Source organism: Mchenga conophoros, linkage group LG7 (assembly GCF_057382185.1).
Source record: "Mchenga conophoros isolate Kocher_MC1m ecotype Shallow Benthic linkage group LG7, M_conophoros_male_GT1.1, whole genome shotgun sequence".
Lineage (NCBI taxonomy): Eukaryota > Metazoa > Chordata > Actinopteri > Cichliformes > Cichlidae > Mchenga > Mchenga conophoros.
In genome coordinates this window covers 39,269,773-39,413,951 of record NC_140532.1, presented here as the reverse complement: position 1 = coordinate 39,413,951, position 144,179 = coordinate 39,269,773, and the positions used below count along the sequence as shown (strand labels likewise).

Sequence of the window (144,179 nt, the reverse complement as noted above, 5' to 3'; positions counted from 1 at the left end):
CTGAAGGCAAAAGGGGATCTGACCCACTAATGAAGTAGCTGGTGTTAATTTTTTTTTTTGTTAGCAATTTAGACTGGATGAATGGACCACTAGTATTCTGTTGCCCTGGTATTATATTTCTTTGGCAGTATATTTCCTTGTGCTGGTATTTCTGAACATCATGTACTGAAGCAGCCAGGGTGCCATAAAAATTATGGGTTTTTTTTGGTTTTTTTAGACTTCAGTAACAGATGTGTTCAAGTAGAGTAGAAAGAGGACACATCAAGGCTACAGCAACAACAGGCCAGCAGTGATAACGGGAGGTAATATTTCATTTTTCCATGCCCAGCCACTCGCTCTATCACAAACTCTGTCATTGTGACATTCAGACAGTCATCACACTCCAGCAGAACAACTCAGCTGGAGACCAGGAGATGGTCAATCAGGTACAATATTTCTGTGCTCAATATTTCACAGTCAGCTCTTGCTGTCTGTGAGAGAAAAGCAGTCACATCCAGACAAAGTCATCACAGCTGAGTGGCTGAGAGGAGGAGATGCTGATGAATCGTGACGAGGCCTGTAGGCAGCTCGTTTGATGATCTACCCTCTGGTGAGACGATCAGATCACCTTTCATCTGACTCACTGTTATTAAGTGTCTTTTGGTATTGGAAGAAAAGTGTTCCTTTGTTGAAATTCTCTTCAGACTCTGGGTTTTTAGGCACCAGAAAAAGAGAAATCATGTTGACTTTACCATGACTAGGTGCAGTTCAGGCTGTCGTAGTGTCTGAGCAACAAATGAATGTGGTGTCAATTGTTTGGATGCTGAGTGCAGCCCCCTTCAATTTTCTGATTTCAATCATCTGTCAAAGAGCCCCCTAGTAAAGATTGTGGTTCAACTGCTGCATTTTTTCCCCATCCATGTCTGGAGTATTATCCACGGAGTAAGTAAAGGTGTAGGCAGAACAGTCTCAAGCCTTTCACTAATAGATACTTCACAGATTCAGTTTTGGAAACACTCAATTTTCCTACTTTACAGAGGGTCACTAGTTTAAAGCTTTTTGGAGTAAATTACTGTTATGATCCCTAAATTTAAGGTTCAAAGCAACCCAACATTTGAGATACCACAACACTGCTGCCATTCAACAGAAATTGCAGTTGGAAACAAAAGGAAACGGGAGTTCCAGCTAAAACAAACAAAAGACAGAGAAAACCCTGAACCAACCACACAATGGATCATCAGATTCCGGCTTCTCTCCTAAACTAGTTTTGGAAAACTAATAGAAACCCAAACTAAAAACAGTAGATCCAGTAACTCCCACTCAACCTATACTTTAACCAGATTTATGATGAAATGAACTGCCAGGATGCTTGGATGGGAAACACAAACCCAAAACATCTCCTTCATATTTTGTTACTGGTCTGACAAAAATCGAATCACTTCCTTATTTACATGTGTACATGTAAAAGGATCCTACTGTTTACTAGATTGTCTGGAGGTTGGCACTGTACTTGCTACGTCTTCCGTTTGACTTTGATTCCCTGTCTGCTACATGAGGCCATATTAAGGCTGGGTTATATAGCCTAAAATCCATATCGCAGTATAACTTAAAGCATGCGCGGTAACGATATATATATCGCAATATATTCTTTTCTTCCTTATTTTTGCACTATAAGGCGCACTTAGAATCCTTTAATTTTCTCAAAAATTGACAGTGCGCCTTATAATCTGGTGCGCCTTAATGTATGAATTCTGGTTGTGCTTATTCACCTCGAACCGATTTTATGTGGTACACGGCGCTCAAAAATCTGTCAAAAATGTTTTAGTACGACTTTGGTAAGCTACAAAGCTGCACCGCTTAATGGATTGTCGGAGCATTACCGCTACCGTAGTCAGGAGCCTCGCAGAGTAATCTGGGTCCGCTTCAGGTCCCATGTCAAATGAACACTGAGCGTTAAAAACTGTCTAAATTTGTTCATCTTTAATAAAATGGTCAGTGTTGCTGCTTTACCAGGTGTAACAATTAAGTTTAATATCCAGGCAAACATGAAAACCGAGCAGAATTAGAAGTTAGCTGGAAGTTAGCTTGCTAGTTTCCACCTAAACATGATATGCCATGTTCTGACAGAGAGGTTTCTAGAAAAAAATAAAACGTACAGCTCTGCTATCACTTCCAACATAAACGAAGACAGGAAACTAAACAGCAATGACTTTTGTAGGGTTACTGAAGTTGGACTAGCTGGTATATGATGATGTGCTACGTGATCGCTAGCGAGACAGCTATGTTAGCATAACATAAACAGTGAAGCTGGTGGATGAACGCTAACTTTTTTCCACTTGATAAAAGTTAACGTGAGGGTCAAATGTAATCGCATGGCAGGATGCTGTAAACGGACCAAACTTCAGTCAGGATAACAACTGAGATAATCCATCCACAATACGAGGTTAGTCATTAATATACTGCAACAACATGGGAATAGAGCAGCTGCGAGAGAATTCAACATTAATGAATCAATGTTACGGAAGTGGAGGAAGCGCAGTTTTTGGCTCATATTCCAAAACGTGCTTCGTCTCTTCGCTACTGTCACCCAATTTGCAGATGATATTGCTTGCAGCCGCTGCGATGCTTTCAACCAAAACAGGCGCCGCTTGATGACACCATCAACATGTGCTATTGTGGTATAGTCAAAATCTCTACCATTGGCCAAATTCATATCGTTTCTACTGTTTATACCGCTCACCCCTAGGCCATATTACTGATTTCTTTAAAGTGTTTTACACAAATACAGACATTTTGTCCAAATGTCTTCATCGGCTGGGCTCTACTGACTATTTTTGTTGACTATCATCAGCTGTGCTTTGACTTAAATCTCTAAGGTAACAAATTTTTAATGCACCAGTCTAGAAAAACAAATGTACCCTGTTGTCCATACATACTAAATACACTGGGAGTTATTTAGTAGTACATAGAAACTCAAACAAGTATCTCTGATCAGATTTACCACAATGATAAACGCAAAACAACAAAAATAACATAGCAGGATACATGAAGTCTTTCCATTTGACTGCCTTTGTAAAATCATGGTTGAATGCAGTAAGATGTAGAAATGATAAATAATTGCTCTTGAGTTTGTTATGTTTAAAAAGAAAAAACATACCTTGGAGTCTGTTAATGTGATTAGTATGGTCACTGACTTTGGGAGGCTTTTTTATGACTATTCAATTTCTTCCCTGCTGTTGATGCCATAATCTGAAAAGTTACTGAGTCACTGGAGGCTGATGATACTGTTAATGTGTACTGAGATGGATTGCAAGGATGACTAGCGTAGGGTTCAATTAATAGATTTTTCTATGACATTCAAGGCTTTTGATGTGGGTGCTGGCAATTTTAGTGAACTGTAAGTCGATCTTTAAACTGGAACACCTCAGTTCACACACACTAGACAGCTATCCACTCTGCTCCTGTGACCTTGGGCAACAAAGCAAGTCTGTTTGACGTCTGTAGTGATGCTGTGTTACAGCAACACGTGCACTGATCTTTCTTCACGGGTAGACGAAGATAGACTGGAACATTTTCTTTTATGGGTATATAAGATGTAGCAGCATGATATCTTGAGGCACAAAACTGATGGGTGGATTGCTGCTATCTAATACTGACTTGAGTAGCCTGGATTGAGTGTTAAATGAGATGGGACGAGCACTTAGGGACTGATTAGACATGCCAACATTGCTGTCTGTCTTTGTCTAATGACTCAGTGAAACTGAAGTGTTTGGTTTCAAATCAGGGTGAGTGTTGGGATCAGTAAATCTTTGTGTGAGGCTTTAACTTAGCAGAGAGACCGTCTTATTGTGTATTTCCAGTATACAGTGCTGTATAGTAAATGCTAATATTTTGGTAATATTATTGCTAATGCAGTTGCCTTTGCTACCTCTTCTAAATCATCAGTAATAACAGGGAAACACACTCATTGGGCACTTTGTTAGGCACACCTAGACTGCCTTAATTCTTTGTGGTAAAGATTCCGTGACGTGCTGGAAACATGCTTGAGATTATTTTTTCCATATTGACTAAATATCATCACACAATTGTTGCAGATTTGTCGGCTGCACATCCATGATCTGAATCTACCCATTCCCATCTCCCATCCTGATCTGACTGAAATCTGTGGAGGCCATTTATGTACAGTGAGGCGGTGTTCAAGAACACAAGGAACTAAGGGGAACTAACAGTGTGTCAAATATGTACCAGATATACCTAATAAAGTGTCTAGTGATTGTAGATCTTAATTAACTTTTTGTGACATGCATAAGTAAAAAAGTATGAAGGGTAAAGATGCATTTGAATTTCAAATTTAATATTAGTAGGTTCACATTGAATCACTCTCAATTTAGTTGAAGTAAGTGCAGCATCACTATTAAATGTCGTGTTGTTGGAGTCTGTCCCTTGTAGTCTAACACCACACAGGGACAAATGCAGTTACAAAACAATTAGGAGTATGGTGGGTATGTTGACATCTTGAACAAAGTCTGGTAGTGTGTTCCAGTAAAGGCATTAAACTAAACATTTACTGTATCTTTTCAGCATATAGACAACTTGAGGCAATGTAATAAAATAAGAAAAAAATCTTTGAGCTAACTGCTGAACTGCTATGTCCCTTTAACAAGCTATTAGTTATTTTAATAATTTGTAGTTAATATATTTATCTAATAAATTGTTAATGGATAATAATGAATCTATACATTAACAACTATAAATCTCATAAATCAAATTAAATCTTAATTCATTGTGTACAGTTTACTTACTTTATTCATGACCTTTAAGTTAAAAGCTTGAAATTCTGGGTATTTCATCTGTTTGTTTCCCTGCGTTTAAAAATTGATGCACCTTCCTGTTTGTTCTTTTAATATAAAGCTTCTGCTGGGAGGCACTTCTTTTAGAAAGTGGGAGGAAGAAATGCAGAGACTATTGTATTTTTGTATACTTTTTGGCATCATTTGGGAAAAAATCCCCCCAAAAAACATTTTGGCGTATATTGTACTTAGGATGTTCTCCCGCACTTCCTCTGGGCTCTGTTTTTAGAAAACCTAGTCCTTGATGGGAGATTTTAGGATATTGCTTTTCAGGACCAGATCTGACGAAGTCTTTAATCTGGAAAAGGAAAGTTCATGAAGCACTTGCATATGTGTGCATCTCTGGGCTTAGACGAGGGAGGGGAGAGAGAACTGCTGCAGGAGGATGTGTATAGATTCCTGCCTACTGTAGCTTTAAACACATATAGGATGCATGGTCATGTGATCATTATCCGCAGTGACTGCTAGCCAGTTGGGAGCACTGGGACATTTCTCAGTGGCCTGATGGTTGTTTAAGCCTGCTGTGTAACATCTAGTTTCACTAGTGATACTATAGCAAACTGGAATGAGTTAACAGACCACCCAGAATCCTTGCATTAGCTGTGACTCTTGTCACCAGACTGTACGATTTCCCTGCAGTCTCTGTGAGGTTTTTTCTTTTTTTGCTTGATTCTTGACTATAGAGATTATCATCTGAAAAATTGCATCTCATTCTGAATTGCATACTAAAAATAACTATGATTTTTAATAGATGCAAGTTAATGGCTTTGTGTGTTTGGCCTTATGCATTTGTATGTTCTCTGAAGTTTTCATTAATGCACCCACTGCCATGCATTTGTAATTTGAGTAACACTTCTCTCAGAGGAACCTAGTGAAACAGTTTTAGCCTTTCACCAGTATTGATGTTGGCTATAATGTTGAAAAATGAAAATTTTAAACATTATATCAATAGCACACACATTTGTTTGGTTGTGTTAGTGTCTAGTTGTTTTTTAACTGAGCAGCTATTTTTGCAGTCATGTTTCTAGACCCTTACCTTGTTACGCTCAGTCTAATATAAGTTGCTTTTGAATTAATGATGAATTTGATGAATTCTTTTAGTTCAGGTTTGTGTAGTGAAAATCACGCATAGTGAAAGCCTGAAACAACTTGTAGGTTGCTACGTTTGTTGGAAGTAATGTCACATGGTCTCTTTTTTTTTTTCTTGTCTCACCTGCTCTCATCTGTGCTTTGGTAGAGAAATGTGATTGATTGATCCAAACTTGGTCACTACCTGATAAACAACCGTACAACAAACCGTACAACAAAATGTGAAAGTATTAATTTATACTAATTCTTTACTTGTAGCAGCTTTTTAAGAATATTATTATAAAAATTTCTGAAACAGGAGAGCACACAGCCTCAAATATTAAATTGTTGAGGCGCTCATAAGATATTTATATGTATGAATATATATGAGGTAGCAGAAGTAGTATAATTCTACCATCTAATCTTTCTGTAGCAGGTGTTCATTTATGATGAATAGTTTAGATAGAAGATAGAAAAAGAGGAAGAAACTAAGAAAGCACAAATTAAATAACTGCTATTGTTCTCTCCAACTTTGCTCTGTAACAGACCCCCTCGTTCATGCTCCTCCAGCCTTTCATGATTCAGAATTGTGCTTTAGATAGAGAGAAGCTCAAATTAGCAAGGTTACCCTTTAATGAGGATTTAGGAGCGATTACAAGCCAATAAGACACATTAAATATCTGCGTGAGGTCAGAGCTTTGTTGATTAACACGAATAAATCAACAATTACTCCAGCAGATACTGACATTTCTGGATTTCCTTAACCACTTTTTAATCCTGCCTAATCTACACCCACTGAAACTGTAAGGCACCTCTTGTGCTGCCAGTGTTCTGCAATTGGAAACTGAAAGCCATATCAGACTGGTTTGGATGCAGAAAATCAAATGACACTGCTGTTTTTGTTTTTCCAGTATTCTGTTGTTCACTACATATTTGTTTCTCACGCTCACTAGTGAGCTTGCTGTTCTCTGTGGGGAATAGCTATGTTATTGTTTTTCGACAATTAGAAGCCATAATGAAATGCAGTTAAAGAACACGACAGATTGACAGACGGAGAACGGAAGCAGCGGCAGTTCGAGTGCAGAAGATTGGCTCCATCAGCGCGGCTTCAGAAGTTAAATTGAATTTTATTAATAAGGTTAATACTGCCGTGTTGTTTCATTAAGAATTTGCTTTTGTTCTCAACTGAACAAAGCTGACAGGATTAGTAAATGCTTTCTGAAGATGTGTTTTGTATTGGGCTTTGTGCTGTTAAAAATACAGTTAAAGAGCTTTACCCAGACTGAGAAATTAGCTAAAAACCAGCTAAGAAAATTAACAAAAAGTGAAGACTGTGCAAAAGTCTTGAGCCAACCCTCATTTTGCTTCAAAGGAACCAGACGTGTTCATGAGCAATAGTTCTTCAAGCTTTTTGATGTTTTTTCAAACAGCTTTGGACATTGGCTGCTTTTTCGCCCTTTTTTAGTCTAAAAAGAGTATTTCCTTTTTCTTGGTTAAGCTAGGTCAAGTTAAGTGGCTTAGCTTGAATCATTTAAGGCAACTAACTTGAGGGATTGACCTGTTTAGTCTACACAGAACAGAGTATTTAGCGAAGAAGCTATTTTAAATGATATCTTTAGGCACTTTTGTTGCTAACAGCCTATCACAAAAATAAATAATTTGTTGGTGGCATAAGCAATATTTAAATAATAACAAAAAATAACAATTTGTTGCGGAGGGCAAAAGTGACAGACATAAAAAAAACCTCTACAGTAGGGCTGCGCGATTTTGCATAAAATGAGAATCACGATTTTTTGGCTTAGAATTGAGATCACGATTCTCTCACGATTTTCTTTTCCAGTATAAATATTTATTGTACTTATTAACTGCACATCAACTTCGTAACAGTTGAGACTGAACATAAAAACAATAAATAAACATAAAAACAAATGTCTCACGTTTTGTTGTTGTCGCAAAATGTTGTACTGCTTGAAATTCGGTCTCCACTGTTGCTCGACACTGCGTGTATAGAGCAGGTAGTGCAACAATAGAAAAATAGTTGCGGGACGGCACTGTGTAGCGTTTGTCTAGGGTGTTGATCATTTTCCTAAATCCCTCGTTTTGCACAGTGTTGATGGGAGCCATATCTTTGGTCAGGTGATAAGTGATAGGCTCCGTAATTTCTTTGAGTTCGACGGGTATAGGGAAGCGCTGTATAAGGTTCCCGTTATTGGTGTTTGGGTGGTTGACCGGGACGGATTTTCTCCTGTCACTTTCTCGTCATCCCTGACGTGCTCTCCGTTGCTTTTTCCCTGCTAATTTTAGCATCACACGGCACAGCTTCTGTATCACGTAGGGGACTTCTTATGAAAATGACCACAACTTTGCGGTGACTCGATTGGGGTGAATATAAAGTGATGGCAACTCTTCTTTTCTCACTCAGAAACATTTGGAATCTAAAGACCAGATGCTTATTGACCTCAAGTGACATACAGCTGCATAGTAGAGGGGATCAGATTTTCTCCATGGTGTTTGAGGCCTTAGGAGATTTTTAGATATGGAAAACTGCACCTGCACACAAGACAATTCTTACTGTTTCTCTTGCAGTCATTTAGGCCAAACAGCTTTCTTAGGTGCCTTCTGTTGATTGACAAAAATAGACAGGAAGCACAGCTGGCTGGTAAAAGACCCAAGGGCTGACCTTGGCAACAACACAGGGATTGAATTTCCTAAGAGATCTGGGAATTGTGGGGATCCCTCGGAAGGAGCTGGCGAACCACAATCTTTGTGTGCAGTGTTTTTTTCTGTGGTTTTTTTTTTGACAAGTAGAACTCTAATTTAGTTTCTGCAGTGTAACAAAGCAATCTCTTATCTGCTTTTAAATTATTTATTATCTTTTGTAAATGCAAAAAAAATAGTAATAGTTAACATGGTTCTCATCAATAGCCGATCTTGCTGAGGACTCCTGATAAAATAGATGAAGTAGATGCATTTCTGTCATTATCAGATGATGGCAGCTGACACTTGATGTTTCTGTCTTTGCAGAGTGACCCTGCAGTGAATCCTGAGAACGTTAGTCTCCCGACAGGAGACAAGATGGCGTCTAACAACACCCTGCGCAGCTACTCCATCATCCCATGTTTCATCTTTGTAGAGGTGAGGGAGTGTGCGTGCATGCATTGTCTTTGCGTGATAATCTGGGCTTCTGCATAAAGTGGTAAATTCATGCATATGACCCTTGTTTGGCAAATGAACATGATGGAAATATGGTTTTGATTGTTAATTTACCATAAGTGAACAACCAGAGTGTAAAGTGTTGAAATGAGTGTGGAGCTGAATGCATGCGTGTTTGTAATTGGGCAAGTGTGTGTGTGTGTGTAAGAGTTGTGCAGCTCCTGAATTTTTAATTACTGTGTTAGCTGAAGGTCCTTAATCAGAGAGATGTCTCAGGACACTTTGTGTTATTCTCCTCCATCTCTCTTTGTGTTTTACTCGTTCTCCCTCTCACACAGAGACACACATCTCAGACGAAATATCCTACATCACAGTCTCAGATCAGTTTATACACTCATGTTCTTTCTGCCTTTATCTCATGCTTTCTTCTTGCCCAACCTTTTTGTCTCGCTCATTTTTCCTGACACTCATCCATAATGGGACTGTTACCTTCTGTTAATTAGTGTTACTGCCTGCTAGTGTGATCCTGGGCGTGTCCTCCAAGATAAGTGAAATGTGACTCTCGCATGCATGTGTAGTGAGTTTAAGACTACACTGATAGGATGTGCAATAGGAAATGTCACTGAACACTTTATTTCCACCCACATCCAGAGTGAAAACCATTCTGAGAATCAGAACTGCTGCACATGCTCTCAGCATCTGCAATGGTGATGAAACAGACATCACGTCGTTTCTCTTTGAACATGTGCCTCCTCAAGAAAAGTGCAGTAAGTGACAAAAAAAACAAACAAAACAAAAACCAATTAATCCAACATACTTTATTTTACATCTGAAAGAGAGAAATGGAGCCATTCCTCAGGTCCAGGGTGTACCCTGCCTCTCAGCTCTCATCCAAAATACGTCTATGCTTCAGTCCAAACAGTACATTGTTTGCAATATAGCACTTCACTAGCACTTCTTCTGATAATTTCCTTTATAATATTATGTGGTTTCATAACCGTCACTTATGAGATTGTGTTGTCTAATTTCGCTCCAGTATTATTTGAAAAGCCTAGAGCTAAAAATACTAGATGGAAAACAAATAAAAGAAAACAACAACAGGAGACAGTGGCCATGGATGTGCCGTGATTGTATGTTTTTACCTCATAGATCACATGTAGTCAGTTACTATGTCACTTTCACTCCCACTGAGCCAAACTGTTTATTTTATGCGAGAAAATTGCTATAAACAGTAACTATAAACAACAAAACAACATCAAAAATACTGCAGCTGTAAAACATCATCTTGGTACACATTATTTTTAGATGTGAGATGTGGCTCATCATTAAAAAAAGCTCTTTTAGACAGTTCCTTCTGTTTGACGATGTGTCACCATTGTACAGTTATTTGCTCATTTAGAGTTTTGAAGTGTCAGTGCTTGAACGCTGTGTGGAATGATGAGATGGCCTCTTTAAAAAAAAAAAAAACAACCAAAAAAAACATTAGGAGATATAACGAGGGGCGGGTTTAATGTAACCACTGATTAAGCTGGTGACACATTAAACATCTAGGTGGTAAGTCCTGATAAGTCAGTGTTTTAAATGTAAGTACAGCAATATGTTGGAAATATTATCCATCAGACTGGATTTTATATTCAATAAGTCTAACAGTGGGTTTGATACATTACCTGAGCATTTTGGGTAATATACAATAGGCCTAGCGACCATCTGGCAACCACCAGGGAATACATGTTTTTCCCTATCTGGTTTCGGGTGGATGCTAGAAGCTGCTGGCAGCTGCTGTGAAATAGATTGCTAAAGCCCCAGACATGTAGGACTAAAGTCAGCTGGTGTCTCCTTGGTAACTACCGGTGACTAGGCAAAAATATGCTGAGTGATTACTGGAGGTTGGTGACAGTCCCCAGTTTGTTCGCTAGCATGTTGCTATGACCAAGTAGCAGATTGTTGCATATAGTTTGCACTGAAGATTCAGACTTTTTTGTTTGTTTTCCAAAGTTTCACCTATCGAAATATGTCGGCTGCAGCACCGAAGAACCCCCCCCCCCCCCCTTTTTTTTTAAAGGCAAACGTTTCTGGTTTGCGTCACACTTTTTTCCAAGTATCACTACAGCTACAGCAAGTGTTTGCTGACAAGCTGATAACTTCCATGCAAACTATAGTACTCTGTGACCAACCAACGGACTCACAAGGAGGTTTTTGGTGCAGCGCCCTCTTTGCAACTGATTTCACCTGCCAACAGCAACTTCCAGCAACCATTAGCTGATCAGAGGGGAGTGTAGATTTTCCTTAGTGACCGTAGGATGCTTCAGGGTTACCCACCGGCCTCTAGGCCAGTTCTTATTGATGGACATGTGTCATCCACCAATGCCAGTGGCAAATGGACGTTAACTTTTTACTGGCTAAATTTTCAATGCTAGTGTGATGATGAACAAAGTGACTTTTAAAAAACTTCATCTGTAAGTAATGACGACGTCTTCGTGTACGTGTTCTTTGCACAATATTGGCCAATTTTTGTTGTAATTTATTTTTCCGGAATATCAAAATGAATTTTCCCTGAATCGAAGTATTAATAAATGCTATCATGTGACCTATTTTGAACTTTTTTCATTTGCTCAGTGGTCAGATTTTGCTTCCAAATGCATTTGCTCCCCATTTCTCATACAATACTACACCGCCAACTTTAGCTTGGTCCCAACAGTTCTTATTACATATTGGGGGGCTCTATCAGCGTTCGGCTATCTGACATATTTATTCCGAAGAGAATCTCAACTTGGCCTCTCACGCTTCGATATTGACCTTTTTTTATTATATGTCTCTCTCAAAGCAGTCGGCTTTATAGAACTGCAAGGCTAAAGCGATGAGGTGCAGCTATATATTGAGTCTTTAAATGGTATTTCAAATGTAGTTGTAGTCATCAGTTAGAGCTTCTATAAGGGCATATTTTGCATTTTTCAAACTGGGCTTTACTACATTCTTATTCATCATCTTGTCTCTATGTGTCAGTGCCCAATAAATGGGAAGATTTTGCTTTCAGATTCATCATTTGGTTTATTGGCTTTTGCATCACAATCTAAGCTTAAAAAGTCATTGGCAGAGTGCTCCTAAGAGAGACACTGTAATACCCTGATGAGTAGCAAGCTTCTTCTCTAATTTTCATTACCCTGTTTTCACTTACTCCCCCTTTTTTCTTCAGCGACACTTGTCAAAGGCATGCTATCTATCTCCCTGTTTCATTCTGCTCATCCTCGATTTCTCTTTCTCCCCCTCTTTGATGTCTTCGTCACATCCTCGCAGCCTCATTTCTCTCCTGCCCCTCCTTCCTTGGCTGTACTTGCTTCCTCCCTCAATCTCTTCTCTCTTCTCTTCCTATTTCGCGTGGTGCCATAGGAGCTCTTTCTCCCCTTCACCCAGTTTCCCATCATTTAAATCACTACATCTTGGTTTGTCTCGCTCCTTTTTCCTGCTCCTTTTGTTTCTTCTCTCCCTCCTTTCCTTCTCTTACTCACCCTGCCTGTCACGAACACAGCAAGGCAGAGGAACACTGCCGTCACGTGATCAAGACGGAGGGGCCTGATTGGAGCAGCTGGGCCATGTAGTTCACTGCCAGAGGCAGTCTGACAGGGAGGATGTTTATTTGTGGTGATTTGTTTATTTATTCGTGTAACTTGTTGCCTTTATTTCATCTGTTACTTGACGTCAGGATGTTCATTTGTTGCTGCCATTTGTCTCTCTGAGTGTGCGGAGGAAAAATGGGAGATGAAAGGGGTTGCAAAAAAAAAAAAGATGGGGCATGAGGGAGGAGGAAATGGATAAGATGAAACAAGCAAAAAAGGGGGAAGGAAGTAGAAGGAAAAAGTGAAAAGTTATGAGAAATTAATTAAAGGCTGAGCTGTGGAGACAAGCTGGGAAGAGCGAAGAGAGGACCGATATATCCTGTACCTGCATGGGATTATGTAATGTATAGAGCTGTGGGCTCTCATTAATCTAGCTACAGCTATCTAGCTTTTTCAGGTTTTGCATGGTTGAAGAAAAAGCTGGATGCACTTACTGTTAGCAGCCTGCTAAAGCAGCACAGGTTGCCAGACTATTTGGAAGTAAACCAATCTCTTGAGAAAATGTCTTTCTTTTATCTTCTTTGTTTTCCTTATCTCCTAGAAGCTTTAATTAAAGCTTCTAGTTAGGTATACACAATTTAGACAGCAAACTTCCCAACGTGCAGTCATTACTGCAGGGAGCGGCTTTGTTATTTAGCTCAGAAGAAGTCAGATATTGTGTGAACTGAATTCCAGTGTTTGACGTAATTTGTACTGGAAAATGAAGCTAATGTGAATATGTGTGTGCTGTTATGTCTCACGAGCAGTGAAGGCAAACAGCTGTCTGTCTGAAATGTTCATTAAAATAAGTGGCTCTAATGGTTTTAGGTTTAGAGTATGAATATTATTAGTTGTTTCTAAAAACTGTTAAACTAACAAAACAACTGAAAATGGCCCAGGTGTACTCAATGTGCCCGAGGTGATATTTTTTTTTGTACAAAAACAGCTGAAATGCACTTCATACTCTAAACCCAGCTGTAAAGTTGCTGTAAAATGAAGAGTGAATTCTAATGAGTTTAAAAAGCATTATGTGGTTTGACCGTCTTTATTCTCTAACACAGCCTGGACTCTCTTAGGCTAGCTTTCTTCTTGAAGGACCTTCAAAGCTGTTCTTTGGATGTCCGCTGCCTCTTTGTTCCGTTCTCTGTCAAGCTCATTGCACAATGCTTCAATTTTTAGTTTTAACATTCTTAATAACATCTTGAAAAGTTCCTGAGCACCACTGGCTGAAATTAGACCTAATCATCGCACTATATGACCTGATGCCTTTGATTTTAAGTCTAATTCTTATATATTTCGTCATACCTCAGTCTTTTTCTCCTCTTTTGCTTTCTTAAGAATAGCTTCTTGACAGCAACCCTTCAACTGAGACCATTTATGGTGAGGCTTTAGTAAACAGTAGATGAATCAACTGAAGAACCACAAGCATTTCTGTCTGTGAAGGTTCTCAGTCATCCAGGTCATCATAGTTTAAGGAGCTTGCAAAGAAAAGCGTCTGGACTTCTTTAAGTTGCTTGAAGACGTTTCACCTCTCATCCGAGAAGCTTCTTCAGTTCTAAGGGTCAAATGGTGGGGAGTCCCAGATTTAAACCCAGTGGGAGTTTCCCCCCAAAGAGGGACAAAGGACCCCCTGATGATCCTCTACCTAATTACATGAGCCAAGGTGTGAAAGCGGGTGTGGGTCCTAATCAGCTAGGGTTTCGGGTGAGCTCATGGTGAAACCTGGCCCCACCTTATCATTAGATTTCCTGAGGTCAGATGGCCCAGGGTGTAAATGGGTGTTAAGGCGTCTGGGAAGGGATCTCAAAACTGGATTATAGATGGCAGACAGTTGGTGTCGTAAACCACCGCCTCTGTTCAAAGATGGTCGCTCACAGTGGACATAGATGGCTTCTTTCACTCCTCTTTTAAACCATCTGTCCTCTCTTTCCAAAATGTGAACATTGGCATCCTCGAAAGAGTGACCTTTGTCCTTTAGATGCAGATGGACTGCTGAGTCTTGTCCTGTGGAGGTGGCTCTTCTATGTTGTGCCATGCGCTTGTGAAGTGGCTGTTTGGTCTCTCTGATATAGAGGTCTGGGCATTCCTCGCTACACTGTACAGCATACACCACATTGTTCAGTTTGTGTTTAGGTCCACTGTGCGTAACCATCTTTGAACAGAGGCGGGGGTTTACGACACCAACTGTCTGCCATCTATAATCCAGTTTTGAGATCCCTTCCCAGACGCCTTAATGCTCATTTACATCCTGGGCCATCTGATCTCAGGAAGTCACATGATAGGGTGGGGCCAGGTTTCACAATGAGCTCACCTGAAACCCTGGCTGATTGTGACCCACACCTGCTTTCACACCTTGGCTCATGTAATTAGGTAGAGGATCATCAGGGGGTCCTTTGTCCCTCTTTGGGGGGAAACTCCCACTGGGTTTAAATCTGGGACTCTCCACCAAATGGACCCTTAGAACTGAAGAAGCTTCTCGGATGAGAGGTGAAACGTCTTCAAACAACTCAAAGAAGTCCAGACACTTTTCTTTCCAAGCTCCTTAGACCAGAAGCCTGAAGGAATTGACTTTTTAAACATTTTTAATCCATTGTATATAATTTTTGGCCTGTCAATTCTTTTTTCCTCTGCTTGTCCAATTTCCTCAGATTCTTTGAAGACACACGGCATATTTAAGTATGATATGCAAAGTTTTCAGCTAATAGCACTTTGGGAATCCCCTTGTTGGTGCAAAAATACAATTTCATGCCTGTCAAATTGTGTTATCTTTAGCATTTTTCACAGAGTCAACTAAAGAAAGAAATGGTGTGTTTTTGCGACAGACTGCTAGTGCCTAAAGATACAATTTAAAATTCCTTCTTTGCTAAGTTCTCACTGTAGTGCAGATAAAACACTGGTTCATCCATTGAGTCAGGTGGCTTGGAATGATTCATAAAATTCAGGAAAATTCATAGGTTAGTATTAAGTGGGTTAATACACAAAAACACTTCTCTGAAAATGGTTGTGTATAAGGTCTGAAGTGAAAAAATCTGACTCCTTTGAAGAAAAATAGAAAGAAGTGAGAGTTGGATCAAGACTTTAGCGCAGTACTGTTTGCTGAAATTGAGCAGGAGCAATTGTTACACCCCCTGCACAAAGATTTAATCATATGTCTTGAAACTCCACGTGGCAAAGACACTCTGCCTAACACATGAATGGACCTGAATCAAAATTTGACTCTGTTATGACTGATCTTTTTTTTTAGTTTTTAAAGTTATATAACGCAGACGTTTGGCAGAGCGTTTCTCAGCCAATGAGGTTAATTAGTAACATGATGAGGTATAAAACAGGTGCCCCAGAGAGGCTAAGGCTTTCAGTTAAGATGGGGATGAAATGTGAGAAATAGATCAAACACTTATGGACTGTTGGGAAATAAGTTAATGAAACACAGTCGTAAACATGCTGCTGACTCAACTTTTTTGAAAGGTGTTGCTGACCAAAGTACAGTAGATGAACCTGCATTTTTCCAAAAATCACCGATATGTCTTTGCACTATTAAGAATTAAATAAAGGCATAAAACCATTTGAAAATAACTGCATGCCCATTTTCATTTATACTTTAAGTAGCCAACTTGGAAGCCTGTTTGTAGAAAAAACAAAACAACCAGAAAACAGTAGCTGTCTTCTATGTAACTTACAGACAAGTCTGACAACAGAAGTGTAATATCACGGTCTAAAGCCTGGCAAGTCGGGCTTAGATGCCCATTTCTGTCAGTCTTTTTTTCCAGTCTACTAACACAACATGACAGTGAAATGAAAATCTAGGACTTTGTGTTGGATTTATATAACATTTTCCTGGTTGTTTTCATGATGTGAGGGAGAAGATGAGCAGTGGTACTGACAGTAAAAAGATTTTGGAGTGAAGGGAGAGCAGATAAAAAAAATCCTTTGGGAGGAAAGATTTAATTAATTTTGGATGGCTATTATGATCAAACTGACTTTGTAGGATGTAATTAAAAATACATAACAAAGAGAGACTGAATCAAAACGGTAAAGTGAAGGTGATGGCTCTGTTTGTGTTTATCACAATGCCCTGTCCCTTTCACATTAGATGTAGATACTAGACTCATATGAAAATATCGATTAAAGAGGTTATGATGTTTATAAAGCAGATTTACATATTTTATGGGCAAGTTATTTCGACCAAGAGCCAAACGCTTTGAGAAACACCACATTAAGAATAGAGCTTCACCAAAAAACATAAATAAAAAGCCTTCCCTGACACCTCAGTGCTAAAATAGGTGAATTTTACACTCCAGTGGAGAAGGATAATAGAAAGCTGCCGTTAACTTTGTATAACCATTTTATTACAGCCAGACTTCTGTCAGTGTCTCCTCCACATAGCTAATGCAGTATGACGCTGGCTCTGGAGTGAATATAATGCAGCCACAAGTTAATGCTTTATGCAGAGAGATGGACTTTTGACCAGGTGGGAAAGTGTCACAGAAAAACCAGCTTATGAAAGTCACAAAAGTGGAGAGCGGCCTCCAGGAACTAGACTGCACCACAATTTTCTTTTCAGGTGAGTGAGATTTGGTACACTTAAACATCAAAAGGTAATTATAGGTGTGACTCACAACCGTGCAGGCTCTACTATACAGGGAGTGCAGAATTATTAGGCAAATGAGTATTTTGTCCACATCATCCTCTTCATGCATGTTGTCTTACTCCAAGCTGTATAGGCTCGAAAGCCTACTACCAATTAAGCATATTAGGTGATGTGCATCTCTGCAATGAGAAGGGGTGTGGTCTAATGACATCAACACCCTATATCAGGTGTGCATAATTATTAGGCAACGTCCTTTCCTTTGGCAAAATGGGTCAAAAGAAGGACTTGACAGGCTCAGAAAAGTCAAAAATAGTGAGATATCTTGCAGAGGGATGCAGCAGTCTCAAAATTGCAAAGCTTCTGAAGCGTGATCATCGAACAATCAAGCGTTTCATTCAAAATAGTCAACAAGAAGCGTGTGGAAAAACTAAGGCGCAAAATAACTGCCCATGAACTGAGAAAAGTCAAGCGTGCAGCTGCCAAGATGCCACTTGCCACCAGTTTGGCCATATTTCAGAGCTGCAACATCACTGGAGTGCCCAAAAGCACAAGGTGTGCAATGCTCAGAGACATGGCCAAGGTAAGAAAGGCTGAAAGACGACCACCACTGAACAAGACACACAAGCTGAAACGTCAAGACTGGGCCAAGAAATATCTCAAGACTGGTTTTTCTAAGGTTTTATGGACTGATGAAATGAGAGTGAGTCTTGATGGGCCAGATGGATGGGCCCATGGCTGGATTGGTAAAGGGCAGAGAGCTCCAGTCCGACTCAGACGCCAGCAAGGTGGAGGTGGAGTACTGGTTTGGGCTGGTATCATCAAAGATGAGCTTGTGGGGCCTTTTCGGGTTGAGGATGGAGTCAAGCTCAACTCCCAGTCCTACTGCCTGTCACAGGCTGGGTCTCCGACCCAGCACTCGGAGTTCTCTTTGTATTTTTCTCATTTTTTGATATGTTATTAGTTTTTGTGTTATTTCCTATTTTGCCTTTAGTTTGGGCAGTTATTGGTTATTGTTCTTGGGTTTTTTATGTTTGGGGTTTTGTATTCATTCATCACGTATTAGGTCTGTCTTATTGTGTTGTCATGTTTAGTTTTCAGTGTTTCCTGTTTTATTTTGACAGTGTCGTGTGTTCTTTGGTCATTGTATTTAGTTTCATTCTCTCTTGGTCCTGTCATTAGGGTTATGTTTGTCAGCTGTTTCCCCCCATGTGTCGCCATTTCCCCTGATCACCTCATGTCTGTATTTAAGCCTTTTGTTTTCTGCTTGCCTTTATCGGTTCGTCTGTTTATTTGACCTCAGTCTTAGTTACGGTTTTCGTCTGTTATGTATTATTAGTCTTAGTCATGGTCTTTGCTTGTTATTTTCCACCACAGTCATAGCTTAGGTTTTGGTCTCAGTACCGTTTAGTATTTTGTTTTTTAGTGTCTTGTCAGTTTACTTTGGTTTCCTGGTTTACTCCTGCCGTCATCTAATAAAGGATCACTTTTCTGTTCAAACTTACACTACTCGTCATCATCTGCTTTTGGGTCCTGTTTCCATTCACATCGGCGCACCCCGCCGTGACACTGCCAGTTTCTGGAAGACACCTTCTTCGAGCAGTGGTACAGGAAGAAGTCTGCATCATTCAAGAAAAACATGATTTTCATGCAGGACAATGCTCCATCACACGCGTCCAAGTACTCCACAGCGTGGCTGGCAAGAAAGGGTATAAAAGAAGAAAAACTAATGACATGGCCTCCTTGTTCACCTGATCTGAACCCCATTGAGAACCTGTGGTCCATCATCAAATGTGAGATTTACAAACAGTACACCTCTCTGAACAGTGTCTGGGAGGCTGTGGTTGCTGCTGCACGCAATGTTGATGGTGAACAGATCAAAACACTGACAGAATCCATGGATGGCAGGCTTTTGAGTGTCCTTGCAAAGAAAGGTGGCTATATTGGTCGCTGATTTGTTTTTGTTTTGTTTTTGAATGTCAGAAATGTATATTTGTGAATGTGGAGATGTTATATTGGTTTCACTGGTAAAAATAAATAATTGAAATGGGTATATATTTGTTTTTTGTTAAGTTGCCTAATAATTATGCACAGTAATAGTCACCTGCACACACAGATATCCCCCTAAAATAGCTAAAACTAAAAACAAACTAAAAACTACTTCCAAAAACGTTCAGCTTTGATATTAATGAGTTTTTTGGGTTCATTGAGAACATGGTTGTTGTTCAATAATAAAATTATTCCTCAAAAATACAACTTGCCTAACAATTCTGCACTCCCTGTAGATTGCTGAGAGAGTGGAGTCAGACTGAAGAAGCTGAAATTACATGTTTCTTTTGGACAGTTTTAAAGATTTGAAACAACGTGATGACTCTTGACGTTTGTAATGGCTTATTGATTGTTTATGACCCTCTATGATTTATAGTTTGGAGCGATAGAAGAATAATGTGGGGTAAAGAGGAAATAGGTGTGCTTTGTAAAGATGTAAAATGCTGCTTAATTATTTGTTCCAACAACTGTAATTCTTTTTTTTTTTTATGGCGAGCAAATACAAATGTGGTTGTGACTAAGCTTCAGGCAAACTTAAGCCTGTTTTAAATAAATGCAAATAAGTAGAAGGTCACACTGAATGAAATCATGGTAACAGTAATTAATAAATAGCATCCCTCCAATTAATCTGTCCAAGCCCGTTTATATGCAGTGTCCCATATACCTGACATTCTTCGGTACGTGATCCCACAGGGTATTACATGGCATTTCTGCGAGCTGAGGAATTTACATATTTTCAGAGGAGACCTGAATAATGTTTTAGCCGATTACCCTGCTGGAGCTTGTTTGCTGAACATCATAAAAATCATGAAATGGATCCAGTATCCGTGTCTGTAATTTGGATGCTCTCGAGCAGCTTTAAGATGGAGGATTTCTGCTTCTGATGTGAGCGGCTCTGTTTTGCTTGTTATTGTTAGTTATGAGGTATGACCTGTGACAAGGCTACATATGGTGCGCATCAGAGTGTTATGGTTCACCGTAGCAGTAGATGAGATTGTGTGTGAGCTGCACAAAAATGTTCTCCACAGCAGGGTATCCTGGTAACAACAGCAGAGGGCAAAAAAATAATATAAACTAGCTTGGTGTTATTCAGAGAGTAGGCTTAAAACAGACAAAGTGCACATAAACGCACAGGTGCGCTCACCTGGACGTCTTCACAGAGCCATCTGTCACATGACTGCCCGTGCCAACATTGTCGACACAGCGGCTTTCTTGCCTTCGCTGTCTGGATCCTGCAGGCAAGATTGTCCAGTCTGGTTCACACACTAATGTATTATAGTTCATATAATACATATATATGTCATGTGCTTTCTATTGGAAAAATGATCACTTTTGATGAAATTATTTAATTGAAAAGGACATACTGTTGAATTTCTGTAAAGCAGCAGTTGTATATAGTAATTTATTTTTAAACTCAGGACACAGAAAAGGTGTGCAAACATTGCAATCTCTCACTTTACTCCAGTACTGGGTACCTACCATTCTTCATGGAATAGATTCCATAAGGTGCTGGAAACATTCCTCACAGGTTTCGGTCCTCATTGACGTGATAACATCACACAGTTGCTGCAGATTTGAGGGCTGCACGTTTGTCAGTCTCCCGTTCCACAACATCTGAAAGGTGCTTTATCAGATTGGGATCTGAAGACTATGGAGGTCATTTGAGTACACTGCTATGTAGGGCTGCACGATTTTGCATAAAATGAGAATCACGATTTTTTGGCTTAGAATTGAGATCACGATTCTCTCACGATTTTCTTTTCCAGTATAAATATTTATTGCACTTATTAACTGCACATCAACTTCGTAACAGTTGAGACTGAACATAAAAACAATAAATAAACATAAAAACAACAAATGTCTCACGTTTTGTTGTTGCCGCAAAATGTTGTACTGCTTGAAATTCCGTCTCCACCGTTGCTCGACACTGCGTGTATAGAGCAGGTAGTGCAACAATAGAAAAATAGTTGCGGGACGGCACTGTGTAGCCTCCGTAATTTCTTTGTGCCTGCGGGAGTTCGATGGGTATAGGGAAGCGCTGTATAAGGTTCACGTTATTGATGTTTGGGTGGTTGACCGGGACAGATTTTCTCCTGTCACTTTCTCGTCATCCCTGACGTGCTCTCCGTTGTTTTTTCCCCCGCTAATTTTAGCATCACACGGCGCAGCTTCTGTATCACGTGGTATAAGGCTCCGCCCTTGTCATTTGTTGAGCAGGAAGAGTGAGCGCTTGTTTTCATGCAGATTACGTCCCGGATCAAAATGCGGTACAGTCGTCGTCGTCTTTTTTTTTTTTTTTTTTTTTTTTTTTTTAAATCGTTGTCATTTGGAAATGAGATCGCACATAAGTATGAATCGAGATCGCGATTTTCTAACGATTAATCGTGCAGCCCTACTGCTATGTTCACTAAACTAACCTGAGATGATTTGAGCTTTGGCTCATCAGTCCAGACAACAGTGGTCCAGTCTCCTGTTGTTCATTTTTCCAGAGCCCGTGTGACTTGTAGCCTTGGTCTCCTGTTTTTAGGAAAAATTGAGTGGCAACTGTGTAAGTCTGCTGCTGCTGTAGCATTCAGCCATGCTCTTCTACATATGTTCTAACAATATACACTAACAAGTGTATATTTAACTTACTGTTGCCTTCTTATCAGCTTAAAGCACTCTGACCTCTGACCTCTGGCGCCAACAATTTCCAAAATACTCAAACCAGCCCACTTAGCACCAACACCCATGCCATGTTCAAAGTCACTTAAGTCACCTTTCTTCGCCATTGTGGTGCTCAGTTTGAGCTTCAGCAGATCATCTTGAGAGTTAGATTAATTTTATGCCATGTGGTTGGCTGAGTAAAGACTTGTTAACCAGCGGTTAAACAGGTGATTGGCTGTTGAACTGCTTAACAGATATTTATGGGAAATGTAGCCTTTAGCACAAACAAAAGGATGACTCTATAATGAGGCAGCCAGCTTTCATAGAAACTTTTCTCTTTCTTAAGCTGTCAGTGTCAGTGATGCTGTATTGTCTCATCAACGAGATAATAAACCCTAACACCAAGCTGAACATTGTTGCAACGTTTTGGAGAGATGATTGATAATTAAAGGAACTGTTCAACCCCAAATCAAATATAAATGTTTTTGTCTTGCCTATTTTCAAGATATCTGCTATAGAAATGTCTGTCTTCCCTTGAATGTAGTGAAACAACATGCCATTCGCCTGGTACTCAAATTGCATATGAAAAACTGTTTCACAGAAGTCGGGACCACCTAGTTCCATTATCTGTAAGAGAAGGCAGACATTTCTACCAGAGGTGACTAAATATATGTTTAACTTTGGGTCAGACTGACCTTTTTAATGATAACTATGCCTTCTAAAATGTCCTGCAAACATAAAGACTGTGATTACTGTGACGCTATAGTGTAGAATTGCAGAACTGTGTGAAGGATTACTGACTCTGTGGTCACTTAGCGACACCAAGTGTTGGATGGCAGAATTACAAGCATTTGCCTGTTTTATATGAACCAATCATAATACCAATACTTAAAATAAAAAAAAAACACAAAACTTTCTCTGCGTAACTTTAAACATTTGGAAGGTTTTGAACCAACACAAAGTTTTTGCCAGTCTGTGTAATGTTCTGTTACTTTATCAGTTCTTCTTCTGATCAATAAAACATCTTCTTACTTGCTTATTTGTAGTCATAGGTGAGGCGCAGACCAGTGCCACTGATTTACCGATTTACTAAACAACTCTTTTCATTTAGTATAGTATTTTGTCATTGTTCGACTGATTTTGATGCACTATTCCTTCCGCTTCCCGTGACGTTGTTGTTCATTTTTGATCGCGTCAAAGAATGAAAATGTGTCATCGCTTTCCTTTGATATTTAACCCCAGACGATTTTCTAAATTGACAGTGTTATTGGGACATTAGTGGGTGAGTGACACAAATGCGGCTGCTTTTTCGTAAACAGCTTTAAAAAGCCTTGCGGTGCAGCTTGGTGCAATTTCTATTTCTGTGTTGGTTCATTATCACTGACGAAAGATTCTATATTTATATATATTTATATGTATGAAAAAAAATTGCCTGCAGAGAAAGACGGTGAAAGGAGGCCAGAGACAAAAGATGATAGTGGGATAAAAGGATGTGGGGGTGAGGGAGGAAGGGAGGTGGTAAGTGATGGTGGTGCCAGTAGTGGTGGTGGTGGAGGGGGCTGTATGTACACGACCAGAGTTAGCATGAGACAGAGGAAAAACAGAGAGAGAGAGAGAGAAGGAAAGAGATGGGATTTTAGAGGATTTAGGTGGTGGTTTTGTATTAAAACCTGTTAGACACATCGTAACCAAGTACAGCGACGTTCAGGAATCAACTCAGATACAATTCGTTGGATGAAATCTACTTTTTTTAACACCTGGGATCTGAATCAGGACAGCCTTCGGTGAACTGGATACACAACTAACATCTCCCTTCTTTCCCTCTTCCTTCTCTTTTTTTTCTCTTCTTCCTCTCCAACTCCCTCCGAACATGTTCTTCTTCCAGCTCGTCATCATGTCCGGCACGGTCCTGTTGGCCTACTACATGGAGTGCACGGACCTGTTCAGCGTCCACGTGCAGGGTTTCTTCTGTAATGATGCTGACCTGATGAAGCCGTACCCTGGCACGGAGGAGTCCAGCTTCGTCCCTCCTCTCATCCTGTACTGTGTGGTGGCCGCTGCTCCGACGGCTATAGTAAGTAAACAGCAGTGTTTAAAACCAGGTCTTCTCTGTGGATTGCTCGAATTGTTTTACGATTTTCTCGTAAACAGCCATCGTTAAATCCAGCTTGGGTTCATTTATTCAGGGTCTCCTCATTTTTGACTTTGCTTCGAATCCTTCGCATCCATTTATTTTGAGGAGTGAATAATTTAAAAATGCAATTATCATTACTCTGCTAGGTGTCCTAGTATATGCAGGCTAATTTAAAGTTGTAATTTTGCGTGACATGACCCAGTTTTGTGGCAGCATTTTTAAGTAAAACTGACTTGCAAATAATATACCTATCATTAGATATCATCCATTCAGCCTTCTGTCTGTACGCTACAGCAGCTGCATACCTATCTTTGGTAAAATATGGAAAAATATGCAAGAAAGATTTCACGGCAAGCAGTTTATGCCTGCAGGCCGTACTCTTTCAATATCTTTTTATGGGTCAGCTAATAATATGTATGTCCCTGATTTCCTGTCTGTAGAATCTCTTTGACTTGTTTATCATACTCTACAAAACATCCTGCTAAAGTGAAATGTGAGGCTGTGCTATACAGGGAGAAGTACATGTTGAAATACAACTTCATATCATATCTCATGGAAGGCAAGAATTACATTCACTGACATGACTTTTATTTGTTTGCAGACATTTTAACAAGGACATGTTATGCAAAATCCATTGCCTAGTAATGGCATTATTAGCATATTAGGCTAATTTGTCACAGGATGTAAAGCACACACGTGTAATCAATACCATGAGTCATATTTGGCCATATCTGTTGAGGGTGGCACAGTCCTGATGCACCAAAGCCATGTGTTACTACTCTGGTGTTTAAAAAATTCCAGCTGCAAAGATAAGAAATCATTCTCTGAAAACAGTCATTTCCAAGCTGACTTGTACGCTCATACCGTGCATGCACTGCTGATTTAAATGCCTCAAACAGGAGTTGCGAGTTTCAGCCACCAGGTGTCAGTTTTGCTCCATGCTTATTAATTTCAGCCCGTTCACAACAGGCACCATCGGTCTCTGAGCCCTTGGGTCAGCTCATTATTAAACCCATGTCAAATATTTTATGAACACTTCCTGAAGCGTGTTTGCATTTGCTTGTTTGATATTAAAATGTATTTTTTCTCTCCAATGGGCCATATGTGAAGGAAAAAAAAAGTTAGTCTGAGAATACAGAGAACGTTTGGTTTTTGAGTAGCTGCTGTCTGAAGGTCAAATGGCCACGTATATATGTATTTGAAGATGTACTATGGATACACTGATAGCAGCTATTTTACCAGCATTTGTTTGTTGTCAAAATCAAAATATCTCACCAGTGCTGGAGATTGTACAGAACTGAGATTAGGATCAGTGGGTTTGACTGGTTGATGTGCTGCTGTGATTCTGAAGTGTAGTGTAATCACTTATTCTTTCTGTAGGACAATTAATTTTCATTTATCTTTTTTTTTTTTTTTTTTGTGCCCTGGTTTTCTTGTTCAAAAAGACAGACTTGTTGTAAAGACCATAAACAAGATCGTGGATCATCAGCTTTAATGTCCAATCAGCATCAACTTCCCAGCTTTTTTGCACTTACTTGGTATTATTTTATCTACTGTTCTAATCGAGTTATTGAGTGGTTGAAAAGCTGGCTCACATGCTACATGTTCCATTGATTGTAATCTAAATTTTGCTCCCTAAATGAATATAGAAAACCCTTTTCAGTAGTGTCACATGTCCATTTCCCTCATAACCTTGTTTTTATTTTAACAGGCATCTAATCATGGATGTGATCGTTACACCAGTCGGTTAACACATGCACTACCACCCATTTATTTATGATCAGCTGCCTCCTTTGGTCCCTCGTTTTTATGCGCTTCTACTTTAGGTGTTTGCATAGAGGCTTTGAACACCGACTGTTGTCACAAGCGTGTTTCCTGAAGTAAAATCTGAATTATTGTCACTTTTATTGAGGAAATAAAAGACATCCCATAGCTTGCATTTACCTCCATGTAGGTGTTTGGTCTCTTGATGTGTCAGCAGAACGGAGAGAAACACACCTCTCTGCATTCACACACATATGTGCACATGCAGATTTGACATGCTTTATACAATAACACAAGCTGGTTTAAAATATGGAAGGGTGCTCTGATTGGCCAGGAAATGTGACAGATGTTATTATTTACACTTCATGGGGTAAGAGTGCATCTGTGTGCAATTTTGACTCACCTTTCTGCAGTGATTACTTCAGTAAGTGGGTGTGCTCACTGACCACTTCATTAGGTACACCTTACTAGTACTGGGTTGGACCTTCTTTTTCCTTTAGGGCTCCCTTAGTTCTTCATGGGATCAATTCAATAGAGTGCTGGAAACACTCACCTGGGATTTTGGTCCATATTGACATGATAGCAGCAGCTGGTTGACGATTCTCAAGAATCTCAAGTTCCATCACATCCAAAAGGTGCTCTATTGGATTGAGATCGTGTGATAATGGAGCCTTTTTGAGTATAATGAACTCATTGTTGTCTTTAAGAAACCAGTTTGGAATGATCTGGGCTTTGTGAAATGACACAATAACTTGCTGGAAGCAGCCATCAGAAGATGGGTACAGTGTGGTCGTAAAGGGTTAGACATGGTCAGAAATAATATTGAGGTAGCCTATATCATTTAAAGAATGCTCAAAGTGTGCCTAGAAAATATCCCCAAACAATTATTAAGGCCACCAGCAGCCTGAACATTTGGTACAAGGCAGGATACATCCATGTGTTCATGTTGTTTATGCCACATTCAGACCCAACCATCTGAATGTTGCAGCAGAAAGCGAGACTCGTCAAACCATGCAAGGTTTTTTTAACCTTTTATTTTACTGTATTGTACTGTAGCTTCAGCTCTCTGTTCTTAGCTGACAGAAATGACACTCATGCTGGTCTTATGCTGCTGTGGCACAACTGCTTCAAGGTTCTGCGTTTTGTCTGTTTAGAGATGTTCTTTTGCATACATGAATTGTAAAAAGTGCATACTTAAGTTACAATTGCCTCAAGTATGATAGCAGTCTGGTCATTCCCCTTTGGCTTCTGACATCACTGAGGCATTTCCTCCCAGAGAGCTGCCACTCACTGGATATTTTTGTTGTTTGGACCATTCTCTGTAGACACTAGAGATGGCTTGGTGAGGAAATCCCAGTAGATTGGCTGGTCCAAGTACTTCAGAAACCGCTTACAACCAACAACCATGTTCAAAGTCACTTAAATGACCTTTCTTCCCCATTCTGTTGCAAGTCATCTCGACTATGTCTGCATGCCCAAATGCTTTGGCTGCTGTCATGTGATTGGTTAATTAGAATCTTCGATAAGGAGCCATTGAAGAGGTGTACCTTATGAATAGGTCAGTGAGTGCATGTGTGTATACTTGGTCATGGTATGCAGTCAGTAGATAAGTATAATTATTTATTTTGTTGTTATCCTTTGTTTATAAACACCACTCTGTCACTGGAACATTTGTTAGTGGATGATTTTCGCATCATACCTGCAGATTAAATCTTACTTCCTTTCTCCAAGTGTCACTTATTCATTCAACCTTTATCTTGACTTGTAAATTGCACTGAACCCACTTGCAAGCGTTATTTACTATATACAGTAGCTGACTAAAAGGCCAGCAGTTGTTTAACGCATTGTTTGCGTAATTTAATACTCAGTCTTAGTCCCATCCCCTCCTCAGAGAGTGCCGTGTCAGCTGTTAAAGCTTTTTTGTAATCCTGCCACTTCTTTCCACTGTTTTTTTTTTTTTATTCTGCCCCCTTTTTTGTGACTTTCTCTTTGGAATATGCTCTATATGGCCTTTCTTTTACAAATTGCCTTTAGCCATTGGTACGCCATCCCATACCTTATAATTGTGCCCTTTGAGTGTGCTTTGTCAGGTGCTTGACACTGTGTGTCATTCCATCTCCACGTGTCATAAAACAGAGGGGCATTCAGTCAGAATTAATGATGGCAGGGCTGGGACGTGGGCCAATTAGTACAGAGTCAGTAAATTATGCAGTTTTCCACATGGCCGGACCAATGGGATGCTGTGAAGGTTAGATGGGCTGTGTTCATGCAACAGCCTATAAACCCGTTCAACCATGGCATAAGGCAAAATAGAGCCCGTTTTATCATTTTCAGTGCCAAGATGATAAAATATTGCTTTTGCCAGGTGTACATCCCACAGAAACAAAAGATAATGTTTCCCAAAATGGGCAACATCTGTGCATTTTATCACACACCATTTTAGCTCCTTGTGGCTTATTCCACTTCCTGAATTGTGTGTCTTGGTAGCAATACTGAAAATGATGGGCTCATTAAGAAGAGATTTAAAGCTTAAAGCAGCATTGATTGTTGTTGTTTTTTTTGTTCTGTTTTTCCCTTTTTCCCCTCTTGGCAGAGTAGCAAGACTTAAGCTCGACATCTTTACATATTATCACCCTCTGAAATGAATATGCAAACTGTATCCTATTCACACATCCTCAAAGACACAAAGCAGTATCAGCGTTCATTTGGTGTTTCAGGAGTCATATTCTGTTTTAGTTTTGTTTATTTTCTGCATTGAATCATGAGAGAAGTATTTGTTTCATTAGCTGCTAATTGGTCTAACAGCTCCTCAAAGCTCCTGTAAACAAAGCTGATGAGCTTAAAGATGTGAGTATCTTCTAAAGAGTTGAAGGGAAGTGCACAGTTGGGAAAAGTTATGTCACTGTATCGTTACACAGTTAAGTCAAAACAAGCTCTATTTTGACTTAACAAAGTGTTTATTTTACACTTTGTTCCATTATTACACAAAACTGTGTGTCTGGTTTTTTTTTTTGGTTTTTTTTTCTTTCTTTTTCTGCAACCAAACCCGGCAAACTCAGGCCCCTGGAGGTTCTGATCAGTATTCGATATTATGGCATTGCCATATTGCCAAGCATCCACCAGCATTGGTTTAAAATGATGCATTTTGATTCAATTGCATTAATATCTAAGATCTTTAGATTCACAAAAATTAAATCGTATTTTATGATGCTGCCATGTTCCTCCTACTGACAGGCTAAAATGACCCATTTTTAGCATTTAAATACCAATCATCACCCTGATATTTGTATTTTTTTTTTATTTTCTCAATGTTATTTGGTCATCAGTTTGCCAACAATATGAACAGGCCAAATAATACTTTATACAGTTAACAGTCTTTATTGTTCCAGTAGTTGCTAATGAACAATCTCATTAGTTATAGCCGTTGCCCCGTTTTCATTTTCTGTCCTTATTAACTAAAGGAACATGTTTTTCATGTTTCTACCATCGACTCATTGGTTTCAGTTGTAATAAAATTGCTCTTTAATGCATAACCCAAAGACATTTCTGTTTCTCAGTAAATACTACACTCGTATTACTAAGTTTTTTTTCTCCTTATGAAAAATGTTGTAATTTAGGTTCAGAGAAAGGCTAGTACTCACATTATAATGTGGAAGCTGGAAAAGGAAAAACTAAGATGCAGATGCATAAAGAAGGATGGTCCTAACACTAAACTTTTAGGAGTGTCATTTATTATGTGTCCCTTTTTTTTTTCAAACATTTGAGCAGCTTGATATAATTTTTAATGTCACAGATATTTCAGAGACTTCAGATTTTACAAGTTTTGATGTCTCAAAGCTATTGGGATACACAAACTGGAAGTCTGTTCTTTTCTCTCATGTCAGGTCACTTACTGAAAAAAAAAGCCCCCTCAGAAAGGTTTGCATGTTCTTTTTAATGTCTCTTGTTTAACCTTTTCATTTTCTGCTCCAACATCATTGTGTCAGTTGAATGCCAAGTTGTTTCTCAGTTTTCTGGCATGTTACATAGAGATGGCTATTTTCAGTCAGTTTTTACTGACATTTGTATAAAGGAAAGTGGGGGGTTGCATGAGTTGAAATAACACAATCAGTCAGTAGTACCTAACCTTTTCAGCGATGAAACAGACTCTAGTGAGACAAATGCTTCAAGGCAAGTGCTAGCTGCTAGAAAATGTAAATGCCATCATTTAGAAAAAAACAAAACAGAAACAAAATAAAATTAACTAATCATTTAAAAAACCTGCATGGAAACACACTGATCCTATACTAGTTAAAAAAAGTTATTTGAACCAGTGTTCACCTGTGTGGCAATGGTTAAAGTCACTGTAATAAGTGTAAGTTAATAGGTTATGAGGTCCTTAGAAATCCTTATAAAATACACATAAATGATCTGTTAATAAAACTTTTGTCAGTAATATTTAATTTATCAATTTATCAAATGTCTAATACAGTTCACTGATAGTAGGACCAATAGTCTGTAATAAATACAGGGGTTCAAACCTGCCTGGCCCTACATGAAAAAATAATTGCACACCTAAACACAATAAGTGGATGCCAACCTTGGCAGAAAGAACTGTAATCAAGCGTTTGTGATAACTGGCAATAAGTCTTGATTTGTTTTGCAGAATTCTTTTCATTAAGCCTCATTGGATGGTTTTTGATCATAAAACACTTTGGGAACACCACACTGCACGTAAACTGTATTATTGGAAAATTGTACATAAACTCATAAATCTCACCAGTGTTATATGGTTCAGCTCATTATAAATACTTTGTTTTATTTAATCTCCAGCAATTCGTCATGTACCTCATTTTAGATATGTGGACTTCACAGTGTCATATATCTCTAAAAAGTTACTTACAGTAATAACATTTTCAGCTGAATTAAACAAAACTATGCGACGCGTTAACATTTAGTATCTACAGAGGGTTATAAAAACATTAATGAGAAATTAAAGTGGTCTAGTCTAAAAACAGCTGTTGGCCAAGGTGGTTTATAAGAGGAAATGTATCTGTTATGATAATAAGAGAAGTGTGCTTTTTTGCTAATGCAAGCTCTGTTTCCACACAAAGCACATGCTAACAAATCTCACAGCGGTGAAAGCAGGGCCATCAGTCGCACGACTGATGTATTCTGTCAAATCAGAGCGTTGCCTACAACCTGAAAAAAGCTACTGGCCTATAATCTCAAGTCTTTGTTAATGGGACACTAATGCTTTCAAAATACTTGCTCCTTACAGATTACGTGCTCCGTAGACAAGAACAGTTAAGGCTGTTTACGAAGACCCAACTACAGCCACCCTCATTTAAAGGATGGGTGCAAGCAGACAGGAACTTGATGGGACACCAGCAGTGTTGGTCAAGTTACTTGAAAAGAGTAATCAGTAACTAATTACTGAATACTTCCCAAAAAAAGTAATCCCGTTACTTTACTGATTACTTATTTTCCAAAGTAATTAATTACTTAGTTACTTAGTTACTTTTTAAAAACACGATTTACAACCTGAAGAGGTGATAAAGCGATAGATCTTTCAGCCCAATTCTACTTTTTCTACATAATCCATCATACAAAATGTAATCAAATGGAAAAGTCTCTTTTTTTAACTTGTTTTATCAGTTTTAATTTTTTAACTTTATGCATCAAGTAAAAATTTAATTATATGCAACATTCTCTGACTTGAATAAATTAGTTTAACATTTAAACCTATTTTCTACACATTCCAGCACATGAAATAAAATATTTTTTGTGTTTACACTCAGTCTTTCAAATAGATGCAAGTAAAACACAGCAGAAAATAAATAAAGTCAAAGACTCAGCGGTCCTGTTGCTCTATTTTCACCTGTAAAGCAGGACTACGGTAGGCGGAGGTTTACCCTGGTGCAGGTGTGCCGCGGTCAGTTGAAGAATCCGCGAGTTTCTCTGTGAATTTCCCATTACGTCGTAGCGCACTCCGTGCTTGCTCGGAAGTTTAGGGGGTTTTTTTTCGCTGTAAAAAGAAGTTTTCTTCCCACGCACAATGGACACTAATGTTTTTGTCACTTTTTATGGAATCAAACTCAAAGTAAGGTCAGTACTTCCACGCTTTAAACGCTGCACGCTCATACTCTCTCCCGCACTCGATATGTGATCCATTGTTGATCTGCACACAGCTGTTGTCACTAACGGCACACTCGCTTACGTCACTGTCCTCGCAAAAAATCACGGTTTTAGTAACGCAGTAATGCAGCGTTCCTACGGGAAACTAACGGTAATCTAATTACTGTTTTTGCGATAGTAATCCCTTACTTTACTCGTTACTTGAAAAAAGTAATCAGATTACAGTAACGCGTAACGCGTTACTGCCCATCTCTGGACACCAGTGCCTCTAACATTAACATCAACATATACAAAGAGACACTCAGGTGTACAGGAAACTTGGTGCTCAGGATGAACATGTAACTAGAACCTACCTAGAAACAGTGAACGAACAGCAATGCTGCATCACCCTAAAATGCTGTATTTGCCTTTGAAAACAAGGAGAATTCAAAAGTTCCCGATATGACCTATGTTGCACTATGAGGGCAGCCAAGCGGAATTAGAGAGACAAGGTACAGACACGGCTCAGCAGTAACAACTCTGAGAGCATGTGGAAGGAGCACTTTACACTTTGTAGGTAAGCCCAGGTGCACAGCCAATGTCACCGTCTTGCTCCACGATGAGGTACATAAGTTTTCTGCCCATTTTGAGAGTCAGAACGCCACTCTCCCTAAGAGGCCTTCCAAAAACGTTAAGGCTGGCACTCTGATCATTAAAGAGGATGACGCACAAAGTTTTTTCCAGCATGTCAACACCTGTAAAGCAGCCAGACCCAGCAGTATCCCCATCAGAGGATGCAGCTCACAGGAGTCTTTTCTTTCTCTCCCTGCCTGTTGTCCCCTCCTGTTTTAAATCATCAGTCATTGTGTGTGTTCCAAGAAAGAGTAAGGTAATATGCTTAAATGACTGCCACCCTGTTCTCCATCTATCATAGGAAAATCAATTTGAGATGCAGATGAAGTATTTTATTCCTGACATTTTGTCACCCAATCTGGACCTGATACATTTGCCAAGAGGTATAGCTTCACTGATGATGCTTCACCCACAACACGTCATAACACTCTCAGTGATGTGCCAATAAATCGTATATATTTGAGCACAGCATGCATTACCATAATTCCCTAAAGAATCAACACTTAAAGGCCTTGGACTTAACCTCTGCAGGAGGATTGTGAACTTGCTCTCAAGCCAACACAAAGTGGTGAGGATTGCCCCTGTGACTATGTCCTGATCTTCCTCCTATCCTCCCAATATTCACATTATCACACAGATCCAGATTAGAAGTTACGATTGCAGATGACACATCAGTGATTGGCTTAATTATCAGCAGCTTCTCAAGCTAAATGTCAAAACAAAGGACTTTAAGAAGAAAGAACATTATCAGCTGCATGTATGTCCTTTGAAGCTTATATACCCATTGACATCACATGGGACCTACTTGCTAAAGGAAAAATACCCATAAAACATAAAATCCTGTAATGTGATTGTAATTTAATTGCTATACCGGTAATTATCTGTGTTTGTTCTGACTGTAATTTCTTTTTGACTGGGGACAAACACATTGACTTTACCTTTAAAACTGCTTTTTTTTTTCTTTTTGAGTCTCAGACAGGTCAAAGAAATTGGTCTGCACCTTTTTTTTGTTATAAATCTTCTGTCTGGGTCTGGAGAAGGTGGTGGTAATAACCCAGCAGATTAGTCACTTTAAGCTTTCATCAGGTCATTCTGTCTTTTGCTGCTACATAATGACATGAGGCATTTCACCTTGTTGGCTGATGGATCATTTCTTTCACTTGGCCATTACAGTTTGACTCTCTCATATGCACACACACACTCACATGCATACTGCTCAAAAAATTAAAGGAACACTTGGGTCAATGTCACTACTGGTAGCATGTGGTAGAGGTTGTCTAGAGACAGTACAGAGGTTGCACAGGTTGTCCAACTCCTCTAGGATGGCACATCAATACAAGCCATTACAAGGTTTACTGTGTCTCTCAACACTCTCAAGAGCATAGAGGAGATTCCAGGAGACGGGCAGTTACTCTAGGAAACCTAGAGCCTTAGAAGGTGCTTAACTCCTGGGCAGGACTGGTATCTACTCCCTTGTGCAATGAGGAACAGGATAAAGATGCCAGCTACAAAATGAAATCCAGCAGTCCACTGGTGTGAAAATCTCTGGCCAAACAATCAGAAACAGACTTCACAAGGGTGACTTGAGGGCATAATATCCTTAAGTTGGCCCTGTGCTCACTGCCCAGCACTGTGGAGTCCAATTGGCATTTGCCATAGAATACCAGGTCAACCACCGATGCCCTGTGCTTTCCACAGATGAGAACAGGGGCGACATTATGAAGGCAGTTCCATACCACTGACTGGCCGTCATGCTCGCCTGACCTAAATCCAGCAGAACACCTCGGGGACGTTATGTTTCAGAACATCCCAGTGCTGCCACGTTGCACCTTAGACTCTCCAGGAGCTCAGTCCAGGAGCCCGGTCCAGATCTTGGAGGAGATCCACAAGGACATCATCCATTGTCTCATTGGGAGCATGCCCCAATTAATCAGTTAGCATTGCATTAAAAAGTGCATTAAAAATATATTTAGAAATTTTTTGTAAAACATTGCAATAACAGAATATAAAATAGTATAAAAACATGTAGGCCTAATTGAATTTAACAATGTATTAATAATACATTGCATCCTTATAATAAGAACCTTATTAAAAAGCATTGCTGCTTTTATTGCTACTTTCCAATTGTAGCATAGGTTTTGGCTCTATTTTTGTTGACTATATATACAAACTTCAGTCATAAATTTTAAACATTGGTTGACTTTTAATTTGTATTATTGGTACTTTAAAAAAGGAGGCTCTTTAAAAATAAATTCAAATTAAGCCAGTTAGGCTTAATAATTAATTATGCCAGCTACCTTTTATTTAATGCAAAATGTATTTTGGTTCACTGCAACTGCTGCTAGTCTGACTGTTACAAGTTGTCTTCCTTTTACAGTTTTTAAAGCTTGCAAAAGCTTGTTTTGGTCACTCTGTCTGCAAAGATAGACATTTTTGGATCATTAGACATCAGGAGATTGATTTTTCTGCCATGATGTATTTGATCCTTGTTTCGCTATGCACTATGCCTCCCATCCTGTGACACAAATGGTTATTTGAAAATATGAATCCATCTTTAGTCATGCTGGCAGTTGCAGACAGGACTGAATCAAGTGCATAGATTTAGAAGGTTCATACTGATTTTTATGTGAGTGCTTTCAGTGCTCATTTATTCCTTTTAAAAAAATTTTTACTTTGCATTTCCTGACATCAAAACACGAGCTGCTCTCGCTGCTAACTGCCACACAGAAAGAGATGGACTGGAGTTGCGTTTACAAGAACATGATGATGAGAAAGCATTCATGAGGGATGGAGGAAAATTCACCTGTCCTAAGGCCCCAAACAAACACACATCAAAGGCCAAAACCACATGGGTGCACACATATGCACTAAGTGTATGCACACACTGTCTCTGATAAACACACACATTTATTTGAAGCAGTCTTTATCACCCAAGGCGACTGGCAACGAGATCCATTTTGTGTGTCCAGCAGCAGTTTTTCCATTAGACCTGATGAAATGTCCAAACTATAATGGACCTGAAGAAAGGCTGCATTAAGGCACAGTGGTTTATGTACACGGGCCAGACTGGATAAAAATGTTTCTCTGCTCCATAACAGGATGCCAAAAGTTAATGTTTCCCCATTTCCTTCTGTGTGTTCGCTGGGTGTGAGTTTTGTTAAAACGTTAAGTGCGGGTTCTGGAGGGTTCTACTTTTTTGATAGTCAGACATTTAATTTCCTGCATTTTAATGCGTCAGTTTTCTGCATTTATTTATAGAGTAAAGGTATTTATTTATGGGTTAAAACACAAATTTTAAGCCCCAGTATAACAGAATATTATGCAGTACAACTTTCAGGCAATCTGTATTGCTTTCAAATATTTATTCTTGTGTAAACAAACCTTTCTCATTTAATATTATCCCTGCTGAGCCAATACAACACATACAGGCATGGTGCACTGCTCTGCTGTATTTTGTGTCTTTTGTTTTGGAAAATGATTCATGTTTGCACATGGCACCCTGTGATGCGTGTTCTATTAAAAAAAAGTTGCACTGGGTTTTTAATAGCTCATATTCATATACTTTATTAAAAAAAAGTTTTTTAAAAAGTAAACGTAATCTAGACTTCCTTGGTTCTCAAATCTTTTTGGGAGGGAAAAATTCCTCCTCTTGCCTTCTGGCTTCTCCATGATTATTAACCTGGCAGCATGTGCACAGCACCAGAGGTGAGGAGTAGATGCTGCATGTTGCTGACTGAGATCACAACACTGTGTTTCTGTGTGTCTGTCTGTGGTTTAATTGTGTTTGCCACAGCATTTGTATTTTTTATTTATTTTTCTAAAATATTAATATTTTTGGAGTGAAAATAGACTGTGCAGAGAAGAAAACATCCAACCCTGTCGGGCAGATATTTGATGTAACATTTTAGCAGGTTTTTCAGAATAAAAGTTTATTTATTTAGGTTGACAAATACAAGTTTAAATATTTAAGGAGGCGACGTCACGTCTGCCCTCTTTGAAATCTCTGCCTTTGTTCTGTGCGCTCCTTTTTGCTTCTTCTGTGTGCATATTCACCTATTCATATTCTCTTTTATTTTTTGTGCCTGTGTGTGTTTGTGTATGTAGATTTTTATCGGAGAGGTGTCCATGTACATGATGAAATCAACGAGGGAAGCTCTGTTGGCCCAGGAGAAAACAATAGTGACAGGAGACTGTTGTTACCTCAACCCCCTCACCCGCCGCATCATACGCTTCATAGGTAAGAACCTTGTATTGCAATGTACTCTAAACTGCCCTAAGGTCACTTGTGCTAATGGTACCAGACAGTGACTGAAAACTCTGAATACACATGAAAAGTACTTTGGGCTTCAGCATGTGTAAGGTCCCACCAGTATTTGCCTGGCGCATCACCTCAGTGCAGCTGCGATGAACTGAAAGACCGGAAAATTATGGATCACTGATCTGATTGAAATAATTTCATTCAGTTCTCCACAAAGACTGTGTGTAGAATAAGGGATCAGATTAGTATTCAAAAGCGCATTAGCATGCAATTCTGTGATCCATCACAATAAGACGCTGCTTGTGACTTCAGCCTTGTTTTGTTTAATTTAATACAAAACTATATGAGCAATGTTTATTAATGTCATAGCTCAATAAAAGTTGCATCTGCAACATCAGCCAAGCCTTAACCACGACACAGCATGCTGTACATTCACAACTAAACTCAATGTCGGTGCTGTCAGTCACCTGTGAGGGGAGCTCCAATGCAGACAGCCATGGATTTAGCAACCCTGATGATTTACACCTTACACCTTGAAAAAACAAACTTTTTTAACAGTTCTGATTTATCCGGTACTTCAGTAAAGAAAGGGGCTCTCAACAAAGATGGCCATCAAGGAGCAAAACAACTGTGACATGTGTGTCTGGTACTGACTTTGTTGCTGTAATGTTGTCGAGTCACAGTGATGTAGTGTGTTGAACAGCTGTAGATAAAATGGAAAAACTTTTTTTAAAAATGACATGGTAGCTGAATGATGACTTTTCTTTTTTTACAGTGAAGTTGGATAATGTTTTTGGCTCAAGTATCAAGTAAATATAATTTGAACCAATGCGTTTAAATGATGTTGACTGCTTAAGCATCAGATGTCACATTTTAATTAAATTGAAATATGCTGCTAAATAGGGCTGGGCTATATCATACCATTCACGGTAATACCGGTGTAATTTTGGGCAACGATAGGAAAATGAAATATCGTGATAGAATATGGGTAAAACGCACATGCGCAGTGCCTATGTTTACATACGCACATGGCGGCGACGCAGAATGAGAAGGGTGAAAGTGGATCGTTAAATGAAACGGATGAACCACAATTGGTTTGTAAAAATGCTGCAACTTCAGTGGTGTGGAACTGGTTTGGCTTTCGTCCGTCAGATACACAACAAAGCACTATTTTTAGTAGAGCATGCTAGCGGGCCGTCGTTATTACCGTGTTGTTTGGAAAATACGGCACACTTAAAATCAATCCTTTGATTTTTCTGAAAATCGACAGTGCCCCTTATAATCCCTGTGCCTTATGTATGAGTTCTGGTTGTGTTTACTGACCTTGAAACGATTTTATGTCGTACACGGCGCTGAAAAATCTGTCACATGTTTCAGTAGACTTTGCTAAGCTACGAAGCCGCACCGCTTGATGGATTGTCGGAGCATTACGGCTATGGTAGGCAGGAGGCTCGCGGAGTGATACGTACTGCGCTTCAACATAATATTACCGTATTGTGTGTATAACCTCTTTTTAAGTTTTGTGGATATTATACATGGTTATGCTGAGGATATGTCGGCCAATTTCCACTGGAAATGCCTTTTGCTTAAACTGTCAGCAAGGAATTTGCACTGTTACATTTTTATATAACTTTAAATGCACATAAAAAACAGCTGCTTGTTTAAGTGAAAATACATTGATGGGGTGTTTTGCATTAATAAAGTTGTGGAGTTGTGGAATTTTTAAATGTATATTGTGATAAATATTTTTGGTCATATTGCCCTGCTCTACTGCTAAACTCAGTGAGGCTCAACTGTTATGGGCAAAGATATGTGATATTAGATTTTTTCACCAGAACGCTGCCCAATGCAGACCAGTGACCAAAGGCCAGGCAAACACTGGGATAGAGAAACCTCTCATGTAAAATAATGTTTGTGGAGAAGCCTTTGCTTTTACTGATGTATTTCAAATATTGCTTACATGTTTTTGTATGGTAAGCTAACAGCTGTTATCATGGAAAAGAAAGGAAATTAAATATATTTTAAAAACAAGGACAAGTCCGTGTGTCAATTTTCTATAAAAGCTCTATAAAACCTTTGAATTTTGATTATTTTATAACAACGCTTTACCAGAATTGGGCAGACAGACTCTGTTCCAGTAGAGAGAGTCTGCTGGACTTTCCTGTCATAGTTGAAGAAAAAAAACTTTACAAAACACATTAGAAATGCAATCAGCAATTCACCTGATTTATGTTTTGAGACCTGTTAAATTTGTGAAATTGTCAAGGCATTTCCTGCTCACTTGTTCCCTCCCCTCTCTTCTCTCACTCTAACCCCCTCCTCCCCCCAGTTCCCTCATTGCCCTTCACACAATCATGTCCCCGTGCCCCTCAAAACCTCCCTCTGCGACTCCCTCACCCCACCCGCCTGGATGACAACACAAAGCACATTAATTTCATGGCCAAGCAAGCTAGATAATCAGCAGTCATATTTCACAGCAAAAGGAATGCAGACGTAGACACTGGTCAGTGTTAGTGGGCTGAAAGTGTCAGCGCCATCATTTATATTAAACGCTATCTTATTTTTATGGTCTGTATTTGGCTTGCTGTTGTCCATTTTTCCTCACCTTCCATTTCAACATTAGTTAACTTGCACTTTGTTTTGATTCAGACCACACTGTGACATCTTCAGTGATGTCTGCACACACACACAATAGTCACGATTTAATGTGGTGGAACTGGGAGCTAGATAAACACCCACACTGGAGGGTGATAACTTATATAAACCCTTCTGTGTTTATTTGTGATTGTTTCATTGCTCTGTGTTTGTGGCTTTTCACGTGCTCTTCTCTCCTCTCCCGTCTGTGTGTCTGTGGTGCCGCAGGTGTGTTTGCATTCGGTCTGTTTGCTACAGACATCTTCGTCAATGCAGGCCAGGTGGTGACTGGAGGTCTCTCGCCCTACTTCCTGTCTGTTTGCAAGCCCAACTACACTGGCACCGAGTGTCGCTTTAATCACCAGTTTATCGTCAACGGCAACATCTGCACCGGGAACCACGTGGTGGTGGAGAAGGCTCGGCGGTCGTTCCCATCTAAGGACGCTTCGCTGAGCGTTTACTCTGCCGTTTACCTGACGGTGAGAGGACCGCACCTTATCCTTTATTTCAGAGACAAAAAAAGGCTTGAAAAAACATTTTATAAAACGTATATCTAATGTAATGACACAGTATATGTTTAATTAAACAGCATGCGATATATTTTAAGGCATGAATGTGTGTAACGATATTTGCATTTAGGTGTATATTTCATTTCCTTTCATTCTCCCTTTGTAGCACGTGAACACTCACGTTTGTGTTTGTTTATCCCATTTTAAATTAGAAACCAACCAATAATGTGTAGACAAAAAAAATTCTCCAGGGATTCAACCTGAGCATAGTTAATTAAAAGCAATGTCATGTTCTAGTTTAGAATAGAAGGTAATTGGTTTACTCGTCTGTGGGGAAAAAACCAGACAGAAAATATATAATTTGAGCCGGGCTGCTTAAAGTTGTACTGCACATACCTGTACCGTATGTGGAGTTAAAAACTACTGAGTAAGAAGGAGTATTTGTTATAAACACAGCACCTTCGGTTCTTTGATGGAGGAATTGGCAAGGAGGGACTTCATGCTATTTGAAATTGAGGTGAGGAATATTTCACACTAGCACAGCGACAGTTTAGGCGTTTTTAGAAAATTGGCTGGAGGTCGCATGGAAAATTACTTTTTGAAGCGATAATTGAAGAGCAGCTGTTTGACATCTGAGTGACAGGGTGAGGGCCTCATCTTTGGAAAAAAGAGAGTGGAAGTGCAAATTTTATCAACAGGAGCAGGAGGAATACAAGAACAGATTGTTGTTGATGAAAATTAATTCGATACCTTCGCTACTTGATTGGAATTAGGGCTGCACGATTAATCGTTAGAAAATCGCGATCTCGATTCATACTTATGTGCGATCTCATTTCCAAATGACAACGATTAAAATAAAATAAAATTAAAAAAAGACGACGACGACGACTGTACCGCATTTTGATCCGGGACGTAATCTGCATGAAAACAAGCGCTCACTCTTCCTGCTCAACAAATGACAAGGGCGGAGCCTTATACCACGTGATACAGAAGCTGCGCCGTGTGATGCTAAAATTAGCAGGGAAAAAACAACGGAGAGCACGTCAGGGATGACGAGAAAGTGACAGGAGAAAATCCGCCCCGGTCAACCACCCAAACATCAATAACGTGAACCTTATACAGCGCTTCCCTATACACGTCGAACTCTCGCAGGCACAAAGAAATTACGGAGGCTATTACTTATCACCTGACCAAAGATATGGCTCCCATCAACACTGTGCAATTAGGAAAATGATCAACACCCTAGACAAACGCTACACAGCGCCGTCCCGCAACTATTTTTCTATTGTTGCACTACCTGCTCTATACACGCAGCGTCGAGCAACAGTGGAGACAGAATTTCAAGCAGTACAACATTTTGCGGCAACAACAAAACGTGAGACATTTGTTGTTTTTATGTTTATTTATTGTTTTTATGTTCAGTCTCAACTGTTACGAAGTTGATGTGCAGTTAATAAGTGCAATAAATATTTATACTGGAAAAGAAAACCGTGAGAGAATCGTGATCTCAATTCTAAGCCAAAAAATCGTGATTCTCATTTTATGCAAAATCGTGCAGCCCTAATTGGAATAGAGGTAGGTGAAAGTTCAAGAGGTGAAAATATATGCAGGTAGACCTTTTTGTTTTTAAATGCTGACAGTCCTCCCGCTTATTAATGGGTTCTCTTGTTAAGTTCAATTTTTTATTCTCTGTGGGGGAAAAACGATGTCTCTGTTTTGCAGAATCTTGCGCTACTATGATGTAACTTTTTCACAGCCTTCCCTGACTGATTTGCTATACCATGGGGGCTTTGCACTATTTTGAAATGGTAAAATATTTGTCACCAGGATGCAGAGGAGGCTACCCCCCCCCCCCCCCCCCCCTGTCCCCTTCTGGCTGCCTCTGCCTCAATTTTATCCCACAACTTAGACATTCACATTACTCACACCCTCATTACACATACATATAGGATCTTGGGGGTGGGCATGATACACGGAGTCCAAGTTACCATCAGGGTGTACGCCTCACCCCTGGCGTCGTTGCCCACCTCTCAATTTTAAATACATGTAGACATTGAGGGCTAGCAGGAGGGGCTATGCGCTTACCTGCTGCTCTCTGGCAGGTAGCTCTATGCCCTCCTGGGTTTTAATTGCACCTTAGAACACACATGCATCAACACTACAATGAGCGGGTGGAGGGAGGTTTGGAGTCTTCTCTCACCCCCATTCTCTCGGCCTGGGGCTCGGTCACTCAGGCACAGCTGGCTGCCGGCGGAGCTCACGGGCGCGTCACTGCAACTCCCCCTGGCTTCTGCTCCGCGGCTGCTGAATGAGCTCTCATCTGGGACTCTCCTTAGCTCTTACTGGGACAGTGGCGCGGCTGCCCCTCTGTGGGTCTTCCTTGGTCTCTTGTGTTCTGGGGGCCTCTGGATGTCTGGAGTTTTGATCTCCTCCATACCTGCTTGATACCATAGAGGACAGGGCTGTGGCTCCCCACACTCTCTAGCAGATCATTACATGGAGAAACCTTTGGAATGCAAGCATGCTGATCCACACAGGTATCCACACAGGTGTACACATGGGTATTCACAGATGCGGACTACAGCTTTCTTGGCTGCTGCCTCAAAGCACACTGTGCGCTGTCTATCTTGCGTGCTGCACAATATCGTTTATTATTTAGTAACTATTGATATCTATGACTAGCTAGTTTATTGTGATGGTGCTTTTTTTTTTTTTTTATTATTATGTTGCTCTTTGTTGTTTGCTGTCTCCCCTGTTTTTTTTGTTTTTCTTTCTCTCCATACAGGTGACCCAGGAGGTTTTTTTTTTTTTTTTTTTTTTTTTCTCTCTTCCCCCCCTTCTCACCGTCTCTTCTCCCCTTTGGTTTTCTTTCTTCCTCTCCCCCTCTTTCTTTCATTCTTTCCCCCTGTCCTATTAAAAAAAAAAAAAAAAAAAGGATGACAAAGGATGACAAAGGATGAACTGAAGCTCCGCCATCACGTGATGTCACATGCTGCTGTTTCTGATGTCACTTCCAAAAAAAAAAAAAAAAAAAAAAAAAAAAAAAAAAAAAAGAAATGGTAAAATATTTGACTTTATTTTAGTGGGAAAACCTCCAGTTGTTCTGCATGGGATCTCTGTTCCTAATCCACCTAAACAGAAGAGCAGGAGCCTGTTTTTTTTGGTTTTGTTTTCGTTAAAGACATTTGGGACAAAGAACAGTCTAATCTTTCCACCTTTCTCCTTCTAGATGTACATCACCAGTACAATCAAGACCAAGTCCAGCCGCTTGGCCAAACCAGTGCTCTGTTTGGGCACACTCTGCTCCGCCTTCCTCACCGGCCTCAACAGAGTTTCAGAGTATCGAAACCACTGTTCAGATGTAGTGGCTGGATTTATACTGGGATCAGCTATTGCATTGTTTCTGGTGAGGACTACTAAAACTTGCATTAGGTTTGGGAAGGTGGTGGAGAAGGGGTCGGAGAAGAAGAGAGAAAAGAGAAGGTGGATTCTGGTCATGAGCTACTTTCAAATTATAATATTCATTTTGAGCTTCATTTTGGAACAAACCCAAACTGGTAATTGGATGATTAATTCAAGCTGCAGCTTCCCAGAGCCTTTAACGTGGGTTTGTTTTCATTTCAAAGTCAACCATGTGAAAATTTATGCCTTAAAATTCTTATATACAGCAAATATTTTTATGTATATCTTTGATGAAATTCATTTTAGTGACAGTACAAGTGTTGGAGAGGGCACCAAGTATATAAAAAGGTGAAAAAAGAATGAGGTGTGATTTATGTTATGCTCAATAAAGGTTTAGATAAAGGTAATTTAAGCTACATTGATCAAGTTAAGAATACACTGGCTGATTGTGGGGTATTGGAGAAGATGAAAAGAAGAAGGAAGTGAACAACCCAAGATTCAACCTGAAATCTGTAAGCGCAAGGACAAAAAAAGAGAAGAAAAATGAGGTAAACACTACTTTTAATTAATTTTTAGATCGTGGAGGTAACCAGTGATGTGATTAATTCAGATTCCGTACTCCAGAGGTTAGGCATCCTGTTATTTACCTTCGTAAAATAACTGCCGTAGCAGTTGCCGAGGATAAGATGTGCAAAGTGGGCTCATCTTTCCAAGCAAGACAGCAGTTTCACTGGGCTGCTGTCCATAATGTAAAATCAACATCAGTTGTCCTGCGAGATTTAGTCAAACTGCTTGGCTTCTGCTGCAAGTTAATGTGCTTTTTTCAGACTATTCATCATATTTTATGCTGTGATTAAATTCAGGGTAATAGCTGCAACTTAAACTGATCACGTTGTTTTGTGCTGAATGGGAAAGCTCACTCAGGAGAAAGGAAGGTGAAGGGGACCCCCACCCCCTGCCCCCACTATCCAAAAAGATTTATTTAATAACCTCAGAGGCTTCATTACTTCTAATTGCCGCTGAGTTCTGAGTGCCAATGCGGGAGACACATGGAGGAGAGACTCAGATAAGAAGAAGAAGCTAGAGGTTTGTTATTTGTACATTGGTTGATATGAAGGGAAAATCAGTCCTTTTACAGCTGTCATCTGTCTACAGTGATGGTATTAAAGTGCTAATGTTTAATATATGTAATGTTTTAGTAGAGTGTATGCTAAACTAATTAGAACTAAATACCAAGGACAGCAGAGATTAGTGAAAATGCCAGAATCTCGATTTGGTCACGACTCAAAAAGTGAAAAAAAAAAGGTCACAAATTAAGAGTCTGACTCAATATTGCACCAAAGAAAGTTAGAGGCATTGGAATAGTGTGATTTACATGTGCAGGTCAAGCTTGGTCTTGGTTATTCTTTAAATAATTCTGCTGTGGTGCAAAACAGTCAGGTTCAGTGTGGTCACATCTTTTTCTTGCTGCATAATAATAATAATAAAAATAATGTATACTTTATTGATCCCCGTGGGGAAATTACTCTTGCTGCATTTGACCCATTCACCCAGTGAAGCAGTGGGTAGCCACTCAGCAGGTGCACCGGGGAGCAGTGTGTAGGGACTATAGCCTTGCTCAGGGGTATCTCAGGGTAGCCGTTCAGTGGATTCAAACCCCTGATCTTCCGATCATGGGACCACCACTCTACCTACTGAGCTATCCCCGCCCCTGCCCATGAGGAGGTGGATCCACTGCACCTGTTTCTTTGATAATTGATAGTAGCTTTCAGTGATTAAACTGTTAAAAGTGATATACATTATGCCATTGATCTTCAGGAAAAGATAAAAGGAAATGGGGTTGTCTGTGCAGGTTCTCACCCATCCAGGTCATGGTAGTCTTAAGGGCCTTGAAGTGTAAGTCTAGTTGCCTTTAACTCAAGTGCTTAAAGAAAAGGAAATCTGTCATTACGTCATTGAACATTATTTTCAGTTTATTATCAGCATACCATGAATGAAGGTTGACCATATTCCCCTGTATTTGCCTTATAATGAAGCTTATCAAACTCGTTTCACATGAGAACTGAGCCAAGTTGATGGACTGCTATCTTGCAGGAAATGAATTGATAAAGAGAAAGCTGAAAGCAGGTATAGTCTAAATCCTGCTGCTATCAGTGCTCACAGAGAGGAGATCTGAATGGACTCACCAAACAGCAAATGCCTTTGGTCTTTCAAGAGATTTGTCCGCTGCCAGCAGATTGAGGGATCATTGTTAAGAACTTGGTTTTAGAATTGGCTCCGGGATGATGTTGGTAACATAAGATATAAAGCTGTCCACTTGATTCAAGGGAAGGCGCATGCTGACTTGCTGAGTCTAATAGAAGCTAAATCCCCTGAAATTTGAAAGTGGTTCCAAACGAATTCACAGCATGTAGAAATGACACCTAAAAGGCATGCATGACTCATATAAGTCGCAACCACTGTAAGAGGTAATATTACAATTCATCTGCTATCAAAGATGAATTGATAAAATAGGGTCTTGAATTATCTGCATAATGGGCAATGTGAAGATAGAAAATAACTTTGTAAGGGTGGAGATGCAAACCGTATCACTTTGCTGCTTCGAAGTACAAGAGTGTGACTGGATTGGGATGGAGATTTATGCTGATACATGAAATTATGTAAAGCATAAGATCATATGGTTACATTCAGTTCAATCAATTCAATTCAGTTTTATTTATCTAGATCCCAACAGCAGTCACCTGGAGGCGATTTATATTGTAAGGTAAAGACCTGACAATAATACAGAGAAACCTGAAACAATCAAACAACCCCCTTTGAACGAGCACTTGGCAGCAGTGGGAAGGAAAAACTTCCTTTTAACAGGAAGAAAAGTCCTGCCACAACCGGTTGACGGTGAGGGGACAAAAAACACAATTAAATAACCGTTACTGAACAGTGCATCTCAGGTGATGGTGCAAAGTAATCCAAAGTCATTTCATAACCACCTCAACAAACTACTTTCCACTGGGAGGAAAATAAAATAAATAATACATTGCATTGAGTGCTGAACCACCAACACAGTTTCAAGTTTCTTTTAATCACAAGTCTGGGGAAAAAGCAGCATTTTTCTGTTGCAAAAATCTGAGACCAGGAAAGTTTCTAAATGATTTTTCAATTCAGCGTTTCAGTGGCAATCTTCAGATTCACTTTGTCTTCATCTGAAACAGTAGGCGGCAGTTCACACACGTCTGTTTTTGCATGAATGACAGGACACACAATGGGGAATGAAAAAGCAGGAGGTGGTTCAGTTTAATAGAAATGTGTTTACAACAGCCACATCAATATGCAATTTAAACTTGTGATAAAAATGTAAAGAATTGTCAAACAGGATAGTTATTTGTAAATTCTGCCCTAGGAGCTATAATTCACTCATTTACTTGGTCTGGGAGCTCTAGAAATTCAATGCCCATGAACAGCCACAAACAAGAAAACCTTGAGCTTCCTCCTGCTTCATTTTCTCCTTTGCTGCTGCCTGAGGGCACGGTTGGTGTCTGGTGGGGTGGGATCTCCCTTAGGCTGCCTTCTTTGATTAACTAGTCTGTGGAGGAGTTAACAAAGACTGCAACCTTACTGGTGTCTCTACCATTAAAAATTCTGACTAGTGGACAAAATGGAAAAAATACAATTACCTCTAATTTATAAACATATAAATGAAGAAACAGCATCTGTTTTCTGCACCTGTTAGCCCACAAAGATTAGCACCCTGAAGCATTTCTGCTGGCTAGATGAAATGATATCCAGCTTTAAGGGACTCACGCAATGTTTGATTGCTCTTTTATACCCATATAAACGTTATATCACTGCAGTAAAAGTTCTGATGTGGAAAATGTAGCCACGTCACACCAAAAAAAAAAAAAGAAAAGAAAAGCCCACCAGAGAATTTTTTAAGGTAGCAAAAAACCCTATAACAGCTGGCTCTTGCTGCGGCGTTTAAAGCTGAAAGGGAACAGGATGTTAGTTTTCTGCAACGTTTGTAGGTACATGACACTGTATGGGGGAGGGCACTGTAAGATCAAATCAGCAATCCTGAAAATGAAAATAACAACCAAAAGGGAGACAGCCTGCTCCAGAATGCCCTTTGATCAGCAGACTCACACTGGGCTTCAGACCTCCATTAGCTCTTTTATTTTTAAAAAATCCACCAGATGTGGCCCTGGATTTCTTTTAAAATTTAAAAAAACAAATACTAATTGTCAGATCGGTGGCTAGAGGAACCCGTACCTTAAAACAACATCACAGCTCATGCCTCCAAACAAAATGACCGAGGTCATCCAAGCTCCTTGCGACTGGTCTGTATGAAGCAAGACTGTAACATGAAGATGCATCAAAATTGACTGCATAATATCCCCTTGAACAAAACTAATTTTTTGGGCGCTCATCCAGTAGTTCAGTCCAGCCCTTAAGGATTATAATGACATTCATAAATAGAGAGACGTGTTTTCCTTTCCCTCAAATTCACATGCATTTTTGGGAACAAATGTTATTTGGGAGAGGGGATCGCTCTCTTTTACTTTCTCTCTCTCTCTCTAACACACACACACACACACACACACACTGCGTAGAGTTTAGTATGGGGGGAACAGTTAATGATGAATAACGGATTTTCAGAAACCTACTATAGAGACTGTCATTCTCCTATCCTCACCTGTACCTTTCCAAATGAGCCATATCAATTCATACAATGACCAAAATCAGCTGAGCTGCCCTTTCCTTGAAATTTGTGAATTAGTGAAATCTCAACAGCTGTTGTTGTGGATTATCATACTATTTATTACATATATTCATAACCCTTTGGATGAATTGTAGACACTTGATCTTCAAGTCAACATTTCGGTTTGCCCATTTATTTGCAAAACGTATCAGTGATCAACCTCTGCTATACCTCCTTAAATCACCGTAGCAACTTTACTGATGATAGCATTAACCTCAAAGCACCACTGTGCAGCCTCACCAAGATGTGAACACGGCTGTAACATCAAGTTACGCTACAAAGTCTCTTCACTCGTTTTATAGAGTTTAAACAACTTTTTCGGACTTTTTGTGTTTGAGTTTCTAATGTTCGTGTGATTTGCTGTGTCTTTCTGCCTGTCTCACTATTAATGTTAAACTGTCCTCATACCTTACAGGGTATATGTGTGGTGAATAACTTCAAAGGTGTCCACAGTGCAGCAGCAAAACAGAAGACTGAGGAGTACCGCGGTCTGCCTCTGATGACTTTCCCCCGTGTGGAGAGCCCACTGGAGACCCTGAGTGCACAGGTAGCTAAAAACACTTAACCTGGAATCCCATAAACTTTAATCTCTATGATGCACATTATCTTTCTTCATTAATTGGCAGAATTCCCTCAAGGCCTGCAGCTTAAAGCAAATTCCTCCCCTCAGATAAGGAATTCTGTAATTCTGGAACTTGGTGTCACTGTAATTTATTGCCATGTACTTTTTTTTTCTACTTTTTCATGGCCTTTTTAGAAGGTCCAAGTGAGGGTGGTGCATAAATCCAAAGATAATTTTCTGTTATCAATAAGTTATTTGGTTAAAAATGTACTCTCCTTCTTTCTCCTTCTTTCTATATCCTTTCTTTCTTTCTTTGTTCACTAAGCAATGACACGTGGCAGGCTTGACGTTTGCACTTCACCCCTTTCCTCCTAACCAAATGCACAGAAACTTAACACAGAGCACTCTTGGCACCAGCTGACACGTGATTTCCTCTTCCTTTTCATTTCCACGCTTTCTGTTTCCATCCACTTCATTTCTTTCTTTGTCTTTCTCTACCCCTGTCCCTTTTTCCCCCCCCCATACTCCCTCCAACATCCATTTTCAGAACCACTCGGCATCGATGACAGAGGTCACATGACTAAGGGGGCAGCACCGGGTCACGTTTGCGTCTCCACAGCACTTCCAGACACAATGACGAGGACGCATGTCACGTGGCTCCGAATGCTTACAAAAACCACTCCTGATATATCTGTTTAAATCACCTGGGGGACAAAATACACCATGTTTGCAGTGGTTTTCATTTAGTTGGGCTATGCTCAGTTCAACCTCCCAAGGCACACAGATCAGGCAACAATATCACAAATCGCAACATAAGCACAGATTGTTTTTCCAGGTTATTTGAGATCATTGAAACATGGGACATTTTTTTCCTCCAAGGTGTGCTGTTTGTAGTTAGAGGACGGTGTTTTGTACATTTTGTATGAGCGAGTGCCGTAGCCTATCCTGACGATGTTAAAACCTGCACACTTCCTGTCAGCTGACTCACTCTGTTTTACATCACATCCTGCCGGGTGAAATGCCTTGTCAATCACCACATGTACCCCACTTGGTTAGAAAAATCTGCTATGGAAAAAAAAATATTGATGTTGTTGTTCTGTGGTGTTTGTCATTTGTACAGAAAAAAGACAGAATCCTTCTTTTTATTATCTCTGTACATTAACTGACCATGTCAGGTCATATTTTTTATGGATTTTTGTTAATATGTATGACTATTATGATCCATTTGGACCTGTTTGCCTGCTGTAAACCTGGATATGTTTTGGTATCAGTTGTTTGGGGAACAACTCCTCTCCCCTTAGGAGGAAATGGCAAGGATGAGTCACTGAAATGCTCAGAAAATGTGTTTTTGCACCTGTAGTGACATGTCATCAGGCTAAATATACAAAAATCTGATTGGCTTAAATGCATGGTATCAGTGTGCTTCACCCCAATTTGCAGATTTACTTTGATGTTAACAGGAAGCTCTCTATGGAGAGATCCAGAGGAGCTAGCCCGTGCCAGATCCGTGTATAGATTATGCTGGTATGGTTTTCCAATTATATTTACTGAAATTCCAATGGAAGACATCCCTAATAAGTACATGGCGAAAAATATAAGAGATTCTTTTCAAGTAAAACTGAGTAATTTACTTGAGGCCTGGTTAGTCCTCCTCACTGAAAACCAGGCTAATGACTCCTGCTTCACTTTTCCTCCTCGAGGTACCCCTCCCTCTCCCCAACCCACCAGTGGATTGTGATGCAATGTTGTGATTCCATTTCCTATTGGAAGATATGCCCAGCATGAAGAGAGAAGTCAAGATGTTTTATAGATATTACTCATTATCATTGTGATTACAATTGTCTTTTACTTTGAGAACAAAAAAAGGCATTTCAGCTGAAATGCCACATATATTTTCTTTCTTCGTTTGTCCAAAAAAATTAAATAGTCAGTAGCAACAGTGTGTCCTCTTGTGTTTCTTTTTATGTACCCAAACGCTTCAATGAGAATGGTAACTTTTCATTTACTTAGAAAATATGTGACCAACGACAAGGACAATCCATCTTGACAGTCAGTACTTGTAAGTTACGTGTGAAACGTGTCTGTCCTTGTGTTTGTCTGAATATCCAGAGATTTGTTTTCATTACTTACCATTTTTCCCCTGATTTGAGCCTTGCAGTGTCACTTCAGCTGCATACAAATCCTACCTCCTTTGCTGTGTCATCTGCATGCTAAAAATGCAGTCACATTATCCTTCCAGTCAACAAGTTTCTGATTATAGGCCAATGGATAAATGTTGATCTGAGCGATCACAGACTGTTGGACCATTCGCTGTGATGTAACGTAATATAATGTATGAAACTGGATGGGTACCCATTAGATTAATTAATTCTCCAATACCTAAACACTGTGCATCATCATTTCTATGAGTGTGTTACATACTCCTGAATGTTAAAAGTTGAGCCAGTGTTAACTCTTGATTTCATTTGAATAGTAAATAGATGGATTTTTATTTGCAAGATGGAAGTGTAATGCAGTTGGTCCTTAATCACTAAATGTCACTGGATTATTACAGGAACAGCCCAAGGACATATTGCATTCCTAGGTTGAAGAAAACCAAAACAGGTTTGTTATTCAAGATGTTTGAGTTACAGGACAATTTCACTGAACAAACCTTCAGTTCAACCAAAATATTGCAACCATATGCAACAGACTTGCAATCTCATTGCCTTTGAAATGGTTGCTTTCTAGTTAAGCACTAGATCTGCAGCCACTTGCAGTCATTTGCCATCTTCAAGGTGACTTTGGTATGTTAGGATGGCAATAAAACGACAATAAGACAGTCGGTCTACTATCGAAGCTGTCTGTGTTAATACAGTTAATAAACTGTGATAAATTGATGTAAATTGCAAATCTTTTGGTTTCTACATGCACAGAAATTCACATTAACAACTTAAAACCATAGACTTGAAATGTAGAAAATCACACAGGCCTGTAACCAAAATATAACCTGTTGGCAACCCTGTGAGTCAAATAGTCTACTGGAGAGGAGTTGTGCTCATAGACATAGACAGACTGACTAAGATTGATTGATTGATAGGTTGATAAGATTCTGATGAGAAAAAGCCACATATTTCCAGACATATTGAAATATGCTAATATTCACATGTTCACTCAAAGCCTAACATGTTAAACATAAAAGCAGTCAGTTATTCTAAAACAGAGTTGTAAGATTACTGCTTTTAGAGGATATGCATCCCTGGAAACTGAACTGTGAGCTGTTGCAATGATTTGTTTTAGACCATCTGTTTTAACAGAGTGCGGCTACACCAATGACTTCATAGGCATGGTGTCAGTCAGCCTAGAGTTGACTGTGAGTGTATGCTCAGTAAATGTAAACATTAATTAATCTGGCAGTCAGTGTTTGAATCAAGCAGTCAACCCTGAGACCATGACCCTAAATTTCGAGTTTAATAAAGAACGTGTACGAGTACACCTTAAGGGTTGTTTTTGAATGAAAAGTTAAGTAAAACGAATGCCGATGACTGAAATTTGAGTCTGATCCTTCATATTGTTGCTTTGGGGGTGAAGCCAGAAGAAAAACGGGATGTTTAAGTGAACCTGTGTTTACACAGGCACTCAAAAAAACACCATGAATATGGCTTTATTCTTCTTTCATGTTATAACTTGTGACAGGCGGCCCTTCTTTTCCCTCACACCACACCCCTGTCCAGCTGCTACCTGTGCTACCTAGAAAAGTGATTAAAATGAGCATAGTTGTGCTAAAACCAGGTTATTTAGCTTCTCTAGTGATTCATCCTGTTACAGCCGCGTCGACTTCACTGATGTTTATGTCATAGCTAAGCAAGGCGTACACGCACAGAGACACAAAGAAAGCTGACGGCTCAGTCTGTGCACTTGCTCTTTTGCTCTGTCAGGTATTCATTTCAGCTGTGACAGCCTGCGCTTACCCTGCAGACACACTGGCTAAATAGATAGGAGCTGTTTGTGTTTGTGTGTGCGGCGGTATTTTACCATGCCGTGTCTTCGTAAAATGTCATCGTTAGCTGTTCTGAGTATGCCTTCCTGTCCAAATTGCTGTCCCCTAGCAATATGAGTGAAGAATAGCAACAACCAAATGTAGTTTTCAAGGTAGGGAACAAACCTCTGAGTGGTTTGAGTTTTTTAAATATATAGCTGCTGTACGTTTTTATAAAATAATCTATTAAAATGAGCTGGAATAAGTAACTACAGATGAATCTAAATGGTGAAGCTTTTATAAATACAAAAAAAAGTCTGGTTTGCAGTGGCTGTCAGCCATTGTTCTCAAGTGTAAATTCACACTTGTCTCTCTTACTGAAGCTGGGGACTCGTAAGTGCAAGGAAATACCTTAAATCCTCTTAAAATCATTGAGCTTTTGGTCTTCCTTTGAGTCACTTGGCAGTAAATCCACTTTGCTGCCAGATATAAATGAGATTAAGGATTCTAAAAAACCTGTTTGAAATAAGTTGTTTTGCAACGAGCAGCGTCAAGGTTTTGGAGGCATAATAACTTAAAACCAAGGTTGAGGTAGGAGCAAGCCTCAGAGTCTTAGCATGCCACACTCTGCTTTCTAATTTGTACAGGAAATCATTTACAGACCTGTAAAATTGAACATTTTTAAGACACTGGGGGAAAAAAGAAATGCAGCAACTAAGATAAGTGCAAAGAAGATATTTAATAACAGAACATGTCCAAACCCAAATGATGCAAGGAAACAGGGCCCCAGAGAGGGAACTGTTGTGTTGTGTTCATTTTTGAATGCAAATCACATTTAATAACGTGTCAGAGTTAAACTAGTGGTCTGTGTTCATACAGTTACTATTTAACAGCTGGCTTAAATGAGGAACTGAAAAGTATGTATTTTGTGTCACAATGTTACAAGAGCACCAGTATGACCTCAAGAGCCTGGACAGAAAGGTTTTGTTTTGGGTCCCTGACCGCGGAAAAAGCTGGAGACTGTTCAATTTAATCCTGTTTTAGGTTTTATGTTGCCAGCTTGCCATTGTTGTGATCTCACTGTGAAATACTTCTATACCCTAACTCAAACTCTGACAAGTTAAGGTGACTTTGTTTATTCAGTGTGCATCAGTGAAGTGCAGGACATTATACAGTGACCCATAAATAAGATTGTGTGTACGCTTATTATAATCCACCATAAAATGTCAACCTGGTGTTCATTACGTATGTAAATGTGTCTTGCGAAAGCTTTATCTTTTTAAAAAAATGATTACATCTAACCACCCGACCGACCCTTTCAAAAGCTTATTAGAGAAAAAATACCCCTAATCAATACAAACATGCTACCAAAAGCAAGAAACATCAATGGTAATAGCTGAAAGATACAAGGTTTCAGCAAGACACACAAACATGAAGACTGAGATGACTGGGTTCAACCTCAGGTCAGTTGAAATCCTCAGTGAGTCTTAAAAGACTCAGGTGAATTAGTCTATTAAGCTTAAATACCAAAGAGTCCTCATATCTGTGATCAGGCTTAATGTCATAGCAAGCAAATCTGTACCCTTGGAAAAATGAGGTTTTAGGGGGGGAGGCATGGCAGGGACAAAAGGAAGAAATAAACAGGAAAAAGGTAAAAGAACCAGATAGGCATGAAAAGGAGTTAAAGAATTGTAATATAAGGGAAGTTGAGAGGGGCAAGGAATTGCAAAGCTCTTCAGTGATACAACAGAACAGATTTGGTTCAAGATCCCTGGTTCGCCCTTATCCAGCACCTCTCATCTAATTCAATCTCATGTTCCAGGAGTGAGAAAATGTCCTACTTGGAATTGCAGAGCAGGATCTGATCACTGCCGAACATTTCAGTGCAGTGTTGAGGGGAGCTCCAGAGCCATAAGGAGGATCCTGCTATTGGAAATCGGTGAGGCTTCTAACTTCAGAACTCAGGCAAGGATTTGTTCCGGGACCCAGCTTGGTTTTGAAAACTAGTCCAGTGTGTTAACCAGGGTTCTCTTTCCTGGACAAATTGGGACTGGCTTCACAGCTCCGGACATGTGTTTTTGTGTTGTTTAATCTGCTGGTGGGTCTGGGTATACTGAACAAACTGGTTAGACTGGTGTGAAGTGGGCTGACTGGGTGCAGTCTGGTTTGCTTGCTGGTTTTCTGATTGGTACTGTTCAAGCTCTCTCTTCCTCCTCATGGCAGACTGCAGCTGCTGCTTGATTACAAGGATTTGACTCTCCAGTTCTGACAGTTCTTGAACCAGCGGGTTCCGTCCCAGACCTGGACCGCAGTCGCCCACTCCCAAAGCACGGCACTGCCCAGAACTGCCCTGCCCTGGCCCCAGTCCTTGGTCCAAACCCCTTCCTAACAGGTCAGAGCGACCATTAGAGGTAGTTACTATAGGCAGGGGTTTCTCCAGCAGAGGGAGAGAGTGGGGATGAGGGAGGGGAGAAGGGGGCGGTGGAGGAGGGAGATCCTGGGATGACGGGCATTCCAGGTCGTTTTGCATCTCTTGTGGAAGGATCCTTCGCCTGTTGCAGTAGGACGACTCTGCAGGATTCCAAGGCGCAGACTGGTTGTTTCCCTCATTGCACCTGGAAATAGGAGAAACCTTCATCAGTTCATCTGACTGCATGTTTACTGTACAATATAAAGCGCCTTGAGGCGACTTTTGTTGCCATTTGGCGCTATATAAATAAAACTGAATTGAATTGAAATGTTTCCAGTCTGAATCCAATATAAAATCAAGGCATCAGCTATGGCTAAACCATGAGCTGCCACTGCACACACAATTCTGAACGTGTTATATGACAAACAGCAATTTACACAGAGCTGGACTGAAAGAGTTGAACAATTTCTAGAAGATTGCTTACGGGGGTAAAGACTGGAAATGATTGCTATGGGGGTTACATTGAGTCTTGGAAGAATAGCAGTGTGACTGCTTACTAAGAAATAGTTTTTCGCTTTTCCTTAAATATGTCATTACATGAAAAGGGTGTTCTTTGGGTATTGTCCTGTTTATTGTTTGTTTTGTCTACACAAGCACCACGTTCTTAAGGATGACTTATGGCTCTGCTGGCTGATCAGTAGACAACATTTAAATATCATTTTTGAATCATCATGAAACTTTGGACATTTGTTTAACATAGTTGAATCCTACTGACTGTGGTATTCGAATAAGAGACATTGCTTTTATTCTTGAGATAGCACCTTTCTACTCTACCTGAGCAGTCAAAGCGTTTTACACAACTTGCCTCATCCATTCATAGCACTTTTTTTTCAATGAATTTTTCTACGTAAGTGCTTTTTATCTAGCATTCAAACACATCGTTCCTCTGAATGCATTGGAGAGCAATTTGCAGTTAGTATCTTGCTCAAGGATCCTCAAGAGTGTGAGTATGGTAATATACTGATGTTTTTTCTAGCAGGCAGACAAAATCTTCTCATTCGGTGCATAAAAGATAATAGTTTTTTTTATTACTTAATTTTTAATAAAGGTTTTACATATTTTTTACAACAGAAAAGGAACACAACAAACAAACAAAAACAACAGTAACAAAACAAGCAGTCGACTGAAAAACAGTTTTTTTCCCTACAAAGCAATTCTGGCAGTGAGAACATGACTTTATATTCATGAATTGACAACACATCTACAGATGTAAGAGCAGCCTCGGCGAGGCATACAGAAGTTTATATAGATGTGAGTAGGCACAAACAGGAATTAAAAATAAATAAATCCCATTCTAATTTCAGATAGATTTCAACCACTTGTCCCATGTTGTGGTATAAATATTATCTTGCAACCTTAACAAAAAGGTAAGTTTTTCCATTTTATGAATCTCAACCAGTCGTCCAGAACAGGGGGGTCAGTACAGAGCCACTTACGAGTAATTGCTTTTTTCGCTGCAGCAGTAGCTGCATTTGAATAAAGCACCAAATCCACACTTTTAAGCTTAAATTTCAAAACTTACATTTAACTACTGATTTTATCTACTGTTCTGATTCTATCTGTTTTGATTTTATATACTGTTTTGTTTGTTTGTTAATTAGTTTGTTTGTTTGCTTGTTTTAATCAATTTTAAATCATGCTTTTTATTTGTTCTTGTTTCTAATGTCTCTGTAAAGCACTTTGAATCACCTTGTTGTTGAATTGTGCTATACAAATAAACTTGCCTTGCCTTGCCTTGCCAAGCAGTAAGAATCTTCAGGAGATATTTGTTATTGCTTGTTAATTCTTCGGGTAAGTCTCCTAAATAAAATGTTATGAAGGGCCGTTGTTTTGATTTAAAGCCTATAGTCTGTTCTATCTTTGATATAACATCTTCCCAAAATTTAGAAAGTTTTCGACAAGACCAGAATATGTGGGTATGGTTTGCAACAGTTTCCCCACACAAACCAGATAAGCAATGTAAAAGATGCCAAGGGGTTCAGTTCTTTCTGACAAGCTGTTGCCAGTTTCTGATCTCCTATCGGGGCTTGTATTGAAATGACCCCACAGATATTCTCAATGTCTTTCCATCGGGCCCCACAAGTATCATCACACCATTGTATAACTATTTTGAGTTGAGCAGCAAGGTAGTAATCTCGGAGACTTGGGAGGGAGAAGCCGCCTTTATCTTTATGAATTAATAATGTGCTATATTTAATTCTAGGTTTTCCGCCCGCTCCAAATAAATCAAGATATTTGTTTGTCTCAGTCATGGAACTGAGATTTGGGGATTTTGATAGGTAGAGACATAAACAGATACAGTAGTCTAGGTAGGACTAAAAGATGATAGATTTTTAAAGTGATTCTGTAGTATTTCAGGTCATTCCAGGTAATGAGGACCAAACCCTCCTCATTTAATTGCTTTTTGCCTCCCTAAGGAAATGCCGGTATATCTATCCTGTTAAGCCCGTGTACATTTCTTGGTAAAATGAAACAAAACAAAACAATTTTTTTAAAGAAAAGCTGTGGGTGGATATTAGCTTGGCTTAAGGCCTTGCCAGTATATAAAGACACCTTGACTAACTAGCAGCCAGATGCTGCAGATCAAATGCACTTGATTATCTGACCAATAGCAAGTGTGACCACCACTAGTTTGGTTCAGTGGAGCATTCAGGCGTGTTGCCACAGTCTTCCCAGGATGGGCGCGACAGCAAATTCACCCCAAGTCATACCTTCAAATGTTCATGTTCATGTACATCTTAATGTCAGTATGACAGTACAATAAGATTAAAAAAACAAGTAAGTAAGAGGCTGATTGATTGATTGTTTTTGGAATTTCTTAAAGTACATCTCATTATCGGACTGGCTGAATGGTTATATTGCCAATTCAGTTTTGTCAGAACTTTGAACCTGGTGTTCAAGTTTGAAAAACCACAGGAATAGCAGCAACTCACCAAATAATATTTGGCAGATGCTTGGATCCAGTCTTATGCACAAGTTTTTTTAATGAATAGGCTATCGCCACATGTAGGTATTGAACACAAAAAAAGAAGACATTGCCAGAGCTCAATATAGAAGTCAAATTCATGTCCAATTAATTTCCTCTGCCACCAGCCCTGATCCCCAAAACCTTTCCTATCCAACCCCAGGTCCACTGTGATCTTTGCGCTAACAAGCACTAGCAGCAGTAATGTGGACTGAAGGTCCAGAGAGACATTACTTTGACACAACACCACGGATTTCCTGTTCATTTGCACTTTTAACATGTATTACCTTACAAATCCTCTTCTTTCCTCCCTCCCCCCTTTTGCTGTCCTCCATTCTTAGTAGCACTATGATCCTTAATCATTGTCCAATGTACATCATTCCTCTTGCCTTTTAAAAATCATTTAATATCACGTAACAAGCAACGTAGAAGGATAACAAACAAGAAAATATTAATTCACAATTCAAAGAGGTTTGACTAGCACTTCAAAGCTACACAACCTCTGAAGAACATGTAACTGTAGTTCACCTTGGTGATATGTCAGTTTCTTTGATTGTACTATGAAAATAAACCCATGTTGAAAAAGATTAAAAAAGCATGTAAAAAAACACAGCAAGAACTTAATAGGAAGAAGATAGAAATAAAGGCATTTACACTACATAAATGAGAAGTTGAGAAGATGAGTGTTCTGTTATCACTGGAGAAAATACCACTGTGTCCTTGCTTTTATGCTTCACCAACCATGGAAATGTTTGCTAGAGGCTGAGGTTGCCCTTATCATTTAAACTGATTTTGTAAATTTAGCTATTATTCCATTGTTTAGTTCAGTTAATATATAATAAGCTTCATTTATTTCTTCATTGTCTGCTATTGATTTATTAAAGATTATGAGCTGTTTGGTTAAGTTAGAGAATTAAAAGACAAGGGAAATATTCAGTGTTACAATTTAAAGAAGCACACAATTTTTGTAAAATATGCATTTAACAAAATTATATTTATGATTCAAAATACAAAAAGTCAAGTTAAGAAAACATATTTTGTGTATACAAACTGTAGTCCATAATAAAAATACCTCAGATTGCCTTAACTGTCTGCTCTTTATTACTGAAGATGAAAATACAACTTTAAAGTATATTAGGGACCAATAAAACATATTCCCTCTCAACTCCAATGTTTGCTGTAGGCCTTATTGAACTTGAAGTCTAACAAAAGAACAACATTTCTTTTCTTTTCCTTTCCAAAAAGAAACTTTTTAAAATCTACTGGACCACCTCTGCAAGCTGGAAAAAAAAACTAACATGATTTTATTAAAGCAGTGAAGATGAGATACTCTCATCATACAAAGTAAAGCCTAACAGACGAGCGCTTTGAATCAAAGGAATTTTCACTTGGCGATAAAAAAAGTAACAAGGAGAATTTAATCTGACACTCCAGACATCAAAAGAGACTAAAGCTGACACACAACATGAAAAGAGTTGTTTTTAATTTTATTAAATTCATGTGTGCATCTTTTTGACAGGAGGACACCTGCACTTGTGTCTGCAGTAAAAGATGGAACATTTTGAAGTCCTGAGATAATCATGGAAGTTTCAGCATTTACAAATGTAACCAGTAGGAAGTTCTTCAACTATTCTATAACTATTACATTCTATACAGGTCAAATTTGACTAATTTTAATGTTTGAAATAAGTAAAAAATAAAACAAATTTCATCCTTTAAACCAGTCTTTTTCCAAAGTGACCCAAAATACACAAAAAATTTAATATTTTAATTTTTCATACTGTTTTACAGATGTTAAAAATTTGTGTACACTGCTCAAAAAAGAACACCTTAAAAACAATGAAAATTATGCTGCATATTCTGACATTGACTAATGCATTAACGTTATATTATTGTTGATTTAATATTTAAAATTAGCTTCTTTTAAAAAAAAAATATTATAGCATTAAGCACAGTGTTTAACATGGTTATATGATAAACCCCATAAAAAGTAGATAAAATATATTTGAATCGTCACAACTGTTATCTTTTTATCTTTTGGTAAAACAGGAAATTATGTTACGTGAAAATTGATGTATGTATGCATATCAATTGATATATATTTCCATTTTCGGTTTAAACACTTATTATGAAGGAATTCTGGGCCAGATCAAAATGGAACTGGAGAATACTGTGAAGGCAGGAAATATGACCAGTATGTAAGTTCTGAACGAAGTGAGATATTCACAGGTAGGTCCCCGGTGTGTTTGAGAACATTTAGATTGAAAGAAATAGAGGTATGAGGTCTTTGCACTGTCAGCACTAAAGCATTTGTGGAAAATTAAGGCTTTTAAGCCAAAGGTGAAATAAAAGGAGTCAGTTTATAGACTTGTATACTTTAATGTTAACTGACATATATTATCCTTCTTTTCTGCTTATATTATTGATTATTTATTGTTTGTTTTAAAGCACTTCCACTGCTCTGAAAAGTGTGAGATAAATAAAGATGATTCTTTTTCATTAGTATTCTACAGCATTTCCTCCTTTCGCATTAACTAAAAAGCTGGATTCCTTCATTGTTTATCCATCCATCTAAGCAATTTTCCTTGATTTGGTATTCAGGGTGTTAACTCTGAGAGCAGCCCCTTCATCTTTTATGAATTGGTACAATGATTGAAACAGTGTTCACACCATTTCAATGGAAAATATATGAACACAGACTTTACTTTTTTTGCCCTTGTAGAAATTACCACCATGCAGTGACCCACAAAATATAATGCTTATCAAGGTCAGAAAGAAAAATGTGCAACATAATGTGTGCAACTCACACTGAAGTCATGTCAAAATTCGAATCATTATTTTTCTGCAACATTCGAACGTGTTCTTCACATAGCACACATTTTTATTCATTTTCTCCAGCCTGAGACAACTTTCCACTATAATAATGTACTGGATCTATGCTTTAAAATCAAGATGTATGTATAGAAAGACTGTTGTTTCCATGTGTAGTTATTTAAGTTTGGGAAAGTTGCACACCTTTGGTTTTGGAGTGTTATGTTCCGGTTCAAGTCATTTCCTGTTATATTTTGTAATCATTAGTCTTTGTGTATTCTAATCAGTTTTACTTCCTCCCTTTAGTAGTTTTCCATCCTTGATAATTATAATCTATGACCTGATTAATCTGACCGGCGTTGCTTTCTACATCCATTCCCAAACTACCAATTACTCTTCTGTGTCCAATTACTTAATCACTCACCCCAGTATATATACACCCATTTGTTCTCCCACATTGTCTTGTTACTACTAGTCCAGTTTTCTAGTGATTCTTTTCCTGTACCTTTTTTTCTGGAGTTCCTGGTGTTTTTATTTGTTTCGGCCCACGTTTTTAGTCTCTGGTTTCCTCTTGTATGATATTTTGTCATGTCTTTGCATTTTGCCTGCCCCATGTCTGCATTACTTGTGCTTCAATGCTGTCTTTCTGTGTATTACCACTGGTTGGATTAAAAGGTTAGATTTTTGGTCCTCCTCCAGTGAAATTCTCACAACCCTTCCAACATATATGAAAAGCCAAAAGCAGAAAGATTCAAAGAATGATTAATGATTACTGACATTAAGTGACACATTACATAAAAAAGAAGCTGGGGTAGAGTTTGGTTGCAAAGCAGCTTGAAGTGTGAAGTTAAAATTACCTAAACAGCACGCCCTGCAAGAGATTTGCCAAATGCATATGACTGAACTATTAGCTTGATTTTGTTTCCAGCCTGAACTAAAGATGCCCTCGATTTGAATTATATTCTTTATATGAGACGCCAAAACAAAACTTGGACACACCAAAACAGCATCCGATAGTATTGAAAATCACAACTTCCAGTACTTGCAGTTATTTTTCTATCTTATGTCAATCAGTGAAGTTTTCTCATCTTACTTCCGCTTATCTGCAGCAGTTCTCGAAGCTAAAAAGATTTTTTTTAAATTGCATTTTATTCACCAGTAACTTTTATTTTCCTAGCCCGTATATCAGTACAGATGTTTCTATCAACAGTCAAAACAAGACACACGCCGCTTGCTATGCTGAGGTCAGAGGGTGTCTTTTATTAAGCAAAATATAGAATCGCTGCATTGGACTACAGCGTAGAACACCAGTCTCAAGTAAATTACTTTAAAACTAGCTTACAGTTTTTTTGTCTCTTATTTTGACCTGTGTCAGCAGGTTTTTAAAAACATGCCACAAATTACATCTAAGCACATGTCAGCCATGGCATGAATCATATCTACATTTTAAATTTTCCTAAATGAGACAGTGGGATTAGAAAATGAAAACCCTACTCAGATAAAAACAAAATAAAATAAAATAATGCATATTAAATGGAAGGCCACAAAAAAAGAAAACTGTAAATAAAATGATATGAAATACAATGTTAAATAAGTTTACTATTTATTAAAAAAAAACCCAACTAATTTACGTAATTTTAGTATTAGGTATTAAAGAGACGGAACAATTCTCCACTACTGAAACAGAGTATTGTAGCTGAATTGTAACTGATATCATTGGTGTATTCAGAGCGCCAGATAATCCTATTTTAGCCTGGCTGTCAGTCATTGCCAGAGCTTCATGACCTTAACACTGTGCTTGATACCAAAGCATGCAATCTTAACTGGCCATCCGAGAATATTTCACGGTATTACAGACACTGCTGCTAATTATCTCACACAGACAGTGTTCTCTGCTGTCTTTGGGTTTTCCTACATCCCAGTTAACTTAGGAAATGAAATGTGCTATAGCTTCATCCTAAGTAGTAGTGATTTCCAATTTAATTTCCATCCATGTGTTCCATTTGGTCATCCTGTATAGCGATTTTCAGTACCATACAGTACAGACTAGGACTGATAATGATGCATTTTGGTATCGTTTCGCACAGTTTAATTCTAACTGAAACTGTCTAGAGTATAAAATCCTGCACGGGAAGATCTGATTTCAGTGCTCTGATTGCACAAAAGACACTTTTGACACACAAGTTTTTCGGCAGAGCACTGACAATGAGACGGTAATAATTTCTGACTCTTAGACAGCATGCAGAATAACTTGATTGAATGAGTATAATTATGCAAGAGTAGGCAATCCATCCTCATTACCACAGGCATCCCTCACATGGCCTCGGCTCCATAATTATTAAGTGTATTTAATCCTTACTTTAAGTGCTCCACCTGAGTGTGCTCTCAGTATGGAGTGAGTGGTAGATGTGAATGAACTATACTATAAAATGGAACTTTATTTTGCTTCTAAGGGGAGACCAAGTAAATCCAAATCAAGACAAAGGGTGGTGGTATGATTAGATGCTTGATGGCTAAATGTGAAAAGGGCAGGGCTACGCTATGGCACACAGTATCAAAGTGTATGCAACTAATATGTATTAATATGTGCAATTAAATGTCCCCATGCAAAGGACACTGAAAGTGCCTACATAAAGACGCTTTCATGATTTACTGATTCTCCCTTTCTCACCCACTGTTTTCAACAATACCACGTGACGTCAGCGTGGATTATTTTCTCAATTTCCCTCACTGATAATTGGCTTCCAACAGATTGACCTTTCTATTTAGTTTTTGATTAAAAATGGGTCCCTTAACTTCCATTTGGATGTTAATTGATGTCACTTACTGTTCAGCTTATAATTTGGCCAATGCACCATTTAACTTTCAAATATTGGCTTCTTACAGGAACACCTTGTTTGCATTTTTAGTCTCAGTCAATGTGGTGTATTTAAGCATGCATCACATTTAGGAGCATTTTTCATCTTCGTTTGTAATATGTAACTATGTTATTGTGTTTAAAAATCCAAAGTGATGGGAAAATAAGCAGCATTTAATAAACAATTCTTACATCACACCTGCGAAAAACAGCAAAAACAACAAAAAATGGTATAAAGTGTTTAAAATGGATCTGTTGCACCATATATACTGAATTTTTGTAATGTACCGATGAAGATAACAAACAAATGTTCCAAACAATTCATAAATAATTACAACACATATGTGCTCAGATCAGATTCAGATCAGTCACTTAGGGATGGATGTTTCATCAAGTATAGATGATGAAAGACCAAACTGAAATAATACAATGCCCACACTTTAAAGACAATAACAGTACCCCTTTTCAGGCTTTGTAATAGTCGGTAGTTTGTCATCTGTGAAGACTGAGTTGAGGGCCCGGTGTAATCTCTGGAAAACAAGCAACAACATGTGCTTACTGTAAATGATGTGTCTGATTTTTAAGTGTCTGAAAGACTTTACCATAAGCAGCAACAACAAAGCAAGAACAAAAAACAAATGCACAAAATTTGCAAAACCAGAAACTGTAGATAAAAACTATTCATTTTATAAATCTTATTTTTCATAATTGCTTGCACAAACTATTTTTAAATTATAGTGTGACCACAGTCACGGTCACCACATGTGTGTTTGAGTGTGAGTCTGGTCCGTACCTGGCTTGTGTGTAGCCAGTATTTGAAGCGTGGCTCCTTGACCCTTGGGATCACCAGCTTGTACACAATGTGTTCCGCTATGGTGGTCAGCAAAGATAAAGCCACGCCCACACACAACATCACAAACAGACCAGAAAAATGCTTTATACCCATCTGCAGCGTCTGGAGAGAAAGAAATGAGACAATCAGTATATGATAGAGAAGCTTGAGAAAGTGAAAAGGTGGGAAGGATAAAGGAGGTTATACAGGGAGTGTGTATACAGATATGCATATGGAGAAGCAGATGTTTAAAAACAATCCATGAACAGTCAAGTGAAACAGATTGTTTTCGCAGGATGCTATGCAACGGACTATAAAAGTAAAGGCTTTGGCAATTTACTGGTCTGGAGCATTCAGTTGTTTGTTAACACAATGACACAATCTTCCCATGAGTGGATGCCCCAGCAGAATTACCCAGAGGTCAGACCTTGCAAGCTCAGAGAAACTGCAAAAAACCCAGGAGCAATACCTCAAATGTTACAGCCTCCAGTTAGCACATTAAATATTAAAGTTCATGACAGTATGATTTAAAAAAAAAAATGAACAAGTGTGTGTTTGGAAGTGTTGCAAGCCTCTTCTCTCTAAAAAGAACATGGTAGCACTGTTTATGTTTGCAAAACTGAATCTGAAGAAACCACAAGACGTCTGGATCAATGTCCTTTGAACAGATGAGACCAAAACAAAGATGTTTGGCAAAAAACAAACAAATCGTATCGGCACAAACACCTCTGTCAAGCACAACACTTTAGTGATGATGATTTGGTGGTTGGTGGTTGGTTTTGCAGCCACAGGACCCCTGCACCAAACTATTCTAGAGCCAAATGCTAGGCAATCTGATGAACTGCTGAAGCTTCACTTCGGCCATGCAACAGGGCAATGATCTCAGTACAATGAAGCATAGAACATTGACAACAGAAAGAATCAAGGTGTTGCAATGACCCTGTATAAGTCACACAACAGTGTGAGGGCATTACAAAGTCATATAGAAAACAAGTACTTTAAGTTATTCCTGCTAAAGATGGTTTTATAAGTAACTGAATCTGTAATTTAGGGTGTACTTAGATTTTGCATAGAGTCCTCTTATTCATATGACAGTAAATGACTTTAAGCTTCATACTTATATCTTGAAATTCTCATTGTCTAATTATTTGAGACACATAATGCAATAAATAATATATTAAATGTATTGCTTACATGTGATTCATATGGATTATTAGCTTATTTTGCTCATAAAAAGAAACTGAGGGCAAAATTAAGGGCGATAGCCTCCAAATATCATTACGAAGTCAGTCACAGGTAAAAATTGCTTGTTTCATTTAAATAAAAACAGAATAATTTTTCAGAGGACTGGAAATCTGAAGTAAGACCACCTTGCATTTACAAACTCAGGGCAAACACGTCATGAAATGAATTTTAAATCTTTTGGAACAAGTTTTCTCATTCTTCTGAAATATAAGAGAATCCCTCTGGGATATCACACTTTCGATCAGATTGTGATTGCCTCCTTCACATCTTAATTTACACTCGTTCTGTTCTAAATGTGTCCATATTATTGTGCGAGTCTGTACATGTAGCCATCTACAAATGTGATATAACACTTTGCTTAATTGACCACTTGTTGCAGTTACTGCAGTTACATATATTCTCATAAGAATCTTTTTAGTGCTGAGTGTGCAATAGCTTTTTGATACCGGGGCAGCTGCAGTGATTACATTATAAAGTCATGTTGGTGAAGAATACATGATGGATTAAATTTATCAATGCATTTTTGTGACTTGGCACGCTAGCAGTAAGGAAATTTTGGACGGTGGAAGATAATGATTCCTGAGAAGTTGTTGAATAAAGAGAATAGTAACCTTTGGCTGTGCTGGCATACATTTTAAACTCTATAGAAATCCATTGGGATAGGGGAAAAACTGCGGTATCCTTCAAAGTCAAGATGAGCTCACTGTATATATGTGACGTTAATCTGATCTAAGGCTACGTTCACACTGCAGGTCTTAATGCTCAATTCCGATTTTGTGATCAAATCCGATTTTTTTTGTCTGGTTGTTCATACTACAAAGGAAATATGACAGCAAACGCTCTCTAGTGTGAACGGTTCACGGCCCTCAAAGCGGCCCGCATGCGCAAAAGAAGACGTCACACACAACGCCTTCTGTTTGCGGAAGCAAAAATGGCGGCTACAGAGCTAGTAGGTGTTGTCGCAGCAGTCTATCAATTCCTGCACAGTCGTAACCGACAGAATTTTGAGAAATAAATTAGAGAGAGAAGGACACTGAGAAATTAAGAGAGCCCGTGCTATAACAATGGCCGCCATGCTTTCTCATTTGTTTTCTCTAGCGCTGATAATTGGTGTCTGTCTTGTGTCAGTGACGTAAAAGACGAATTTAATGCAACATAACCATCAAACAGCAGTCGCTTTCTAAAACATCAGATATGTATCGGATTCAGTACCACATACGAAAGTGACCTAGATCAGATTTGAAAATATCGGATTTGTGCTGTTCACACTGACATACCATGATCGGATATGGGTCGCAAAGGGTCATAAAAGTCGGATTTGATGCGCTTTCCCTGCAGTGTGAACGTAGCCTAATACTCCAGCTTCAGTGAATAAAGAACACGTTTGAGTCTGTGTCTAATAGCACACTCCAACATTCCTCATTAGCAGTGTTGGGGAGTAACGGAATACATGTACCGCTGTTACGTATTTAAAATACAAAATATGAGTAACTGTATTCCGTTACAGTTACCGTTTAAAAAGGTGGTATTTAGAATACAGTTACTTTGTTGAAATAAATGGATTACACGGCGGTACTTTCCTGTTTCATATTGTGGCGGGTCAGGACTGTTTGGGTTTTGTTTGACAGCTACGATCTGTTGTTCCAGGCGGCAGGGTTACGGTTGCCGTGGTTACAGTGTGACGCTCTCTCTCTGCGACTGTGTGTTTCCTGGGTGAGAGAGCGCCTTTTTGTTGTTGTTGTTGTGCTAAGCTAATAGGCAGAGTGTTAGAGACATAGCCCTAAAGGATGTGGCCTCATGGGCAGTGTAGTCCGTGCTGCAGGGAGAATGGACTGCCATACACGTTATGTGTCTGTGAGCGCGAGGAGGGAGAAAAAGGAGAGTGGAAAGGTACGAGTTGTCATTGAGCAGAAACGGGAGCTGGAAGCATGTAAATATAATAATAACCACTGCAGCCAAGAAGAGTGCCTGACGAGCCCAGTTGTAAGTAAGCTATTAAGACTCGACTGTACACCGTGTTCGTGTTTTCCTCCGAAAACAATAAGTTCCGTTGGAGCAGTCTTTCAACGCCTCTCTCTGTCTCTCGCAAGCAAAGTTGACCCAGACAACAAAGTAAATCTATTTTTCGGCTACGAGCCCGAAACGGAACCGATGTATTAGCCAGAGGTCCCTTTACTACGGTTCGGAGTCGCGGACCTTCAGTAATAGTAATAATTCACACAGCAATAGTACATTTATGTAGTTGTAAAAAGCACGATAATATATTAAGTAATCCAAAGTATTCAGAATACGTTACTCTCATTGAGTAACGTAACAGAATACGTTACAAAATACGTTTTGGGGCATGTATTCTGTAATCTGTAATGGAATACATTTTAAAAGTAACCTTCCCAACACTGCTCATTAGAAGGCTCAGCACATGAAAACACATACTATATGCTACAGGTTTTTGGTAACACACGCTTCTAGGCTCATACCACTATATACAACAATCATTTCTAATGGTGCTGTTATATTTCACCATTTGACTGCATAAATTAGCAGAAAAAAATCAATAAAAAAGCACATCACTTTTATCATCTTCACTTCTTTTATCACCATTTATTTCTCGGTAATGCTAAGTTTGGCCCTCCTAATGTTAGGTAATTGAATAATATGCAATTTATTGGTATTGATTTTATTACTTCAAATGGGATCAGATTCTTTGGGGTGACGGAGAGCTGGGTAAATGCCAGAGAGCTTGGCTACTGTACCTCAGTGAAGCCAATCCATCAGATTTTTCATCTTTTCAGAATCCTTAGGCTTACTGCTGGTGGTAGTCACTCATCGGTATAAATAATTGCTACAAAAAAGTGCTGAGCAGGGCTAAAACTGGGCCAAGCTTGTCAGTAACTCATATTGCTTATATGACATGAGGGCCCTGCTGATGTTGCCCGATGTATGCAAGTGAACAACAAAGTTTAGAAATCAGTTTAGGTCATTTTAAGTTAATGATATATACTTGATATTTAAAATCATTACCAATAATATGAGAACCCTAAGTGTGCACATGATCACCGTACTGTGGTTTCTGTGAGACAAAAATTGAAATACACACCCAGATGAAGCTAAATATCAGTTGAGCAGGTTTCTCCTCCGTAGCGTTAGGCAGACTGAGGTATGATGGTGCAAAATGAATTGTACCCGGAGCAATTTAAATGTCTGCAGCTCTAGATAGCATCTATAACACGTCTAACTGCTACACACCGGGAAATGATTCACTTAGGTGACATTGAATCTGTGGCAATGCAACGTGCCACATTGCCACAACTCCTGCTTCTGAGCTCATGAAATGGCAATTTACATTTAAGATTAAGTATTTAGTAGACGCTGTCATTCAAAGGTACAAATCACGAGTGCTTATTTAGGCGGCATCCTTGTGATCGACAGACATTATGTTGCCATCCACACAGCAGCTAAGAAAATAAATAAAAAGAACAAAGTACAAAAGGATCAAGCGCAGTATGCTGTGTGCAGTCTGCACTGAGCTATAGGAGCCTCTTTTATAGTGTTTGAAGTCACAGTCGGGGAGAAATATGGCCAGAAATAACTAGTATTGCATTTCTAATAAAACATATATTTCTCATACTATGAGTTACTCGAGAAAATGGCCTCTTTGCATTGACATCTTGTAGTATAATTATTGAAGTAGACTTTATGTGTAGTGAACAAAATATGAAAGATTACTTTTCTGAGTAAGTCACTGTGTGGGGTACATAAGACTTTTCAGAGCTTTCAAATAAAGATTCCACATAAATATTTGAGAGCAAAGAAACTTGAGTAAGATAAAAAATGAGACAAATGCGTTATATTATATTGTTCTGATTTTGAAATTGTAGAAATGATCATTTATGATATAATGAAATGATAAATACGCTCTATTTTCCCTACACTGCCTCGCTTTAATCTTACCTCAGTCACAGCGAAACTGCGCTTTCCGCAGGGAACGACCTTGTACCATTTGTCATGCAGCATGTCCATGAAGCCATCTGACTTGTACTGACTAATAAGCTCCGAGATGTTGGAAGTGAGTGGAGAGTTCTGAGGGAGGCCAATGCCATAGCCTGCCATTGGACACACACAAACACACACAGAGACTCTTTAGCGATTATTCTTCTGTCATAACGGCAAAAACACCTTTTTTCATGTCACCTTCATGCTGCTGTTGTATTCTTTCCCTGGTCTACAGCTATGGGAAAAACAAGCTGCTGAGCTGATACACTTGGAGGTCTGGATAATTTAGCTTTTTTACTTTAAAAAGTCATAATTTTTCCAAAGCAAAGCTTGATGATATAATTATATCTCTGAACGTCTTAGCAGGCCAGGAGAGTGTGACAAATTCAGCAACAGCCAATTGCAAAAGTACCTTTCCTTGGTAGGAAGCGTGCTGATTGATGTGTATTGTATCTTGAAGGCTTAAGAGTGCATTAAGTAATTAACAACACCGCTGGAATGTGGGACTACGATGGCTTGTAATGGAAGCAACCGCCACGGGAACATTTTCACAGCGGGAGGAAGAGGCTTTCTAAATGGACCACAGATTAACAGTAGACACTGGAGAGTGTAAGCTTTTGAAAGCCAAAAGATTAACCACTGTGTAAACGTTGAGTGATTGATATTGTTAAATTTAGGCTTGTTCTAAAATTGCTCATGGTCAGTTAGTCTGCAGTGACGCAGAAAGACCTCTTAAAATCAGGTGATGATTAAAACCAGAGCTGGTGGATGCTATTCACATGTCAGAGTAGTGATAGATTTCATCTAAAATGTTCATAATTGATATGCTCGCACATTACCTTCAATTGCAAAAGGTTTTCCTACTGTTAGTGTTTTACAGTCTGCATCTATGGAGACCTCATAGTCCAACAGTGCTTTGTCCATGATGAATGCATCCAATTTCTGAGGGTCAGCCCTGTAAGCAAAACAACATACTGTAAGTACACTGCAGCTGCAAAAAGTACCCTGTGCACATTCATAACACTCCTCCAGCACAGCATAGTGATGAAATCAAACATTTGTGTTCACTCAAATTTTGCCATCATTCCTCAAGCTAAACAGTAAGAGATTATGCATATATTGTGCTGCATAATTTTGCAGACATAATAAGAATTCAAATATAATTGTAATAAATGTAATTTATATTGTGTGGGTCATTTTTAGGCAGTTGAACTTTGTAATACTACATCAAGTAAACAAACTGGCATTTGCAGTGTGATAGATGGATAATTTGCAAGACTCATCGAGTGATTCTCTCAATATCAGGAGACCAACAGCAAATCTTTTACACTATTTTAAGCCGCCTTCTGAATTTGACATGAAAAATTAATCTTCACCACCTCACGAGACAGTAGCTTAAATGAACCTTAGTTCATTGTCTCCCTCTTCGTCTGTGACTCTGAGGCTTATTTTCCCTGTGTCTGTCCTCGTGTCACTTCTCTGACTTCACAGGGTGAGTAGAAAGAATGAACTTCACCTTCAGTCATTCTGTTTTAACAGGTCCTACAAACCTTTTTTATGCTCTACCTAACTTCATGTGTAGGGCAGAGCTGAATATATAGGCCCTATGAAAACTGTTTGCATTTTTCTTCTCTGGAAATCAAAACATGCAAAGTTTAATTAACGGTAAAGCACGAAGACTGACTGCAGACATGGTGCTACTTAATGCACAATACAAACTGAAAATGAAACCGAAAACAGCGAATAAAGCATAAAAGCATGCAAGAATGAACTGTTTTTCTTTGAGCTTGTGGGCGTTTTACAAAGCCTTTTAAATGGCAGCACACCCTGAAATTATCACTGAGAATGAAATGTAAGTGATTCAACAAATATTTTTGCCTTGTTTGAACTTCATAATTCTGATGCTGGCCTTGCCTTTACTTTTTCCCCAATCCTTTCATTGGCTACCTTTCAGGAAAATTACTGCCTGCCTACAGATTTTGGCCAATTTATTTGTATTCCTCACAAGTCTGTTATATAGAGGTGAGATATTACGTCACAACACTCTGAGAGGCTTTTACAAATCAACTTTAAAATGTCTTTACTGACAGCTAGAGTCTACCGGGATACAAACGCTACAAAGACTTTTTCAAGATATACTGTGTTTTGCTTGTTATCAAGGACAGCGTTTGAAATCTTGCACTATCTTCTCCCTGCAAGCTGCCTGTTCATTATTACCGGCTGAATTATGCTGCAGCTGGCATCCTTGGTCTTTTACCACAGCATGTCATTTATGGTCAAAGCACTATCTTGACATCAGCCATCTAACAAACTAATATGATTAAATCATGATGCATCCCTTTTTACATCATCTATAAATCACATATTTGCATGAAGGGAAAACACCACTGCTGACATCAAAATGTCTGTGGTGTACTTTTATGTAAAGCCAGAGTTTCCATTACTGTGGGGTTATAGGGATAAGTCTTTGCATTATGAAGTACATTCGCAGGTTGAAATTGCTCTCTAATAAACTGTCTTCTCTGTCGTATTAGAGTAGCATTCCCTATATATCCATTAATAGGCCAGCTGTAATGGTACATGACAGCTGTCTGATGGCTTGTAATGCTTCAGCCAGTGAATTTTTTCCAAATGCTCTAATTATAAAGAAGACAGGCTGCAGTCAGTGGTGTTGATAGTTTGTTTCAGTAGCACTGGTGAGACATGGTCATTAAAGTTGAAACATTATTGAAAAAACAAAACAAAAGAATTGCCCTGATAAAAATCAGTGCTTACTGTAATCGGTGCCTAGTGTGTAGGGATGACAACTCCAAGTAGTCATCTAAATTACTGTATTTTCTCAAGCATTTCACAATGTGTGCTACATATACAGCAGCATTTTGTTTATCTGTCTTGTTTTTTGTTAATTATCCATTTGATAAATAAGAGTGTGCCCCAACAGCCTGTGTGGCACACTCTTATTTACCATTCCCATGATCACTGTCAGCGTCATCAGCATTAGGGGTGGGTTTTAATAATCGATTCATCGATTAAAATCGATTCTGGCTTGGATAACGTGATATCGATTCATTAAAATCCTGAATCGATTTTTTTATATAAATGTATTTTGCCAAAAATTCCAGAATCTCAGATGAAACGTCACAAAATTTTGACAACCACCAAACATTTAAAACAGTAAATGAGAGCAGCTACACGGCTTCTGCACAAAGACGTAAACACAAAGCGCCGACCCGCGGATCAGAATCAGTGAGATGTCGCCTTTCTCCCCCGACGGCACGGACACGGTCGGGGCTGAAAGCCGACAGCTCGCTGATTCTGATGTTTCGGCGGGTCCGCGCTTTGTGTTTACGCCCTTGAAATCACCTTCATGTGTTTCAGTGTTTTATCTTCAGCTACTTTGACACAAAGGCCTCTGCTGTGATGCTCACACCTTTGATAAAGTCTGGAAAGTGTCAGCTACCTTTTTATAGATACAAAAATATGTAAATGTACTGATCTGAATTATAATATTTCTGACTGTCTGAGGCAAAATTTCCCAGATTCAAATCGAATAGAATCAAATCGAATTGAATCGAATCATGGATTGAATCGATTCAGGACCTTGTGAATCGGAATCGAATCGATTCTAGAAATCAGTGACGATACCCAGCCCTAATCAGCATGTTCTTATAATAAAACCTGGTTTTGATTGTTAATGTTTACCTCCTTGTGAAAATACACTCAATATTCAGCTGTACTGCTTGCTCTTTGTTTGGTACACCTCTAGTACTGGGTTGGGCTCCCTTTTGCCTTTAAAATTGCCTTAATTTTTCATGGCATATATTCAACAAGGTGCTGGAAACATTGCTTAGAGATTCTCCTGGAAGCAGCCATCAGAAGATAGGAGCATGTGGTCAAACAAGCTCACAATATTCAGTTAGGCTGAGTTTTTTTATTTTGCCCAAAGTGTGCCAAGAGAAAAACAAACAAACAAACAAACAAACCCCCAAAAACAACCATTACATTACACCAGCAGCCCCAACCACTGATACAAGGCAGAGTGGATCTATGCTATTCTTTATGGCAAATTCAGACCCTACCTGATGTTGCAGTAGAAATAGCAACTCATTTGAACCAGGCAATGTTTTTCCAATCATCTATCATCCAATTTTGGTGAGTCTGAGTGAACTGAAGCCTCGGTGTCCTGTTTTTAGCTGACAGGAGTGCTCCCTCCATGCTCTTCTGCATACCATAATTGCAGTAAGTGGGTAATTGAGTTATTGCTCAGTCTTGTCATAGTCTTGTCATATTCCTCTGACATCAGCATGGCATTTTCACTGGATATTTTCTCTTCGTTAGGGGGTTCATCCCTGAGATGATTCTGTGGGAAACTTCCATAAGATAATCAGAAATACTTATACCAGCCCGTCTGGCAACAACAACCCTGCCACATTCAAAGTCACTTAGGATACCTTTCTTCCCCATTCTGATGCTTAGTTTGAACTTTACCAGGCTGACCTGACTATGTCAAAGTGCATTAAACTGCTTACGAAGTGGTCAGCATGGAGTTTAGTCTGTTTGTCAACACTAGCAAGGCATTGGAGGGGGAGGACATTACAACTATAATTTTTTTTTTTTGCTAAACAGCAGTCTGGCATTGAAAAAAAGATACAAATTATTTCTACATAGCACTGTGTACTTTGGAAAGTTGGTCCGTTCTTATTAGGAAGGAAAAAAGAAAAAAAAAAACATTGCTCACTAGAGCCGACCTCACTCTAATTACCCGTCAAATAAACATTGAAGCTGAAAAGACTACATTCCTCCACCCCACAGGCACATTGAATTAATTATCAAAATATGACAAAAGATATGATCCAAAGTAAAATCCAAGAAAAGCAAGTATACTTACACTTCTATAAAAACTTTAGTGCAATTAGTGCAGTATATATTAGAGATATACTATCAGTCTGTTAGTGCACAAGTGTCTTGCATATGTATATACATAATGCTTAGTCCCTAGTGAAGTAAATCCCAATGCAGAGGATTGCATTGCGGCACATTTGTATACTGTCTTGTTGCCAAGTTGTAATTTTCTAAAGATGACATTTTTGCTTTCCCTCTAATCAGCATTTTACAAGCTCAGTAAAAATAAATCTCGTTTCATCCGTTCAAATTGTGTTCCATGCAGACCTGCTGTCTTTAAAAAAAAACAAACAAACCTAAAACTATATTCTGTTATGCACCATGGGTTGCTAGTTGAATGTTGAAAGGGCTGAGGATGACAGCAGTGGCAGGAAAAAGAGGAAGGTAAGATCTGAATGAGAACAGGCAGGCTTGTGGTGGGGAATGACAGCAGCAGGGATGCAATTTTCTTCTCCTTTTTTTTCAAATCTGGCTTTCATTCAGTATGCGCACACTCTTATTTTTTTATTTTTCTATTTTTTATCAAAGATGATGCAGTTTCTTTTTTTCACTTGTGCAACCAAACAGAAGTTGATTTTCAGGGGCAATGACTAGAGAAGTTAGCTAACTGAGCGGATATTAGGAAAGCTGACAGCAGTACCTGGATCAGCAAAGACTGAGCATAAATCAATAAAGATTTGATTATGGTCCTCCAAAAAAATGTATGTCTGCCTGTATGCTATATGTGGCCTGTATGCATCTTATAGCCCTACTTGAGATGATGTATGCCATCTGGCGTTGCCGGGACATTGTATCTTCTCATGTACTCGTGCATCTCGGGGAAACTCTTCTTGACGTAGTCCTCTGCACTGCTTTCTCTCACTGTAGCAAATCTGAATCCCTGAGAGGGATGGTGCAGCTGCAAGAAAGAAGAAATAAAACAAGATACCTTCAGAACTCAAATCAAGAAAGTTTGTTGCTTTACATTTTCTTTGTTTCTTTACACTAATTTGTTTCTTTTTTTTCTTGAACATGCCGACTCTAAACATTCCTGCATTCTTGTAATTCAGTGACTTAATGAGCTGCCGAAAACCAATTAATCACCTTAATTCCCACGTGCCCCTACAAGGGTGTTTAATTAAAGAGTATATTTGCTGAGTAACAATTTTAAGACAATGAAACATCAGTGTAAGTACAAAAGCAAACAAATAACCTCTAGACATTTTAAATATTTGTTTAAATGAAATTCATTTAGAACAAAAACAACTCAGAACCAAAATGTAATTTGTTATTATGATTTAATGATATCAATATAAACACAGGAAGAAGACGTACTCATATCACACTGAATATTTCTCCTTATGTAGTCAGTGTTTCAATAAATCTGTGTGTATATTTTCCTTTGGCTCACCAATATAAAGATATGAGTGGTGACTAAAGACTTTTCTCCTATACTATACTGATTTTTACCTTTGGATCATGGATTCCCGACAACTGTTCATAAGTTTTCTCCCCAACCATTACAGCAGCCAGGTTAGCAGTATAGGTGGACAGACAGAATAGACAGAAGATGGCCCAAAGGTTCATCAGCAGACGCCCAGTCCAGCATTTTGGTGGCTTGATGGCCACTGTTCTTCCAAAGAGAATGGCATAGCACACATTAAGTGCTGAGGAGAAGGAGAACACTCGGTCACGGTTGCGTCCACGTGGCGTCATACCAAATGGACTGTGCCACTCATACAGAGTGAGGAAGATGGCGGTGACATGGAGGGAAACAAAGATGCCGAGCCACATGGACCAGTGTAGAGGCCACATAAAGGCACCGATGGGTGCGGCTGTATCACGAGTACGCACCTGGGCAGGTGGGGATACAGGATTGAAGAAAAAAAAAAGCACTGCATAAGGAATATTGCAAAACTGAAAAGATGTTGTAATTATCAAAAATTACTGTTGTTCTCAATGTTTCATAAATCAGAGGAAATGTGGAGTTTTTGGAAGACATTAATTAGGACTATTATGGAAAGATCCTATCAGCCCCCCTCCCCATCCTCCCTCTCCCTTCACTACAAATAAACTCTATAATAATAAAAACTGATCACAGTGGGATGGTGCAAATTCATTATAGTACCCTTGCCTCAATTGGAGAAAATTGGTTTCACAGTCCAGTGATTGTGAAGCAAATGCTGTTTCTGACGCTGCTGTTTGTAAGAGAGATACTTCTAGTGGAATGGGAAAAAGAAAAAAATACAGATAATAGAAAATACATCCACTGTAAATAAAGCAGAACGTCTACATCTGTAGCAGCATACTAGGAAAAAGTAACAATAGTGATTACCACCATCCCTATGCCTGTCAGCTGTTGAGACTAGCTGCAGTAATTGTAATAATAAGTTCTTTCTGCAAAGCTGTATAACCCCCAGAACAGCCCCGCATATGGGATTGCACTGGAATCCAATAATGTATGGTTGGCAGTGGTAAAACATATTGATACTGACCGTCTGCATACTGAGAGGAGAGAGTTGAGGTCAGGTCAATGACACACATCAAAGAGAGATAGGTTAAAGAGTAACAGAAATTAGGAGAAGAAGTGGAGAGGAAAAGAGGAGGAAAAAAGAAGCCAGAGAGTGAAGAGCAACACTGACCAGAATTCCTAGGCTTGTGGAGAAGAAAGGTGAGGTGAAGTCAATCACCTGGCTCCTAGCTGAATTAATGCTAAAAGATGTCACTGCCAGGTGGGCAGCACCACTGAGAAGATCACCCACCAATCCTGTCCAACGACCATTCTTAAACCCCCCGTATTTCCCATCACCAACAATGTAGAGATCGAAAGTAAAGCCCATGTCCTCCCCCAGCTTCTCCAATAGATCAATGCAGTAGCCATAGCAGCATTTCTTTAGATCTGTGGGAACAGATCCATTGGTTCCTCTGAGGTTCTGGAAAAGTCCTTCCAAAACTGAAGAGTCATTGGTAAGCGGGTCCAGGCACAGCTGCCCAGCAGGACATAACCCATCTGAATCCACTTCACGGGTAAATACAAATGGATGCTCCACCAGTGTCACTACTCGCATGTGCAACCGTGGAGGTCGGCGCCAATCGCCACCTCCTCCAGAACCTGGATGGTTTGGCCAGGCTGCTGGGTCCATCAGAATTCTCCCCCTGCGCCAGCGTCCCAGGCGGGTCCAGGTTGGCTGGCCTAAGGGATCCAGCTGGAGGGACCAGATGTAGTGATGGGCTTCTGAGATGACATTCTGGCTCTGACTGTTGCTGGATATGAAACCGCTCTGGCCCTCAAATGATGTGTTGGCTACAAATCTGAGGAGAATGAAGAGAAAGAGAAAACAAGAAGTGTCAGGGGGGAAAAAAAGGAGTGAGGGACATTGTGAAGAAGCTTGGAAGAGAAAAAAGGCGAGCAGAAGGGTACACACAGTTTTACTGGACACATGCTTAATGTCAAACATCATTAAAATTTTGGGAACATTTTTTAACAATATACTTATTATGTTTGCAAAGAGTGATACCCAGTCAAAAGTCAATCAAAAATCAAACTCTGGGCTCAGTGCATACAGATGTTCAGTATAATAGCACATTTTATCCCCTGTAGACAATATTCTTACAGGAAGTCTCAAGAGAACAGGTTTATTTGATTTGATTGTCTAAACTGAACACAAGTCTATCTCTTTTGCGCACTAATACTAATGCAGTTAAATGCTAGATCTTAAAGGTTTTGTGCTTCTCTAAAAAATCAGCCCTCTTAAATGACTTAAATGAATTATATTAAAAAGTCAATATTTTCTGTGCATTCAATTCCATTTGTTGTCTTTTGTGATCAAAGACATTTGAAGTATCAAAAAGAGAGCTATAGGTAAATTTTTTATATACATTTTTTGTGTGTGGGAGCACTGTTTGCAGGTTGGCACTATCTCCTCATGGGAAGAATGTCCTGGTTTTAAATCCACTGGCTGGATGGGGTCTTTCTGTATAGAATTTGCACATTAACAGCATGGTTGTGTGGGTTCTCTGTCTCCAAAATCCAAATACATGGAAGTTAACAGGTATGAATGGTTGTCTGTCTCTGAGTATTAGTTCTACAACAGACTGGTAAACTGTCCACCTCTCGCCCTATGGGAGCTGGGAAAGGCTCCATCCCCACCACAACCCTGAATTGTTTGAGTGGAAGAAAATGGATGGATGGATGAGTTTGAGCATTTTTCCAAACTATTTGGGATTATAACCAATGAAAAGAAAATCAATTCGACCATATGCAATTACGCACTACTTCTGAGTGTGTATATGTGTGTATCACATGTCATTTACATACCTCTTTTCACTCACTATTTGTTTATAAACCATTTTGCGTTTAATCATTAGTTATTAATAATCCCTGGTTCTCTCCCACCGTGTGCCTTCTGTCCTGTCGCTCTCCTTCTTTGTCATTTGATTACTAGGGTTTTCTCTCTGTTATCATATGATCTTCACATTATAAATCAGCTTGAAAGAACTGTTGTGACAATTTCGCACTAAATTTCTAGGATATAGAAGGTTCAAGAAAACGTAGGTCTTATTAGACTGTAGACAACTGTATGTTCTCAAGATGGTCTGTAAGTATCATTTAGGGCGTCCTTTCAATGTTACATTTTAAAGTTCCATTCACTTCTCTTCACTTTAGTGGGTACAGTTAAATGATGCTAACTGAAACAGATGAAAGATTGTTTGGATTACAAATGAAATTAGTAAAAAAAATAATAAAAATAATTTCACTTGGTGAAAGCAGCTGAAATATTGTGGTAATCTTAAAAAACATTAACAAAAAACCCTCCAAAAGACAAGAAATAATCATCAGTCTGTCTTGTCAACACTACATGCTTTGTTTACTCACTGATCCAATCCAGCCTGATCCTGGAGAGCACAACAACACCGTGCTGACTACTTCTGACTTTGACACACATTAATAGCAGTTGTTTGAACAAATAACCAGTGTTGCATTTTTTTATGATCAGCTCTGCCTGGAGAGGAATCATTTCAGATCAAGTTTATGATGCTACCCTGACAGTATGTTTGATAAATACGAATATGCATGGCATATGCATATGTCTTCTTTATGACTCAGAAAGCTGAAACCCATTTTCTTTTGTATCTTAAATACAACAGAGAGACTCAGAGTGCACTGAGCACAGTTCATGTTGCACAATAAAGTAAATTGCAGGATGCACAGCTGTAAAAAAAAGAAGTTTTCTGCTGCCTTGCTTTTTTATTCTTTATCGCCTCTATCCAGACATGTTTGGATCTCTGTTCTTGGGACTTATGGGCTTAAATGTACAATTATGTTTACTCTTGGTTAGTTCATATATCAATTTCCACTTTATTGGTGTAAAAGCAACAACAGAGAGGTGTACTATCTTGGCGGCCTTAGTGGCTGTCTATCTGTGAGTGTGTGTATGTGTGACAGCATAAGACAAACCACGGTCCAGTGATCACGCCATCTCCCTCACTGAGCCATGCTACTGGCTGTCTGAGAGTGTCAGATACCAGAACAGACACACACACTCACACCCACACACAAGAAAGACACGCACTGGATTGGATATGTTTGAATTTAAGAAAACATGCAGGCATCCAGGTAGATGCACAGCTCTTTGATATGCCTTGAGGAGGTAATGATGTACCTGAAGTGACCTTTTTCAAAATATCTCCATCGTGTCACCTTGCTCACTGAAAAATTTCCCCTCCCACCACCTTGTCAACTTCCCTTCATCTTTTACAGGTTTTTAGCCAACCTGACAACTCAAGCAAGCTGTCTGAAGGTCAGTGTTTTCACAGTAGCTTGTAGATGTTAAACTACCTGGGGAGTGTGTCTCTCTCCTGATGGCAGCCAGTGTCATGCTCTCGCAGTTTCCTGACATTGCAGAAAGTGTTCCATGCTAAATGTGAAATGTCACTTTCTTAACTAAAAGGTCACGTATTATAGAAGGTAATGTGTTTAGGCAAGACATCTGTATTATTTGAATATGTTTCAAGTTCAAGTCTGAATTTACTGTCAGATTAATATAGGCAAGGTTTTCTCAGGAAAGTAGCTGTGAAAAGGGAAGCACAGTTTTGTAGCAAAAATCAATATAGATGTCCAAGTTAAACTGGTATCCATGTGTTTCATCCACATAAGGACTCAGTTTAAAAAAAGGGTCAGACCGCTGCAACACCAATCACGTAATCAGAACTCCAAGGATAGTTATTACAACTGGGATTGATCCTAAGTGGCTCCACTCATTATGAACTATTGAACTCTTCTAATCAGACAAGCTCAGGATAGTTAAACTGGCACACCCACAGGACTGCTCTGTCTCTGCTGACTTTGGATGTTGGAGCTGCTCAGCCATGAAAACCATGCCATGAAGCTCTTAGGACATAATGTTTGTGCTGATGTTAATACTAGAGGAGGGTTAGAATCTGCAGTTATTGAATCAGCAGAGCTTTGGCAGATTTCACTACATGCCTCAACACTTTGCCACCCTGCTTTTTATCTGGCCTGCCACTTTGTGGCTAAATTGCTGTGGTTCTTAACTGCTTCCACTTTTGCAATTTGCAAACTTACTTGTTGCACTGGTGACAACCTATAACAGTACTGTGCTAGAATTCAGTGAGTTATTTTTTAAAAACCCATTCTCTCACAAATGTTTGTAAAGGCAGACTGGATGACTCAAATGCAGAGTCAAATGCAGGCATCGATTACATTTTTAAAAAAAGGCAAACCAAAGTCCACGAGAGAAAGCAGGGAAACAGAAACATGGGGAACTAAAGAACAGTACACAAAGGAAACAGGATTACAACAAGGCACTTAGGGAGATGCCAAACAGCAGGGAACATAGCTCCAAGTCATCAGAAAAATTAGACAAGGAAGTTTAAAGTAAATACAAAATACACAAGACTAAGTTTATCAAAATGAAACTGGAAAAAAACAGTTTGACTGATTACACTAAGGGGAAGGAAATACATTAAATAATGTGATCCCTAAGAAAACCTAGAATCACATTGATTATTTAAATAAAGAGCACTTTAAATTCCAAAAAACATTTAGAGATGTCAACAACTAACTACCATTTCAACACTATTGTAAACAAACTAACGTAATTAAAATATCACCATTGCCTGTTTGTCTGCCAGTTTACACTACATAATTTTAAGTTTGTTTTCAGTTTGTCCTGCCTGTTCCTACAAAAACAGCTTCAGTTTGAGAAATCATCTCCAAGCATAAATGTAGCTAAAATATTTAAACCAAGCCCCAATATACTTATCTTAAGCTCCATATTTCTCACCACTCAACTTATCATACCAAACAATTATTTGACCTTCAAAACTACTTGCTGACGTGCTGTAGTTCACTACATCCGGAGCTGCTACATTACCTCCTATGCTCGAAATAAAAACTATGGTTGAACTTTTTATTCAACGTGACGTGATTCACTTCCACTTCATGAAAAGATAAAATGATGGTATTTGTAGCCAAAGAATGACGTCTGGGTGAATCATATATTTTCCAGACCAAGACTAACTCAGTGTCAAGGCTGCCTCGTGTTCTCGCCTCATGCATCACCCAAAAAAATAAATAAATAAAAAAGATTTTTAACATGATATAACCACAAGGCTGTTGTTGTGTGTACATCACTGACCAAGCAAGTTAAATGAAAAGGAATGGGAGTGCACTTAAATCCATCTTATTCATTACTCTCACAACATTAATCAGCAACAATGAATGTTTTTTTAAGCAAGAAAACATTTTGCTCTTAAAAATAAAATATAGAAAAAAGGAAATGCTGCTGCCTTTGTAGCAGCATAGAAATCTCTGCCAAGAGTATTCCTCCTTGTTAAACCGATCCTCGCCTGAAGCAAACAGAAAGTGTTTCACTGACATTGGTTCAGGGAATACAAGCCTCAGCGGGGACATTTATCATATACCATTTTCTATCTTTATGGTTCATCCATCCATGTGGGTACTAACCTTTACTTTGACGGGCATGGATCGGTTTAAAATGATTTCTATCAAGACGGATTGTCTATGGTGGGGAAAAAATAAATAAGATAACCCGTGGAAATTTGTCTCGGCACAATATCTAGTTATAAAGGACTTTTGCTCACTGAACTCTCAGAAGGGTGTATAGTGTATCTCTGTGAAAATGCACATTTATATCTTAGGTTTAGATCTTTATCTTCATTTTTTCCCCACCTTTATCTTCTTAGGCTTTGCTATCCCGTCATGTGTGATTTTAACTTTTGCACACTGACTTTAAACCCCCTGGAAAACCCTCAATCCCAACTAGATGTGATTCGTCATAGGATAAAAGTGAAAAAACAAGTTTTCCTTTTTCAGTGAGCCCTACCTGACATCCAAATTATTTGAATGCCCTAATAAATATATAAAGAGCCACTATATCAGATTGTTTACTCAGTCAACCATCTATGGTAGGGATGTCAAACTCATTTTACACATTGAGCCACATATTCACTACTGTAATCTCAAGTGTGCCAAACCAGTGAAGCTACATGATAAACATGTACAATTACAGAAAAAGTTCTGTAGTTCATTGCCATGTACTGTAATGATAAAATATCGTTTTTGTTCATTCAAAGAAAATTTCTTTTTTTCTTGTCTTTCTGCGAATCAACTGTAACATCATAAATGTATAAAATAGTAAAAAAACAGCAACTTTCTGTTATTTAATTGTTTATCTATTACTAATAATAGTAATAGTGTAGTATGAATGAGGGTCATTCTTTATTGACAGGAAAAACTGTAAAACTTGTGAAAAAGCAGTTAAAAGTTCAAAATCTGCAACTCCTTCAGTCTTTGCTGGGGAGATTCTGTCCCCTGGACCTTACGCTTGACATCCCTGGTCCCCTGAATCAGATTTAAACATTGTCTTTGATGACTGATTGTTAAAACATTTTGGAAAAAACCCAAATATGTTTACAATATTTTTGCACAGTTCCCTCAAATGCCAGTATTTTATTTGAAACTAATCCTATCAACTGGATTTAAGAACAAAAGTATTACAATCAGGATTTCTCCAATTGTTTTGCAACAGCAACAACAGATAAGAAAAGGCTTATTAAACTGTGGTTTCTCAACATGTTTACTGTATGTCTATATGTTGCAATACGTATCAAGCGAAACAACATTGAAAATCATAATAACTTAAAAAAAATTGAAGTGAAATAACATTGATTTATGTGCAAGTGTAACAAGCATGTATGCATGGCCTGCAGCTACTTTACTATGCAGCTTACGTTTGAGTTGCCCCAGTCAAGCTTTCTTCTATACCAGAGAGTGAGGTAATCTTGTTTTATATTTATGGAAATTTGCACTCCTGCAAACCACAGCGAGATTTATTATGCAAGACAGAATTACATTTGTGAAACACATGGTTGGTCCTCATCATTTAGTCTCTTGCAATTAACATTAAAATTGACAGACTATTACACTACATATTACTGATAAGCTAAAGGGCAAGTGTTACTTCTTTCTTGCTTATAATATGCACCTCATGTGAGCGTTACTCATCCTTGTTTTCTAAACTATCCATAAATTGGGGACAATCCCAACTTTTTTCCCAGGACATGCATTTTTTTTAAATGAAAGTATAATCTGTAGAACCATCAGATATTAAATGGCTTTGGTTTCTAAATGATGGGCAGTTGGAGTAAAGCAGGGGTGTCCAACTCCAGGCCTTGAGGGTCAGTGTGCTGCAGGTTTTAGATGTGTCCTTGATTCAACATAGCTAATTTAAATGGCTGGTGATGAACTAATCATTTGGTTCAGGTGTGTTGACCCAGGGTGATATCTAAAACCTGCAGGACACCAGCCCTTGAGGCCTGAAATTGGACCCCCTGCAGTAAAGGTTTCAATGAAACAATAAGCAAACAAGGTACCGTCCCTACACACAGCTCCCCGGGCGCTGCATTGGTGGCTGCCCACTGCTTCACTGGGTGAATGTGTTAAATGCAGAGGAGTAATTTCCCTATGGGGACTAACACATGCACATTATTATTATATTATAAAAGTGTTTCATCAGGCTCTAGCAGATACAAAATGTAACATATTATGTGCAATAGAAAACATTTGATTTTTACAATTCCTTACATGTAACAGATTTGAGCATTTTTCTAGAAAACTACTTTTTTTTGCCAGCTGATTGCAGTACAGTACAGAACACTGACTTCCCGCACAAACACTCCATCGCTTTGTGATGCTATGCAGTATACTCTCTGTTAGGCAATTCATTTCTCATAATACAAAGTGGTCTGCCTTGAAAGAATTTTCCCACAGGACCAAATGAATGAGTCACAAAAAGTCCAGCTTTTAGAGTGCTCGCGCGAATGGAACACAGTGATAAATAGAAAAAAGAAAAGAAAAAAGATCTCGGATGTAAATGTCAGAATGAAGGGTTTATGCACAGCCTGATCCTTTACTGATCTTTCTTGGTTCAAAGCCCGATGAAGAGAGATGGAAATTAAAGCAAAACTGAATATATGAACTGCAGTCAAACAGAATATTCAGCAGTAACTATAAATCATATTTATGATGTAGATGAATTAATTATATAAACTCTCATAATGTAATATTAATCTTTATGCATCTCAAAAGTATGTCAGTCTATTTAGTCTGCATATTATATTCAATATTTTTGAATTTGATACAACTAAATTTGAATTTGAGACAATTAAATTTTACCTGGTAGAAATAAACTGCAAGATTTCCTGAGAACCATTCTCACTTGAAAATGGACTAAATCCAACTTCCATACGATCAGGTATTTTACCCACCAGCCACGCATTACAGCATGACTGGCTGATTAGTTCTCTATCCCTGGAGCAATTTCAGTGAACAGCTGCCTGTCTACAGTTGTGTGAAAAAAATAAGTAAAGCCCATGAAAAACGTTGACTTTTTCAATACATTTAAACAAGCAAACACTCAATCCTCTTTGAAACAGTGCCTGCAGATAAATGTGATATACTCAAATCAGTGATACATAAAATTCTAATTTTCCAGTCCATCCAGCTTCTGAACTGCATATCCAGATCAGGGTCAAGGTGGGGCTTGAGCCTAAAACCCAGCTGACATGGGGCAAGACGATGGGGTGGAGGGTAACCTGATAATCTAAACACACCTATGGCCAATTTAGAATTCGTGTTGGGATGTATTACACATTACCCTTTTCCTCGAATGCTCCACATAGAACATATTTTTTTTACACTACCTACTTACATTTGTATGACTCCATAACATGGTGAGAAATGAGTTGTGGGATAATTGTTAGTTAATATTATAGGCTCCAGTCCTGCACACTGACACAAGTTAGTATTCTAGTGTGTCATGAACTGCGGAGTATGCAGATGATATATTGTGGAGTTGGAGGACCCAGATGGAGGCTAACTAGAGTAAACGAAAGCGAGCCATTTATTTATATTGGTAGTCATGGTACAAAAACGCAGTCTCTTAGAATTTTTGTTTCTATTTTCAACATGTCAAAAGCAGACTTCAAACTATATACCAGTTTTTAATCCTACAGTACAGTTATGTGGATTTTTTTGATAGATTTGTCCAATCCATAAAATTAGGATTAAGAATTCTAACTAAGCGATTAGTATCTTATTAGGAAGTGACATAGGGAACATGTCCTATTTCAAAAAGTGTGACATCTGGGGTCTGCTGTTCTCTTTGTAGCTAATTAAGCCATCATGGCAGGACCTAAACAGCTGTTTTGGGTTTTGAAAAATGAAACTACAACTTCCATAATCAGCATAAACTGATTGTGGAAGTTTTTAGCTATCAGACAACAAGATAGCAGGATGATACTGATTAATGAGTACCATGTACACAGCTACCTCCTGTTACTTTCAATTTATATTCCTCAAATTCCTTCCATTTTATGCAGTATTTACAGCCCCTGTGTAAGTCTCACGTCCGCTCTGCTAGTTTTATTACAGAACCTAGAAGGAAACATCTGGGTAAATATTTTAAAAAGTTATTCGTGATTTGGTCTTGACCTTGTGACCTGTGAAAGTGTGGCTATGATGCTAACTAAGCTGTTTCATTGTTTCACAGATTAGCTAGACCTTTTATTTCTGACTTCCTTTTTAAATGATTTATGTGCCTTTTTAAAGTGTAGCATCACAAAAATCATTTTTATACAAAACATAGTCATTCCCAGTTTGCATAAATCTGCATTTCATATGTTATTCTGATGTTTTTGTCATTACTTTTCTATACAGTAAGCATATTACTGCCATTCAGCTAGAATAAGGTAAAACTGCTTTTGGAGGCCCTTATTTGCTATGAATTTTAGATTTTTCCCATCATGCTAAAAATATCTATGCACCACACATGCCCTGGGTTAGCATAAAGCTGGTTATTTCGATAGTGTCCCAGCCGCAAGTCCCATGACACTACAGATGTCTGGTGGCAAACACCTCTATATGTCACCTGCTTTCTCCCATTGAGAGAGGTTGATGGCATTCCCAGCAACACTGCTGCAACCAGGTCCATAATAATCATGAAACAGATGCCCTGAAGAGTTCAGTGTTCAACTGAGAACAGCTACAATCTTTCCGTTGCTCATCTGTCACATGGTCTTTGGCTTCAACACTGCTGAGGTGACAACTGCTCCCTTAAGGTCAACTCATCCACTAAGCACCTGTTATTCAGACAACAAAATTCTCACTGAATCTGAAATGTATGAAATGAGTGAAAATGACCACAATCTTCACTCTAAAAAGCCGCTGGGTATGAATGGTGTAAACCATGGGGGAAATATGTTCCCGCAGATTTGTAATAGACATTTGGAGAAATAACTAGAGAGTAAAAGTAAATACACTTTAATTATTTTGAAAATGGAGAGATATTTGTTTGACTAGCTGCTCGCTGTAAGAAAAGGGTCAAAAAGAGACATTACTGTGTATTTAGGAGGCTGAATGTAAAGAGATGCAGCACTTGTGCATTGTTCTTGTAGATTATTAAAGATCTAAGAAACATTTAAATATCCCATTAGATACTACATTGCTATCAGCTCAATTTTAGTAATGTAATGCAGTTAAAGAACTACAAAACAGATTCTTTCTTTTTGTTTTGTTTGTTTGTTTTTGTGGATTCCAGTATCTACTTAACTTAGTGATTAGCTGCAATTATGTCATTTTACTCTCATAGTTGAAGTCATAGCTTAATGGATTGATTCCCAGTCAGTGTTGGGAAGGTTACTTTTAAAATGTATTCCACTACAGATTACAGAATAGATGCCCCAAAATGTATTTTGTAACGTGTTACGTTACTCAATGAGAGTAACGTATTCTGAATACTTTGGATTACTTAATATATTATCAGCAGTTTTACAACTACGTGAATGTACTTTTGCTGTGTGATTTATTACTATTACTGAAGGATACCCACCATACCAATACCAACCAGATTTTTAAATCTTAATATAAAATGAGTAACAGTAGGGTGGACATTAGGTAAGGCTGCACTTTTTGCAGCGATCTCCTAAAACTATTCCGTGCAAAACAGGTCCACGGTACCGTAGTAAAGGAACCTCTGGCTAATACGTCAGTTCCGTGTCGGGCTCGTAGCCGAAAACTAGCTTTACTTTGTTGTCTGGGTCAACTTTGCTAGCGAGAGACAGAGAGAGGCGTTGAAAGGCTGCTCCAACGGAACTTATTGTTTCGGAGGAAAACAGTGTACAGTCGAGTCTTAATAGCTCACTTACAACTGGGCTACGCTGCCCATGAGGCTACATTCTTTAGGGCTATGCCTGTAACACTCTGCCTATTGCCTTCATATTAAATACATTTTTGAACACTAATTTTAAAAAATATATTTCTTCAGGTCATTATGCGGGCCGCAAGTAGAGGTGACATGGGCCGCAAGATTGAGACACAGGCATTTGAGCCTCTTAATGCGTGTTTTGTTTGGGTTTCCACCAGCGTGGATTTACCAAAAATAGAGAGGGCATAGCCTAACATATGAAACAGGAATTGACCGCCGTGTAATCCCTTTATTTCAACAAAGTAACTGTATTCTGAATACCACCTTTTAAAACAGTAACTGTAACGGAATACAGTTACTCATTTTTTGTATTTTAAATACGTAACACTGGAACATGTATTCTGTTACTCCCCAGCACTGTTCCCAGTTGGGTATCGATGGTCCTGTGGGTGTATATGGAGATTTGCAAAGTACCTCTATCTTTCAGAAGACAAAAAATGAGATTGAGATGTATTAGATGATGCGCCAAGCACTGCATCAATTTCAATTATGTCCCGTACACATAAGGAATTGTCAGCACTCACAGCTCGCCATAAAGTGACGTGAGGATGCTAACAGAAATGTCAGCATGGATTGCTAAAAGTGATGAATAGCTGGTATAAATAATATGCTTCTGCAGTTTCAGCTCACAGTAATCTTAATGTTAACCTTTAACCTATTTAGCAACGAAAAATAGATATAGATATAGTTGAAACCCAGGTCAAGAAAGTTCTAACAGTAAGAGAGGAAATATGAAGATGCATTTTTCCAACATTTACTCATACTCCAGTGGATGCATCGAGGGCAACTCAGCATAAGGACGCCAAGGATACTTTGGCATGCAGACCGGAGGAGTCAGGGATCGACGCACTGACCTTCTGACTGATAGACGACCCACACAACCACCTGTGCCACAGCTGCTCTGTGCTAACCTTCTGCTAGCATTTACACAGCATCTGTACAAACTCAGCAGTAACCTGAGACCCTTATTTCAGTAACAGTGAGACCAATGTCACAAGACTGGTCAATTGTAACTAGCAACGGCTGATCAAGACTGCAGGAAAAACTGATGGATTTCTCCTAAATATAAGACATTCAGGAAAAACAACTAAACTCGAGTGTGATGGTGAGAAAGAACATCTTTATGCAATCAATAAACATTTAAGCTTTGGATATAACTATTCATGTGGAGTAATTTTCTTAGCATCTAACCAAATCAAAACTAAGCAGAAGGAGCAGACTTCATGTGGGAAACAGCCTGATTACAGTTGCGGCCACTAACGCCTCCAGAAGTGTCAAAACTCTGGAAAGACAGGTGGACTCAGGTGTCTCATTAGAAGCACAAAGAGCTTGTTAATGAGTCCTTTTGTCATTCTGTGTATGCAGATTCATTTTGCTTTGACCACCAATTTATTACCGGAATGACACTCGTTATTTTTATTATTATTGCTTTTTTCTCTCTTTTAAAACTTGCATCATATATGCTGAACACGTTATTGAAGGTTTACTTGAGCCCATCTGATATTTTCTTAGGGTATAAAAAAGAAGCGGCAACTAAGTAAGCTGCAAAGAACACAAAAAATACAAGACTCTCTCTGACATCTGCTGAGGTGGCCAGCCTATAGCCCAGCCTTAAAGCTTAAAGATGTCCCCTGCACCCTCCTAGCATGATCAGAGGTACAAACACTGCAGAGATCTAAGAGTGCTGGAAAATATGAAGACCACAAGCAGGCTAAAGTACACTCATAAACTTGTAAAACATATGATCTGCTCCATTTTACGCTATCGTTTGTTTCGTGGTGTCACAAAATGATTTTTTTCATTGTTCTGATGGTCACTGTAGTGGCTATATTAATTTCTTAAAGTTCTCTCTTTCTCTTATATTTAATATAACCACACTACGGATGGGCAAGCGCCTGTTTTTATGCGTTTTGGTTAGCAACAACGACGGTAACACCATGGCGTGTCCGCTTGTTTATGTTCCACATAAATCTTTCACAATAAAGCTCAAGATCCTGTTGAAACATTTCAAAATAAACTTAATCACGTGAAAGAGCAGATTATTTATGGATGAGAAGTAAAAAAGAGCTGCCAGGTGCTAAAAAATAAACCTTAGACTCAAACGTTAGAACAGGCTTTTCCCCGCAGCACACCGTGTAATAAATACTCACAAAGAAAACGGCGGCCATTACAACTTATGTCTAAAAATATATATTTTCATGCATCGGTTAAAACACTCGACTCCAGCTACATGACGCACAGCTGGAAACACTTCCCGCAAGTCAAGCTGCCCGAGATTCACCGAATTTACAGAAAATGTTACATTTTTGTGATTTATAACGTTATCGGGACGATAGAATTCTTATATCGGGATATTTTGGTCATATCGCACAGCCCTAGTTGGACTTCACTGAATGATCAGTCTAACGACAACAGGAAACCAAGCCCCTTATCTAAAGAGAACATTTGCTTTCCCCTGGTGAGAGGAATCCTATTCATGTTTATTAGGGATAGCTCAGTAGGTAGAGTGGTGGCCCCATGATCAGAAGGTCGGGGGTTCGATTCCCCTGAACAGCTACCCTGAGGTACCCCTGAGCAAGGTACCGTCCCTACACACTGCTCCCCGGGCCCCCAATGGCTGCCCACTGCTTCACTGAGTGAATGGGTTAAATGCAGAGAGGGATTTTCCCCACGGGGACCAATAAAGTACACACTTTCTTTCTTATAGTTTGTTTTGAGCATGGCTTTGCTATATGTATTTTGATAGACACACAAAAAACCCAAAACTGGACAGGTTTTGTTTTTAAGGTTTGGAGTGAGTTTGCCTCTGTGTGTATATAAATTCTACCCTGAAAACTCTTATCGAAAACAAATATATTTTGATTAGTTCAGTATCTGATGTTCTTCAGCTTGTGAAAATACAGCTACTACATATAGTCTAATATAGATCTGTGTTCTCAATACTAGTTTAGTATGTTTTTTTCATATGCAGATTTCTGTAAGTGGTCATACAAGGGGCAGTAGGAAGAGTGGGTCATCTACTAATAGGAAGGTCAATGGTTCAAGCCTCAGCTACTCCAGCAGGCACTACCTTGGGTTAGCCTCTGTTGTTTAAATGGGCTATAGGCGAGAAAAAAAAAACATAACAAAAATGTACATAATATAACATAGTGCATGTTTCAGATATATTCTTTTAACTTTCAAGAAAAAATTATGTTTAACTCAATTCAGTGGGCTGCATACAGAGTTAACTCTGATTGGTCAATTAGATTATAAAATGCTATGCAAGTACTAGTCTGTTTACCATATACAAAGATGTAATGACATTTACACACATCTGCACAGGGATTCAGGGGACCAACACCCTTAAGATTGCTGATTGGCTGCTCTAACCTCTTTGTGCCTTCTAGGTTTCTCATCTATTATTTCCAGCTACCACAGCCAGTGTTGTTTTTAAAAAAAAGAAAAAAAAAGATTAGATGGGTCAGTTTATCTGACCACTAAAGCACTCTGCCTCCACAATAAGATTACAAATGATTTCAAAAAGAAAAGAAACGTGAAACTAATGCAATTGTTAGACTCCACACAGTAATATGTTTCATAGTGTGGAAAAAAAATGTAATGGTAACAGATGATGATGACCCTGACTCAATATAAGTCCACTCTCCGTATCTTTTAATCCCTTTAGCATGAATGTGATCAGACAGCCCAAACAGTCTCAGAGCTTTAGAAATACTGAAACGAACGATTTGGGGAGAAAAACTTTTTTTTTCATCTTTGCAGGTTGCTTACAAACATTCATCTTTGCTCTTTTTCTCTTTTTTCTCTAGCCTCTCCATATAAGTCTTTCCAATACTTTCAGATTCTCCCGAGGCAGGTGTGCGACTGACTTTTCCAAATCACTCATGTGTGAAACAGCTTGAATTAGAACCACTATCACATACAAAGGAAACTAAACCTCATCAAGTAGTTTCTCCCTGTTTTCATGGGGTCAAAGACTGCACGAGGACTCTCACTGGGCAAAAGGTCCTATTTGGCAAGTGTTTCTGCAATATGTAAAACACTGACAAATGAATCAACACCCTTTTTTAAATAAAGTAAAGCAATGGAAGGACCTTCAGGACCTCTGAGCTCACCATGTTTAATAATTACCTTCACTGGATATTCATTCTGCTGATTCGAGTGTTTTGAGGAGAATCTTAGCAGGAAAGGTCAAACAGTACTTGTAATGCAGCGGTGGGTGATCACACATCCACTGTCACTTACATCTCTAGAGTGGAGCAGCTGCAGATTACAGTGCTGTTAAATGCAATTCATTACACATTAGCATTTTACCACAGTGCTGCAGTTATTGACTGTACTACAGTGTGCATCCCCATAAACTACATGCTGTGCAAATGCAAGACGGTGTAGGTGTGTATGAATTATTTGTAACTGCTCGAGTAAACATTTGAAAGATATGAAAGAAGTAGAGTAATGTATACACTGTACATTTGGATATTATTGATTAATTGTTGGGTGGAGAGAACCCAGATTTGGTACTGTGTAAGTCTTACTGTTTAAAATGTATATTTAATTTAATGAAGCCTAAGCTCCACCAAATTGGTGCATTAATTAATAACAGAAAGAAGAGCCCTGAAACACTAACATATTTACTGTAATACAAAGAATGCAAAATATTCTGCTGAATATATAATATAACCTATTTTGCACAATATGGTCTAAAATATGTATAACCACTCCTTTATACGTAACTCTATTGCTATCTAGTAAGAGGAAGGACACATTGTTTACATATTTGAAAAAAGTGCAAATAGTACCATACCTACCATACCTATTTAACAGAATGAGTGAGTCAGCAGAGTTGTACCTGCATGATTAAGATTTAAGGCATGTAAACTGTATCTTGTAGTTTAATCCATTGATGACTGCTGTTAATATATGAGACAAAGATAAGAAAAACACACCCCTACCTTGCAACAGATGAGCAAAATAGCATCATGATGGGAAAGCTAGCTGGAGGAGGGGATGTGAGTGTTGAAAGTGTTGAACAAAGACTAGACTAGGACTAGTAGTGATATTACACTGTGAAAAGGAAACAAAACTAACTAAAAATGTCTGGGAGTATGGGCCATATGGATAGATGATCATCTTTTGTTTAAAAAGTTGGGCACTAAAACTTCCAACTTGCCCTGCTAGCAAACTGGCTTACAAAACTTTTGATGAGATCTCAGACGTACTAAAGAGGCTTTTAAATCTAACACCTCTGGCGATAGCTGAATGGTTCAGGTTTTACAAAAGGAATGAGTCAAATATTGAATTCATATTGGAGTATATGGCAGAGCTTCATAGATTAGGAGAGCATTGCCATGTCGGGGAGTACGCACTAAGGAACAGGCTTGTGTGTGGACTGAGCAATGAGGCCAATCTGAAATGGCTTTTGACAGAATATAGACTAACATTGACTTGCAATTTGGAAATTTCCATATTTATGGAAAACACAGCACACATAAAGTAGTACACAAAACTCAGACTTGATTAAGAAGTGTTAAAATGTTGCACCATCCTGCAGATTTCTGGTTTAAGGATAAAAGTTGCAGGATGGGCAATAAAAGAGGGTACATAGAGAAAATATGTAAATTAAAGACAGACAAAGAAAACAAGAACCAAGGACAAGAAGGTACAGAGGTAACATGAGAGACTCAAATGAGGATGATTTGTCAGTGACAGAAGTTATATGGCTGACACCTAATGTTTACAGAGTGCCATGAAAGATGAAACTAGCCAGTGGGTCAGTGCTCACATCCAGGAAAATGTTCCTAAACTCAACCTGAAATATACAAATGTGGGATTGATAACTTACACAGGAGCGAGAATCACAATACTGCAAAAGCTGAAGTTAAAGGTGAAATATGGGCACATATATGTCTCTTTGGCATGAGATAAAGGCCATGCACCAAACAGAATTGAAGTTGTGTCAGAAATACTATATAGAGATTCAGTGTTGAGGGAGGGGATTGACTGAGCTTGAAGAGAGCGCAAGACCGAGGTTTCACAGGCAAGTCATGTTGTATACGGCTTAAAATCTAAGCAGTGTTTCAGTATTCGGTACACCAAGGAATATTAGCTGTAAAGAACTTATGTGACTGGGCAATGCTAACAGTATCTTTTGGAAAAAAGACAACAAGCAAAGAACTTATTTGTCACTGAATCCCATAATACATATAGACCAATATCCAATCCCACGCAAAGATGACACTTGTGATTCTTTAGCACAGTGAGAGTTTTTAAGAGATTACCTTGCTTGGGCCCTATCTATATCTATAAAGGAAAATATAACAACCATCATACTCACAAGAGTCTATATGAATACAGTAAATTGATCTTTGGCATCGCCACTGCTCCAGTAATTTGGCAAACTGCCCCGAGCCAGCGGCTGCAAGCTATATCAGTCACTCAGTCATACTGAGAGAGCATAATCATTACTGTTCCAGATGATACCATGCATTTTGCAAGCATAGTTGCTGTTCTGACAAATTAGTGGAGCACTAGCTGTCAATCATGGACTCCATAAGAACTCAGCAATCCTGAATGACTAAGTTTACTTAACTGGATTATCACAAAAGTTCTATCAACCTCTCAAGTGTGTTATATTCACTGAATGTGGTGCTGCAGTGGTAACCCAAATGGAAGCAGATCAGTGTATGTGCATATTTTGTCTTCTGTGTCACATTTAATATGTTTGGCTGGTACTGGGTAACTTTTAATTTTTGCCAATGAATTCATTTTTTGCATGTTTGAAAAAGGCAAGAGACAATGTTTTTGGTTTACTAGTGCTATGGGCAGAATACCTTTGTATGTTGGTAAGATAGTAAAGTGGTACCTGGGTGATTTTACATGAACATTGAACTGACACACATCATTTTTTTCTGTTATTGCAAGGGAAGAAACATATAAAAAACATCTATACAGAAATCCATCAAGTTAAGCTGCTGAAATAATCATTTTGTGGGGCATAATTATCACAATGTTTTTTAGGTTTGTCTGGTTTGCAAACTGCATGTATATAGTAAGCCTTACACTGATCCACTATGCTATGGTGGCAATCTGTTTCCCACTATCCTCTAACCATTTTCAAAATTTCCTTTATTACAGAACACAACATGTGTCCTCACAGCCTACACACTGAAAGTGGCAAGTTCTGATCCAGATTTGGATGCAGTACGGCTGGCGTGCTAGGTTCTTTCAAATGACTATAAGACCTACAAAGACCTGATCTTACACAGCCAGACATTTCTCCACAGAGCTGTGTCATTATGATGAATGCTTGCTTCCCCATGTGCAAATGTTCCAACGAAACGTGCTCTCACCCACTTTTTAGAAGACTCACCCCCACCATCATTTTATAAATGTTGCACAACCAAAAATGTTTGTGATCGGCCTAAGCAAATATAAAAAAACAAAACAAAACTGACTGTTCTTCCCCCCGATACAGTAGCAGAATAATAACTGCACCCTATGGAAGTGAGTCGTGCTTATAGAATGCCTTATTAGAGTTTGAGGACATTGCATGAAACTTTGTATCTGTATATTCCCTACCTTGCCAAGTATTCCCCCGAGCTCCCATTGCTCTGTTGTTTATCCATACAATTGGTAGTCCCTGGTATGAGTGCCAAGGCAGGATTATCCTGGGCAGCACTGCCCACGGCACGCGCCCCGAGTTCTAATGAGTCATGGACATAGTGATCCAGAGAAGGGGATCCCATGACCCCATGGGCCAGTAACCCCAGGGGTAACCCTTCTGTTCTCAGCTCAGCCACATTCTGGCTGTCCCCCAAGACCCAGTGAAACTCTGGAAGCGTCATCCGCGTGACCAGCGTCCACAAACGTCGCACCTCGCGAATGTCGCACCCAAATGTCACCAATCCTGTTGTAGATGAGTGTTCTCTAAGGGCCCCCAGCTGTCGCAGGAGAGTTTGCTGCTGGTCTGATTTAGAAGAAGTGGATGATGAAGAAGAAGAGGCAGCAGAGGAAAAATAGGGTAAGGTTGCAATACCTGATGCCACCGCCGAGGTTGATAGTGCAGATGAAGATATTGAAGAGGTTAAGGCAATAGTTGTCAGGTTGACAAGAGTGCCCAGGTGAAAGCGGGTGTTGTTCTTGATGAGGAAAAGGAAGTCACTAATATTCCATTCCTGGCAGAGCAGAATGCTGATGTCCCACCAGCCATTCATCATCAGCAGGGTATAGAGCAGCTGGGATTGTGGAGCCTCCACAGTTCGCATCGCCATTTGGAAATGTAGAGGATTCTGTGAAAAGTTGGTAAAAGGAGGACAGGTGTAATGGGAGTTGAATTGGCAAATGGAGTGGAAGGTAAAAAAAATAGTTGTAGGGGAAAAGTTGAAGTAACAGAAAAAAAACGGGAAAAATGTGATTTTGAAAAGTGGAGGAGTGCATTTAAAAAGGAACGAGGTGAATAGGTGTGACAGGAGGAGAAGATTTAAGGGATTAAAAAAAATGGATGAAAAAATGGCAAAGGCAGTGGAATTAAATAATACGAGATAGAGAGGAGGGACAGTTAAACATAAACAGAAGGAAATAAAGGAGGAAATAAAAATGTTGTGATCAGAGGACAAAGTGTCGATGGGAATCAGTTGGATTTTATACATGGGAGACAGATAGCAAGAGAGACACAGCATCAGATGATTGGTTTTGGAATTGATGATATTGTGAGAAAAAGCAACATGAGGATAGCGGAGAAATGATGTTGGTGAAAAAGAAAGGAATAGGATGGGCATAAGGAAGTGAAATAAAACAGAAGAGCAGAAGAAGAAACAGGAGAAAGAGAAGGGTTCATAAATCCAAATGTAGTTACTTTTTGTCTTCAGTTAACATAGTTTGCTGTGTATAATGGATAACCTCCACTTACCTGTTTCTATAAATATAACTAATCACATTTTTTAACTGTGTAGTCACTTTGCAGTTCTGAATTGCAGTTCATTTCAAAAGAGCCTTTCCCCTACTCAGCACCACAACATTTAATTTAGTTTACACCTTTGTTGAATTTATGTGATTCATAATTTCAGCAGTTGATTAATGACCTAGACAGATCAATTAGTACATGGTGGCTGATTACCACTAGGACCTCATCTGATACAATAGAATTGTGCAGTCTCATAGTGTTGTTGTTGTGAGGAAAACCTTTCACCAATTTTAGCATCTTTCTAGAAAGAAAGTAAATTGAGAAGCATGAAATAGATTTATTCCAAAATGTACCGCCTAACTGGCTTTAAGTTTTAAATCTGCTGGACCACCTGCAGAGGTAAAAACAATTTAGCGCTTTATGCAAGTAATGCAGCATTGCATGTATTACATCATTGGCGACACATTTCGTATTACTCTTCTTCTAATCGACATTTTTCATTCTAAATAGTACATTTAAGATTCATTTGCTGCCTTTTAGGTCAGAGCTGGTTTAACTGTTTTGATACACTTGACATGTTTGAATTTGGTTCCTTTGTTTTGTTATTCTGTAATCAGCTAACAAATCCTTGCCAGTGTGGAAAACTTATTTCCAACCGTAGCAGTGCTACAAACAAAACTGCTGATTTTTTGGAACTTTGCCCCTAACATTAAATTAAGTAACAAACACTGGCTGATAAACAGTCCCCAGCCCCCTGTTATTTACATTGACTTGCCACTTTATTATGTACCCCTGTTCAACTGCTCATTAAACACAGATATCTAATCAGCCAGTCATGTGGCAGCAACTCAATGCATTTGGGCCTGTAGACATGGTCAAGTCAACCTGCTAAAGTTCAAAACAAGCATCAGAATAAGGAAAAAATGTGATTTAAGTGACTTTGACAGTGGGATAGTTTTTGGTGCCAGACAGCCTGGTCTGAGTGTCTCAGAAACTGCTAATCTACTGAAATTTCCCCTCTAAATCATCACTAGGGTTGACAGAGAATGACCCAAAAAAGAGAAACTATTCAATTCAATAAGTGGAAGTTCTTAAAATAAAAATGCCATATGTCAGATGAGAATGACCATGTCCTTAGAGCCACAAAAGGAAAGAAACTGTAACTCCAATAACTATGCATTGCAACCATGGTATGCCGAATATCATCTCTTGATGCAAACATGTTGCACCTTGAAGATGACAGGCTATATCAGCAGACGACCACACCTGGTACACCTGCTGTCACCTAAGAACAGGAAGCAGAGGCTAAGATTAACACAGACTCGCTGGTCTGATGAGTTTCAAAATCTGGTGTAAACAACAAGAAAAACAAGGATCCATCCTGCTTTCTACCAACACTTAGTGGTAGTTATGGTGTAATGGAGTGGAGAATATTTTCTTGGCACAAAAATGATCCAGTTTGAGCAGAGCTCCTTTGGGATGTGGTGGAACAGGAAATTCACATCATAGATTTGATGCCCACAAATTTGCAGCACCTGTGTGATACCATCATACCAATTTAGACCAAAACCTGAGAGGAATTTTTTAGATATGAAAAATTAAGGTACTTCCAAAGAGAGAAGGGCTGTATCCAATGAAGTGTCCAGTGAGTTTCAGTTGCCACTATTCCAACACGCTAAAACCATGATTGCTCAAAATGTCAAATTTTATGAGCTCATGTTAGTTTGTAACCAACTATGAAACAGCAGTGCCGGTCTTTATATTGAATCCAGTCTTCTCTGCACATCTTGCACATCTCTTTGATTTGAGATATCATGCCAAATCAAGTGAAATGCCTATAACTCTTGAACTTAAAGTTTTATCAGTAGTCTGGCTAGTCTTTACACCCATGCCAAATTTAAGGTTTGCCAAAGTACAATAACAAGTATTGCTTGATGCAAATTTCTGCTACTCGAATTCAATAAAGGCTAAAGAAGACAGTCCCATTCTTAACAGTTAACTCTTTAATGCTGTCATACATGCACTTTCCAATCCAATCCAACCCACTTTCATCGCAGCACCACCATCAGGTCTCTTACAGGACTATTATTATGTAAAACTTCCGTCTGTGCTTTTAGCTGACTCCTGAAAGCAAGTCGCAGCTTATGGCAGTAACACCGCAATTTCACCAGAATCTGCAAATTTACAGTTCATATTTCTAATTCTAGTTTCAGTTTTATTTAATTTTATGTTCATGAAAGGTTATAAAAGTCTTTTTTATTCGTACGCTGATGTATTCAAATTATGAATGAAAGACCATGTTGGTTTTAATAGCAGTTGAAATATTTTCTTCAAGAGTCTCAGAATAGAAACACGATAAAAAGAGAGTCAATATTGAACTCAGCAGGTGTCTGAACACATTACTGTCAGAGATTAAATAATCAAATTCACTATTAAGGTTAATAATTGATGTTGGGTTTCAAGTTGTTCTACACTGGTTGGTTCCAGAAGACACACCTTGTTAACAAAACACTCAGTTCCATAGTGTTGAGCTATAGTATGAAGCTCTTTCATTGGCATAGTTATTTCCTGTTTGGTGGTAATGAATTTGCTCATTTGTTTGCAATAATCAGTTAAATGCAGACTACACACATAGATCAGAGCAGATACATTTGAAAGGTGACACTCATCCCTGTAATACTTGAAATAACATTAAATAGGTCAGAGGGCTGCATGAGCTGCATGAGCTGCCAGATCTGCGTCAGTATACCTCGGCATACTGTACCCAGTATACAATATGGCACTTAATCAGTCGCACACTTGTTTGCTTGCCTGAACCCACAACACCAAACACAGAATTAAAGTTGTTTAAGGGACCTGAGTGAACCACTTTAATTGCTTTACAACTTTTACACAAGCTTTGCACAAAAAAGTTCATTAGATTAATCTGTTGTTTAATTTGATTTATCCTGTTAATCACTCTGTCTAATAGACATGCAAATAAGATATTTATTAATCAGCTTATTGCATACACGTGGATAGATTGTTGCTGGAACAAAAGCACCTACAAAAGCAATTGCAAATGTTTTATTTCAGATTTAAAAGTCCTCTATCAGGGAGGAAAATGGTAATGCAGTCCACAGGGCATCAGAGTCTCGCCTGCTCTCATTCTCCAGGAGGATTGGATGGATTATTTTCAACTGCGGCACTTCTGCACTGTGATCTCCATAAATCTGTAACCCTCTCTTTGTTCTTCATGTAAATAAACAGGAAAAAAAATTGTACTGAGTGTGGCTCCTTGCTCCCCTACATAAATACAGAGATCTGCTGCTTTCAGTGTGCTGTGAAATCCCGGCTCTGTTGTCACTGTGCTCTCTTTTTTGAATCCCTCCTTGCTTCAAAAAATGATTTTCCCCTGTGATTTCCACATCTAAAACACATTAGCTGCAACTTGTTGTGCTAAGAAACTTGCAGAGTTTGCTGTATGGTAAAAAAAAAAAAAAAAGGTATGGACTGACAGACTCATGAACCAGTGGACAAATCCAGTAATGACTTAGTTATTGTTCTTAATACAATGAATCATCTAATCAAAGAAAAATCAATAACCATCTACCATTTGTTATTGTAATACAATCGTTAGTTAACCAATTTAGTTAAATGAATGCATTGCAGAACAACTGAATTGTTATGGAAGACCTATTACGCTCAGTACCAGTTTCATATTTTTTATTTTTGTATTCCACTAGAAAAGCTGTGGAGGATCCACAGTTCAAAATAATCCTTATCTATCTGCACCCTCAGTTCATCCTCTGTCTCCCTTCAAGGCCAGCCTCGCCTTGAAGCCAAGTCTCTTCTGATTGGATGGCCCTCGCAAACAGGTTTGAACAGTGCGTGGGAGATACTGCACTGATCACAGCTAGAGCTGTGTGGCTAAGATGATCGCGTTAATGATACCCACTCTCTTGACATCATGATGGAAACTAAGGATTAAGAGCAGTCTAAAGCTCAAACCTTTGGATCCAAAGGCATTCTTGCACATATATTAAACTTAGTACTTAACATGGGCCTATTATACTTTTTTATACCACATATACTGTTAGATTGCTGGATGTTTTAAAGATTGCAAGTCGACTGCTCAAACTGAATGACCATTTGCATGACACTATGTGGAAAGGCTGCTCAGTATAGACAGAATTTATTGCATGTTTTCTGTAGGTCTGATTACATTGGAGCAGTATACCTAATAAAGTGTTTCTATGGTATATATTGCACATACATCATGATATTGGCGCATACCCTATGGTAGCAATGTTGATTTTTCGCATACAGTTAGTGCTGACACATAACTGGAATAAGTAGCAATGTGAAGATGCTCTGTCTTTCTGTATATATGTGCGTATGTAGCTATCTTTCCACAGTCTCTGGGTCAGCATGGGATATATTTCCACTTTAAAACTAAGTCCTCCTATCTGAGATGACTGGTCTTTCCCAGAGAGCTTCCTTTTGCCAAGAGTTCCTCAGTTCTTTGGCTTTTATATGCTAAATTCTCATCCCTTTCCTGCTATCAAAACCACTCACCACAACTCCCAGCCCAGTTCCTTTACTCTGAGGTCACTTTATCCTTTGCTCCATAATCTCCATATTCTCATGCAGCTTCATCATTCTGACACTTACATAACATACTGTGGGCAGACCACGTTATCAAAAGTTTTTTTTTTTTTGATGATTCATTGTATTACACAAATGTTCAGCTGTGAACCTTGTCTTTAAACTTTGACTTTAAACATTCCAGGATAAAATAAAAACTCAAGGTCAAACAAAGTGAGGAAATAAACACTAATGAGATCATCTCAAGACATCCAAAAAGTTTTTGCACTTTTCACACTCAAAAAATGTTTTAGAGAAATTGCTGTCAGCCTGCAGTTGGGATTTGCCAGTGAAACTAGATTGAGTCAGAAGGGAGTTAAGCCATTTCTCTAAAAGTCTCACACAAGCACTGCACACACTATTTCCTAGTCAGTTTTTTTGCACATGTTCATCCTTCCATTCAACAGTCTTCCCATCTACTCCTCTATCAATCAATCATCCTTAACTTTTGGTTTGTCAGTTGTATCCATTACTGTTATTTCACTTCTAGGAATCAGTTTTGACTTTAAACACCTGCTGACTCCTTACAGAGAAACCCTTCCTTGTGCACAGAGCAGGAAATTAGATATTATCCTAGAAACACACACACATTCTTACGCACACATATACACCAACACATAAACAGACACAAACTGTCTGACAAAGCCACACACACACATTACTATACCCTAGTAGGTGGCAAGTATCCCAGAACCCTTCAGTCCAGCTAATGGGTTTGGATGTGTGCATGAAAAAAACACATTCTTTGTCCCTCCTTTGGATGTTTGTGTGTAGAATATTACAAATACAGAAACACATGCAGATTGTTGGCTTTCTCTCACTGATGTGCAATATCTCTTCTTTGTAGCATCACCCAATTAAAGAGGTTTACAGTGTATTACACCAAATCATTTTTGGGAATGTGCGTGTGCCTATTCCTTCTTGTGCTCGATAGCACAAACAAATAAGGGGGCAAACTCACAGCAGGTGTTTTTTCCACAGAATTATTACTGATGCCCCTCCACGCTAATGAATATAGTATTTACATTACTAACTAGTTTCCCCTTTGCTCTCATTTTAGCTGCAAACTCCACCAGCAAGCTTCGCACTGGTGCGTTGTGCAAGAGTTTATTTTTCAACGATCTCCAACGTAAGAACTGCTGCTGCTTTTGCCTTAACTGTTAAAAATTGACATAAATCAGAATAAAAATCCATATCATTTTATACTGGTTTCAGGGTATTGTTTTATTTTCCAAAAGCCCTGACAAGAATCTATAGTGTTTATATAGATATATACAGTGCTCATATATTGAGCACTTTTGACTCATATACGTAAGTCTGAGTAAATAAAGAATTACAATTACAAAAGAATCCATGTTTGTGCCAAAAGAAATGTTTACTTGTACTGAAGGATTAAAGTGCCTTATTATTTATAATAATAATAAGGAGTGTATATTGGTATATGGAAAAAAAATCAGAACACCACTGCAAACTTTAGTTTATATAGTGATGTAATGGTTTCCTGCCAAGTCTGGACTCCATATGGTATACACAAGGAACTGTACTCAAGGTATTTCCAGTGGTACAATGTAAAAAAATGAAGCAAAGTTTTAGCCTCACTGTAAAACCACCGAAATACACTCAAAATCTCCTCCATGGTTTATTATGTGGATTCACCTTTTGAACTGGTCCGATGAGAGGAGTGTTATGCAGCTTAAAACGGTTCTGCATGAATGGGTTTTTCTTGTATGCTACAGTTTTCTGACACTAATCTCATTATTAGATATGGGCCTGCTAAATATTAGTAGCTGGGTGGCTAAAGAGCAACCTTTTACTTCTTTGTTAAAAGGAAAGGTGTTAGGTCATAAATGTACATGCCAACACAGTGATTTAACTAAAGAGTGTTGTCCGTCTTTACCTCCGTTGTCCAGCAAATGAGATGTCAAAATATAGCATCACACTGACTTATGACTAAGAGTTTTGACTGCAATATACTGCCATAACCTCCTTCACCACAGTGCAGACATAGTGGGATTCTGAATATCAACAAAGTATTTGTTTATGTATCTATACCGCGGGGCATGTGCTGCTAGGTGCACACTGTTGTTGACTGCACACTGTCAATCAAACCATTTTTAAACATTTTATTCTGCAGAAGAGAAGCACTGCTCTTTTTTCTGCTGAAACACCCTTTAAATTCAGTAGATTTCAGCACCATGGACAGAGCGGCTTTTCCCCATGCTCCTTTTGTCTTTGACTGTTTAATGAAACTTTTTTTTTCAGAGTTATGAAAGCCAGCTTGTGCCATTTCACCTTAAATTGTGCCATTTAAGTTTGATTGACTGGGTAAACGCTGAACAAGAACGGGAAGATCTGTGCTCTTGTTGAAGGGACATCAACAATCAGCCACTGAAGGAGGCGTTTCTAGCTCTAGTCCCTGGCTTAAATGATGGCCACTGATGGCTCGCGGTGCACTGTAGTCTGTATCCACACGTATTTAAATTAGTTAAATAAATTACATGCATTCGGTGCATGGTGTACACGCAGTTTAAAGAGGTTGTCAGACTGCGATGTAAAGTTTCTTGCGTTATATTACTATAACACGTCACACCAGCACATTGCAGTTGTATGCCGAAGTGAAGCAATCAACAGTTAACAGTTCAAATTTAGCTAGGAAATAACTTTTTACCTTACTGTGGCGCGAGAACTCCCTCTGCACAACGCTGACTACAGGTACCTGAAGCGCGAGTGAGACGAATTCCAACTTGACGAACTCGTCCCTGTTCCGTGGAAAGGCGATCATGGCAGAAACCCCCTGCACAACCACGGTGTGACATACACTCTCCACGAAGGACAGCGGGTCCTCGTTTTCGGGGTTGCCCGTAGAGGAAAAGGAGAACGCGGGCAGTTCTCCGAGTGTGGATCCAACAGCCATGACAATCTCCAAGGATAAATTGTAGGGTAGCAACCCAGCCCGGTTCAGAGCCTCGACGGCGAGCAGAACCGAGTCTCGGGGTGCGAACACGCGATTTTCCGCCGAGGTGTTCTCCTCCCGTTGGCGTGCCTGGCTTTTACTTCTGTTTGCGCCCCGCTGACTGTTAACGGACGCTCTAGTCCTAAGGCTTCCATACCCAGGCGCACTGGCACTTGTTTTAAACGGTCTTTCCAACTCCAACTGCTGCTCTTCTGTCAACTCTCTTTCGTTTCCCCAGTCCTCAGAGCCGCTGACAGCCATAGCAGAGAGCAAGCGAGGCTGAACGTGCAGAGCTCCTATCCGAACCGTGTGGCCGATTCGTTTGAGCACTTGGCACGGTTGCGGGTGCGAGTGAGCGCAAATCGGAAGAAAGATGAGAGCGCACAACACTAAACATATTAGTGGCAAGACCCTGGTGCCTGGTCGCGCTGCCGGGCCACTCATCATCACCATCCCCACCGACTTCATCATCCCCGCTCCACAGCTCCTCCGGATGCCCGGTCCAACCACACAGCGGCTGAACACCGGGACCGCTCCGTTGGTCTGCGTCTTGGCCCCCTGCCTGTGGCCCCGGTGTGCCGCACAGACCAGCGGTAGCCCCCGCAACAGGACCGGTTCCAGCTGGTGGTAAAGTTGTGCGTTTTCCCTCGGACACAGACAACAGGCTGCTGAGGCGCGAGATTAGGCACGAGCCGCGCACAAGCAAAAAATGATCCCCAAAAGTGCTGTTTTTCATCTCAAAAGATTTTCATCATTCAAGCCTCGGATTACTAAACATGTCGTGGAAACAAACGGCAACATTTCCACATATTCCACAGGCAGAAAAGAAAATGCAGCAGAGTGTGTAGGCAAGCCCTGCCTAGGTCGAAAAAGGTTAATGCGCATCAAACACATTCCAAAGCAGTGGAATCCACCTCTGGAAAAGTCTGATAGCTTAATGGAGTCAAAGGAAAATCATCCCATTATCATCCACAAGGCAGGGGCAAAGGCAGCTGTTTTTTTTTTAAACGTTTCCCCCCTTTTAAAAAAACACCCAGAAAAACAAAAGACACCCAAGTAGAAGCTTTCCAGAGCGCACGCGCTGCTTGGCTCGAGTCAGCCTCTGTGCTGGTGAGACCACTGGCACCAGAGCGTGGTCTTTCTGCGCACATTCCAAGGAGATTTAACCCCATGTTTACTTTACAACCACCAGCCACCCCTCACTTTTCACAGTGTCAGTGCGAAAGAAATGCGGACATGGTCATGGGCATGGTACTGGTGTCATTTATTCATAATCCCGACATGTCAAAAAAAAAAAAAATACAGCACATTGATTATGTGTCACGTGGGAAGATTTGTGAGATTTTACTGGAGACAAAACCAGACAGCTACCTGTTTTATGTATGAGGACACCCAATCATACATTGTTTAACGGATGTGTTTCTTTGGTAACTCACATGTCAGAGGTCACCCGGGACCCAATCAGCAGACCGAGTTTAAACAGGATCCAGATTAACGATTGGTTAATGGTCTGATGGTCTGAAAAAGAGTTATAAAAATATGATCTTCTCGATCTATAAAGAAAAGGAAAATATTTAAATTAAGTGAATGTCTCTATTTAAAAACAAACAAACAAAAAATTCATGATGTGATATTATAGTATATAGTATATCAGAAATCTGTTCACTATTTTTATTACAAATTATATCAGTAAGGAAGCTGACTAAATATTCACTGATAATTTATGGGACAGGGGTGGGATTAAATAAGTGTATACTTCTTCCCACTCCCTTTCAACATGTAACTTAATCAGAATGTTTTTTTGTATGTAATTTGTATAGTATATTTTTTTCTCTCATTTCTTTTCTAAATGTACTTGTATATTGTTCACATGTTGAAATAAATTACCAATCAAATCAAATGATTGGCTAATGATCACTTTTGAAATAGGAGGCACGCCCACTGAGATAGTGGAAGATAGATGACCCTGATCGATCCAATATGGGCTGACCTTACAGGAAAGGACTGAAACAGGGAGAGAGTCGGGGAAGAGAAATTTTGACAGGAGAGGAGCGGGAGGTGGTGACTAATGGTAGGTAGGAGGAGAGAGAAGCAGAGGTTATGGTGAGGGGGGAAAAGGCTTAGGAGGGAACCGTGGATAAGAGATGAAAAGTGAGGAGAGGAGAATGGTAAGTGGGGAAGAAGAGCAGAGGAGTGAGAGAGGAGAAGAACAGGTAAATGGAAATAGAATGTGAGGTGATATAAGAAGGTTCTTCAGTTGCTGCGTCTTTAAAGAATCAAGGCTATTGAAGAAGATGAAAAAACAGATGGAGGGAAAACAGAAAGAAAATTACATCAAGAGACATATTCAAGGTGAGAATTAAGCCTGTCTTGCACTGCGTGTTGAAGTGGGATACCAGGCCACCATATGCTGCATAGCTCTTTTCAAAAGGGCTTCACAGTGTTCATTCTTATTCCAGGTCTTGATGAAAAAATAGGTCAATCACATAAATATTGAGGATTACCTCCACATGCCATTTAAATTTGGCTTAGTGGTGGAAATTCCCACTTGTATATAAATACTGAAAATATGTTTTCAGCACTTTCATATTGTAGCCTGGTATCCTCACCTGACTCGAGGAAATGCCTCATTTTTTGAGACAGTATGATCATTCTGTTTGGAAGGAATATTTCCAAAGTATTAAATAACTGCCACACATCAAAAGACTATTGTGTGGTCCACTAGTGATCAGGGTTGGCCTGGTCATATGCAAACAACAACACACTTTGCTTAGTCTCCAGAGGCCCACACTTTCACAGTGCCCTATTACTTTTAATTGTATTTTTTAAAATTTCATACTTTTAGTAATCCAATCTGAGAGATAATAGAAAATGTGGTCAAGTCACAGACAGGATAGAAACGATAACTTTTATTTAAAATAACCATTTTTGTAACCCAAACTTTGCTTTCATCCAAGAATGGTCCATTTGCAGTATCCACTGCCTTTTATACATTTACACTGTAGCTGTCAGTTTGATGAGATAATGTGGCGACATGCTTCCTGAAGATCCTCCCACAGTGTTAATTGTTTTAATGGGCACTTATATACCCTTTAATCAAACTGTTCTCACAACAACGTAAATACCCCGAGGTCTGATTTCTGTGCCACTATACACAGAAAACCAGATGACAAATTCTTTGCTAAATAAGTCTTGCATAGTTTCAAGCTGTACTTTAGATCATTGTTATAGGAGGAAATTTGCTTCAGTAATGCAACAGCCACAGGGTGTGGATTGGCATTTTGAAATGGAATAGTAGCTTTCCTCAAGATCATGCTTTATTATAATGCTTTTGTGTATTATGCTGTTTTTTTGTGATTAAGATATTTTCATTCAACTGTATTTTTAACATGTTTGTAAAGCACTTTTGAAAAACTGTTTTGAAAAGTGCTATATAAAAAAAATTCTTACTTTACTACTGCCTACTGAAGATCAAAAATGAAAGTGTTACATTACAATAAATGTTGCACTCAATTAGTCATATTGAGCATGACTTTTATTATTATACTATCATTTATATTAAAGTTACCTGACACCAGACCAAAACGTAACCTAAAACACGCGAAATGGTAAAATTGCTTCCAATACACTCTTTTGACTTTGCTCTTTTGTTCCACTTTGGCTTTCTTTATAACATCCCATTTCTGTCTTTTTATTTGTACCTACCAGCCACCTGTCTGTCTTTCTGCTTGCAAACACATCTGATTTCATATGCCTCTCCTCTCGTCTAGTTGGTACACCTTAAAGCCTGCCCTCTCTTTTGTCCCTGTCTGAATATCCGTCTGACCCCCTGCCTGGTTGAATATTCATCCGTGTTCCTCTGTTCGCTTTGCTTGTCTGCTTTTGTGACCATTTCCTTCACCTGTCCTGCTGTTCTGCCCACCTGTCTGTCTTCTTTCTCTGTCAGCATCACTGCGCAACCGTCGGCCTGTCTATCGCTCTGCCAACCTGTCCATCTGCCTTCCTATGACTATCAGCCAAAGCAGTGCTGCAAACTTCACTGACCCCTTCACCTGCCAGCCAAATTCACCTATAGTTTATTTCTCTCTCTCACACAAACAGACATTGATTACACCTCACATGGGAAGATTTGTGAGCTTTTATTGGAGACAAAACCTGACAGCCACCTGTTTTTTGTCTAAGGACACACACACAGCTTGCACCAGCCTCGATGCACACAGGCAAAATTCTTTCATTTATACATGTTCATTGATTTATAAGAACAATGACATCTGCACTCTCACTTTTACAAAGTAAAGAAATGACATTTAAAGAACGGAATAGCTTACAATCAAAACCATTTCGGTTCCAATGCATTCTCATCCCAGGGTGCCTATTATTGCCATTTTCAGTAGCTGCTGGCATCACAGCAAATCATATTACTGTCTGCTTTAGCGCCCCGCCTTAATGTCTATTCTATGGTCAGATGTCTTAAAGTTACTGAAGGGAAAAAATACAAAAAAGTAACTTTTAATTGTTAAAATACTCTGTTATAAGGATGTCTGACAGTTTACTTATTTTTTTGTGAAAACTGGACTTCGTTACTGATGCATCAAAATCTGTGTTCAAGTGAAGTGTTTTTAGCATTGTCTGTAGGGGGGCATAAAATAATAATTTGCCTTTGAGTTTAATACACAAATAGCTGCTTTACCTGGGTACAGAAGCCAAGATTCAGTCGAGACAGGAAGTGCCTCTTTTTAATTATTTAATCCCCTCATCAGTCTGCTGTTGCAGCTCAAAACTTGCCATAACCTTTAAACTGACTTTTTGTGTATTTCAAATACTCCCATTTTTCATAGGAATGAAATTTTGTCTGTCTTATTGTTGCACACACACGCATGTACGAACACAGTCAAACAAAGCATTTGGAGTTACAAAGCTAAACTTTTGGTGTTTGCTAAATTATTCATGATATGTAGACATGCATGTATGTTAAATTAGTCCAGACTGTAAATATCCAGACTATTTTTCCACAGATATCCTGTTTTGGTTTTTTTTGTTTGTTCTCAAATATACTCAAACATCAAATTTAGATTCATCTTTCCAAACCACATTTTTGAAATAATATTTTTCTGACTGTTGTCGGTTTTCTTTTGCTCAACTTCATTGTTTCCTTAAGTTTAAAATATATATATGTTATTTTTTCCTCGGTTAGTCTCAGATTTGGCATTTTATCTGAAACACTGCTTAGAAAGCAGGCATCCAAGATTCAGCTCTCCACTGTTGATGTAGGAACTGGTGTTTAATATTTTACTCACTTTCACCATATATTTAATTTTAAGTGCACTGGTCTATATAGACCAGGGGTACCAAACATAAGTCCTGGGGACTTTGAAGAATATTAGAAGAAGAGCTGAAGAACTGCACATATTTTGAACTTTTAACTGTATTTTCATACGTTTTACAGCTTTTCTATTCATAAAGCCCTCCCCCATTGCCATTCACACAACACCAAAGTAGATAAGTAAAAGATTAAATGTATGTATTGTAGATTTTTTTAATTTTATTTCTTTACAGTGGGTCCACAGTAAACCAAATGTAAATGAACCAAAAACTTTATGCTTTACTGTATAAATACAGGACAGTCTGGGCAATGAGGTACCTTTTTCTGTAATTTTATACATTTATTATATCAAAAAACTGATAGGTACTGTTGAAATTGCAATTCTTTTTCTTATATTAACACATCTTAACCCTCCTGCCATCCTTTAAAAAACTCACACCCATCACCCTAGGGACCATTCTCAGCCACGCCATAAAAAGACCATATATCCATATTTTATTCCACTTTAAATTAGCCAACCTTGTAAAACTACTTCTCCCTGAAATATTCATGTAAAGTTTTAATTATATTTTCGTTGTTTTAACCCTTCAAATCCCAGTGTTATTACATGAGCACCCTGTGTTATAAGCCCCAAAAACCAAAAAACGAAACTAAATATTTCCACAAAAAACCAGTTGAAGTAATATGTGATTGTCATTATAAGTAGGCCTTTAGATGGACCAAAGATTGGCACCAACATACATTTTGACCTGCCATTATTTTTTTTGCATTTTTTTGCAATTTAAAAATTAAAACTTCCAAGGCCCTGAGTCTTCATTGACATCCAAGAAAAGAAGAAAAAATAAAATCATATGATGATAATTTGGGGTTGAAAAATAGCGTTTATAATGGAAGTCAATGGGCAGAAAATGGTCCCCAGGGTGATGGGTGTGGGGATTTCTGCTGCTCAGCCATTTTAGGCTGATTTAAGGAATTCACACTGGAATATTAACATTGACAGGTAAAAACTATCCTGTGGCAAGTTTGGTTATATTCCACTGAACACAGTGGAAATGGCAGCCATTTAACACATAGCAGTGGCACAAAAAGGTCCCAAGAAGGCAGGAAGCTTAAGGACTCATTATAATTTAAATATTTTTCACTGGTCTTTCACTCTTCAGATCAAACTGGGTTGTATGTGGCCCACAATGTAAAATGAGTTTGACATCCCTGCTTTGACGTTGCCCTAGACTATTCTGTTGTGATGTTTAACATAAAGAGAAAAAACGTGTGGGCTTCACACTGTAAGGACACACCTTGGAACAACAATGCTGAGGTCTTTAACCAACAGACATAACTAAGTCTTTGCATTTTCCCTTTTGATGTTCTTTTAGACCTCAGCTGCACAGGCCTTTAGGTCATTCTTTATTGTGGGATATCGCTGCCTGTCCTGCATGGTTGGTGTTCAGACTGTGGGAATGCATGTTGCACTGAGACTAAGGTGACAGATTCTAATCATCAACAGTGGTTGCCACTTGGGTCATCGTCCTGCTGAATGATAAAATGCCAGTGAGTTTGGAAGCACTTGTGGTATCTGTAGATAGTGTGCCAGTTTTACTGGCAGATGGTACACCTCCAAGCAATAAATGCTTGATTTTCCATCAGTCCACAAGATTACTTTTTTCTAGCTCTTCTCTGTGTGCCTATTTAAAAATGTAACCGTTTTTTGGTTGTTTTTTTCAGTCTCTCATACACCTGCGATGGTTTCTGAGAGCTTCACTCCAGTTATATGAACACTCAGTATTTAGCAGCCAAGTCTGTTCTTTCAGTATTGATGTAAAAATAAAGACTTGGCACTTTAATGTTGTATTCAACATTTCATTTCAAATTCAATATACTGATGGACGGAGCCTAACAACAACATTTTTGCAATTTTTAAAAAACTTATGATATTGATATTAACTTTTTATTCAGTTTTCGTATCTTTAATGCTTCACTCATGACCACCATGCGCAGAATAAAAAGAACAAATAAATACTCAAGTAATTAATCAGTTCTTCACAGCATGACTTACATTTTGAAGCACTTCCCTGCCAAGGTCAAGCATTCACACATGAAAAATAATTCTACTTAAAGCCATATTATATTTCATAGTTATACATTTTTAAGCAACTCATGTTAGGTATTCAAACAGCAGCACCTCCAATGAATCGCATTTTTCCCCTTCTTTCACTCACAGGAACTCAAACTCAATGACACAGTTTCAGATGGGTTTTATAAAGTCTTGATACTGGATAGTACCAATGCTTTTTAATGCCACCTCATTATTTTCCATACTTTTTCATTTTTATTTCATTCATATCTTGTTTTTCTAACTTCTTTGCATTTAACTATGCAACTATTCTTGATAAATAAACTACTTTTTATTAATAAGACTAATTTTGAGGTGAGTATTGTAAAATAATGGGATGATGAAGTGAGTGAGATTTATAACTGATTATGTTTAAATGTACCACAAGTGCTTTATATTTGAAATGTGAGTTTGTTTATATTAAATATAATTTACATCCATTTCGGTATTACAACTTATTTTGCCAACTGTTGTAATTACCCTACATGCTACACTTTTGGTATTGTGGTTGATTTGAAGACAGCTGTACACTTCTGGGTTCTGCCTGACCCCCTCTGTGCAAAAGTCGTGTTTAATGCTTACAGAATAATGACATCCTCATACAATGAACAGAAACACACATGACAAGATGGACAACAAGAAAATGTATAAGAAACAATATTGAACCACCAACAGTAGAAAAAATGCACTGAAAGCTGAGGTTAGTGAGTGGGCAGCTTTAGTTTTTTGAGAAAACATTTTTGATGCTTTCCAATCAATGTTAAACTGCAACTGGCCTTTGCTTTGAAGCTCCATTTTATCTCAGAGACAGACAGTCTCTGTCAGTTCCCCTTTGGACCATCGCCCCAGATTTCAAAACCGAGATTCGGCAGAGGAGAACAATACTTCTGTTTTCTGTTGGCTACCCCAAGGACCGCATGGTTGGGGAGGACTGTTGTGTTATTTTCTCTGCCCTGTCTTTGTTTTGATTCTTTCCCTCAAATTTTGTTTATCTTTTCTCTTTTCCTAATTCTCCTATTTTTAGATCATTTAAGCACACATTTAAATACATACAGTTTAAATGAATTCTGCATAAGACTCAACTTTTTCAGAACTAAGGTTGCAGTAGGAAAAAGTTTGAGGGATATTAGATTAGTAGACGGTGGTTTAAAGCTCTTTGATTTGACGAAGATAAGGAGCACTTAAAATATTTCTGACTGGTGCAGAGGCAAATTGGTGAACTGGGGTGAGAAGAAAAATAAGTCTAGTGATTGATTTTCATTTCTTCCATTTGCACTGCAGGCATGTTGAAGCTGAGTCAAAAGGTTTCCTCTTAAAGTAGAATCATCTCAAGGCAGGGCATTTCACTTTGCCCCATTCCATTTCCTGCGCTTGGTTCAGGGGGAAGCTGGGAACAAACAGCACCCTGAGAGTCAGCTGTTAATTTAGTGCAACAAATTCAAAGTGTATGTGCAAAACAACCAAAACCACAGCCTATCAATTTGTATTGTTTGTGCTGAGATTGTAAATTAATTGTAAAACGATTAAACTTGTGTTTGTGTTTGCAGAAAAGAAAATTGGGTGTCAGTTTCACCATTACACCACAATATGTGATGCAATATACTTGTCATGCTTTTTTTTTTCTTGTATTACAAATATTTTGAAAAATGTGGTTCAACATGCTCATGTGAATGATAATTTGTGCTCCAGTTTACTTCACATTCATACAACAAAATTCAGTTGGGCATCTCTGACAGGTGCCAGTTGCTACTCCCGCCTCGGTCAGCATCTTTGTTCCAAACCACAAGTGGCTTGAATTGAATGAATGAGATCTAGAGAAAAATCAAATTTATATTGAATTTACAAACTGTGAGCAGAAGTGGATGAAAATTTGAGCTCATCCAGCCAAACGATGGTTGAGCCTATTCCATGGTGCGGTGTCCGTCCGTCTGTCCATACTGCGCATGAATTGCTGCTCCTGATCACATTTTAGTGAAACATGACTAATGACTAATATCCTGAATATAACTATTCAGTTTAGTTATAAACTATTATAATGATAAACTATTATAAGTTTATCATTATAATTTTGTATGTCAAACATTACATACGTCCGTACTACGCTACTACGTCAGTGAGATTCATTTCTAGCTTTTAAGACAAAAGAATGTCACTAAGGAAAAATAACTTATAATATAACTTTTAGAAAAATCCTCCACAGAACGGGGGTGGCTCTGCATGATTTATAGCAGTCAACTATTCAGCTTGACTTTCAAGTACATCCACAGGCCTTATAAAATGTAAAAAAAAAAATGGCCAAAATATTCCTTTCCTCCTGTGGGCGAGGTGTGACAGCTCTGAAGGTGTAAATGTTGCAGGGTCTCAGCTGGAGACAGTCCATCCACCCCTGGTCCTTGGCTAGAGGTTAAGGCCTCACTTCAGGACAGCTAAAGGCTTAAAGCTCTTTGCTTTTTCTTACACAGGCCTTTTGGACACATGAGGCTTAGTGCATCAGGCACTTTAAAGACTTTAAAGTGAAGGTATAAACAATTTGAATTTCTTCACAGAGGAAGGTTTTGCATCCTTTGTTTTATCTAATGTGTAACATGTGATATGAGATTGTTTTTCTGCTTATGAATTTTTTTTAAAAATAAGGCTCATCAGTATATTATATGAGGTGTAATCAAAACTTTCTGGGAATGGCTAAAAAAGCTAAAAAACAAACAAACAAAAAAAAAAAACATGAAAAAACACGTACCCTGATTTGTATTGGCTTATGCTTGATCCTCTTGTTGTGCACCACTGAGTCATTTTCTCTTCTGTAGATGGTTCTGGAGAAGTCCCATTATGTGCATTTGTACTTGTGCCTCCATGATGTGCGCTGAATCTCCTCCAGTGTGTCACAACAGCAACCTTTCAATCTGATGTTTATTTTTGGGGAATAGATGAAGTCATAGGAAGGCAAATCTGGTGAATGAGGCAGGTGGTAAGTTTAGACTGTGTTAGTGTATGTGTTTTTAGTCATGCATGATGACACGCTGACATGAATCACAGTTCCAGTCATTTAGGACACAACAGACACTTTAGGATGTTACAGATGAAGTACATGTTGACAGTCTCACCCCGGGGGACTAATTCAAAGTGCACATTCTGTGAATGTTGAAAAAAAATTATTAGCATGCTTCTGGTCTCACGCCTCACCCGATGGTGGGTTTGGAGCCTTAACTGACAACTGCTGAAAACGACTCTACTTGACACCCAGAAAAATTGTGATTTTTCCTCTCTGTGCAAAAACAGGATTTCCAGGATGTGATCTAAAAGTAGGAGCTGCATTGAAAGTGGCCTGGAAGTGAACAAGATGATGACCTTAAAGAGGAGGTTGACCACATTTAAATCAGCTTAGTTTTTCCAACATTTCTGACATGTAAATGACATGTCAGAAATGTCACATACAGTCATAGCTGTATCGTGGTTAGAGGTAATATGAGCAGCTTAGACAATAAAAACCAAAGGAGAAAATAACTTCTGAATACATATTTCCTACAGCTGATAGTTGTCAGTAGATAAAATCCTTCTCCTCGTCTCACTGGTCGTGAGAATTTGAGCAATATGTATTTAACCAGTAATTTCTATATTTCTCCCTTTTGGTTTGTACCTCATTTTTAACACTAAGATAGAGCCGCTTATCTATGCCATTTAAATTTTTTTAATGGTATCAGCATCAACAGGGATAGAAAAGAAGGGAGAAAAGAGTGTCACCACAGAAAGAAATGACTGTACCATTTTCTGTCCTTTAGGTGTCCTTCTGTCAAGGTAAATCTGCCGTTTTAGATCTGCAGTCTCATCTCAAATGCCACATTGTGATCCATACTGCGTTTGGTAATTGCTTCTGCAAACATCAGCAATACTTAATCAATACCTCTCATTCATCTCAGTGAGATGCTTATTACACCAGCTCATGTGCATGTTTTCATTTTCCTGGTAGAGGACCCTGGCAAACAAAGGAATGCTACTACTGACACAGACTAGAAGTCATCATCCCTGTCACACTAATCTCACACTGATGTTAGCTTCGTGCTAACTGCAAAGATGCCACTGCCCATTATGGAAGAACACTTCATACTATTAAATAGCCAGGAGTGACATTAGAACTTCTATGGCAGTAATTATGGTAAGAGAACATTTGGGTTATGCCTGTCTCAGAAATGATGTCAAGCTCATCTTTGCACAGTGTGTTCTTTTTCTTCTTCTACAGCACTTGCAATTTTATTGTGAGGGACCCTTTAGCTTTGACCATACATCTGAAAGAAACAAACTCTAACAAAACCAGGTTCAGGGAAGGCAGTCCTCTTGCCTTAATCAGCTGAGATCAGGGGAGAGCAGGGTGAAAAGATGAGGACAATAAATGTTCAGCAGCCAGCAAAATGTGCAGCTTTGTAGCCAGAGACACACGAAGATACAGGCAGATACACCACAAAGACACACACACACACACACACACACACACACACACACACACACACACACACACACACACACACACACACACACACACACACACACATTTTCATATCTTAGTCAGGACATCAAATTGGCCTAATGTTTTCCTTAGCCGCTTACCCTAACCCTAACCCTCAAAAATGAATGCCAAACCCTAAACCTTCAGTCTAAACCTAATCATAACCTAATTGTAGCCCTGATACTAAAACCGAATTCCAATTTTTGGTCCTTGCAAAGATGTGTAAACATACACACACACACTTCAAAGGCCTCTGCCTCTAGCAGCATAACTCGGTATCACCTGATATGAACTATTATCACAATAGAAAGTTCTTCAGTCTGATCTTAAAAGTCTCTCTTTCTCCAAAGACAAGGGGCTGTTTTCACAGCTAAACGCTAAAGACTCTGCTTTTCGTTTAATTTTGTCAACTCCACAAGCCACCAGTAAGCCTGCCCCATGAGAGTGAAGTGGCCCACTGGGATAATATTGTATTATAAGGTCTTTCAGATATGATGGAGCTTGGTCATTAGGGGTTTATGTTAGCAGTAGGGTTTGAAATTTTGTTCTCAATTTTGCAGGGAACAAATAAAGAAAAGCTAATATATGAGAAATATGACCTCCCCTTCTATTTATTGTATTTTCATTACACTTTTTGCAGTTTTCATGGATCTCCTGATATTATGAAATTACAATAACCCAGCCTATATGTGCTAAATCCATGGATTTATATAATTTTGAAAATACTGCACAACCAGAACGCACACCCAGAGATGTATTTTATTCGTGAGCTAAAAGGGCATGTTTTAGTCAAATAAACAGTATAAAAGTTACTGTGCAAATTAAGTGCATAGAGGAAAATTGGGATGATGCCTATCGGCCATGGTGAACCCCTGAGATTACGTTGTCTGTGTAAATTGATGGATTGCTTGTCTTGACAGAGCGGTGTACCAGTTAGATGGGATATAAGCCACCACAGAAATATGTTCAAGCATTTTGCAGCATTTATTATCAAGTGCTTTTCAAATGAAATTAAACTATTGATTGGATGACTGCAGTTGTGATTTTGTGATTATTCACACCTTTGTGTACCAAGAGTAGAACAAGCTGCAGAATAAACAGGTTAGATACTAAAGGGATATGTAGATAATATTTATGAAGGATTATGTGAAAGTAGACAGGAAAGCTGAAAGCTAAATGTTTTCCACTGTTCTGTATCCTTAACAACTGAAATTCCTTTGATAAGTGGGAAGGTCAGGTCAGTAGACAGACAGGTTGAGTCTGTCTGAAAAGAACTGTCAAAAAAAAAAATACTTGATAGGTTTGGTAGATTATGGCAAGAAGATATATGGGCAGAGTGAGGGATCATAGCCTAGAGACATGCAGGTTTCACTCCATCCATAGTGCTCATACGGGATCTGTGAAGGGATGACAGGATTTAATTTCTAGAAGGTTTAATCTTGAGTGTGATACTTGCAGCAAGGTTTCTTCATTTTAGCCGTACAAATGCTTGATCATTATTGCTCAAACACGGATGTGGGCTAAGCCACTGGTGCACCTCATGGATATCAGTTCAGTTCAGTTCATTTTTATTTCAAACATTTCAAACATGTGCCTTCACAATCATTACAAAATATCATTCCATTATTTGTTTGAAAAGGAGTAGGCTGAAATATTTACTTATTTGTCCCTACCCCCTCAAGTTTGATATAGATTAAAATATCATTATGAAACCATGCTGTTTTAATAATAAAGTTCCTACATATTAAAAAAAACAAACCAAATTGCCACATGTTTAAAGAAAACCGTCAGCCAGATATTCTCAACGAATAATATGAATTCACAAGAAGAGTGACCTCCTCTACATGGCTTTCAAGTTTTTCAAGGGTTTGAGGTTGGGACTTTGAAAAGGCCATTCCAGAAACTTAATGTTCGCCTCCTTTATCCATTACAAATACATGTTTTGATGTTTGTTTGGGATCACTGTCCTGTTAAAACACCCAAGTGTGTTGAAATTGCAACCATTTAGCTGCTAACTGGAGGTGAAGTTTAAGAATTTGGAGGTGCTCCTCCTACTTCCTTACTCAAACAACTTTATGCAGTTTACTAGAACCACTGGCAGCCAAACAACCCTAGTGCATGATGCTATCACCAGCATGCTAGACAGTATTTTACTTATATCTTGGGACCTCAGTTAAGATTTTGCAGTCTGTCCCTGACCAGCAGTCTCGGTACATTATGTCCAAGTGCACTATATATGCAAAAGAGCAGTTTCTGCTTTTTAATGACTCCAGCACACAATACTTTCAGCGTTTTCTGTTTATAATGACAGAATGTTTATCCATACAGATTGTCTTTGACAATAAGCAATATCCCATCTGTTAAAAACTAACACAGCTGTCTGAGCCTGTGAACCCACACCAGAGAATGAGTGAAATCACACCACTAGCATTAGAGACTTCAGAGAAGGCGTGCAACATAAGCTGTACCAGGGATAATGGTGGCGTTTTGCTGTATTATTTGCATCAGTATGTAAAACCAAATCTCAGAGACTAAAAAAGAACACCAAAGAGATGCAAAACACTCATGCCTATAGGCCTCAGAATATGTGTATTATATGAACTCCCAAATTTTACCATATCTTCCTAATGTGTTTTTTTAAGCAGCCAAAACTTTGCATTGCCAGGATTTATTTTGCATGCTATTCACAGGAGAACAACTGGACCTTTGCCTTTGAATCAAAGGGAAGCAAAGTCAATTTTCTACCCCAATTTCTCATCATTACATAAAGTAATTTCCACTAAAAATAGATGCAAATCTAAGTGAGCACAGAATTACACACACACAAAGATGTGCAGTGGCAAACACACATTACAGACTCAGTCCCAATCAATAGATTTCAATGATCATAGCATTGTTCTGTCTCACTTCTACTGTGCTATTGTGCTTTCTCAGCTATTAACTGTCTAAACTATCAACTATCTGTGTGAATGACTCCAAATGTAGCCAGTCAGTCAGACTTGTTTTCTTTTCTTTTTCCCCGCATGCTCAGGAAACAGTCAGATGATGAGGTAAACAACAGAGGGGCACTTTTCGATGATAAGATACATGAAAGCTGTATAAGCTTCCTTTGAGGCAACTAAATTACTTAAATTTGAAATTATTTATATCAATAAGGCAAAAGCAACACATCGTGTGAATATGATGTAAGAAAAACCTGCATACTACTATTGCACTTCAGACACTGCAAGTATTTCATGATGTTTTATATCATATTTATTTATTTAGACCTTTGATGTTCTCTTTTCTATCGAAGCTGTGTGGTGTTATCATGCCGTGATCATGGCAAGTGATTTAAAAAGTTCTTCAAACAGTAAATAAATCATTCCACGGAAAGGTTAGTCATTTACCAATGGGCAGTTTGTTTCAGGATTGACTGCCCCAAATTCAAGCTAAAACACAACACAGTTCACAGCAGACTGTTTGATGCAAGACTTCTCCAAAACCCTACAATTTCATCAAAGGATTTTGCAACTGTTGATTTTTAAAATGGTTGTTTTTTTGTTTTTTTTTTAATGAAATTAAACTGCACACAAGGCTGTCGAAGAAAAGGTTAGATTAAAACAGCACATGATTAAAAAAATTTCAAATCATCTAAAAACTGAAGGTTCTTTGCAGGGAAGGAGAAGGAAAACATTTCTGCAAAGCACTGTTGGAGACTCATGGACAGTTATTCAAGCAATAAGAGTTGTTTCTTTTTACTCCTTACCCATCACATTTCATCCCTTCATAGTATGGTCCGGGTCAATTTTGATGCATCGCACAAAACCACATTCGGTCTTAACTAACACTTGAAAACGTGGGATTTATCATATAACTATGTAATAAGCAGTGGAAAGAGTCTTCACTTCTATATCATTATAAAATATTTATAGTTATCATCTGTAATTATCCAGATCAATTCAACATAAATTAACAGATTATGTTATGTTCACAACAGATGAACAAGGTTGGCGCTGATCCCAGCTGTCATAGGTGAGACTTTGGGAGAACTTGTGAACTCCACACTGAAAAGCCAGGCCAGGTGGTGGAATCAAACCCAGGACGTTCTAGTTGTGAGGCAATGAGTGCTAACCACCACACCACTGTGCTTCTTTGTTAATTTTTGTGTAGTTAAAAAAATATTAATTTTTAGATCATTTATCGACAACATTTGTGCTTGAAGGTGAAGGTGTTCTGTCAGTGTCAAGGCACCCTCCCTCAAGGGACTCTCTGTCCTCTGTATTTCCTCTGTTCTTTATGTGCACCATGTTTGATCCCTTTTATGGTGCTTTCAAACAGAAGGCAGCACACACTGCACTGACAGCTAGGTTGAGATAATTTGTGTTGTGCTTTATCTTTACTGTGCCATTTTTTTGTGTTCCTGCTCCCTGTTGTTCTTCTTTTCTATTGGCCATGTTGTACCCCCCACAGCATTACACGTGTGAATACTTTTCCTACATATCAATACTAGGTTGCACTGGATCTAGCAAACACAGGAAAATGAGACTTTTGTTATATGGCTTATGTGAACGCCATGTGTGTTATGATTTTGCTTCATATTGTGAACATGTTCATCAAGTGATGACCACAAGGTTAAACAGGGGTATTTGTCAGCCTGATGTAAACAGCTGGGATCAGAATTAACAACTCCAAATCTGAAGCTATAGTTCTAATCTGGAAAAGGCTTGAGTGTCGACTCTGAGGTAGGGACAAATTACTTCTCCAAGTTGCAAAGTTTAAGTATCACGTGTTTTTGCTAAGAAGAGACTAAATGAATGGAGCAGGAGAATGACAGATTGGTGCAGAACCTGTGCAGGTTCGTTGTGGTAAAGTGAGAACTGAGCAGGACAGAGAAGTTGCTGATTTACAGGTGAATTTTTGTTCATAGCCTTCCTTTCATAGCTCTGCATAGTGACCAAAAAATTGAGGTAGCTGATAGGCAGCAAGAATTAGCTCTCCCTGAAGGTTGAGGAGGGTAAACCTTTGCGAGGGACTCCAACTATAACCGCTGACTACCTATCTAAAAGAGCCACTTAAGGGGGTTCTTGGCATCTGACTACCATGCGTCTAAGTGTTTTGGGCATACCCAACTGGAAGGAGGCCAGGGAAAACTCACAACATGCTTGTGAGACTGTCATTCATGTGGCTTGAGAAAGCTTCATTGTCACCCCGATGATGGTTGGGTGAACGGAGGTCCTGGCATCCCTGTGATCTGCAAAAAAATGGATGGGTGGATAGTTAACCTCAGGTGTCCTCATCATGTTAGTCAAGAATGTTTTTAACTAGATAAACATTGAGCACAATAAAAAAAAAAAAAAAATACACTCAACAAAAATATAAACGCAACACCTTTGTTACTGCTCCCATTCCCCATGGGATGGACGTAGAGACCTAAAATTCATTCCAGATACACAATATAACCATCCCTCCCAAACAGTGGTCACAAATCAGTCCAAATGTGTGGTAGTGGGCACATCTGCTATATTGAGATAATCCATCCCACCTCACAGGTGTGCCACATCAGGATGCTGATCTGACATCATGAGTAGTGCACAGGTGTACCTCAGACTGCCCACAACAAAAGGCCACCCTGGAATGTGCAGTTTTTTGCGCTATTGGGGGTCTGGGGACCCAGAACCGGTCAGTATCTGGTGTGACCACCATTTGCCTCGTGCAGTGCAACACATCGTCGCATGGAGTCTATCAGATTGTCAATTGTGGCCTGTGGAATGTTGGTCCACTCCACTTCAATGGCTGTGCGAGGTTGTTGGATATTCGTGGGAACTGGTACACGCTGTCGTATACGCCGGTCAAGCACATCCCGAACATGCTCAATGGGTGACATGTCCGGTGAGTATGCTGGCCATGCAAGAACTGGGACATTCTCAGCTGCCATCTGCCCTGAACAATGTGAACCATGATTCATCCGTGAAGCGCACACCTCTCCAACGTGCCAGACGCCATCGAATGTGAGCATTTGCCCACACAAGTCTGTTACGGCGACGAGCTGGAGTCAGGTCAAGACCCCGATGAGGACGACGGGCATGCAGTTGAGCGTCCCTGAGACAGTTTGTGCAGAAATTGTTTGGTTGTGCAAACCAATTGTTCCAGCAGCTGTCTGGGTGGTTGGTCTCAGACAATCTTGGAGGTGAACCTGCTGGATGTGGAGGTCCTGGGCTGGTGTGGTTACACGAGGTCTGCGGTTGTGAGGCCGGTTGGATGTGCTGCCATATTCTCTGAAACGCCTGTGGAGACGGCTTATGGTTGAGAAATGAACATTCAATGCATGGGCGACAGATCTGGTTGACATTCCTGCTGTCAGCATGCCAATTGCACGCTCCCTCATTGCTTGTGGCATCTGTGGCATTTTGCTGTGAGACAAAACTGCACATTCCAGGGTGGCCTTTTGTTGTGGGCAGTCTGAGGTACACCTGTGCACTACTCATGATGTCAGATCAGCATCCTGATGTGGCACACCTGTGAGGTGGGATGGATTATCTCAATATAGCAGATGTGCCCACTACCACACATTTGGACTGATTTGTGACCACTGTTTGGGAGGGATGGTTATATTGTGTATCTGGAATGAATTTTAGGTCTCTACGTCCATCCCATGGGGAATGGGAGCAGTAACAAAGGTGTTGCGTTTATATTTTTGTTGAGTGTATATATATATATATATATATATATATATATATATATATATATATATATATATATATATATATATATATGCACATTTGGAAAAAAAAATACCAGAAAGATAAGATCTGAATCTGAGTTCTAACTAATGTTATGCATACTATAATAGATGGGAATTCCAGGTGAACAGTATGTTCTGTTATGAGGAAAATCCCCATGCTGTCAGAAGAATTCTCATCCAACACAGTGGAGAATTATTCTATGAGTAATAGCTTTTGGCAGGAATGACTTCCTAGTGTTCTTATCAGAGAAGAGCAGAAGTCTCTTACTGAAAGTACTTGGCTGTTTGACCAATAGGTCGTGGAGGAGATGTGCGATGGTCTAATATAATTATACAATAATGAATTATAACAGGGAGACGCAAGTACTTATCATAGCAAACCTGCTCATGTTAAGATGACAAGTTAATGATTGAATAAATTAAGGTACAAAATACAGCATAACCTTTCAACTTTTGTTCAGGCTACCAAAATCTAACTAGGTGTGAGGTGCTTGTGGGTGAGACCTTATTTTTTCTCATTTTATCCAAATGAAATCCATTTCACCAGGAGGTGCTGACATCTGAGTGTAAAACTTAAATTAGAATCACTAACAGCACTGCTTTAATGTTCTGTTCAACTTGAGCAGAAAGCCAAGTGGCATTTGAAGGTGACTGAGCCTTTCAAATGTCAGCCAGCAGGTGAGACACAGAGGAGCTTGTTGGGTTGCTTTGCATATATCCTACATTACCTCTTACCCAAATATGCACTTAAGTAAATGAAGCTTTGCAAAGAAAGTACAAAGGAAATACTGAACAGTCAACACACCGTCAGATCATCCCACAATGTTGTCAGCATACTTAAGGGTCCTTCTGAGAGAAGATATGACAATGTTTAAAGTTGTGACTGAATACACAGTGAATGTAGGTTTTAAACCCATTATTCAAGCCACCTGGTGCTCCGTCTAAGTAAACTGCCATCAACAACATTTTGACTCGACTTGAACAGCAGTCTTGTCATCACATCAAACAATTAATTTTACTGCTGTTGGTTTGTCCTCCAATTTAATTTTTCTTTTGATAATTCACAATTTTAATGTGTGATTGAAATGTCAAAGCAAGGCACCGAGAGGCACCCTTAGATGTGCCAGTGGTTTTTTTGGGGTTTTTTTTTGTTAACATGATTTCTGCTGTAATACAAAAAAGCAGGACTCATCAGATGGATTGCTTCTTTGGTAAGCAATTAAGTTGATTTTTTAGTTCAATTCAAGTAATCAATAGTTGGCAACGAAATTCAACTGTTATATTCATAAGAAACAAACATTCCTTCTGAAAGGCTCAGACAGTTCTTTTAAGATGAGTAGTTTAGTGAAACCCTTAAGGGTAGGAATAATTTGAACATATGCCAAAAGTCTGGATAATAAACGTGTATACTACAGTGTAGTGAAATATTTTATTACGAACAAAAAGGTATTCCTAAGTGTGTGTTAAGGCTATTTTAATAGGTGAAAACATGAAAAGGATCCAAAACTCAGAGGTGAGCCATAAGGTATAAGCTAGAATGATCGTAAAGTGCCTAAAGATGTGACTTTTACTAATTTATAATTCACTTACCAGCATTTCATTAGCTTGTAAACACATATCTAATTAGCCAATTGGCTGGCACCAATTCAGTGTAGTGAAGCATGTAGGCATGGTCAGGATGAACTGCTGACATTAAGACTGAGCCTCAGAATGGGGACGAAAAGTGACTCAAGTGAATATGACGTGATTGTTCCTGCCAGAGTATTTTAGAAACTGCTGAATTGTCCCAAAAACATGGAAAATATTCAGTGGACAGTAGTCCACTGGGCAAAAATGTCTCGTTTATGCCTGATATGTCCCAGAAAAAAGGTCTGGGGAGGTAATAATCCAGGTGGAAAAAAAAATAGTTAAAGCAGTTTTCAAATCATAATATTTTATTAAAAAGCTTTACTCAAAGACACTATGACACCACATCAGTTAAAGCCTCAACATGAGCCGTGATACATTACTGAAGTTCATTACAGCTGGCCCACACTTACAGACATAGCAGCTGTTCACCAGTTTTGTACTGCAGGTTGGAGTCAGCTGTACACTGGCTCCTTATGAGAAATGGGTGGCAGCCGAATCAGTCAAAGAACAAAGACACACCGCTGTAACAATAACAGTGGCCAGACTGCTTCAAGCTCATAGGAAGGAGGAACAGCAGACAACAGAAAATGTGTGACATTTGTATGGTGGGGTCAGAATTTCGTGTAAACAAAAAATAAACTTGTATCCATCCTGTCTTGTATCACTGGTTTATGCTGCTGGTGTAGGATCATTTCTTGGTCTGTTAGTACCAGGTGAGCACCACAGCCTACCTGAGGATTGTTGCTGTCCGTTATTTTATGATCACACTTTGCCTATTTTCTGGTGGTTGCTTCCAGCAGAATAATCCCTCATGTCAAAAAGCTCAAATGATCTCAAACTTGTTTCTTGTAGATGACAAAGTTCACTGTATTCAAATTACCAGCTCTTAGTTGAACAGAGGATCTTGCGGAACAGGAGGATTTCATCATGTATGTGCAGTTGACAAATCTGCAGCAGCTGCTGTCATGTCAATATGATAACAGCACCAAAATCTAAGCAACATCTCCAGCACTTGTTGAATCTGTGCCATGAAGAATTAAAGCAGTTCTTGAGGCGAAATTAGATCCAACCCTGTACAATCAAGAGGTTTCTTGAGATGACCCTGACAAAACTGTGAAGCAGTGCAAAACTGCCCTTCAAGTCAAATATCACTCTGACACTCCATTAATCTTAATTCATTTGCAGTCTTTATTTGGGGGGATTTTCTAATTAATGTTGTGAAAGCTTGAATAAAAAGACTCAAAAAGTGATTTTAGTTAGACACTAAATTGCACTTCATGAGATTTCAGGGCTTACATCTTCTGTGGTGACACCTTGCCTGTCTCTTGTTCCAGTGTAACACTCACCCTTCTTCAGTCTAACTCTCCTCCTTCCCCTCAGCCATTGAAGATGTTTCCAGATCATGTCATCGCCCATCTGTCTACCAGTTACACTTGGTGACTTTTCTGCCCTTACCAGACATCTGGTCCTTCTAGTGGCCCCTCATTACACTACTATTAGTCCAGCAGACTCAATCTGCTTAGTAACTTTTGTCATTAGCCAGACTGTCAGTCTGGCTTTATTGCCATTGTTGCCAGCTCTGTGATTAAGAAGGTTTACCAGGGCATGCCCATGCACTCACATTTAAAACTTTCAAAATCATTGGGCTTTAAGATTATTATTACTTTTGTCTCGTTACTCTTGCCATTATGAATTAGATGATAAAAGCGACAGATAACAGTTATCCATGTTTGAAGAAACACTTTTGAGAAATTTGTTTTGTTGCTTTCTGGAAACTCATTTATAGGCTAGAACCAAAAGACCTAAGATAGTTGCATTAAAATCATTCTCCCATACCTTAAGCAGCTGTCTGTGTCAACCAATAAGGACTTATGCACATTATAATAGCTGCTATTTACCTATAAAATCAAAAGAAAAACTAAATAGAACAGAGTTTTTATTTATTTTGTTGAACACACAACTGCACACCATAACACTCAGTAAACTGCACATAACTCTGTGGAAGTGTTTAGATGCTTCAAACTTCTGTCTATAAGGCAGCCTATTCTTTCAGGCCGTGTCCATCGATGTTTTATTGATTTATATGTTTTGTATTTTGCCAGCAGATGTCTTCTGTTCTTGGCAGTCCTTTGGCACATAGCAATGAACTTTTATGTGTTGTGCCAAAGGGGTGTGACTATTCTAATCATTTATAATCTTTTATAATTTGCATATTTTTTACAGAATAAATGACTGACATGGATTCTGTAGTGAAAGAGGATAAATCATTATGAAGAGGGTTTCTTTTAACAACAGCATCATATTTGGACCGTATTTAACATGGTTTATAAACAAGAAAGAGCTCTATCATCAGTTAGGACTGTTTATAGTACCCACAATACAACTACTACTAAAAATAACGATAATGCTGGTAGCACATTCCATGACAGCTTGTTAATATTGTAGTTATAGTGGGGTAATACTAGAAGGCAATGCTATGGAAATCAAGCAAGTCAATGTCACTTACTTACAAAGTTAGGCAAATACATAGCTCATACCACCAATATTTGACAATAATTACACCTGAATAATATTGCACAGAAGATCATGTAATTGGGTAAGAATTTGCCTGAAACTAGAGGCAATGATGTGGAAACAAAGGCATAACTATGAGGAAAAATAATTAGGAATACTTTGGTAGCATTACAATAATCTGCTAATAATATAGTTGTATCTGTATACATTCATAAACTAACGAACATATTAAACAACAGCCCTGATTCCTGGTTATTACATATGAACTCCCCCAAACAAATTTGTGGATAATAAGCCCCAATATTAAAAATGTGATTAACATTGTTACTTATGAACAAAGAATGCAGGTAAATCTGTAAAATACCTATGGTGTGGAAATAGTTTGCCAATATATTAAAACATTACACAATATTTTCTTTTTATTTTGAGGTAATATCCATTTTAAAGTGGTTGATTGATTAATGGTGGTTAATTAATATAAAAAAAATGTACAGATATTACAAATTTTTTGCTATCACCAAAATATTACTGTACTAACTGGATTAGCTTCACTATTACAACTTTATTACCAAGGTGTAAAAGAAAGTGCTACAAATAAATACCAGCAATAATAATAATAATAACAACAGTACCTTTGAACTTCAAGTTGACTAAAAAGTTCACCTTCTGTGTAGTCAGGGTAATATTGATGGTGCCTTCATCCCAGTTTGACATGCAATAAACATAATACTGGGCGGATATTAGCTCCCACTGATTGCCAGACCACAGGACATAAGTCAGTCAACTTATCTTCAACTGTAAATCACTAGGTGAGCAGAAGCAGACACGTTATAGATGGTATTTCATGTCTGCTGAAGACATAAAAACAGACAAGAGGCACTTGAACTGTCTAATGTCAGTCCATAATAATGATATACTGCACCTAATGCAGCCAGTTATGCAAATAAGGCAACTGATAAATTAGAAGAAACTGTAATGTCAATTTGTCCTCACACAGTCTAAGCAATTAGCAGTAACAGTTTCAACAAAATTGTTTTCCCCCTTTCCCCCTATTCATATGTAAAGTTATGCAATAGAGAGCTCCGAAGTCTAATCAGGTCATCCACTCTATTAGGGGAACATGTGGTGTCAGAGGGAATACTGCATCATCTCTGCTCTTTAAACATTATGTAAAATGTTAATTTTTCCCTTTTTTTAAATACTGCAAAGATGTAGTTTAACTAACTTAACTTAACCTTGACTTGCATGAATTACAGATTTACTCAAATGCATTTACGCTGATATGTATTTAAGATGCATTCAGTGCTCTTGCATCTCTGAGAAGTGGTTTCTGAATGAAAATAGAAATAGTCTGAAAACACAGTGCCACTAAGCAGGTCAGAGTGTGGCGACGTTAACTGAAAAAAAAAAAAAAACCCTCAGTATCAGCCTGCATCCGAGAGAAATCAGCAAAATAATCCAATAATATTTTGGACCCTCTTTTTTTCAAAAGGCACCCGAGTCAGCATTTAGTTTCATTTCTCCAACTTTTCTGTTTTCCCTGTTTTGTAGAGGCAGAGGATTACTGGCTCTGCAGGGGGCCTCTCTCGCAGAGGTATTACATTACAAGCTGGCCTGAAATGATCTGCTACTCTCTTACTGCTGCTTTTTTGAATCCCTGTTCTTGGCTGTCACTCTGGCTGTCTGTCTCTGCTCTTCTCTGAAATTTATACTGCTATTTCTCTTTTACTACCCATTACTGTATTCCCTCTCCACACCATAACCTCCCTTTTTTCATATTTGGACCATTTACACCTCCCGACTCTTTTTTTTTTTTTTTTTTGTCTCATGAGTGTCCTTTGCTTTTAAGTTTTCCTTCCATCCTTCTATCCAACTATCCATCCATCCATTCATACATACATACATACATAAAAATGATAAAGAAGAAGGTTCATTTCCTGTCTCCACTCTGTCACTCTCTGATTGCCTAATGTGTCTGTTTGAGTAAAAGGCTTCTTACAGACTTACAGAGACTTAATGAGTCTGTAATTAACCACCAACCATGAATTCTGCCTTCTGTGTCAGTGAATGTTTGTATCTCTGTAAAATGCATTTAAACTGCTCATAGTTTTTCATCCATGTCTCTGCAGTTTCTTCTACGTGATCACACTGTAGCACGTATGTGTGCAATCCAACAATAAACAGCACAGATATTTGTAGATGTTTACTTGGCACAGTTTTCTCAGATTTTCTGTATGATAGGATTATGTCCTGCTGTGTCAGTGTAGAAGTTCAGAATATATTAATATGTGCACTGTTTCTTTCTTCCTTAAATGTATGTATTTCCCTCTTTTCCTCTTCCAGTTCCTCTGTCACACTCGCTCTTCAAATCTGTTGCTTTGAAAGCCTGTTGATCCATAACATAAAAGACAACCCTCAGAGAGCTCAGGCACTAATGAAAAAAACGTTGATAAGCTCCCAGCTCTTTTTTACTCAGTGGAGCTGTATTCTGCTCTCAGCTCTGAGCTAAATGAACCTTGGTGGATCCTTTATGTTGCATCAGTTGAGTTATAGTTTATATTTTTAAATACAGAGGCCTTGGAATTAGGTCCCTATCTCTCTTTCTAATTCATAGTCAGCTGTAATTTCTTGCTTTGTGTGGTGAACCTTCTTTGTGTTAGTATGAAAACAGTTTCAAGTTATCGCCTTTACAGTAACTTATATTCAATTGGATACTTATTTCAGCATTAAAATATTTGGGTGGGGGGTGGGGATTGTCTCAGTGGAAAGAAAAATGTAAAACTTTCCATCTTATTCCTTCATGCTGTTGTGTTTTTTTATTTAAAGAAATGCATTCCACAACTCAAATTTTAAGATATATGCTGTTAAATGTCTAATTTTATACCATATTTTGCCATCGTTTTTGTTGATCTAAGTGATAGTTTTTAATTTTTTGCATGTAAAAAGCTGTACTTTTACTCACTGTTACTTATGTTGGATGTTTAACTTTTTACAGTGGAATAATATTTATTTGAAATAGTTGCAAATATTAGCCTCTGCTGAATATGAAACATCTAAAAATGGAAAATCTCACAATGCACAAAGTGTGTGAGATAAAATTTGTACCAGTCTTCAGTGATAGGTTGTGATCAGATCACAACTACATGGAGGCCAGTAGAGAACTTGTGTGATCTGAAACTGCACTGCAAATGCAATTTGAAATGATTTGTGATGACATTTGTAGCGCATTGCATCCTGTACATCAATGTATTTAATATACTTGGAAGAAAGTCTAGTTCACTTATAAAAATCATATCCTGATCCTTGATCAGGAACGCCCTGGCGTATCACATTTTAAAGCAAGGGATACCCCCCTGGCATCTCTTTCTGACGCAGTGTGTCCCTCTTTAGCATTTTCCAATACGCAGGTTTCTGCCAGCATATTTCAAAGTCACACAGTCATCAAGATAAGACTGATATCCATTTTCAATTTTAACACTATTTGTTTGTTTTTTATTTAAGCACACAGACAGGTTCCATCGAGTGTGGTATCTCAATTTTTTTATTCCATGCAGCCAAGCACTCTATGTTGTCATTGTTCAAATTATTGAAATAATGTTGTTGTATTATGGTCAGCAATTCAATTCAAGGTCAGTTCCTTTAATCGAAACCTTTCTTCCACTAACTCCCAAGCTTTCCTTTTTTGTACAGTCCTCACCTGCAGAAATTAAATGCAAAACTGAAAGTTTATTGAAAGGAAAGGTAACTTGCAACATACATAACACAACAGAACTCCATGTGTAAATGTTCAGTATAAAACTTTAATTCTGTGTCAAGCAGTCTTCTTTCCTTGGATAACAACACTGTTAGCCTTTGCAGTAATTTCCATAGCTTAGTACTGCAAAATCAACAGTAAAAAACTCTAAAGGATGTTAGCAGTTTAGTACTGTAATTTGCATGTATTTGTGGGAAAATTCCATGAGATTACATTATTTTTACGGTAACTCACCGTACTCATGGAAACAGCTGTAAAATACAGCAAATGTAACAATTGGTGATGTTACTGAGATTATACTATTACACCATCCGGATTTCTGTTGTTTTCTACTGTAGATCTAAGAGTAATTACTTAAATCCTCATTCAGAGTGTATTACTATAAAATGTGATTCACTGTGAAAGTAGTATAACATATAAACTACAATATACAGCATCATTTTTAACTTAAGGAGTAAGTTGCAGCCACACTAAAATTTAATTCCTTGAGCTGAATGGAACCTCATATATTAATAAATGTATTTGTTTAGTCAAACAATGTGAAACATTAGTAATACTATTAATTAATAGTATTGTGATAGAGTCGAGTATATTTTAATTATACTCTTGTAGACATTATGACATTGTGCTAGTACAATTATGGTGAACAAAAAGTACATCTAAAAGTTAATTTCAAGAATACTGTTATGTACTAAAACGGGGGCCAATATAGTCCCAAGAAGCATTATTAGTATACGTACTAGGTAAGGTATACTTGGGAAATATAATTGAAGTATACTTATTTTTTGTATGGCCAGCAACAAGTACTAATGGCTACATTTAGAGTAATGTTTAAAAATGACTTAATTTAGCAGGGTGTTCCTTTTTTTCTCTTCTTATTCTTTCTGGACCTTCATTTGTTTTGTATAAGGTGGTACTTTTTAAGACACCTCTGCCTAACTACAGTGAACTAACCTAATAATATGCTCTGGTCGTCATTTTACACAAGTTAAGGTGTCACATCCATGAAACCTACACCACTAACCAGCATCAGTTCTACAACTTCACTCTCAAAATTAATAAATCCTGGGACAAGCAGAAACTGTATTTTTAGCGATGCATTTTGTTGCAGGCCAGACTGCTATGAAATGCACTCTCCTAAAGAAATAATTCCTTTGTAGCACCACTTCGTCTTGGTTCAGAAGAGATGTCCTGATATATGTGATAATGTAACACATTATCACAGTTTAGCGCGTTGGGTTGTGTTTTTAAAGAGATTGTTACGTTTTTAAAGCTTTTTAATGCGACAGGTGCGATAGCCGACACCACACCTTCACCTGACGTACAACGTGACGTATGGCGCACACGTCGGGTATTCACTTTCTAAACAACAATGGGGATAGAAAATATTGCTCGAGGTGGTTAATGCTCCTTTCGCTGGTTGCCAACCACCATTAAATAACAACAAGAAGAAAATATTGATCTGCTTCTCTTAGTTTTGCACGTTTAAGCCGCAATTCAGACTCAAACAAAGCTGCAAAGCAGGAGAACAACATGGCCATCAACTATTCTGTGCCACAGATCCAGTTCGCTGCAGCACAGAGTGATGATGAGATCGTTAACATGTGCAAAAGTAGTCAGAGGTAACTGGATGTTCAATCGGGTTAAATGCAAGGTTGATTGGATTATATCTGAAGATCATATGCTATTCGTGATAACTCTGCTAGACTCCAAATTGCTCGTCCATGCGGGAGTATCTCAAATTTAAATGAAACCACTTAACACTTCTTCCCTAAAATGGACTGACATGGGACACATTAAAGTTGGATCGGAACCAGCTAATCAGTCTGAAGGTAAGTGTTTTTTTCACTTATTCGAGAGAAGTCCGAAATGCGTTCTTATTACTGTTTGTTTTGACTTTTAAGCTACCCTACCAGGATATTTTCATTCAAATGCTAAGACAAAATGTCAATATCTATGAATGTGGAGACTCAAAAGACTAGTTAGGTAATAGTTGCCGATGGATTTATGAGACTTAAAAGAAACTTGGACGTTTGCAACAGGTGAATCGGTGAACCACCGAGGTTGCGCCCAAATGCTTAAAGCTGTTAGCTGGTCAGTGTTTTCAGGTGTGCTTGTACTACCTGTACTGTGCGGAGTGCTGACTAAGTCATGCTAAACACATTAAAGCGTTGAGCTCAAATATCTTTCCATTTTTCTGCACTGTTCTCTTGTCAGCACACATTTTCTTTTGTGAATAATTTTGATCATGTAAAAACTGGGAATTGGGCCCTATTCACAATACTCTTATTTTTTGCATATGTCATTCAGGAAAGCTAATTGGTCACTGAAGTCTTTGCAACTGTGTATTTCTAAATTTTGTGGCTTCATTGCAAGTAAATTTATATTGTTCAGTTTGCATGTTAAAAGCCTGCCAAGCACCCCAAGGCTGATTGTGCTTGGTAAGAAGTCATTTATGAAATCGAGCTAATTAGACCATATTAAAATTTCTGTTTGGCACAGGAGCTTTTCGTGGACACAGGTATCCAGTCTCTGTTTTGTTAGCTCAAATTTCTGTAATTTCCTTTATAAACCAAGGTTGTTGGACATGTGTCTCAGTGACTCCAGCAAAGTAACAATATCAAATTTCACATTACATATTACTGATCAACATAGTAGTCTAGCTACACCAACAGCAAAAATACTGAAGTCAATACTGTAAAGTTTAACAGCAGCACAAACTATAAACTCCAAAATAACCATACAGTTGATTCATCTCCGGTGATTTAACTGGGCTGACTCTTTGTTAGGTGTGTTTAATAACCCTTTAAGACCTACCATAGAACCAAGTCCGCCAGAGCTTATATTATATTTTTACATGGTGTGGTGCCATTTTTGGGAGCATTTCAAGTTGCTATACATCAATACAACAATTATAGCCCAGATTTTAATGACATGTATTCATTAAGTACATAGTAATTACATAAATTGCAAAAAAGTGCAATAAACTACAAAAAAAGAGAAAATCGTTTTTGCTTTTTTAACATATATTTCTAGTTAGAGAAATTTAAGAGGCGTATCCCTCAAAACTGTAAATACAAAAAAGTTGCATAAAATAGTTTCCTACCACAGGAAATTTATTTTGAGTGTCTTCATAGTTTTATTTTTGAAATACACCAATTTTTATATACTGCAGGAAAAACGAAAATAAATATTATACTGCAAATTTGCAAAAAAGCAGCATATGCACCAAAATAAACTATTTCCAGCAGTGCAATATGAGTCCTAAGCATCCCAGAAAAGACACAGAAAGTCATAAAGTCAAATATAACTTTTAAAAACACCAGTATAGGCCCATGAGGCCCTGATGGTAAAAAAAACTACATTTTCCGCGAAAATGACGTCACTTCCGGTTTCGGGCAGGTAATGGCGGACATGCAAAAGTTCGTGCTGACGTCTATGTAGGAAGTGTTCTGAACAGCTGATCGGATCGGCAATGCGTGTTTCTGGAATATTATGTTTTTGTTGCTGCAAGTGCTTTTTATGCAGTTTGCAAAGCTTTATGTGGAAGGAAACTGTGACCTAGGACAGGCATAAGATGTAAGTACAACTCCTCCGGTTTCATATGCAAAAAAAATTATTCCGCTAGCTTACGCGGTTGCAGAGCTACCGGGATTTAAAAATAGTTACGCAAAACAGAGCGTGCCCGCTCCGACCGGCTCTAAAGGGTTAATGGGCAGAATAATTCCCAATTATGTACAATTATAATATGTTAAAACGGACTTATGTACATAAGACCATTAATAATTAACTGTACATAGCTATTTGCTTTATTACTATCTAGACAGTGTGCAGAAGTGAAGTATTGAAATTATTTTATGTTGCATAATGACAACATGTTGCCCCTATACATTTAAGGACAAAGTTCAATGACGGCCACCTGCTGGATGGTGAGTGCAGAGGGGCGTGTAATTGTTGAGCTGGACAAAGAGAACACCTTTGCTGATGCAATGTCAGTCTTCTTTGGTAATTCTATGTATTGAACCTGGAATACCAGAAGTCAGCGTGTGCGAGGTTTTTTGTAAGGATAAACCCTGAAGAGGGAACAAAATGTACCTCCAAGGTTGGGACAAGCAGAAAGACTGGGACCACTGTGAAGCGAAAGGTTGTTCACATTAACCCTCGTGTCACAACTTTCCTCCAGCGGCTTACTGAATTTGAGTGGAGAACTTCAAATTATGTAACTGTTTTTGCCATTTTAGTGAATTTCTTGTATAATTTAAGTGACCAATGTGTTGTTACCCATGTCTCCACAGATGATCCATGGCCCATGCTTTCTGGACATTTACACAAGACGAACAACAATGAAGACAAGCTCTCTTGCCATCTTGCAAGACGCTGTCTCTGTCCAATAGGTTTTTTGAGTGCAACAGTTTTGATTTTTTTTCCTTCTTTTACCCGTTTGTTAAAAATTATTTCAGCTACTTACACTTTAATTTTCACATGTATTGGCTCACCCTACAAATCAATGAACTCAGTCCACAAAGCAAGATCAGGGTTCAGTGCAGGTCACTCAAGTTCCTTCACACCACACACGCTCATCCATGTCCTTGTGGACCCTGTTTTGTGCAATGATTTGGTGGTGTGAACCAGTATTTTGGACAAAGTGTATATAAAGGCAGAAGTGTGGGGCTTGATATTATATTCATTACAATTCAGTTTATTTGTATGGTGCCAACAAAATGAATGCCAAGCCACTTCACACTGTAGGTTTAAGACCCTACAAAATATAACTAAGAAAACCCAACACTTGAGCATATGTTGTCTGCCATGATATGGATATGACATAATATCGTTATTATTTGTACAACCATCTGAGAAAATAATGTATTACATGGTTTAGTAAAAACAAGTGCTTCCTCAATGAAAATATGTTTTCAGTTCTTTTCAGTTTTTGATTTTGGAAATGTGTATTTCAGCAGGGAAAAATCAGAATTGAAATAAAGTGGTGTAAAGCACATGAATTATATTTTGTGTGTGTGTGTCTATCTATCCATCCATCCAATTTTTTTGGAACCCTCCAGTCTCTTACAGTATGTTACTGTTAACTGAAATTACGGTAAATTACGACCTGTTAAACAGTAAATGACAGCAGAGATGAATATTTTTGGTACTGATGATGCGTGATAATGGTAAGTTACTGGTTAATATATTGCAGTTTATTACCTTGCAGCGGGCTTACAGTGACATACCGTGAATAAACGGTGGTATATCAATTTCTTAATCACAGTATGATGTTACTTTGTTGACGTAATTTACGACATAACGACATAACGGTGTCTCACTGGCGTCACTGTCGCCAGTGAGATACCGTAAAAAAGGCTACAGTGCGTTACCATAATTTGTCCAAGAGTATTATACCACACCAGCATAAAACGGTATCATCCTGCAGAACGGTAAGCTACCGTAACACGGCGTCACGGTATGACGCTGGCAACAGTGACGCCAGTATGTTACCGTAAAGTGGCGATGAAAAGTCTAACAGTGAAAGAGAAAAAGGCAAAAATGAGAGAAAATCAAAGTGAACAGATAAGATAAAGAAACAGAGACATCTAAGACAGAAAAAAAGCAAGGACAGAAAGGTGAATTATATTATTATGAGTGTGCATAGCTTTAGAGAAACAGAGAGAGAGAGAGAAGTGGGGATTCGTTGCTTGCCTTCTGGATACATGTCCAGCCAGTAGGATTTGGCTGCAGCCTCTCATTCAATGCAAATGGGGTTTCCACCATTCTGCTTGTTAGTGCACTGCTACATTATTTCTGAGTCTGGGGCACCCTGATAACACTCCACTCGTCTTCTGCCTATGCATTGTTTTCATCTTTTCATTCCATGATATGTGTGCTGCTATGTCAGGTCTTTTACTTCTTTTACTTTTTCTATCATGTGTGTACTATCCATTTATATGTCAAACTTGCTTATTTATTCACCAGCTCACCTTAATCAAAGTAGGAATATTACCTATTCCCTGTTCAGATCCTGGCTTCTTTGTGTGGATCGATTTTTAACATGAAATGACCCTGAAGGACTTCAACCCCAACAAGGCTGAAAATCTTACTATTGCTGGTTACAGCAAGATAGAAATTGCTAAAGCCTATGAATGAAATGTATCTTTGACATTATGTTTGTCAAATAAATAAATACAGATGGTAACATGAAAAGAATTGCTTTCTTTTGATTTTTAATAAAAGTGTGAAAGTTTTTGAGTTATAAGGAAAATTACAGCGCTTAGGGCAGTGGTTCCCAAAGTGGGGGGACGCAGAACCATTGACAGGGCTCCCATACAAACGCAAAGCAGAGGATGAAGCATAGCCAAATATGCTCCCAAACCAATTTCCTTCCAAGCCAAAGACTAGAAAATATGATGAAGCATTTGCTTTCTCTCTCAATCGCTTTGACAGGTGGAGGTGTGCAGGCTCTGTTCCTACTGTTCAACAATACAACAGTTCCTAAATGTGCTCATTACCTGCCAGTATTTAAGGGATATTCTCAACCAGATTGTTGTCATGAGCTGTGTTGTAATCAGGTTCCCTCATGCTTGTGAAAACTGCTTGTGTATTCTTTGTGCCAACTTTACTTTTCTCTTCCTTGCAGTTACCTGAAGACTTCTTGTTTTTCTTGTGTTCTTCAAGTAAAGGAATTATCGTTAAGATGAGTCTCAATCACCCAATCACACACAATGATACAATGTGTGTGTGAAATGCACTATACACAGGTACACACCCACACAGGTCTTTATCACCAGGTTCCACATTTATTTACAATTTTCTCCGGTTATGACTGAACACAGTCTGACAGCTGTCGGTCCCAGCTGATTTCCCTCCCTCTCCGCTCCTCTCCGTCTCACTATAAAAAGGGAAGGAAACCATTATCAGTCCAAATCGCCATCAGCTGTTCTCACCGGCATCTCCAGCACCGCCCCGTTGAGCCCACTGCACCACTCCTCCCCTGCAGACGCGCCCGGGACCACACCTCTGCCACAGTGTGTGAGTTGTTTTCTCTACCTCAGTCTAACATTCACATGCTCACACTGATGGATGCATTTGGTTCACTTTTTTGCCCAAGGATCCATCCGCATGCAGGCTGGATTAGCTACTGACTTTTCATTTGGCAGATGACCCTCCTGATCCACAGTTGGCCTACTTTCCAAGGGAAAGTCTTTCTCAACTTCCAAAACTCACCTGTTTGTCCACCCTCCACATTTACTATTGGACAACCTCCCACCACCGCCTCTGCTTGGAATCGAGGAAGGAGTCTAAGATCAATTCAAACCTTCATTAACTCTCCGGCTCCAAGTCAACGTCTCTAACAGACACTGGCTCCTGAGCTGTGGACCCACTCACTCCTGTGAACTCCTGCATGACATTACACCTTTTGCTGATTCTCAGATCACTGTGACATTAAACCTTGTTAAACTAAGTACTGTATGTGAGTCCACAACAACTTAACCTCAACACTAGTTAGCACAATATGGGACACATTAAAATTGTAAATACAACTGCCTTTCTTTGCCTGGGTCACCTTTACAAAAGAGCTACTTAATCTCAAGAGTTTCACTTACTGGGTAAATTAAGGTGACCATTAACACAGAATTTTGATGCAATTAGGAAATCAGGTTTTAAATTGGTGGGTCATTGGCAACAGCAAATATCCCTTTACAGCTGATTAAACTATGCATCAGTTACACAGGGCCTCCTTAGGCAGGACAGACACATAAGCACACTTGTTTTTACAAACCCTGCAAAATACAAACACGCTCCCAGAGTGTTCAATCTGTCTTTTTCAGCTCCAATCTCCCTGACAGAATGAAGTGAGGCTGAGTAGTTAAGAGGGTTCTCTATCTTAAGAGTTAGAAAGCAAAGAGAAATCTACAGAAGGGTGAGGAATTGCAAGAAACAACCCAGTGTAAAACGCGTGCTAAAACTGAATGTGCTACAAAAATGCAGTGGGTCAGAAAATAAAATTTACATTTAAAAAACCATGTGTGCGCACACCTGCAGAAAATGTTTTCTTTAGAAACCAAGATCCATAAGACCCTCCGTTCCACCCTCTACATGCACATATTTAACCATAGTGATCAATGCAAAGCACCTCATCAATGCAGATACCTAGAAATCAGCCTGGTGATCAATGGTTCTTCCAATCGTGTTGTCTTATGGCAGTACCAGTACATCCATCATGCAGCATTATGCATGATTGTCTCTTCGTTTACAATTACCAGACTCATTGATCCAAAATTTGCCAAAAACTTGGTCTGCATCATGATCAGGGTATTCAGTGTAATGACTGTAAAAGAGCTGTCACTGGCTTTTTTTTTCCAGAATGCAAATTTGCACAGTACATGTGAGGAGGTGACCAAAAGAAGGCAGAGTGGCTGCTGCAAGAACTGCTGTGCCTTCAACATGCTTTGTGTGCTTGTGTTTTCTGCGGTGATGTGATGTTTCCTGAAGTGCTGTGCACATGTTGAAACAGTGCTAAATTGCACCTTTTGTTTGGTATATTTTGGATGTATCACACAACTTTTTTCCACAGTTCTTTAATGTTCTTTCAGGGAATCTTTAATTTAATTACAATTTAATTTAATAACTCAGACTCTCCAGGCTGGAGAAACTGATCAGGAGGGCTAGCTCTGTGGTCGGCATGAAACTGGACACTCTGGTGACAGTGGCAGAGAAAAGGACACTAAAGAAACTGATGGACATTATGGACAATGCCAGGCATCCTCTGCACACAGCCATTAACAACCAGAAGAGTCTGTTCAGTGACAGGTTGCTTCTCCCCAAGACAAGAACTAACAGACTTAAAAACTCCTTTGTCCCACACGCCATCAGACTGTTTAACTCCTCTCTGGAGGGGAGAGGGAGGGGAAACAGGAGGACAAAGGAGGGGGGAACAACTAAGCTGTAGTGCCTCTTCACCTCACTGTGCAATACCTTTTGTGCAATACTTTTGTAAATAGTCAACAGTGCAATAGACTCAATACTTGAAATGTGCAATTCACTTGTATTTTTATTTTTTATTCCTATTTATTCTATTTATCCCCTTCGTATATTTTATTTATATTGTCTCTGTATTTATATATATGTGTGTGTAATATTCTGTAACTCTGTAACTTCTGTCGGTGCTGTGCTTTTTTGGAAATCGAATTTCCCAGAGGAACCCACCCGAGGGATTAATAAAGTTCTATCTAATCTATCTAATCTAATCTAATCTGGTAGGGTGAGGTGATGAGGTGTAAAGGACTGAACAGGCTATATTTACAAACTAGACTTTTGTGAATCTTCCCATCTGCCACACCCTGCATTTTAACTGCTGTAGTACACTTCAAAACTGACCACAAGTGTCAGCGGCACACAGTGTGACCCTCTCCTCTCTGCTCCAGGGGTGAGTCAGCGCTGATGAAATATTGAGTGGATTTGAGTTGAGGCTTGACTTGGCTGATATTATTTTACAGTTGAAAGATTCTAGAAGTTATGCCTCACCAGCACAAATATGACTGTTAGTTTTAGTGTTGATGTGGATTTGGAAGTAATTTGCAAGACAAAGTGAAATTAAATGCGAATGTAATTCATAGACAAAATTCACCACCCCACTGTGTTGCCAGTGACCCCGTAGTTACAAGACATTTGTATGAGTTGGTTGCAGTTTCAGTACGGGAGTGCACGTTCTCCTGTCAAGTTTGTTTGTATAGATTCCTGATTCTCATTTGAATAGTAAGTAGTTTATGTCTCTTTAAAGCCTTGTTTAATGCATATGCAATGGTTGGAACACTTAGTGTTTGGTCACCACGTACTGCTAGATCAGCTTCAGTACACCTTGACATTGATTCTGCAGGTCTCTGTAACGTTCATGGAATAAAAGCCACCATTCTGTCACAAGATTGTCACTCATTTGGTGTTTAGAGGTGATGGAGAGTGCTGTCTAATGCATCAGTCCAAAAGCTCCTACAGTTTCCATGTTCAATAGGCAATATGATGATATGCAAAACAAAAATGAAAACACTCCAGATAAAAATATTTCGTTATTGCATAAAGATGATGGTACTGATTTGTGGAGCTTAGGGAATGGCAGCATGATCAAGCCTAAAGACATCTTTATAATAAGAAAAGCTTGTTCTGAAGAGAAAAGAAGTGGCTATTCTTAATATTAAACATGAAAAGACGCATTAACATTTTGACTTCTTGACTTTTTACAAAATTAGCTCTCCAGGTTGTAATGAAAATGTGTTTGCAGTGATTTGTATTAAGTTAATTATGTTCATAGATTGAGATGATTTTGCCCTCTGCAATCAAGTTGCAATATATATATTCTTCATCCACAGTGCCATTAGATTTAGCATTTGTTCTGTTGTGTGTAATATTTTCTTTTAATTAGAATTCTTTTTGTAAAGTTCTTGCTGTGTTACGACTTTTAATGCTGTCACTAATTATTTATTTGTTTATTTATAACCCTGTTTTAATGTGCAATTTGAGTAAGACCGGGTTTTCCAGTTCACTGAAAAAATCCATTCTCCAGATTGAATTGGTCAGTGGTCCTGTAGGGCCACCACCCCATATACAAGACACAGGAACTCATTTGCCATGCAAAAAGCAAAAGGGCTTAGAAAAGTCTCCTTTCTTTACAAACACATCCAATCTCCATTGCCTCATCAGTAGTGTGAGAGAGGCAAATTAAAACTCTCAGAGGTTACTTAAGATTTTAATTGAATTTGTAAATCATAATTAATAGTTTCTTTTTCAGCATGCACACAGGAGTGCACCCACGTTACCAGTTTCAGCTTGTTTTTCACAAGTGCACAGTGATTTCTTGGTGAATGATGACCTTTTTCAGAAATATTTTGCTATCAGCTTCTAGTCATCCAGCTGTTTTTTTTTATGTCAAGCTACGTAGAGTAAATGGAGGCCAAATGGAGTTGTGCTCTAAACAGAAACAACCTAGCAATTGAGAGCTCAGGAATAGCCATGATAATGTACCCAGTGGCAGACAGAGATCGGCAGTAACTAGAGATGGCACGATAGCACTTTTTTATGTCCAATACCGATACCGATATCATAAATTTGGATATCTGCCGATACCGATATGAATCCGATATAGTGTTTTTTAATCAATAAAACTGTTTTTTTAATATCTTGCTGCATTTTGTATAAGTTCATACTCAAGTTTAAAAAACAACAACACTAAAGCTATTCTGTTATACCTGTATGCAAAAAAAATATTTCATAGTTCAGCAATACTGATCAATCTAATAAACTTAAACCTACACCATCCTCCCTATTCTGGTATTTTAAAGAGTACTTAGCGTAAATATTAAGCAACCTAACTAATAGGGTTGCAAACTCCCAGCAACAAGAACAACAACAAAAAAAAATAGGGAACCACCCTCCACCTCATGATGCTTAATCGACGTAATCAATCTTAATTTGATGCAGGGTGAAAAAAAATTGCACAGAAATCAATTATTTTTCAAGAAATATTAAATAGATTCAACATCTTTCTTTAACAGAATTGCAGACTGCACAGATGGTACCTTCCCAAAGGAAAAAGTACTTACTAGGGTATATTAGACTTAATAGTCACTATATACAGTAATGGACTTCTATTCATTTTACATCAAATTAAAACTTTGGGTGTCAGATAATTAATTATTGAAAGCTAGACATTTTAAATGAGAATAAGAAAGAAAAGTATGTCTTTGTGCCCCCTTTTCCTGTTAATGCCCTATCGGCCCCCCTGGCTAAACTTTGCTAGATCCGCCCCTGCACAGTTACCAGCCGTCAGCTGCGTAGAAAAAGATCCTCGAGTAGAAAGTAATATTAAATACATTCTAACAACAGCTGATCAAGCTTAAACGTGCTGCTGTTGTTTATCCGCTGGTTTCGTCTTTCTGGTGCAAAGAGAGTTGCGACAGAAAAGCCGATCAGCTGATCATTGATCAGTTTCATGATTGAAGTAGCAGCAGGAGAGGGAGGGAGAGAGAAGAGGCAGTCGCTCCATAAATCGGTTGTTAAGCTTAACGTGGGAATGCTTTACAAGCATTCAGAGATGAACTTACACACCTGCTTTACTTCTCTCTGGGATAACTTTGTCGGAGATGAAATGTCGGGTTGGTACCAGACCACGGACAGGTCTCGCATGCCACAGCCGCTCTATCACGTGATGCATACTGCTCTGACGGCTATGGTTATGAGGCGAGATACGGCGTGTCGCAAGTTTTGTGTGGTGCTTTCGTGATATTTAATGGATCGGATTACATTTTTTGTTTCTCTCCGATATCCGATCCAGTAATTTAGGTCAGTATCGGACCGATACCGATATGTAATATCGGATCGGTCCATCTTTAGCAGTAACGCGTTACAAGTAACGTGTTACTGTAATCCGATTACTTTTTTCAAGTAACGACTAAAGTAAGGGATTACTATTGCAAAAAAGGTAATTTGATTACTGTTACTTTCCCGTAAGCACGCTGCGTTACTGCGAGAGTGTCTCATGACAATGACGTAACGAGTGCGACATTCGTGGAAGCAGCTGTGTGCAGATCAACAATGGATAATATATCGAGTGTGGAGAGAGTATGAGCGTGCAGCGTTTAAAGTGTGGAAGTACTGACCTTACTTTAATTTT

General features: G+C 38.8%; 2 protein-coding genes across 4 annotated transcripts in view; one reads left to right on the top strand and one right to left on the bottom strand.

The window, feature by feature from the left end:
• The window catches only part of plppr1 (phospholipid phosphatase related 1), a 63,292-nt gene extending 12,700 nt beyond the window's left edge, over window positions 1-50,592 (top strand). For 2 of the 3 annotated variants that reach the window (XM_085279192.1, XM_085279193.1), the window contains exons 2-8: window positions 8,922-9,032; window positions 23,809-23,997; window positions 36,655-36,787; window positions 39,671-39,921; window positions 43,181-43,357; window positions 48,522-48,653; window positions 49,216-50,592. In XM_085279192.1, coding sequence (XP_085135318.1) covers window positions 8,973-9,032; window positions 23,809-23,997; window positions 36,655-36,787; window positions 39,671-39,921; window positions 43,181-43,357; window positions 48,522-48,653; window positions 49,216-49,248 — 975 coding nt within the window. In that variant the 5' untranslated portion in view covers window positions 8,922-8,972 and the 3' untranslated portion in view covers window positions 49,249-50,592. The other variant, XM_085279195.1, reaches the window with a different exon arrangement.
• A 2,761-nt stretch (window positions 50,593-53,353) lies between these two features.
• Window positions 53,354-105,930, bottom strand: grin3a (glutamate receptor, ionotropic, N-methyl-D-aspartate 3A). Its single transcript, XM_085279191.1, has 10 exons — window positions 104,685-105,930; window positions 96,067-96,776; window positions 77,323-77,992; window positions 76,151-76,534; window positions 75,454-75,599; window positions 70,639-70,754; window positions 69,758-69,909; window positions 64,523-64,684; window positions 64,189-64,259; window positions 53,354-55,241 (listed from the first exon to the last, which is right to left on the bottom strand). The coding sequence occupies exons 1-10, from the start codon at window positions 105,438-105,440 to the stop codon at window positions 54,683-54,685; spliced, it is 3,726 nt and encodes a 1,241-aa protein (XP_085135317.1). The 5' UTR covers window positions 105,441-105,930; the 3' UTR covers window positions 53,354-54,682.
• Between the last annotated feature and the right edge of the window lie 38,249 nt (window positions 105,931-144,179).

Excerpts from the sequence above, each read along its gene's own strand:
- grin3a (XM_085279191.1), bottom strand. The coding sequence starts at position 105,440 with ATGATGAAGTCGGTGGGGATGGTGATGATGAGTGGCCCGGCAGCGCGA. Across the intron at positions 75,600-76,150 it reads CGGGAATCCATGATCCAAAG|CTGCACCATCCCTCTCAGGG; the intron begins GTAAAAATCAGT and ends TCTTTCTTGCAG. Across the intron at positions 64,260-64,522 it reads ACTGGCTACACACAAGCCAG|AGATTACACCGGGCCCTCAA; the intron begins GTACGGACCAGA and ends CTTGTTTTCCAG.